The sequence below is a fragment of the Rosa rugosa genome, chromosome 5, assembly GCF_958449725.1.
Source record: "Rosa rugosa chromosome 5, drRosRugo1.1, whole genome shotgun sequence".
Classification (NCBI taxonomy): domain Eukaryota; kingdom Viridiplantae; phylum Streptophyta; class Magnoliopsida; order Rosales; family Rosaceae; genus Rosa; species Rosa rugosa.
The window spans coordinates 37,254,154-37,398,332 of NC_084824.1; the positions used below are offsets into that span (position 1 = coordinate 37,254,154).

Sequence of the window (144,179 nt, forward strand, 5' to 3'; positions counted from 1 at the left end):
TTAAGCAAAAGTGTAAGATTAGGGGAATAATTACTAGGTAATTATGGACCTAACAAAGGGATTTGATCTCTAAGAAAACTGCAAGCTGGAAGCAATCTTCTCTTTCTTATGATGGTCGTGAGGTTCTCATACAGTCTATGGCTTCTGCCATTCTTGCTTTTCCAACACATTGCTTTAAGTTTCCTAAATCTCTTTGTTCCTAAATCAATTCAGCTAAGGCTCAGTTCTTTTGGGGTAACACTACTTCTTTTGGAATCCATTAGGCCAGTTGGGATCGTTTGTGCTCCCCTAAGGATGATGGTGGTTTGGGCTTTCACCATTTGGAGGATTTGAATGATGCCTTATTGGCCAACCAAGGTTTACCTCTTCATCATAATACGACGGCTTTATGGGCTCAGGTTCTGAAACATCGTTACTTTCCCAATTGTGCTTTTTGGGAAGCTTCTCAAGGTTCTTCTCCATCTTGCCTTTGGAATAGTCTTTTGGAGGGTCGGACTATTCTTCAGCATGGTTCTTTATGGAAGATTGGGGATGGTTCTTCTGTTCATCTTTGGCAAGATAATTTGTTGTTGTCTCTTCCTTCTAAGAACCTTTCTCATGTTCATCGTCCCTCCCAAGTTCTGGTCTCTTCTCTTATCAATAGTACTACTTCTTCTTGAGAGCTATCGTCTATTTTGCCCCTTCTCTTGGATCAGGAAACATCTGTTATTCTGGCTTTGCTTATCCTTTCTCCTTTTCCTCATCTTATCTACCCTACTTCAAAATCTGGCATTTATTATGTTTTTTTTCGGGTTATCATCTTCATCATTCATGATATGTTGCAGGCCCTTGCCCCTATTTCAATTGGGTTCCAGCAGTAGAGGGAATGATTGATTCACCGGTACCTCGCTCTGTCAGCCTGTATGGAAAAGAGAATTGCTTAGGAGGGAGACCGGGGGGTGCTGGTCTCAAATGCTACAATGCTTAAGTCAGTAGTGGTAATACAATTTGATAGAGTAATGGTACGGAAAGAGTTGAGTGTTGGACTTACTCGATTTGGGAGTTCATTTTCCCTTGAACCCGATATGGGACAGTTTGCAAGCCTACTTAGGACATAAGTGACTATTCCACTATGCCTTTCCGGCCACTTTTGGCGGCTCCTGTACGCATGATTGGTGGTTGCTTTCTCCAGTTGGGATTCCGGTGAGCCTCCCTAAGGTTCTCCCTGTGGCTGGCGGTGTGTTTTCCCGGTGGCTGGGCGTGTTCAGTTCCCAGTGTAAACAAGTCCACCAAGTCGCCGGTCAAGAATTCTCTTGGGTTGGGAGTCTGTCTCGATGAGACACTAAGAACTACCGCTGACAGTCATCTGGCGGTCGTCACCGGGTATCCAGTCCCCTAAGTCTCCATGCACGAGGATTCTGTAACGGGGTGTGATGCAGCAAGATGTCGATGGCCAATGCATTGTGATTTGCTTGGGTGCTACCGTGGTCTTGTTGTGTTTGATCTGTTGTCCCGCTAGGGCCCGATGCTTGCAGCGAGGTGTCGGTGATCCAAAAGGTTTTCCTATGACTTGTTTAAGGATCGAGTGGATATCGACTATCACATTTGTTACTAGCCTGCCACATGGTAGAGTGTGGTTGGTAAAGCGTGCGTTGAGGTGTTGTCTCGACGTCTGATAGGGTCATTAATACGACCATTTCTGTCAATCGAGGTGACGGCTTGCCTTCATCATTAGTGGTGGATGTGTCTGGACATGTGGCTCGATCCCCCGATCCAAGGGTATGCGTCTTTACAAGGTCAATGGTTTGGATTTGTTTGGGGATTGGTATAAATAGAGTGCTGAAGTTGATTACTCTACTCGAAGTACTCATAGGTAAGAAGGAGCTCTAATCCCTATTCAATTTTCAAATTCGAAGTTTCTGGGTTCATGAATACTTTGGGTACAAAAATGCATTTTTTTTCTTTAGGTTTGTTTTATGTTAATGTCTAAGATTGGGCGGTAGCCAAATCTTGGTTAAAACTGGTTCGAGGGGCGAACCGCTACTTGCAATATTCTTGATGCTTCCGCTATCTGTCAAATAAAATACAAAGGGCATCAAAGGGAGACCGCGGTTGGCGGTCTTCTCTTCTCCGATGCCTAAGTTAATCAATGTATTTATGTTGACAGAATAACAGTAGGTAAGTAGTAAATGCGTAATTAACGAGGAGAGAGGAGTTGACCTTTTATAGGTGGGGAAGAGGTTGACCTCTTCCTTGTTTTCGATGTGGGACTGATATGTTTCACTTCCCAGCTTCTGATGCTTCAGCGAGGCGATATTGGCGCGGCGCATGGCAGCACGTTAGCGGTGATCTGGGGGTGAGCCGGGGCTCCAGTGACAGCCTGTTTGGCTGTGTTTCCGTAGGTCATACTATTGATGGTTGTCGGTACCGCTGGCGGTAATATGAGCATGGCTCATTATAGCTAATTATGCTTGGCAAATGCTCATGTAAGTACAAGTCCCCCAAGTCCCCAATCAAGGAGGGTAATCTTGGTTGGGGAGTTGCGTAGCGATTTTGAAGCGTTACTTCTGTGCTAGTCTTGCATAGGCATAATTAGCGTCAGTGCATTGTCAACCATGGATTTGTTCTGAGCAAACGCTTTATACTCTTTCGGGTGGGCCCCTGCTAGGCCCCCCTGAGAGTTCCCCACTCCCCGGCTAAGATAGACCTCCTTTTGGCCGGTATATTGTTTGTTAAGGGGAGCTGCGCTGAGCAGAGGGTGTTGGGTAGCGAACCCAATCTTTAATACCCGAGTGGCGGGGGTCGACGTGCCGCGTGGCGGTCATTGTTAGTATGAGGTGTTGCCTTGGGAACCGCCGATGGCGGAAGTCCTTCCGCTGATAGTAAGCGGTAAGAAGTGTCGTGGGGACCTTCTTGCTTGCGAGATGGAGAAGTTTCGCTAGTGGTGTTGTGCTTAGCGGAAACTGTCACTTGCAAGATGAATGGGAGAAGTTCTGCTAGCGGTGTTGCGCTTAGCGGAGACTGTATTACTTGCAAGATGAAAGGGAGAAGTTTTGCTAGCGGTGTTGCACTTAGCGGACTGTCTCACTTGCAAGATGAAAATGAGAAGTTCCGCTAGCAGTGTTGCGCTTAGCGGAGACTGTCTCACTTGCAAGATGAAAGGGAGATGTTCCGCTAGCGGTGTTGCGCTTAGCGGACTGTCTCACTTGCAAGATGAAAATGAGAAGTTCCGCTAGCGGTGTTGTGCCCAGCGGAGACTGTCTTGCTTGCCGATTGGCACGCCTGCTTTATGACGGTTACTTCGGATAGACGCTTAGTCTGACAGCTCCTGACATGTGGCTGTCATGCATTGGGTTGGCGTGCGGGTGTATGCCTTCTTATCACACCCGTCTCTTTGCCATAAATGCGAGTAAATATTGTTTTTGTAACAGAGGCGACACCTCGGTTAATTCGGAGAGTGAGTGCGATCGTGGGGCACGTGTACGGTTCTCGTGTGATGTCATTTTTTAGAGGACGACCTGGATCTGGTTGATGTTGACATAAAAGAGAGGGAAACCCCAGGGGGTTTTTATACTTTCTGCACTTTAAACCAACATCATCGTCTTCAAGCTTTTGGTCTGAGAGTTGAGGAGAAGGTTATGCAGATCGTGTGAGGGTGTTAATCTTGGAAGACAGAAAGGCTTCTCGAAGCGATACCAAGCATCTTCAAGCGTCCATACTTCCCATATTTGAGGTTGGTGATCCGAGCCTTGTCTATTTGATTGCTTGTTGTTTCTATCGATGTTCTGCTTTTTTGGATGTGTTCCTACCACTGATAATGTGTCTTTGGGGTGTTAGAAAAACTTGTGGGTTTAGGCGTTTTTTGGTAGAGGTCTGATGTTTGGTATTATGCTAGATGGTTGAATATGGGTTTCGAGGGGTAAATGCGATTTCTCGGTTTTTCTGTGATTTTTGGGTTTGACTTTTCTTGGTGTTCTTGGATTGAATCTGACATAGGGCTAGTTTAGATCCTATTGAAACTGACTAACTTGGGTTTTAGGGTTTGCGATGGCTAGCGTCGTAGAGATCTCGAGCAGTGAGGATTCCGGGTCTGACGTGTCGATCAGCGTTGCGGATAGGATTTTTATTGATTCGTTGCGTACGTCTGCCCCTGCAGGAACCTCACTGCCGGAACTGCTAGACATTGAACCATTTCAAACCGTACCCTGGGAAGTCGCTATGGCTCGTGCCGGGCGCGCCGGAACTTCAAGGGCGAGGGAGGAAACTGCCTTTCGCGAGCAACTTGAGGAAAGGCTAGCTAGTAATATTGCCGCTAGCGGTTCCGCTGGTGGGGAAGATGCCGACAGGCAACAAGTAGAATCGATGTGGGTCCTCAGTGACGGTACCCCTGTTGACGAGGCGGGGGGTCCGATGACTGTGTCGGCTGTTAACCTACTGTTAAGGTTAGAGTCCGTGGGGGTCTCTAGTTAGCTTTAGAGAGAGAGAGAGAGAGAGAGTAACACGAGATGTATAGTGGTTCGTCTCCCGCCTTAGCGGGAAACTACGTCCACTTGAATGTTACACTAGTGTGTTGAACCTTGCAGCCCAAGGGGATTACAAAAGATGTAATTGGATGGATGTTTAAGTGGGAGGAGGCATTCCTTTTATAGGTGAAGGAAGCCATCTCCTTTACATTTTCTTAGATGTGGGATGTAGAAATCACTAATCTAGCCTAGAAAGCATGTTTGTGAAGGCAACTTTGCAAGGCCGGAAAGGTGGCTTCCCGGCGACTTATTTGCCACTTCCGGATACCGTGGCGTAACTTGAACATAGGGCTACAAGATGCATGTCTCGGTTGGGCCTCACCATGGCTTGTGGGTGTCCCAAAGAGGGTGTTACTTATGCTTGGTGATGTAGCAAATAGCCTTGCTAGTAGAGGTATCTACAAGTCCCCGAAGTCCCTGAGTAAGAGGAGCTTCTTGGTTGGGGAGTTATAAACATGAAGTCATCAAGCATAAGTAACGTCTGAGAGGCGCCTAGCCCCTACAAGTCCCCGAACTCCGTAAGCAAGAAGGGACTCGTTAACCTGCACAACAAAGACAAAAAGCGCGCATATGTAGAATGCTTGTTGTATTGGGCAACGTATGTGAGTTGCGCGGATATGCATTGGCATATACGAATGTACGATGTGCATGATACATGTTGATGTATACATGTGGATGGCGCCGAGTACGATCAGTTATGTCGTATAGACTCGTGGGCGCATATATTTGTGTGAGCATATGGATTGCATATGATAAATGTGTGACGGGCTTAAGGAAACGAACGAGGTCGAGTTTGACGGGGTTACGCTTGTGAGATGTAAGTTGCATGAGTGCCGCGAAAGTATGCATTTGTAAGTCATGAATAATGAACGCGTGTACAGTTGTGTTTGTTTGGGTTTTTCGCTCTTATTAATGGAACACGAAAAGAATACAATTTGTCGCAATCGGTAAACGACAAATGGTAGAAAAATTCAATGATCCATTAACGTGTAGTGTGTTGAGAAGGCATGAGCGTAAAGCTTGGGAATGCCGGAAGGCAAGAGCGTGAAAGCTCGGCGGTGCCGGGAAAACGTGAGCGGAAAACTCCGGGTTGCCGGGAAGGCATGAGCGGGAAGTTCGAGGGTTGCCGGGAAGGCATGAGCGGGAAGCTCGAGGGTTGCCTGGAAGGCATGAGCGGGAAGCTCGAGGGTGGCGGGAAGGCATGAGCGGGAAGCTCGAGGGTGTCGGGAAGGCATGAGCGGGAAGCTCGAGGGTGCCGGGAAGGCATGAGCGGGAAGCTCGAGGGTTACCGGGAAGGCATGAGCGGGAAGCTCGAGGGTTGCCGGGAAGGCATGAGCGGGAAGATCAAGGGTGCCGGGAAGGTAATGGCGGGAAGCTCGAGGGTGCTGGGGAGGCGTGAGCGGAAAGCTAGGGGGTGCCGGGGAGGCGTGAGCGGAAATCTCGAGGGTGCCGGGGAGGTTTGAGCGGAAAGCTCGGGGTTGCCGGGAAGGCATGAGCGGGAAACTCGGGGGTTGCCGGGAATGCATAAGCGGGAAGCTCGGGGGTTGTCGGGAAGGCATGAGCGTAAGCTCGTGGGTGCCGCGAAGGCATGAGCGGGAAGCTCGTGGGTACCGCGAAGGCGTGAGCGGGAAGCTCGTGGGTACCGCGTAGGCATGAGCGGAAGCTCGTGGGTGCCGTGAAGGCGTGAGCAGAAGTTCGTGGGTGCCGTGAAGGCGTGAGTGGAAGCTCGTGAGTGTCGCGAAGGCGTGAGCGGAAAGGTCGTGAGCGGGAAGCTCGTGGGTGCCGCGAAGGCGTGAGCTGGAAGATCGGGGGTGCCGCGAAGGCGTGAGCGGAAGCTCGTGAGGGGGAAGCTCGGGGTTGCTGCGAAGGCATGAGCGCGGAGCTCGTGAGCGGAAGCTCGGGGGTGCCGCTGAGGTGAGTGAGAAAACTCGATGTTGCCGCTGAGGTGAGTGTGAAAACTCGATGTTGCCGCTGAGGCGAGAGCGTGAAATCTCGAAGTTGCCGCTGAGGCGAGAGCGTAAAAGCTTGGCGGTGCCACTGAGGCGAGAGCGTGAAAGCTCGGCGGTGCCGCTGAGCTGAGAGCGTGAAAGCTCGAGGTTGCCACTGAGGCGAGAGCGTGAAAGCTCGAAGTTGCCGCTGAGGCGAGAGCGTGAAAGCTCAAGGTTGCCGCTGAGGCGAGAGCGTGAAAGCTCAAGGTTGCCGCTGAGGCGAGAGCGTGAAAGCTCAAGGTTGCCGCTGAGGCGAGAGTGTGAAAGCTCGAAGTTGCAGCTGAGGCGAGAGCGTGAAAGCTCGAGGTTGCCGCTGAGGCGAGAGCGTGGAAGCTCTAAGTTGCCGCTGAGGTGAGAGCCTGAAGCTCGAAGTTGCCGCTGAGGCGAGAGCGTGAAAGCTCGAAGTTGCCGCTGAGGCTTGAGCATGAAAGCTCGAAGTTGCCGCTGAGGCGAGAGCGTAAAAGCTCAACGGTGCCGCTGAGGCGAGAGCATAAAAGCTCAGCGGTGCCGCTGAGGCGAGAGGGTAAAAACTCGAAGTTGCCGCTGAGGCGAGAGCGTGAAAGCTCGTGGTTGCCGCTGAGGAGAGAGCGTGAAAGCTCGAAGTTGCCGCTGAGGCTTGAGCGTGAAAGCTCGAAGTTGCCGCTGAGGCGAGAGCTTGAAAGCTTGAAGTTGCCGCTGAGACGAGAGTGTGAAAGCTCGAAGTTACCGTTGAGACGAGAGCGTGAAAGCTCGAAGTTGCCGCTGAGGCGAGAGCGTGAAAGCTCGAAGTTGCCGCTGAGGCGAGAGCGTGAAAGCTCGAGGTTGCTGCTGAGGCGAGAGCGTGAAAGCTCGAGGTTGCCGCTGAGGCGATAGGGTGAAAGCTCGAAGTTGCCGCTGAGGCGAGAGCGTAAAAGCTCGGTGGTGCCGCTGAGGGGAGCGTAAAAGCTCGGCGGTGCCGCTGAGGCGAGAGCGTGAAAACTCGAAGTTGCCGCTGAGGCGAGAGCGTGACAGCTCGAAGTTGCCGCTGAGGCGAGAGCGTGAAAGCTCTAAGTTGCCGCTGAGGTGAGAGCCTGAAGCTCGAAGTTGCCGCTGAGGCGAGAGCGTGAAAGCTCGAAGTTGCCGCTGGGGCTTGAGCATGAAAGCTCGAAGTTGCCGCTGAGGCGAGAGCGTAAAAGCTCAACGGTGCCGCTGAGGCGAGAGCATAAAAGCTCAGCGGTGCCGCTGAGGCGAGAGGGTAAAAACTCGAAGTTGCCGCTGAGGCGAGAGCGTGAAAGCTCGTGGTTGCCGCTGAGGAGAGAGCGTGAAAGCTCGAAGTTGCCGCTGAGGCTTGAGCGTGAAAGCTCGAAGTTGCCGCTGAGGCGAGAGCTTGAAAGCTTGAAGTTGCCGCTGAGACGAGAGTGTGAAAGCTCGAAGTTACCGTTGAGACGAGAGCGTGAAAGCTCGAAGTTGCCGCTGAGGCGAGAGCGTGAAAGCTCGAAGTTGCCGCTGAGGCGAGAGCGTGAAAGCTCGAAGTTGCCGCTGAGGCTTGAGCGTGAAAGCTCGAAGTTGCCGCTGAGGCGAGAGCGTGAAAACTCGAGGTTGCCGCTGAGGCGAGAGTGTGAAAGCTCGGCGGTGCCGCTGAGGCGAGAGCGTGAAAGCTCGAAGTTGCCGCTGAGGCGAGAGCGTGAAAGCTCGGCGGTGCCGCTGAGGCGAGAGCGTGAAAGCTTGAAGTTGCCGCTGAGGCGAGAGCGTGAAAGCTCGAAGTTACCGCTGAGGCGAGAGCGTGAAAGCTCGAAGTTGCCGCTGAGGCGAGAGCGTGAAAGCTCGAAGTTGCCGCTGAGGCGAGAGCGTGAAAGCTCGAAGTTGCCGCTGAGGCGAGAGCGTGATAGCTCGAAGTTGCCGCTGAGGCGAGAGCGTGAAAGCTCGAAGTTGACGTTGAGGCGAGAGCGTGAAAGCTCGAGGTTGCCGCTGAGGCGATAGCGTGAAAGCTCGAGGTTGCCGCTGAGGCGAGAGCGTGAAAGCTCGAGGTTGCCGCTGAGGCGAGAGCGTGAAAGCTCAAGGTTGCTGCTGAGGCGAGAGCGTGAAAGCTCGAGGTTGCCGCTGAGGCGAGGGCGTGAAAGCTCGAGGTTGCTGCTGAGGCGAGAGCGTGAAAGCTCGAGGTTGCCGCTGAGGCGATAGGGTGAAAGCTCGAAGTTGCCGCTGAGGCGAGAGCGTAAAAGCTCGGTGGTGCCGCTGAGGGGAGCGTAAAAGCTCGGCGGTGCCGCTGAGGCGAGAGCGTGAAAACTCGAAGTTGCCGCTGAGGCGAGAGCGTGAAAGCTCGAAGTTGCCGCTGAGGCGAGAGCGTGAAAGCTCGAAGTTGCCGCTGAGGCGAGAGCGTGAAAGCTCGAAGTTGCCGCTGAGGCGAGAGCGTGAAAGCTCAAAGTTGCCGCTAAGGCGAGAGCGTGATAGCTCGAAGTTGCCGCTGAGGCGAGAGCGTGAAAGCTCGAAGTTGACGTTGAGGCGAGAGCGTGAAAGCTCGAGGTTGCCGCTGAGGCGATAGCGTGAAAGCTCGAGGTTGCCGCTGAGGCGAGAGCGTGAAAGCTCGAGGTTGCCGCTGAGGCGAGAGCTTGAAAGCTCGAGGTTGCTGCTGAGGCGAGAGCGTGAAAGCTCGAGGTTGCCGCTGAGGCGATAGGGTGAAAGCTCGAAGTTGCCGCTGAGGCGAGAGCGTAAAAGCTCGGTGGTGCCGCTGAGGTGAGCGTAAAAGCTCGGCGGTGCCGCTGAGGCGAGAGCGTGAAAACTCGAAGTTGCCGCTGAGGCGAGAGCGTGACAGCTCGAAGTTGCCGCTGAGGCGAGAGCGTGAAAGCTCGTAGTTTCCCGCTAAGGCGGGAGACGAACCACTATACATCTCGTGTTACACTCTCTCTCTCTCTCTCTCTCTAAAGCTAACTAGAGACCCCCGCGGACTCTAACGGTAACATTGGCGCTAGAAGGAGGGTGTTACTTATGCTCGGTGATGTAGCAAATAGCCTTGCTAGTAGAGGTATCTACACCTATTGAAGCGGGTGTTTCGCCTTCCTGGCGTGGTGAAGTTGCGTCCGCCGACGAGGGACGAGAGAGCGTCAATTTTTCCAGCTGGGTGCGCCGCCATTCACGAGGCCATCTTCTGCTAGGGGGTGACACTTCTGCTACTGCCAAATCTTCATATTTTTGTTTGCGAGTTCGGCCTTGCATTTGGACAAATTTGCCCCAACATGTGGCTGTTGTTGATGGCGTTGAACTCGCTCTGGTAGCTGTCTGCCTACGAAGGTACGACCGTGGCGGAGGTGCTGCATTTCTATGAACTTGTTTACGTGAGGCGCCAAGGGTGTAGCGGACAGGTGAATCTCACTCGTCGCCAGGGGGCGCCGAAGTTGATTGAGAACTTGAAGGATTTGATGTCCCCTGGCGGTCTACCTTCTGTGTTGCTACCGTGGGATGGGAGTATGACGCGGGGGTGAAGAAGGAACCGCCGACATTTAGGATTAAGTCGGAGTTCCAACCTATCCGAGGTTGTCACTAGTTTTTGCTGACCAATTTTTGCGGTTTTCCTTGTAAAAATTTCCCCTTTTTTTTTTTAACACTGTCTCTGTTTTCTTCTTTGTGCAGCGGGATTGCGGTTCACGTTGTCGCGCGAGGAGCGGTGTAGTATAGCCCGGATTAGAGGTTGCTGGACGAACCGCAATCTTCTTGACCTTCGCTTGCTCACCGGCTGGGAGTTGTTGATAGACTTGAAATTGACACGCGCCCCTAGTAAGTGTCTCCCGCCAACTTGTTCCTTTGCTAACCTGTTCGACACTAATTTGTTTTGTTTGCTTGTTTGTTCAGGTCCCATTCCCGATAACAAGGCCAGCCTCGAAGCTTTTGACAAAGCCATGAACCGCGCGGACCTGCAGAACTTTATTGAGGGCATGTATGCCGCTGGGCTTAGCGCGAAGCAGACCGTTGTGGATCCACAAACTCAGGTGCTGAGCCACTCGGAGGTTGAGGTGATGATGCCGATGCCCTACCACTCCCATCTCGCCGCTGCCAGTCAGACAGTCCTGCAGCCCAAGTCTCGCGCCGAGCGTGGGGCTGCTGGCGGGAGCAAGGTCAATGCTGCTCCCGAGAAGAACAAGGAGAGAGTGCCCGCCAATCGGCGTGGGCCCCAAGGGGAGAGCCCCAAGAGCCGTCGAGGGCCACTACCGTGGGTACCACGCAGGGTCCTCTACAAAAGAGGCGGGGGAAAAATGACCCCGCTTAAGGTGAGGAGGCGGAGGATTTTGTGCCGATTGGGGTTCGCTTGCAAAAGAGGGCTAAGCAAGGTCCTCAGATGGTGACGGTGACTGATGGCACGGGAATGCAGACGAGCGGGTTGGACTCGTTTGCCGCCCTACGCAGAGTTCCTGACGGATCCTAAGTGGGATTTTGAATTAGCGCTGGGGCGCCTGCCTCTGGCCGGATTAGTCTTTGTTCTAATTGATACATCCTTTCGAGGATTAGGGTGGTTGCGTCGCCAGCGGGCCCTGCTTGGAGGTTCCGCTGTGCCAGCTCCCGCCCGGGGGCAGGCGGATTGCCTTCAGTTCTAGCTCTGGTTGCGGAGCGGTTGGTGTGCGGTTGTGATTCTGCTTTAGTTGCCTTACTTCGACCTTGTCGGTTGGCAGTGTTCCATTGCGCTTGTATTCGATTATTTCATCCATCCAATTAGGGTTCACCTCAATGTTGAAGATTTTCGCTAGGGTTTTGGTGATGCTTGGCTTGTCGAGGCATTCCACCCTTGTGTCCGCTGGACTTTGGTGTGGTTGAGCAGTTGTTAGTCTTGCCAATGAATCAACCTTGGCGTTCTTTTCTCTGGGGATCTATGTGATGGTATGGAATTTGAATTTCCTGAGGAGCGTTTTGACGTATCCCAAGTATGTCGCTAACTGTTGGTCTTTGGCCTGGAAGCTGTCGTTGACTTGGTTGAAGACTAGCTGGGAGTCGCTGAATATGTTGACGCTGTCAGCACCTGAGTCGATGGCGAGGAGTAAGCCTGCAACGAGCGCTTCATACTCAGCCATGTTGTTTGAGGCTGTGAAATTGAATTTCAATGCGTACTCCACGTTCAGTCCTCCTGGCCCTGTCAGGATAACGCTGGCGCCACATGCCTTGGCGCAGGCTGAGCCGTTCACATGGAGGTTCCAGTCCGACTGCTGCTTGGGCGCTGGTTCCTCAGTGGTTATCATTGCCGTGTTGGCTTCTTCTGCTCTAAGGTTGGGTTCATCCTGAAGCTCAGTGAGCTCAGCGATGAAGTCCGCCACCGCTTGGCCTTTTATAGCGGTTCTTAGCTTGTAATCAATGTCGAATTCGCTGAGCTCGATGGCCCACTTGCTGAGGCGCCCGGATTGCTCAGGGTTCTGCATTACTTGCTTCAGCGGTTTATTCGTCAAGACATGAATTGTGTGGGCCTGGAAGTATTGGCGGAGGCGTCTAGCGGCGACAATTAGTGCGAGAGCGAACTACTCCAGGGGGGTATATCTTGTCTCCGACCCGTTCATGCCTCTGCTGGCGTAGAATACTAGGAGCTCGTCCTGTCCTTCACGCCGTACAATGGCGCAGCTTACCGCTAATGGGGATACCGCTAGGTAGATGTAGAGTATCTCCCCCTGTACAGGAATGGAGAGAAGTGGGACTGCCACTAAGTACTCCTTCAAGCTCTGGAATGCCGCCTCACAGTCTGGGGTCCAGTCAATTACTTTCTTGTGGGTCCTCTTCATAACCTTGAAGAATGGGAGACATCTGTCGGTGAGCCTGGAGATGAACCGAGAAAGGGCGGTTAACTTGCCCTGGAGGCTCTCAACGTGCACTTTCCACATCGGAGACTTCATGTTAGAGATGGCTTGCACCTTGTCAGGGTTAGCCTCTATACCTCGTTCACTGACGATGTATCCCAAGAACTTGCTTGCGATGACGCCGAAGAAACACTTCTCGGGGTTGAGGCGCATACCATAGGCCAAGAGAATGGCGAATATGATTCGGAGGTTTGCCACTGTCCACTGGCCTTGATGCTCTTGACTAGCATGTCGTCCACGTAGACCTCTATTATTTTGCTAAGGTGTTTCGCGAACATGGCGTTCATCAACATCTGGTATATTGCCCCAGCATTTTTCAATCTGAAGGGCATGACATTGTAGCAGTATAGGCCCTTATCAGTTGTGAATGTGGTGCACTCTTGGTCGCTCGGGTGCATCTTGATTTGATTGTATCTTGAGAAGGCGTCCATGCTGAGCAACTCATGTCCCGCTGTAGCGTCAACCAGTTGGTCAATGCGAGGTAGCGGGAAACTATCTTTCGGGCATGCCTTGTTGAGACCCTTGAAGTCTACACACATCCACCATGATGATTGTTGTGGTGGGATGGCCTTTTGCCCAAGGATTCCCACAGACGGCGCCAATGTTATGTCTAAGATTGGGCGGTAGCCAAATCTTGGTTAACGCTGGTTCGAGGGGCGAACCGCTACTTGCAATATTCTTGATGCTTCTGCTATCTGTCAAATAAAATTCAAATATGGTCAAAGGGAGACCGCGGTTGGCGGTCTTCTCTTCTCCGATGCCTAAGTTAGTCAATGTATTTATGTTGACAGAATAACAGTAGGTAAGTAGTAAATGCGTAATTAATGAGGAGAGAGGAGTGGACCTTTTATAGGTGGGGAAGAGGCTGATCTCTTCCTTGTTTTCGATATGGGACTGATATGTTTCAGTTCCCAGCTTCTGATGCTTCAGCGAGGCGATCTTGGCGTGGCGCGTGGCGGCGCGTCAGCGGTGATCTGGGGGTGAGCCGGGGCTTCGGTGATAGCCTGTTTGGCTGTGTTTCTGTAGGCCATACCATTGATGGTTGTCGGTACCGCTGGAGGTAATATAAGCGTGGCTCATTATAGCTAATTATGCTTGGCAAATGCACATGTAAGTACATTTGAGTATCTATGTTTCTGGGTAAGGAATACAATTTATGGTTATGGCAAGAATGACCCTTGTTGTTTAAGAATAGGTTTTGGGCAAATTCTGGGGTTTTGGCTCCAAGAATCCCCTGTTCTGTGTTTTGAAAAATGGGTATTGGTGGGAGGTAGGGGCAACAGATCTAGGCACCTCGGGTCCCTATATTGACTGAATTGTAGTTTGTCATGGCAGGTTGAGTCGGTACCGCTGGGGGGACTCGAGGTGACAACACTGTTTAGCAGCGACAACAGGTTGAACTCCGCTTGGTAGCTTGAAGCCAACGCCCTCAGTGAGGAAGTTAACCAAGTCAAGAGAGCACCATGACTTGGTTAACCAAGTCACGAGGGAAGGAGTATGTTCAACAGCTGTCGCTTCATATGACTGAGAAAAACATGGCAGACTTGAGTAAGGATTGGGCTATCCCCGGTAGCATTGTGCTAAGGGAGGTTGCTCCAGGTGAATTGGCCATCAATCCCCCGCTAGGTTGGGTCGCCATCTACTCAAATCAATTCCGGCATGGGATGTCGCTGCCCCTAACCGAGCTAGTACAGTGCATGCTGGCGTGCTGAACTTGGCACCGAGACAATTGCAGCCAAACTCGTGGTGGGTAATTATGGGGATGTGTGCTGTATGGTCATTGGTGGGTTTGGATTGCCCGACCTATGCTGAGTTCTTGGCTTGCTACAGAATACAGTATTCCAAGAAGACCAGTAGCGGAGGCTGTATCCAGTTTTCTCCCCGGTCTTATGGTTCTATTGTGGATGACCTGCCGTTGTCCCAAACCAACTGGCTAGAGAAGGTGTGTCTCGCCAGGGTCGGGGGTAGAACTGGGATAGAAGCCACATAGTCCCAGGTACCTTTCAACCGATAAAGACGCGAGTTCAGCTACTGCACATCGTTCTTCAGGAAAAGCGAATCAAAAGGGTGCTGAATGTGTACTCTGCCTCGTTTGGTAGGACCTCGTACCGGTTGAGTATGCTGCAGCAGCTGGACCGAATGCATCTACCACGTAAGATTGATCCCGTTAGCATGGCATTATATGTTATCATGCTTGTGTTTGTATATCAGTGTTGATACTTGTAATTTAGTTTTGTTTTACAAGAAAGTTCCCACCAAGGGGGAAAAGAGATAGCCCTACCCTCTACCACACCATGACCGACCGAGACCTAATGTGAAACCTGCTGCAGCAGAGTAAGGAGGCCAAGGAGACCGATATCGATGCTGCTGGGAAGTTGCAGAGTAGGGAGGGGAGTGTTGTGGACATGATGATACTTATGTGTCTCCCGGATCCTGTGTTTAATTGACTGCACCCCCAGTCCAGCCCAATCAAGTTATGGAAGGTGTCAATGTGTCGGTGCCGCCAGTCACTCAGCAAGCTGCTGAAGTCCCCGAGAAGCAACCGAGCCAGCAGAAGAAGATTGGAGCACCGCCGATTCAGCAGGTGGTGACCGAGACGCGAGATGATGCCTCCGCCAAGGAGACCCTTTCTCAAACGCCGATCTTGAGAGCAGCAGTGGGCGTTGGTAATGCTCAGTAGGTGGGCAGTGGGAGCCAGCAGGTGGGCTCTGAGGGTTAGCAAGTGGAGGCCAGTACCCAGCGAGTAGGTGCTAGGGGTCAGCAGCAGGAGCCTAGTCCTCAGAAGAGGAGGCAATCCAGCCAGTATAGCTCAGGTCCAGCTAATGACGCCGTGTAAGAGGCGCTCACTAAGGGCCTGAGGGAAGCTAGTGTGGAGGATTCCTGTATCCATGAGATGGTGGTCGACCTCTGCCACATGCACCGTGATGACGACATCACCTGTATCACGAACTAGGAGGAGCGGAACCAGAGGTGCCAGGAGAAGCTAATGAGGGTAAGTATCATTGGTATTGTGAGGTTTTGTATTATTATTTATACTGATGGTTAACTTATGTTGTTATATTGCAGTCTGTGAGGCTTATGTACTCTGCTTTTGGATCCGAGACCCGGAAGACCATGAAGGAGCGCCTGAGTCACCTAGAGGTTAAGGTACGCCAGCTTAAGGGAGAGAAGTTTAAACTGACTGAAGCTAACGAGATGCTGAACATCAACTTGGCCTCTGCCCGGGAGAAGCAGCAGCTCTAGGAGGCTACCACCAATCAGCGTGCCACTACCATTAAGACTCTAGAGGGCCGGATCGAGGAGTTAGAGGCCAAGATTAAGGAGCTCTCAACCAAGGTGCGGGACCAAAAAATGAGTTGATCCGTCTCCAGCCGTTTGAGGATACTGTTTCCAAGCAAAAGCATGAGAACGAGCAGCTGAAAGAGGAGGCCCAGACTATCAAGTCCACCGCTATTACTGAGTTCAAAGCTTCAGCCGAGTATACCGCCGCCATGAAAGCTGTGAAGCAGAATATCATAACCGCCTGGTACCAGAAGGTTACCGCCAAGGGCTGGTTCAATGTGGAGAAGATGTAGGTAGACATAGGAGCCGAGGTGGCAGCCGAGAATGAGAATGAGGCCAGGGAGCGGGGCAGTGCTGTTAGAGCACCATGGTCATGCCTGAAACTGTTAATCTTATTGACATGTGTCTTTGTTTATGTCTTGTTAAGATTGTTAATTTTTGTGTACTGGTGTATTGTTTGTTGCTGCTAGGCAATACAATTATGGCGTTTGCTTGTCAATATGTGTTTGGTAGTCATTTGCCTGGGAGTCCAGGTTGGCATTTGCTTGTCATGATGTGTTCGGTATTTTTACCATTTTATCATCCAGCAGTGGTGCCAGCGTATCGCTGGTACTGGATTTTATTGTTGTGCCCTCGTTGTTGGACAACTTATATGAATGCACCAATAGGGGTGGTTAGGATATCGCTTCCATTCTAGGGCAAACGGTTGGGATGGTAGTATTGTGTTGGTGACAACACTTGGTATGTGCACATACTGTTAGCGCTTATGTCGTCAACTCGATAAATGTACTGGTGTGCTGTTGAGCCGTAGGCTCGTGTAGCCATTCTATAGGTACCGGTACCGGTATATATTTCTGGTGTGTGAAACCGTCTGGTAGCTACCAGTATGTTTGTAAGCCCTGGGCGTGGTATTATGTTGACTAGTGTCATGATTATGGAGCAACGGTATATTTACCTTTAGCTGTTGTTAGGTCCATAGTTACCTAGTAATTATTTCCCTAATCTTGCACTTTTGCTTAACCTTTGTGTTTATTTATATATATTTATTATGTTTTCCTTATCATTCTAGGAAATGATGGAGAATCTTGAAAGTGCCCTAAAAACTCAATTTTAGCACATTTTCCTACTCCAACTAGGAGAAAGCGAGCTAGATAAGGAAGGAGGAGCGGAAGCCTGACCAAATAAACTCCAAATGAGCTGAAAATTTCCATATCCATTCTAGAAATCCTAAGGATCATTTCTTATGAAGAGATTAAGAGCTAGTTCGGAGTGGAAGGACTTCAAAAGATCGGTGCAAGTTTCAGCACTAGAAGACAAAAACTATAAAACCGGACCTGTACGGATTCCGGCAGCATTTCCGGTCAAACCACTCCGAATTAAACTCTCAAATTTTACCAGGATGATCTACACTCATGGAGGAACATTTGGTATGAAGAAGTCAAAAGCCAATTCCGAACTCTCGGTGGAGATTCAATTGAAGGAAGAAAGGAGAAGAAAGTGCACAAACGGACAAAAAATGGGTCAACGGTAGTCAACGCCGGATTCCGAACATTTCTAGCCGAGTTGACCGACCAAGAATATGTGTGGAGGATAAGGAAGAGCTGACTAGGGTTAGAGACTTTAGGTGGGAAGACTTTAGGTCTAGGTTATTTTGAAATTCAAAATTTGAAAGATGACAAGTGGTCTCATTCTTACACCTTACACCTTTGTCTCTCATTTATTACTTTGTTCCCCTATACAATGACCCTTCTACCCTTAATTTTTCTCCTTCACCAAAATATCTATGGGCTTTCTAAGTCATTTCTATGTGGAGTCAAAAATTAGATCCACATTTTGTACTTTCCCATGTTGTTTGGAGTCCTGTTAGTGGTGGGATGACCTCCTTCATGACCCATTCCCCTATTTTCAGTGGGCGGGATACCAACCTGGCATTGTAATAACGAGCGATACGCTGCTTGTTGTTCAGGTTGCGCTTGTGAGGCCGCTTTCAGTGCTCCTCCAAAAGGTCTTAACTGAGTTTCAGTCCATCAATGTTGGTATTGTTGTCAAAGAAAGCGACGCGGTCAGATGGTATTTCAATCTCTACCGGTATTACGACCTTTGTACGAAACGGGCTCTATACCAAAAGCCATACAAAAAGGCGATTCACTTGTAGCCTCTGTGGGCGCAGTCTTGATAGCCCATAAGACCTCTGGCAGTTTGGAAGCCCAAAGGCCTTTGGCGTTATCAAGTCTTTTCTTTAAGTTCTGCTTGATCAGCTTGTTAAAGACTTCCACTGGGTCATTGGTCTAAGGGTATGCCAGTGAAGCGTAAAGAACCTTGGTACCGTACTTATCGACAAATGCATGGAATGTGTCGTTGTCAAACTGTGTGCCGTTATTGATGATGATGATTTGAGGAATTGCCACAAATCAACAGAATATGTTCCGCCATAGGAAGTTTATGACCTTAGCGGTTGTAATAGTTGCCATGGCCTCTGCCTTTACCTACTTGGTATCGTAGTCGACCGTTCCTATGGAAAATTTGTACTAACTCGGTGCCGTTGGGAACTTGCCTATAAAGTCCATGCCCCACTGGGCGAAGGCATATGGTGCTATGATAATGGAAATAAGGACTGCCGGTGCACCTAGGAAAGTAGCAAATTGCTTGCATCGAGTGCAGGATCGTGACAGCAGTACCGCATCCTGTTCTATCGTGAGCTAGTGATAGTCGGTCCGCAAGGCCTTGAACGCCAGTGCCCTGGAACCGGGTGGTTGCCACAAACGCCTCTATGTATAGAATCGAGGACACGTTGTCCCTCTTCTCGTGGGATACACTTGAGAGAGGGGAAGGATTGTCCTCTCCGGTATAGCTTACTGTCACGTAGCATTTATAGTGATGCTTTTCTTCACAACCTTTGTGCAGTACGCTGTTTGTTGGTAATGTACCGGAGGATAGGTAGGCAACGAATGGGTCTATCCATGAAGGTGGTGATGGGGTGTTTGTGACAAATATCTCGGAGAAAGACTTGGAAATTATCAGAGGTTCAAACCCTCCTTCTAGTGCCAATGTTTCAGTTGGGTTCCAGTGGTAGAGGGAACAACTGATTCACCGGTATCCCGCTCTGTCAGCCTGTATGGAAAGAGAATAGGTTAAGAGGGAGACCGGAGGGCGCGGGTCTCAAACCCTCCGATGTCTAAGTCAGTAGTGGTAATACAATTTGGCAAAGTAACGGTATGGAAAGAGTTAAGTGTTGACTTACTCGATTTGGAAGTATTTGACCTTTTTATTGTACTGTATGGGAGTTCATTTTCCCTTAAACCCGATATGGAACAGTTTGCAAAAGTATAAGGAGTAACAAGTATTTAATGCTTTCTTTAATTTTATGTTTACTTAGTTCACTGATTTATAATACCCAAAATATCATTTTTCAATGTAGGGTTTAACTCGAGTTCTTTTTCTATTTGACTTCCTTCATGTCCCGAATTCTTTTTTGTTAGCATAATGAGGATGATTGAAGATTGATGAATGCTAAGGAAGAAAGTGTTAGGGTTTAACGATGACTGAAGACATTAAAATGAAGTTTAAGTACGTGTTCTGTAGGGTGTAATAAGAAAAATAAATTGTAATGCTTAATAAGATATCCTTTATTGTAATTTTATATTAGGGTATTTTAGTCCTTCAATAAATCAGAAACTTGTAGGGTGAACAAAATAGTTCATATGGTGGTAATAGCCGCAGCCTAATTTATTTTGTTCAATGATGATGATAACCACACTAAACATTGTAAAGGTCATGAGTTTAATTCTCACTAACATATGTAAGGGTGAGTTAAAGAAATTATATTTTTTTTAATATCAAAAAAATAAAATAAAAAAATAAAAACCACTCTAAACAGAAAAAAAAAAAAAACCAAAACAAAAGGAAAAGAAAACAATACTAATAATGAAAGCTAGTACTTTTTTTTTTTTTTGAATCAAACCTAAATCGGGTGCCAATATATTCATCACAAACCAGAATAGGCTGTTACATACCCTTCCGCTGTCATTTATAAACAGACAAGAAGTTAGTGGTAGTACCCACAAGTGGTACGTACATATAGTCCTATTCATTGTACATTCAAATACGTAGAGATAGCGGATATCCTCCTTCGGTACTACTCCAGAGACGCTAAAGAGACATAGATGCACATCGGTGCTTAGTTTCCTAATACAAGGAATTATTGTAATTTAGACAAACTAAAAAACATATAGATGGACTTGGGGCTAAAAACCCCAGCTTAAATTAGAGAGCCCAATAGGGCAGTCCCAAAGAGAAGAGCCCAACTTAAGGCCCGGCAAGAGGGTTGACCCAAGCCCAAACTACCACGCTAGCGCGCCTGCAGCCACCACCACGCCACCGCGCCTGCAGCCGCAACCACGCCACCGCGCCTGCAACCGCCGCCACGAACCGCGCCGTCGAGCTCCGTCACAAACTAGCATCGCTGCGAGCCCCCCAAGCCACTGTCGTGCAGCGCCCAGACCCAACGCGAGCCCCACAAGCCGCACCGTCACTAGAAGACCGCAAGGTTGCCGTCGCCACCAGATCGCGCCGCCCAGCACAGAAACTACCATAAACGCCGAGAAAGACCGCCCGAACCTGCACCAATCCTGTCTGCCAAGCCACAAGCCAAAACAGCTTCTCTTCCGACCTCAGCCTAGGGCTTCGAAGCGCCCATCCGGCAGCCAGCACAGCAACAACTCGGCAAAGCCGATGCTATCCCGGCCGCCGCCGGACAGGGAACAATTTGGTGATGTTTTTCCTCTCTCGCGGGGCTAGGCTAGAGAGAACTAGGGTAAGACTTGACAATCTTGTGACCATTTGAATGAAAGCTAGTACTTAACGCAACATTTGAGGGGGAAATTACGAAAGCAATCCCGATCGACTAGGCATAACGAAGACAGTCCGGTCCGTCCTCCATCTCATCAGTCTCCCAACCATAGGAGGCAATTAAATTTGATGGTGGGATTAGGCCGTCACATACTACAGCTGTGCCCGTTTCTTAATTTCATCGATATAATTCATCCCATCATCCGACCGGTCAGTGTGTAAACAAGAACGACACGTCCACCGGTCTTGCTCATATACAATAAGCTAGCGTTGGGGTGGTTATGTGAGAGAGACCGACTGACAGTGAGGTGTAACTGTATTGGATGCAAACGCGTTTACGCTTCTTTTCTTCTATCTCTATAAAACAAGGTTAGGCGTGCCTTGAGTTTATTAGGGAAACAACACACAAGGCAAAGGGCTCCAGCTATTTAGCTCCATCCTCATAACTAGCTTGTAGTACTTCAGCCAACCAAGTACTTACTGCTGAAGTGCTTTTAGCTGACGATCCTCATCAACCTCTTTCTTGAATCTGGGTGACTTGTTCTCATTCTTATCTCTATAATATGGGTGCTCCTTTGTCGGCTTGGCCTTGGGAGAACTTAGGATCCTACAAGGTATAGATCCCCCCACTCAAAATTTTCGTTTGTCAATTATTAGTTGCTTTCTCTTCTACCTTGGATTGGTACTGATGATGGGATTTGTTTTTCTTTTTGTGAAAAATATTAAGTATCTGCTGTTTGGACCTATGATTTGGAAAGCCTTTTACTCGATCGTCTATGAGGATGTCCCCCCTATGGAAAGCTGGTGTCTCCATGTTCTCATCATCTGTGCGCTTCGAGGACTAATTCATCAGCTATGGAACAGTTACAGTAACATGCTTTTCCTAACCCGGAATCGCCGGATTATCAAACAAGGTGTTGATTTCAAGCAGATTGATACAGAATGGCACTGGTAATCCTTTACAATTAATACTTCATTTCAACTTGATTGCTGTTTCAAAGATTAAATGGATTCATAATTTAGCTAAATTATGAATCTCAACTTTTTTTTTTTCCAGGGACAATTTCATAGTTCTTCAAGGTTTGATTGCATCCATGGCATGTTACCTAGTTCCATACCTTCAAGAGCTTCCTGTGTGGAATGCAAAAGGCTTAATTACAAGCATAGTACTCCACGTGGGAGTTTCAGAGCCTTTATATTATTGGGTACATAGACAATTTCATGCCAGCAACGACTTTTATCAAAATTACCACTCCTTTCACCATTCATCTCCAGTACCCCAACCCTTAACAGGTAGGAGCAATTAATAGTCACACCGCCCTAGCTTTTTTGTCTTTATGTTTTAATAATAGTTTTCTTCAATTTAACTTCAATATTGGGTGCCTGCAGCTGGAAATGCAACATTTATGGAGCATCTAATATTGACTGTGATCATTGGAATTCCAATTCTGGGTTCGACTCTGATGGGTTTTGGATCAATCGGCATCATCTACGGCTACTTGTCGGTATTCGATTTTTTGAGGTGCTTGGGGCATAGCAATGTTGAAGTTATTTCTCATAAACTATATGAGAAAATTCCATTTCTCAAATACCTTCTCTATACTCCAACGTAAGTAGCCAAGACCTAAATGTTTCCACAATTGTTTATAAATTCACATTGTAAGAAAGTTTATATTAATTGATCTTAATGGATAGTTTTCTGCAAGGTTGGTTATATCTTACTTCCAATGTGGTTAATTTTATGCTACATATAATATAAATCTTTTATATTTCTAAAAACAACGCAAAAGTGGTGTTGGCCTTATTGTGGGGTTTTATCATTAAGTTCTGAGCCAATGAGTTCCAATTATAGCTTTTTTCTTTTTATAAATATATTTTGATGGGAATATATTGAATTCTTTTGCTATACTCATGCAGATACCACACCCTGCACCACACTGAAATGGCCACCAACTTCTGCCTTTTCATGCCTCTCTTTGATGCATTGGGGAGTACACTAAACCAAAAGTCTTGGGAATTACACAAGGAGATGAGCCTAAAAGCAGGTGGGTCTAAAATTTAATATCAATTAGGGTAACATTCCAAACCATATAATGGTGAACGTCATACAGAATTACTAGTATCACTGTAGCACAAAGTACGTACAAATTGACAGAGATTGGTAAATAGCTATGCCTCTCCACCATATTTACATTTTGTTTTCATAAATTTCTGTGACATTTACCACCGTTGTTTATAATGGTGCAGGAGTAAATGGAAATGTACCGGATTTCGTTTTCCTTGCTCATGTGGTGGATTTGTCGTCGGCGATGCACGTTCCGTTTGTTTTCCGATCATTTGCTTCAATACCCTTCTCATTTAGGCTCTTCCAGCTGCCGTGTTATCCTTCTGGCATTGTGGTGTGTCTAGCAATGTGGGCATGGGCAAAAACATTTTTGATTACTTTTTACAACCTCAGAGGTCGGTTGCACCAGACTTGGGCTGTACCCAGATATGGCTTTCAGGTTTTTCCTTAGAACTCAACCTTGTTTTTGTATTAACTACTAATTTGCTAGCCGATGAAATCTTTGCATCAGGTATGTTATGTTGTTAAACTGCTCATGATCGAGTCAGACCAAATAACAAAATTATCAAACTACCCTAAATTTTATCTATGGCAGCATCTCAAATTTCCATCTTGTGGGGTTTCTTTTGTAGTACTTTTTGCCATTTGCTCTAGACGGAATCAATAATCAAATAGAGCAAGCCATCCTCAGAGCTGACAAGTTGGGGGTCAAGGTCATCAGCCTGGCTGCATTAAATAAGGTTGGCATCAGTTCGGCGTTAAATTAATTTCCTCTGTTTGCAATGCTTTCATTTCATTTTTTTTTTCCTGTTTTATTCATTTATTTTTTTGTGTTGCACATTTATAATCCATTTCTGGCGAATTATGATATTGGTTGTTGGACATACCAAAATTTATGAATAAACATTGTTTGGTGGTTGTTGAGTTTTAACCTAATAATGGGAACTGCTGGAGGTTGCCTGCGCAATTTTCACTCTAATTAGCAAGAGAGGACTGATTCCAGCTGCTATCATAGGTGAGATCCCAAGTGGCAAACAACCAAATCTCATCTGTCATCTGTCGAACTGTCGAAAAATTAACATACGCAACTCTTTGCATTTATGAGTTGGGATGGATGCTTTGAATCTGAAAAGTTGTACTACTTCAGGACTGATTTTAAACAACCACATGGGATATTGATTTAGGACTACACTACTCTACAATATTATCTACATACGTTTAGTCAGGTTCGATACATGATGATGTTACACTACACCTCTTGCCACACGCTCTTACATATGTGATATGTCAATGGGTTATATGTTGTTAGTAAGTTGAGGATGAGAATTTTTTTTTTTGGTAATGTTTACCCGGGTGCATTTTTTTGGTTTTCAAAATATAACAAAAATACGGTTATTAGTACTTATTAGACAAATTGTTTTCGTGTTTATTAGGGAAAACTTCTCATTTTACGATCCTAAACGATCTAGGTGCAGTATTTGATCATTTACATTTTCTTGGTTTATCTTATTTTCTAGTTTGTTATAATTAGTGTTTCTTTATAGGTACTTTTTTGAGTAATAATATTAAATAAAGGGATTTTCTTGTAACAAATTAGGATTTAATAAAAAAAGGAATAGTCTTCTCTCTCTCTTTTTTTTTTTTTTTTTTTTGAGATTGAGGACAGTTGTCTCTTTAATAAAAAAAAAATTGAGAAAAAAATGTCTGTTGATAACATCACATGGTTTGTCTGTGAAGCTGGTACCGCTGGTTCAGCAAGAATTAATACTGAGAGTTTGTTTGATGCGTTTAGGATTTGAATGCTAGAATGATCTTGCAGGTTGTGCTGATTTATTTGTTTGTATTAAATATAATTATCATGCCAAAACTTAAGGGCGTCATTCATGTAATTCTTCACCCGAATTAGGCAGGTTGTAACACCCTCCCCAAAGATTGTGGGAAAGATAAATGATGTGACTCCGGGGCAACTACCCCGGCTCAAATTTGTGGGAAAAAAAATATTGGAAAAATGTTAGATGATTATAGTGTTTAATAATATGAATAATTGATTAATTATGCAGAACGAAGCACTGAATGGGGGAGGAACGCTGTTTGTTAATAAGCATCCGGATCTTAGAGTTCGAGTTGTGCATGGGAACACCTTAACTGCTGCTGTTATTCTCAATGAGATCCCAAAGGATTGCCAAGAGGTGTTTCTGACCGGAGCAACTTCCAAGCTCGGAAGAGCCATTGCTCTCTACCTCTGTAGAAGGAAAGTTCGAGTCCTTGTAAGTATATTTTCTTCACTTTTCAGTAGAACCATAGAACCTGACTTGGTCTATTAGATAGCTAGACCTAATAGTTGTTTTACATTTTGTTTTGATGGGTTAAATTCACTAACTAATGAATCCATGCATGTATATGCTTCAGATGCTGACATTGTCTACAGAAAGATTTCAAAAAGTTCAGAAGGAAGCTCCGGCAGAATATCAAAACTACCTTGTTCAAGTCACAAAGTACCAAGCTGCACAGAATTGTAAGGTATGTTGGTCTGGGACTCCTTTTAAACCAAGAACCATTAATTTACCAATTTTGGCCTCATGAGGTTTATTAAGTACCTACAATTATGTATGTTAGACATGGATCGTGGGCAAATGGATCACACCAAGGGAGCAACGTTGGGCCCCAAGTGGAACACATTTTCATCAGTTTGTTGTCCCACCCATCTTTCATTTCAGAAGAGACTGCACTTATGGTGATCTTGCAGCCATGAGATTACCTGATGACGTCGAAGGGCTTGGCTCCTGTGAGGTTCGTAAACAGATCAATTTTTCTCTATACATTGTCGGTCCATTCTCTGATGAGATTTTTGATGCCATATTAATGTTGGAACATGTATGTGTGCAGTACACCATGGACAGAGGAGTCGTGCATGCGTGCCATGCTGGTGGTGTGGTTCATTTTCTAGAAGGCTGGACTCACCATGAAGTTGGGGCTATCGACGTTGACAGAATCGACCTAGTATGGGATGCTGCTCTAAAGCATGGTTTAAAGCCAGTTTCATCAAGCAAAGTTCATTCACTATAGCATAAATCAGAGTGAATTAATGAAACCTTTTCGTTCTGTTATAAATGTACTGCCTGACATTTATCATACCTCAATTAAACGAAGCAAAGCTTCCCATTCTATTTTTAAGTATATACCTCTTGAAAAATAATAAATCCGACAAAATGTTGCTTGCTTTGTGAAGAGGATGGGTTGTACACGTACAAAATCTGTGATGTAACAGTTTACCTGTTGATAGTGCTATTTATGCGGATTAATTGTATTATTTTCGATTGTTTTTAGGAGAAATGATCATTTACTCATTTTTGGGGTTAATTAACCCCACTTACCCAAACACTCTAAGAGATTGTCCACTTAAACAACAGTTTTCATTTTTAAACCCCAATTACCCAACATTTTCAAAACGGGCATGTTTTATCCAATTTTTCTGACCGTTTTGCCCTTCTATAACTGAAACACTTTCAAATTGTAACAGAAACGGGATTTAGGGAGTGAAGCTCTCCGATTTGAGAGAGAGAGAGAGGATCGGATGGAATTGTAGAGAGAGAAGCTCCCTGGTTTTTTAGAGTGGAGCTCTACCATTTTGGAGAGAGAGAGAGGTTGTGCGATTTCTAGAGACAGGAGAGAGGAGCCGTGAGATTTCAGTGTGTGAAGCTCTGCGATTTGTATTTAGAGCTACTGATAGAAGACTTGTGATTCCTAGAGAGAGAAGATGTGCTGCGATTTTCACATGGAGCGAGATGGAGATCCTCTTTGTGTTCCTCCATTGCGGTTTGCTTTTTTTCTTTAGCTCGATTTAATCTGTTTGATTTTAGGTCTTTTTGTGTACGAATTGGTGTGTTAATTTTGAACTGATTTTGCTGAATCAGAGCTTCGTGTTATGTTTGTTTTTGGTTTTGAATTGTTTTTGCAGTTTTGATTTGAATTTCCAGGTCTTTTTGAGTGCATTGTGTTAGTTTTGAATTTCTGTATTGACTTCGTGTTGGGTTTGAGCTATTTCCGAAGTGTTGTTGTAGTTCTGATTATATTATTGGGAGGCAATAATATTTCTATTGGGGGCCAATAATGTGTGTTAAATGATATTTAGTCTCTATAATTGTTGTTTAATGATCTTTTTATTTGTGTGCATAACAATTTATTACATTTTCCAAAGTGTTTTTGTAGTTTTGACTATTGGGGGTCAATAGTCTGTGTATTGGGGGGCAGTAATGTTTATTATGTCACTATGTCAAAAAGGCCTTCAGACGACAGAACTGTTCTGTCGTCTGAACGAACAAAAATGTGTCGTCTAGTACGATGTCGTCTCTTGGGCGTATCGAACGACAGAAGAGTTCTGTCGTCTGAATTTTCAGACGACATAAAAAATGTGTCGTCTGATGAGTTTTGCATTTTGGGAACATTGTGATCTGTTTCTTTAAAAGCATTCAAACAACGGTTTTGTATTGTCTGATAAACAAAACAATGACAGTATTTTTTAAATACTATTCTGTGAAGCATATTGCAAGACTTATTTGTGTGGTCTGAATGCCCTTAAATAAGAAATATGAAGACTCATATGTAGTGTCTTCTCTCATACAACAACAATTAAAGGTTGTGCTAATTTACTTTAAACGACAATTATATGTGGTTGTAAGGAGCATCAGAGGACAATTAAGTGTCATTCTAGGGTAGGTTTGTATGACATTTAAGTGTTGTGTGAAAGGTCTTTTATTAGGTCTTTTATATTGTCTGTGAGTAATTCCAACCACACTTATTTGTTGTTATTATACGCTTTAGCCAACACTTTCGTCTAACTTACGTTGTTGTTTTGCCATTTAGACTACAATTTTCTGTCGTCCCAATGCCAAAAAGACAATAGACTTCTAATTGTTTTTTGTGTTGTTTTTGTTCAGCTGCAACCACACATTTTAGTGTGCTTTGTTGTAGCTTGCAATTTGAGATAACACATATTAGTAGTCCCCTGTTACACTTGGTATGCATTCATCTAAACATTAAAATTGTCCATTCATAAAACCATAAAATACACATCCAAAATCATTCATTGCAATTTTCACCAATCCAACATTGTCTACATGAGACAAACCTAATCATGAGCATTAGTTCAAAATGGCCCATATCTACTAATCTGAATCTGCAGACAAGTCCAAATTCTTAATGAAGGAAGAATTTCTACTAGACACAAGTTAAATATAGGAACTAGCTAGTTGTACTACTGCATTACACCTGGTGGCTTCCCCTGGGGATCACGTAAGCTCCATAATTGTCCCTTGACAGCTTCCTACACAGAAGCATGCATGATTATCACCAAAATGGAGGAGAAACAAACATAACATGTTAATAGGAAATCTCAATTAAGATGCCAGTCCTGTAGAAATGAACTAATATAACATGACCAAGCATACTTGGGGCACTCATATCCAATGGTCAAAACAAGAACAAATGCAGCTGTCTACTCAAGAGAAAGATTTTATGTGTGCATATGTGGGTGTAGCAGTCAGCTGGGAGTTGAACATCTCAGTGCGATTGAAAATGGATGATACCTGAAGAACTCCCTTGGTTGTGAAGTCAAATGCAGTTGAGAGAGAGAGAGAGAGAGAGAGAGAGAGAGAGAGAGAGAGAGAGAGAGAGAGAGAGAGAGAGAGAGAGAGAGAGAGAGAGAGAGAGAGAGAGAGAGCCAAAGTAACGTCATTACTACTAAATTCAAGCTAGCCTTTCTATATTAACTAATACTATCAACCTTGAGGTATTTTAGTTATTCAGACTAGAGCTTCATCACGCCTATATAACTTTATTCATATAGAATAACTGAAGTGACTGTGGTTCGTTGATCTGATTTGTTGAATTGGTGCTCAATAAACATCAATATATTATACCTTAGTTGTAGTCCAAACCATGACCATTGTAGTTGCAAGAATCTCAATACTCCCCAGCGGAAAAAATTGGTTTTGCTCCTTCAATATACTCCTTCACATATTTAGTTGCATAACTAATTGAATATTCGGAAACACAAAACAGAGTAAGCTGTAAATAAATAAACCCAATTCGATGGAATATATGTTCTGAGGGAGGTAACCCAATTTTTTTTAGTAAACCTCTTAATTGGCGCTCAGATCCATATTTAGAATTGAGGGAATATATGTTCTGAAGGAGGTAACCTACAATATGAGGAAAGCAAAGTGGACACAATGATCTGGTCATCTATATGTAGAAAGAATAAAAATCAACTTGATGAATTTCATGCACCAACCTTCCGGGGCAAAGGAATGAGTTGATGGCGGCAACCAGGCCGATGTAAATCCAGATTTTGCAATATCTGGAACTTTACTTTCTAAATTTTTCCTCCAGTGATATCAGCATGCTTGCAATCTCTGCATATATACAATATACAAGTTTAAACACCCACACATTCAGAAGTTTCAGAGTATGATTACACTCTCTGTTTAACAAAATCAACATACAGTTGGTAGCTTCTTTTGGTAAGACTTTCACCTGGTACAAAATAGGTCCTCTAACCACAAAATAGGTCCTTCAAAACACACAAAAGTACCCAACCTTAGAACTCTTTAATTGAATAGTTATTCATGACTTAGTAAGATAAACAACCAAAAGTAATGAATAAAAATACTCCAAGACTACGTGGTAACCAGAGTAAAGCAATTTAGAATCATTTTGTCAAACACCTTGTGTGCATGAAAATTTGATGCTGAACAACAAAAGAAAACCAACAAAATCACACTACAAATAACAAGGTTCCAGCTCCTCTTTCAAGAGTCAAAACAAAATGAAGAAAGAAGGAAATTAACCTTCAAAATCCGTTGAGAAACCAAAAATATTGATCTCCCCATAGTTTCGTCAATACCCAAACCAAACTCAATTCTTATCGTTTATTCTCTTCTCCGACCTAATTTCCTGTCCAAAGCAAGTTCTCTACCCACTCCTAAAAGCTCCAGCACCCTCCCTTTACAAGTTCAGATAAGAACAATGTTTGAATAGCCAAAAGGTAAACTAGTTTGGTGTCTTTCTAAACTCTAGCCACGTCAAGCAATTATAAGAGCAAACTTTAAAGAAAAAGAAAAAAAAGAAGAAGCCTTGTTTCAGTCCACACAATAGCAAGCACTATAGAACAAAGATAATACAATAAAGAAGAAAAAGAAAACAATAAGCACAACAGTGGGACAATACCAAGTTACTAGTCTAGGTAACAAGCACTCATTAAAAAAAATTACGGATATCACAAGAAGACAACTCTCTCTTCCTATGCAGTATAATCAGGCAGAACTGCCATCTTATAGTTATGTTGATTGAAACTTACTACAGAGAATGCATTCTGCAAGAAGAGAAGTCTTTATCATAAATCAAGAGATTGACTAACAAATTGCTATTCATTGTTTCCTTTATTATTACAGCAAAGGATGATCTGAACTAAAAGTTTTGCTAACTTAAAAGGAAGAGAAAAAATGACCATGGTTATGTGTTAGAATGACTAAAATCTCAAATGACATCCTACATTATGTCAGCAACAATGGAAACTTAAGAGTTTATAAGTTCTTCGTAATATGATAACAGAAGGGAGACCACTGCCACTTACAGGAAAGAAGTCAGTTCAGAGGCTACCTAGAAGAATATGAGAGTCATTAGTGACAAGTAACTACCCAGAGCAACCCCAGTTACAAGAATTTCAGTGAGCCTCCACCTGTCGGGAACTGGAGATGGCTAGACCCTGCCTTTAGGTATTGTCATGATAGAACCTGCATCAATACCAGCCTCTCAATCTCCAAAGTAATATCAGTGGGGAAATTGATATAATGAAAGGAAAATATCAAAGCAGAGAAGTCCTTTGCATCAATCCTATGCAGAAGCAAAACAGGAACAACTAAGAACAATCCATAAAGCTCTATACTTCTAGAGACCTGCAAATTTCAGAAACTTTACCCTGCACTAAAACCCCCCCAAAAAAATCCTCCTTCAAACACACTTGCCTCCCAAACCTCACAGTTTACCAACCCCAACCAAACTTTAGAGATTTAACTGAAAGACAAACCATGATACCAAAGAGGAAAACAAGTTTCTCATGTAAACAAATAGGCAACCAAATAAAGAAATACGAACTAGAAAAATAGATTTTTAAAACTATCCGATTATACGACCAAAAAAAAAAACTATCCGATTAAAAATCAAACCTCCACAAGCAAAGAAACCACATCACCGTTCATATAGTCGATCGTCACAAATGAAATACTAAGAGACCACATCGTTGTTCATATGATCAATCATCACAAATGAACTACTGAGAGAACCAATACTTGACAGATTATCGTTTCTCAAGACCATGATTTCAACTCAAAGCAGAGACCAAAAGAGCAATATAGAAATCAAGTAAAATCGTAAAGTAAAGAAGTCACTCACAATTGGAGAACTGACATTTAAACAAATTGAAAGTCTAACCATCTCTAAAACACAAGGTAGAAATCAAAATACATAAACAAAAGGTCTATTATCATTCTGTCATTGTAAAGGCTAGGACAACCTATAATAAGAAAAAGATCAACTAAACAACAGCAGCCCCCCAAATTCTCAAAACGATAAAAGAGAAAACAAAACAAATAAGTATAGAGGTCACACAGCTCAAAACAACCGATAATCATTAGGCCACCACAAGCACACCAAACCCGCACCCTTCTCATTTACTCAAACATCACAATACTTTACTTGACTCTGAAAAGTGATAGACGACACAAACCACTTCACAAGACCAAGATTAAAATCCAAGCAATCCAAGCAAGACCAATAGAGAAATAGAAATTGAAGAAAGATTGAAATCAGAAGAGTCACTCACAATTGGAAAACAACCATAGATACTGAACAGGCCGAATGGAAACCCTTCACTTCTGAAATCTTCCTCCCTTTGCCTTCCCACAGTTCAGTTTCAAGAGCAGCAAAATCAAACTCCCATTCTCCTTCGTTCATCTCCTTCTTCTTCTTCTAACACCCAAATCGAAACTCACACCATTCTATAGCTTTACTCTCCTCCAATCTAGAAATACCCAATCGCAGCCTTTGAGGAAAGCCCCAAACTCTCCAATTCTCTCTTCTCATTCCCTGTCTGTCTCCCTCTTTCTACTTCTCGTTCTTCTTTCTTTTTTAACCAGTCATGCTCCCCTCCCTTCTATTTTCCTTCTTTTTCCTCTTTTCATCTCTCTCTTCTTCCTTTTCTTTTCCCTATTTTCTTTCTCTTCCCCGTGCTCCCTCTTTTCCCTTCTTCTTCTTTCTTTCTCCCTGATTGCCTTGCTTTTCTCCTCCTCCCTCTCTTCTCTTTCTTTTCTCTTCCTTCCTCTCTGTTCTCTTTCCCCTTCTTCTTCTTCTTCTTTTCTTTCTTCCCTTCTTCTCCCTGTTTCTCTTAATTTCTTTCCCGTCTCCTTGCCTCACTTTAGTTGGCAACCATCATTCTTATCTCCCCAAATTTAAAAGAAAGCAATATAACAAAAGTGATAAACTAAAAACCATTATCTAATAACCAAATATATATATATATATATATATATATATATATATATATATATATATAACAGAACTAACTAAAGAAACTACCACAAAAGGAAGAAAAGGATAAGAATTAAGAATATAAAAAGGTCTAACTCACAGATAGAAAATCAAATAGGCTCCAAAATCAAGTACGGGATGCCTTCCTGTTTCCTTGCCAACTGCAAGTTGGTTCCCTGCAGCGAAGACCATGTGTGAAAGTTGAAGGAGGTGAACAATTGCAGAGCCTAATCTATGCCTACTAAAACTGGTAAACTTAAGGTCCAGATATATGCTTTAATACAAAACTTGCCCATTTAGATCCTGGATTAGTCTCTAAGATTAATGTACCATCAGGTGAAAGAAACATACCAATATCAGTCTGCTGATTGTGTTTCCCTATCAAGGCCAACAAAACAGAAGAAACATGTTACAAAATAGAAGAACAATTATCCAAACTCAAAACCCCAAAACCCAAATCAGTTTTAATTGAAAGAAGAAAGAGTTCTTGTCAAACAACATGGAAAACAAAACCCCAACACATATCCATTTCAATCGAAGGAAAACCACATCACTAAATCGAAGACAAATCCCCAAGAAAAAATCCCAATATAGCTATATCCATTTCAATCACCCCATCCCCAAATAGAAGAAAAACCTAATCGAAATCAAACCCCAAAATCGAAATTTTGGATAATAAGCAAACCCAAAATCTGCAGATAAAACCCTAAAATCTATCGAAGATTGAACCCAGTCGAAAAACTAAACTAAAAAACAATTGAAACCCTAAATTGCTTACCAATATCGGAATCGAAAATAGCTCTATTTGTTGCTGGAGAGCTCCATTAATCCAGATGCAAAAGATGAAGTAGAGACTGAGAAGAAGAAGGAGAAACAAAGAAGAAGAATCCAGAGAGTGAGAAGATGAAAGAGAGAGTGAGAATCGAGATCTTGGAGAGTTGAGAGAGAAGGAGAGAGGCTGGTGTTTGAGTTTTTCGTTTTCGCGGGTTCTAACTAGGTCGAGCTGAGAGAGTTGAAGGACAAGAGAAAATGACTTTAATTAGGTGTCGAGGTCTATCTCTATGTAAAAAAGCACAAGTCAAAATAACTTCAAAAATTTTAAAACAAGCTCCACACTCAGACGACATTTAAATGTTGTCTAAATGTCACAACATTTTCTTGTCAACTAGAGTTCAGCTATTTGAGAGGGAAAAGTACCTGATCAAATTTTGGATATCCCTCCACATTTGAGATAGGAAATCATCATCTTTTACAACTACACAAATGTGTCGTCTGAATGCTCACCATTTTTTCAAATTGAACGAGTATGGTTTTAGTCTATATTCAGACAACACAAAAAAAAATTATGTCGTCTGAAAAACTCAGACGACATAAAACAAAACTTATGTCGTCTGATGTGTGTCGTCTGAAGCACATTTTGGCATAGTGTGTGTTATTAAGTCGCTGTAATTGTTGTCTAATTATCCTTTTCATTATTTTAAAAGTAATTTGGTACTGCTTCTAATGTGTTTTGGTAGTTTTGATTAATCATTGGGGGGCACTAATCTGTTTATTGGGGGTCAATGATATGTTTATTTAGGGTCAATAATAGATTCGTTCTCCCGTGTTTTTTTCCCAAGATTATAGCTGATCCTATGGTTGCTAGGTGCCTTTACTCTGGCAAAGGTTATATGATTCCTTTGAATCAATGTATGAGCTACTCTGAGTTGTATGAAGACATTTTCCGTACATTCCAGTTTTTGCCAAGTGATGTTATTGAGCTTCAGTATTCAGTTCCTGGTTATGAAGTTTGTTTTCTTCGTAACGATCGTGATTTCCAGATGATGTTTTGCGCTGCTAGAATACATAAGTTAGATTGTGTTGAGATTTCTGTGTTAAAGATTGGTGGAAGTTGCAGCAGAACTTGTTCAGTGGATAGTTGTTCGGAAGTTATTGATGAAGACGATTATTTGGGGGAGGCATTCAGAACTGAAGTTCACAAGACGTATTTGTCTGATAAGTGGAGTTCTTATATTCATCATGTTGAGGAGAAGTTTCATGGTGTTGCCGAGCTCCGTGAGAAGCTCAGGAAGTATGCAATTGCAGTTGGTTTCGAGTTTGTATTCCTGAGAAATGATTTAGACCGTATTCATGCAGTCTGTGCAATGTTGGAACCGAAGGTTGTGATTGGCATCTTCGCGCTCTTTCATCATCTGCCAATGGTTGCCTTTATATAACAGAGTTGAATAATATTCACACTTTCAAGGGTGTAGTTAGGACTCAAAAGCATAATCTTTTGGGATCCAAGGTTGTCAAGACTGGCATTGCTGCTGATGTTAGCTATAATCTTTCATTGAAGCCAAGGGAGATTATGAGCAAGTTCAAATCAACATATGGGTTTGATATTTCCTACAAGGTTGTCTTGAAAGCAAAGCATAGGGCTAAGGAAGCGATTTATGGTTCCGATGCAGACTCGTTCAGCAAGTTATCTTGGTATAAGGAAGCTGTTTTGTAGAGTACCCCGGGCTCTTCTTTTGTGTTGGAAGTTGACCCATCTACTAATCGTTTTCAGAGGCTTTTCGTAGCTTACGGAGGTTGTGTTGAAGACTTCCAATTATGTTTGCCTGTGTTGTATGTTGATGGAACGTTTGGTAAAAGCATTTACAAGGGTCAGATTCTTTCTGCAACTAGAAGGAAAGGAAATCAAGGTAGCTGTATACTTTATTGTCCCCCCATAATTTTATTATTGGCCCCCAGTAATATTGGCTTTTGTTATAGTTTCTTCATCTGTGTGTTTAATATTTCTTGTTTTAGTTTCTTTCATTGTTATTGAAATAATTTTTTATGTGCAGTGGCACGCTGCAATAGTTTACTGCTCTGCAATAAAAACATTATTGGCTCCCAGTAGACTGAGTTGTCTGTGATCTGGTTTATGCAGGTTTCTACCCTCTAGCCATATGTTTTTGTGATTCTGAGACGGATGCAAATTAGACATTCTTTTTCAAGCATTTGAAGAGTTTGCTTGAACCTCAAGGAAGAGTCATCACATTTATTAGTGATCGAGGTACTGGATTGTTGAGTGCTTTCGATAAGGTATTTGCTGGTCATCCTCATCTGTTTTGTTACAAGCATTTGGTGGCAAACCTTGCCGGTAAATATAGGGGTAAAGGTAATTCTGTCTTGATAGAAGATGTTAAGCAGAAGTTTTTTAAGGTTGCATATTCCTCTACTGAGAAGGAATACCGTTTCAATTTGCGGTTTCTTAGAGCAGTTGGTGGTGCCAATATTATTGACCCTTTTCTTGCTAAAATCCCTGTGGAAAATTGGTGTCGTGCATTTTATACTAGCTGCCGATATGGAATTATGGCTAATGGGATTGCTGAATCATTTAACTCTTGGATTGCAAATGAGCGTTTGATGCCGGTCTATTGTATGCTGGATCAGACAAGAATAAAACAAATGGAGCAGATGGGTGAGAGGAGGGATGAGGCACAACGTTGGACCACAGAACTAACTCCCAAAATGGAGGAAAGGTTGAAGGTGCAGATGGAGAAATCTCATCGTTTCAGTGTCCATTATTCTAGCCCTGGAGTTTACGAGGTTCTATCTAACTTTTCCTATGTAGACAACATTTCTGATCATTCAAATTCATGTGTGAAATGGCAGATCAATTGTTTTTCTTGTCCTCACGGCCTTGCTGCAATACAAGCTGCCTCTGAAAATGTCTATGATTATATTGATAAGTACTTTCGTGTTGATATGTTCAAGAAGAGCTACAGTTTTCCTATCCGGCCGATAACCAATGTTGATATGTTTTCTTCTGAATCTGCAACTGACTGTATATTACCTCCCCTTGTGAAGAGGCCACCCGAGAGGCCTAGGGTGAAGCGGTTCAAGTCGGTTGGAGAGGTTGAAAAGAAGCTGATTCGTTGTGGCCGTTGCGGCAAAATGGGTACTCATCACAAGTTGAGCTACACAGAACCTCTCGTTCAGCAGTAGTATATGTGTCTGTAAAGGATTGAAAGTTTTTACATTTTTCTATTGGGGGGCAATAATCGGTTTATTGGAGGGCCATAATTGTTGATATCCAGGCTCAAACAACAATTATTCTTTTCAGGATGACAGATTTTTACTTTTGGATTGATTTCAATTGCTTTTAGACGAATGAAGTTAAATTTTGAACTGGTTTGAGTTCCAATGATTGCTTACAGGAGGTTTCTTGGGGGCAATAGAAACATTATTGCCCCCCCCCCCCCCCCCCCCCAATAATGTCTGAATATTTCAAGAACATTAGATCTTCATGTGATTTGAAACCCAACTGATTGGTTGCCAACAAATTTAATTACCTACAGAGATACCTCTTGCCATCTTCTTAAATATTATTAGGCCCCATTACTCTTATGTCCAAAATTACAAAGATTATTGGGGGGCAATAATCCTGACTACTACTGAGGATGAATCGAATACTGCATGTAAATTGACCATAATTTCTGTAAAGGACCTGTTATAAATTGATGTCAGCAAAATATCATCCACTACTGCATGTCATTTGACCATAATTTCAAGATAAGTTTAGTACGAGAACTTTACAATCCCTACTTTTCGAATGGTAAAGTTAAATTCCTACATATGTTATCCCTAATTACGCTCTTCACTTTCTCCCCAATAGAAGGTGCATGAACCTCTCAAGCATTCTTTTCCTCACGTTGTCCCCGCCTTCCTTGGTAGGTTCTTCGCCATTTACTATGCTCTCCATGAAATGGAGCATAAATGGTCCGCAATCAACACTGCAAATAAGTAAATGAATTTATGTTAATTTTAATCGGGGAAATAAACAGAGAGATTGTTTTGTGGCATTTAGAAACCTAGTCAATATCAACATGTTTCACATCTACAACGTCAAACAGTGTGGTTTGAGCTACTTACGATGTTGTGTTCTGTTGCGGGCACTCAAAGTCTTTATAGAGTTCATAGTCTGTCTCCACAACGTTGTTCTGCAATATCCAGTTCCTAGTTTGTTTTTCCTCCTCTGTCATTTCTTCTTCAACAATAATTAGGTTTTCTTTGTCATCTTTGCCTTTGCATTTTTCTTGTGTGACCTCTGGATCTTGGCTGTCACCCGGGATTCTAATCTTAGTCAAGTTCACAGCATGTATGAACTTCCTGATGTGCTTTGCCTGTTTTTTGGCAGATATAAAAGTTTAGTTCTTCAAAAGCAGGCTAAACATTAGGAAAAACATAAACAAGCCTTGTGAAATGATTACATACCTCTCTTGCTGCATTTAGGTGGTACTTCTCCTCGTTGGTGAATTCATCGATTGGTGGCCTCATTGAATTCATATGAGTGAAGCTCATTTTTTCATTGTCGATTACCAGCAAAGTGTAGTGCATGCTAGTACTATGGTGAATTGGTACTAGGACCTTTTTGAAACGGAAGATTGACCATAGAGGTTCATACAACATTGTCTCGACACCACACTCAAACGGTCTAGTATCCTCATCTTTTTCTTTGTTTTGTTCATACTTTAGAGCATAGTACTGTATAGACAACATAACCAAGTTAATTCAAGTTAAAATTGAAAACTGTTGGGTAATAAGCCATTACTAACTCCAAAAAATCACATTACTGGGGGGCAATAATATGTATATTGCCCCCTAATAGACAAACATAGTAAACTTCATTTCCACTCTATAAACACAAATAAACGTATCAGCTATCAAAAACATAATTCCCACAAATAATAACATAGAGTCAATAGATTATTGGGGGGCAATAATCTGTGTACTGCCCCCAGTAGACCAACCAAAAGCCCTTCATTTTGGCCCTATTTACACACTACTACTCTTTAATAAACTGAAAATTCAATGTGCTGGGTTTAGGCTACTTACTGCAGCGTCTACAGTCAGAAATCCCACTTGTTCATTTCGTTTTGCGGCATCAGACTTCAATAAGTCAATATAAACGTTGATCACCTGCAATTGTGTCATTTCATTTTCCATCAGAACCATATAAGTGAACATGATTAAAGCAAATTGCCCTAAATAAGCAAATTACTTGGGGGGCAATAATTGGCCCCCAATAATACATTAAATGGATCCCTTCATTGGAAGACTTACATCAGTTTCGACATCCCCCTCTTGGATGATTACTCTGAGGTTATGCTTGGTGATCCGGCGTAGAAGATCGATGCTGATCTAGTACTCAGTTCTGTTCAAACAGAAACATTTGATTTCCATGCAGCTGTAATCAGTATGAAATACGGAAATTGAATTGTTGTACCATGTTAAAACGGAAATTGAATTGTTGTACCATGTTAAGTCTCGATAGTGCCTTAATTGCCACTGCTGGGTCCAGTGTCCTCCATGTTTGCTTATCGCATTTGACACCCTTGATCTTGATCTTGTTCTCCACTTTTCTCTGGGCATGCGGCATGATTCCAGCTTTCTTAGGTGCAGCTCTCTTCCTCATTTTTGCTTCTTCTGGAGTGTCATACTCCCACTCCTCTTCTCTAGCCTTCTTGGCAGCCCTCCAGTATGTCTTCACATTCTTCTCTATAGAATGTATCTCCGGAGTTTTCTTCTGTTTTTGCTGTTCGGCATGGGTCCCTTCTTTCTATTTTTCATTTCGAACTACTGCCATCACTTCTTTCTCAGCAATCATCCTTATTATGTTACCGAGCTGTTCATCTTCCTCTTGATTCCCACCTTCTGGTTGCCCCGGTTGTAAACGGCTTTCATCTTGTTGTTCAGGTACTTCCATTGCAATAGGAAACGTTGACGTCACCGTGTCCGTCGACTTTCCCACACTGGCTGCATAATGGGTTTCCTCTCCGACGCTTGGTCCAAAGTTTGGATTTTCATCCAAAACTTCGTATTGGGGGGCCACTTTGGGCGTGAAAGGAACTATCTCAAGTTGTCTCTGTGGTGGGGAGACCTCTCCTTTCTCCTTTCTAAGCCTGATGTACAACGCCCTGATGAGGTTATATTTTGCCCTCTTTTCATTCTCCAGATCTTTAATCCTCTCATCGGCAACCTTTAGCTTGGCCCATAGATCTCTGTTCTGCGCATTCAGTTCCTCATTTGCTTTGGCAAGCCTTCCTAGCTTTGCCTCCATTTCTTTGGTGGGCTTTGTCTCACCAATGGCTGCCTCCATCTCCCTGATTAGTTCTTTGATATTCCCCGTCAGCCTTTCATTTTGTTCCTCTTCCGCTTGGCTTGCCTGGGGCACCTGCAAAAAATAGAACCAAAACCTGTAAGTTATTGGTCCCCAATAATGTGTTTACTGGGGGCCCATAATAATAGTATTGCCCCCTAGTAGACCACCATAAAAGCTCATATTTCCATGGAAACCAAGCCAATGTATTAAATAAACACACAAACATCAGTTTTTCACTTCAAAGGCCTAGTTTAAGTTATTACTGAACAAGTGTCAAAACATTATTGGGGCCCAATAATGTATCTATTGCCCCCCAATAATTGGCAGTAGACAAGATCAGCCGTGATACTCACCCAGTTGTCAAAGCTTGGTGTGTCCTGCACCTCATCTCCCAGCTCGAGGTCTTCCAGTTCAATTTTCGCAGACCACGGTCCAGCTTTTATCGGATCCTGTTACATTTAACAAGTCAGTTCGGTGTAGTAATCAGATATGTACATCCATGAAATGTTTTTGTGTTTTGCTTACCGCGGCTAAGTTCTCATTCCTGTACAGCTGCTCCAGGCTAAATATTTCCTTTATTGAACATCAGATGAATCGTGGAGTTTCATTCTGCTTTCCAGGTATCCAAGTCTTTGCCTTGGTCTTCTCAAGGAACCAGTAATAGATGAGAAGAAGGCATCCATTCATTGTAGATGGACTGTTCCTCCTATACTTTTGTAGCCCTTCCATCAAGAAGTCCAGAATCAACCTTGGCCAGTTGTACATGTTTAATTAAGGTCCCAATGCGTTCACATATGGCGACCATATCCCATGTAATTTGAGCTCCGGTTCTGTTGAAGAAGAATGTGCTGAATAGATATGTGATCATCAGCATGGCTATCTTCCGGGCGTCTTTCCGTTTTGCCGGCTTCATTAACTCAGCTGTCAGCTTCGATTCCACCTTTGTTCTCAGGACAGCTTGCTTCTTCAAAGGGCTGCCAAATATTGGGGAGACTTCCATCTCTTCCTCACCACCCTCCTGTTCACATTGAACACTTCTCCTTCAGCCAAAAGGTGAAATAAAGCCGTGACATCCTCCTCCGTTATTTCCATAACAACATCCCCAAACTCCCACCTGTTGTCTGTGCGGTCAAAGTGCCTCATGATTATCTCCAGGTCCGCTTCATTCTTGTGGAGCTGGATCTTGGTTATCTTGTCTTGCCAGAATGGTTCGATCATTTCACCAAAGTCTGTACCCCTCAATATCTCCTTTGTTTCGTCTGGTATTCTATCCTTTTGTGCGTCGACCACTCTCCAGAAGGAACTGAGCGTGCACTTTTGCTTCTTCCACTCAATCTTCGCTTTTTGGTTCTCTTTTTTCTGCACTTCCTTCTTAATTGACCCTTTCTTTGCCTTCTTGGCTTTCCTCCTCTTTGTTTCTTCTTCTTCTGAGTCCTCTTCCTCTTGAACTGTTTTCCTTTTTGGCTGTTGTCTTGTTTTGATTACAAACCTCTTCGTTGTCTGTTCGCCTTCTGATTCTGATTCTTCTTCAATCGATTGTTCTGAATCTTCACTGACTTCTTATTCAGTAGATTCTTCATCGGAAATGTCATCTGCCTGTTGTCGCTTCCTCTTTCTGATTTTGTCAAATTTTTTTTGCAGGGGCTGGTTAAACGTTGACTCACTACAGTTATCTGAACTCTTTGAACTCCGGACATCTTCTTTCGAGTCACTCATCAGGGTGAATTTCGGTCTACCCATTCTGCACCGAAACAAAACCAAAATGATCATTCTAAAATCGTCAAGAGAAGATTTCTGACCCTTAAAAAAGACATTATTGGGGGACAATAATGTGTCTACTGCCCCCCACTAAACCATCAAAACTTGCACCAGTTTCCAGGATTCACAGAGTATTGCACTTTATCACAAACAAAACCAAAATGATCATTTTATAATCAACAAGAGAAGATTACTGACCCCTAATAAAGACATTATTGGGTGGCAATAATGTGTCTACTGCCCCCTAATAGACCATCAAAAATTACACCACTTTTTAGGTTTCACAGATTATTTCACTTCTTTACACACAAAACAACAGATAATGTCTCAAAGCCCACATTATGGGGGGCAATAATCTGTCTACTGCCTCCCACTAGACCAATAAAAACCACACAATTTCTTTCATTTACCGACTACTGCTATTTAACAAACTTCAAAAATCAGATAACAAACTCAAAAACAGAATACATATCAAAGCCTTAATTACAGGTGATTTATGAACCACAGTCCAAACATTTCTGGGAGCCAATAATCTGTCTATTGCCCCCCAGTAGACCAACAAAAAAACACTCCATTTACTTTGGAATAGCATATTTTTGTACCTCAATGAACAGAGCAGTGATCAATGGCCCCCAATACAAAGTCTACTGGGGGGCAATAATGTTATATCTTTTATGGTTAGGACTCCACAATAGACTTTCAATCAGTCCTCATTTTCACTCAATTAACAGTTTATAATCGACAAACAACATTCGTAACAGTATTTCACAATTATGTACAAGAAACCCTAGAATTCACAGATTTTCGCAGATGCAAAGTCGTATCACAAATTTCACAGATATGGAACCAAAATGAAGCTACTAACAAGTTTAAAGCGAAGATTTATGTAATAGATTCCGCAGAAAACATGAAAATCTGAAAAAAGGAGTCGGAATTTGAGTTTTTACCTGTTTCGATATCGTCGAAGCCGAAAAAGGGAAAACTGTTGCCGGACCTTGAAGGGTCGTCGCCGTCGAACTGTGAGTATCGAGGTGTGAGAGAGAGAGAGAGAGAGAGAGAGAGAGAGAGAGAGAGAGAGAGAGAGAGAGAGAGAGAGAGAGAGAGAGAGAGAGAGAGAGAATCGGGTATGGAGGGAGGAAGAGTTTTGAATCGTTTTGACGTTTGAGAGAGACGGATAACTGACGAGTCGTGCGTTAGTGGGTAGTGGCACTACCATAATGACTTTTCTTTCGGAGCCTATAATAGTCTTCACACTGTTGAATTGGGTAAGCGGGCACAAACAGTTGAAGGTGGAGTGATTGGGGAAATATTGGGCTAAAATTGGATAACTGGTCACGGCTCTTTTTTTTTAATGGAAAAATGACAATAAGTACCAAATTACAAAAAAAAATACGTTACAATATGGAGAGTAAACCATAATTATAACAATACGATATTCAATTAAAATAATGTACTCAATCGCTTTGTTATAGCTGTCTTTATACTTTATGGATACCTTAAGGCCTTAGGCCTAGGATCTTCATTCCTTATATTTCTGTAGTCGACGGTGCTTTTGGTTTTTCTTTAGCACCGAAAGGCTATGATATTCCGGACCCAATTTTGATGTTTTTTCTTATTGAAGGTACTTGACAATGTTAAGGGTTGTCGAGGTGGCCATTTTTTTAAGTTGGTATGTTATTTTGTTAAATTAAGGTTTATTTTCTTTTCATTGTTTATTTTCTTTTCATTGTTTCTCTTTGAGTTACATATAGCTAATTAGGATTAGTATTTTTTATGTTTTGTATGGTATTTTGTATAAGGTACTCTTGTTACTTGGAATAAGCCCTTGATTGGGTTAATTCTGCATCCTTATCTCTTTTGGGGGAAGGAGAGAGTTAAGATTGTATTTTTGGAGCACAGAGGGGGATATAGATGGGGAAGAGATGGAAAAAAAAAAAAAAAAGGAAATTAAAGGGGAGAAAGGAAACAAAAAGGAAGAAAACAGTAGAGAGGGGGAGGTCAACGGCGAACAAGAAAAAGAAGAAAATTTCTGTGATGGAGGAAAGCACGTCAAGAGAGAAACAAGACCAAGAAGAAAGGAAGAATACAATTATAGAGACTGAAATTCACATCATCTTTTGACTACCAGATGGAAAAAAGAAGGGCCAAGAAGAAGATTTACCTTAAGAATGTTAGAAAAGAAGGAGGGTACTCTAATTTTGTTTTGGGGGTTTCGATAAAAAATACTGAAAGTTTAGGATGTACAATACAATTCAAAGGTTTGTACTCAGCTATTGGCGATCCTTGTTTATATTACTAGTTAGGTTTTTAAGTGGATGGTTCAAAGTATTGTGAAATTAATTGTTGAACTCATGTTCATTAGCCAACATGGTGAACTAAACATTAATGTTTTGTTGAACAGAGGTATTTCATAGAATAGAGAAAGAAATTAGAAATAGACGTTAATATGAACTAAGGCTTATTTGTATATGAAATGATAATAGTTGATTTTCTTTTTAAGTTGGGTTTTGTGAAATCTTGTTTGAATTGGATGTCATAGAGCTGATGTTTTCTTTTATTGTTTACAAAGTCAATTGAAGTTAGTGACTTCTATATTGTAGTTAATTTTCGTTACTAGAACATTTCATGTATTCGTGTCTACTGATTTCTTTGTTTATGCATAACATTTGATTTACACATTTATGATATTTGAGGATTCAATAATTTATGTTGTTGAAGTAATCAAGTTGTTTATTGCGTACATTTATATGAACTCTTTAGCTAACAAGAAGATGGTGTTGGCGGTATGCATATTTAAATAATGTGACCATGATTAATGACACAATTATTGGGTTTAGGTAACCTTAGGTTTTGATAGCCAAGATAAAGCTAATGGGCGTGCAGTGGCAGCCCGTTATTATTAACACTGCACACCCGTTATTATTAATGCATTGGAATTAGGTAGCCCTAGGCTTGGTAGCCAAGACATAGCTAAAGGATGTGCAGTCGCAGTCTATTATTATTATGCTAATATATCGTGGTTAGGTAGCTGTATATTTGGTAGCCAAATATATAGCTAAATAAATGAGTTAATGACCACTAGCTACAAATTCTTTCATTTGTTTCCCATGCGCAAGGGCCACAAACACGGTCCCCGTGCGGTTAAATTAAACCTAGCTACAGTAACGATTCAATATATTAAGGACAAAAGGGACAGTTAAACGTTTATGAAATTACAAAAATTGCCACTCGTTCTATATCTATCACGATACAGCTCTCGCTCTCTCTCATATCTCTTTCAGATCCCTTTCTCCCCAAAATCAAAACCTCTCTTTCCATTTCTGCAGCTAAGCAACAAATCAGAGTAGCAAATCAAGGCTCTGATGGCGAAGTAGCCGGTGAGGCGACGCGGCGAAACGAGGCAGCAAAGCAAGGCGGCGAGGCGAGTGGCGAGGCAATTGGCGAAGCGACGAGTCGAAGCAAGTGGGTCTGTGAGCTTTTTCAATTTTGACCATCTGCGTCTGATTCAGTTTGAGTTGCAACACACATTTCTGTGAGCTTTCAGAGTTTGTGTGAAGGTTTTGGGTTTGCATATTGGTCTGTTTGAAAGGGGTTCTCTGTGGTATGTGAAATTTCTGGGTATGTGAGCTATGGGAGTGTGAATCTGGAAGAGTTTGTGAAGATGGGTTTGTTAAAGGTGGAGACTTGGGATGGGAGCAAATCAAAGGGAAGGAAGAAGAAGAAGAAGAAGAAGAAGGATGAGGCTGTGGAGGAAACTGGGTGTTGGATTAAGTTCTCTTTTGGGATTTGCACGTCTTCTTCAAGATCCAAAGTTGATAGTGTAAGACCTCGGAAATTTGTTATTAATTCCTAAATGTTTCTTGGGATTAATAAAGTGTTCGTTTGTACGATTTCGTGGTTCGAGGGTGGAGTGGAATTATTTTCGGACGAATAATTATTCGAAGTGCACGTTTTAGGGCGTTACGAAGTTTGACTTTTTATACGTTTTGATTCTGCGGGAACTTCCTTCACGAAAGTTGTAGAGCGTGTCGATACGAGTTCGTGGACATGCGGAACGTGGAAATCGGAGTTCGTATAAAGAAGTTATGACCGTCGGAAAAACTTTCCATTTTGGTATATATGGGATTTTTTCGAAAAATATCAGAAAATCTGAAGTTTCCAAAACGGGAAACTTTTTCTCTCCCTTCAGCCCGAGCCCGGTTTCGCCCCCTCACCTTCGCCGGCTTCGTTCTCCGCCGTCCGGCCACCATAGGCCGCGACTCTTCTCATGATCTCTTCGCCTCAATCCCCTCTTGAGGTCTGTGGAAGAATTGGAGCATGAAACGAGCTGTGGAGGGCGGTGCAAGGCCGGGAAGTTTGGCGGCGGCGATGCTTTTAACCCAGATTGGAGATCATGTTTCCGGCCACCATAGCCGGTGATTCTTGGACGCTTTTGAAGCCCAGAGGATGTAGATACTTCCCTCCAAGCGGCTTCCAACGATTCAAGGCGTGGAGGTCGAATTTTGAAGATTGTGATTCTAGGGTTCATCGGTTTTCTGAACTTGCGAGGTAAATTCTGGCTAAATGGCTTTGATTCTGACTTTGTGCTAGTTATGAATGTTTCAATTGGAGTTGAGATGAAGAACTTTGATGTTGGAGGTTTTGTCAAATTTTGACTTTGGTTTGGTGGCGGTGGTTTCCGGCGGCCTCCGGCCACCTCTAGGGCAGTTTCTGCTCCTCAGTACGATCTACCCGTCGATACGAGCATTTCGATATATAGTTTGTAATTTTTGGAAATCGTATGAGCTTGTTATGAATTTTCCAAGTTTTAGGGTTTTCGGTTCGATCGGTTTTCGATCCGTGAGGATTCGGCCATCCAATTTACTTGTAGTTTTGTTATATTGATCGTATAAGTATTTCGGAGGCTCGGGTGGTCTCGGATGAAGTTTCGCCTCGATTGACATTACTTTTGGGGATTTTAGTTCAACAGGGTTTGAACTTTAATCGTTTTCGATCCGTATACTAAGTTGTGATGCATTTTACTTAGGTGATTGATGGAGTGTGTTCTGTACTTTATCTCGGCTATAAGAGAAGAGGCAACGGGATTTAGAGGTGAGTAAATATCACGGTGTTACGGTTGATAAAGTAGTTATGTTTTAATTTAGTATATTTAAATTGACTAATTTCAGTTTACCCCCCTGAGGTTAGGGGTCGTCATCATGTTAGTCCCTCTAGTTTCAATTTAATCATGTTAGTCCCTGTACTCTCAAATTTCATCATCCGTGTCCAATTTCTACTATTCCGTCCAATTTGGACCGTTAAGTCTGACTTTTGAGGGCTAAAATGGTCATTTCAAGACAAAAAAAAAACTAAAAAAAAAAAAAGATTTTTTTTTCTTTTTTTCGTTTTTTTTTTTTTTTTTTGCATTTTTTCCTGTTTTTTTTTTTGCATTTTTTTTTCTTGTTTTTTTTTCTTTTTCTTCGCTTATTATTATTATTATTATTATTATTTTATAATTTTGTCTTCAACCTATACACCACAAGTTATAATAGGTTTATAAAAACAAAAAAAAAATATTCTAGGTAGTTAAAAAGCCGCTCGCTGGTCTACGATATTTGTGATATATCTCCGATAAAGCGAAGAATTTTAGGATATATCTGTAAAATATAATAGGTTTATAAAGTGAAGAATTTTAAGATATCCTCAATAAAGTGAAGAAATATCTATAAAATATGATTAAAAAAATAAATACATATATTTTTTCACTTTATTGGGGATATATCCTAAAATTCTTCGCTTTATCGGAGATGTTCCACAAATATCGTAGACCAGCGAGCGAAGAATTTTAGGATATATCCCCAATAAAGTGAAGAAATATCTGTATTTATTTTTTTAATCATATTTTACAAATATTTCTTCACTTTATTGAGGATATCTTAAAATTCTTCACTTTATAAACCTATTATATTTTATAGATATATTTTACAAATATATCCTAAAATTTTTCACTTTATCGGAGATATATCACAAATATCGTAGACCAGCGAGCGACTTTTTAACCACCTAGAGTATTTTTTATTTTTTTTATAAACCTATTATAACTTGTGGTGTATAGGTTGAAGAAAAAAAGTATAAAAATAAAAAATAAACACCTAGAGTATTTTTTGTTTTTGTTTTTATAAACCTATTATAACTTGTGGTATATCTCCGATAAAGCGAAGAATTTTAGGATATATCCCCAATAAAGTGAAGAAATATCTGTATTTATTTTTTTAATCATATTTTACAGATATTTCTTACTTTGTTGGGGATATATCCTATTATTCTTCACTTTATAAACCTATTATATTTTATAAATATATTTTACAGATATATCCTAAAATTTTTCGCTTTATCGGAGATATATCACAAATATCATAGACCAGCGAGCGGCTTTTTAACCACCTAGAGTATTTTTTTTTTGTTTTTATAAACCTATTATAACTTGTGGTGTATAGGTTGTAGACCAAATTATAAAAAAAAATAATAATAATAATAAGCGAACAAAAAGAAAAAGAAAAAAAAACAAGAAAATAAAAAAAAAGCAAAAAAAAAAAACAGAAAAAAAATGCAAAAAAAAAAAAAAAAAAAACGAAAAAAAAAAAAAAATCTTTTTTTTTTTAGTTTTTTTTTTGTCTTGAAATGACCATTTTAGTCCTCAAAAGTCTGACTTAACGGTCCAAATTGGACGGAATAGTAGAAATTGGACACGGATGATGAAATTTGAGAGTACAGGGACTAACATGATTAAATTGAAACTAGAGGGACTAACATGATGACGACCCCTAACCTCAGGGGGGTAAACTGAAATTAGTCCTATTTAAATTGTTAGCATGAAAAATCATTTTCGAAACAAATTATTTGTTTTAAAATATATGAACTTGATCGACAACGGTTCATGGGTAGGTTAAAACAATGTTTTGATATAAAATGATTTTCGAGTAGTTAATTTATAAAACTATAGTTTGTATTAGTGGTCATTCCTGCTTGAATGACTACGTATATATATATTTACGTGGAATATATATATGGATGGTGTGACATTGGTGAAGTTGTGTTTGAGAGTGTGATTAATTATATTGTAGTACCAAAGTGGTGACCAAAGTGGCGATAGTTTATACTGTAGTACCAAAGTGGTGACCAAAGTGGCAATAATTGATGTAATTGTATGAGTGTAGCGGTATACAATTCATCATGTGTGTGATTGATGTAATTGTATGAGTGTAGTGGTATACAATTCATCATGTGAGTGATTGATGTAATTGTATTAAAAGAGTATTTGGAGTTGATGGGTGATCATCTACTTTAGTCAAAGTCGATGGGTGAACATCGACTATTGACTTTAGTTTGGAGTTGATGGGCGATCATTGACTTTAGTGTGAGTTGTTTGACTTCTTCATTTATTTTCCTTTTCCTTCTAATTGTTGAATTTTATGTAATCTCCTGAACTAAGTTATATGCAGGGATTACTGTCTTTTGAGTTGTTTGTTTTAATGTAATCTCCTAAACTAAGTTATATGCAGGGATTACTGCTTTTGTATTGTTTGCTTATTGTAATCTCCTGACTAAGTTATATGCAGGGATTACTGCCTTTTGTATTGTTTGTTTTAATGTAAATTCCTGAACTAAAATCTATGCAGGGATTTATATGATTTCTTTTGTTTGTTATCATGTGATCTCCTGAATTAAATTTCTATGTAGGGATTACTGATTTTGCTTAATTCTTATTATGGGTATAGTTGTGCGTTGTGATCTGTAGTGATTGGAAATGAGTATGTTTTCTTGGTTGTGCCATTGAGGCAAAGGAATGGTGATGTGATAGATTGTGGGGACGTGAAATGTTTAAAATATTGGGAGTTATTTGTATAGTTGGAGATTGTGGGAAGTGAGATAAAATGAATTGAGAGTCAGAGCATGTGGGTTTTAGTTGGGTTGAAATTATTGAGCATGATATTGATTAGTTTGAAACTTGATGTTTTTGTTGTGATAATTAAATATTGTTGCTTTAATTATCTCACGAATTGAGAAATTATAAGCATGAGTGATGTGAATCATTTTATTTGAGTTTACTCATACGGGCTGAAAGGCTTACCGGGTTTGTTGTTTACATTCCCGGTGCACTATTCTATGGTGTAGGGGTTATTGTGCAGGTTAGAATATCGGGTGATCGTTATCGAAACTGAGGTGGACTTTCCGTCACGTGGTGTAGAAGGCGCTTATACTTGTAGTCTTCCGCTGTGTAGTGAGTTGGTGAGAGTGGTTACACGTTGAATTGATATTCAGTTTAATTTGTAAACTATTGTAATGTAATATGTGACTCTAAAGAACGAGTCGGTATTGACATTGTGAGTTCGATTTGTGTAGTTGCTTATTTTATTTGAAAAATTTTCTAAGAGTCTTCTTGTGATTGTTTGTTCTCGCATTTCGGATTTGAATTCCTTTATTCAAAATTCGGGGCATGACAGATAGCACCATGACTGGGACTACTATATCTTTTGGTAATTTGCTACTGTCCTTGTTTTTCTTTTTTGGCAAATTCTTGTCAAGCTGCATTAATTTCAAGGACGGGGGTTGTTCTATTTTTGGGCAATAAATGTTAACATCAAGGTCCATGGAAATGGTTTTAACTCAAAGCATGTTTGGTGGTCTTAAATTTCATTAAGCAAAGTATAATACTCCATCAAAATCAAATCCTTTCACTCTAAATCTGTCAAAGTGGCTAGGCACTGTGCTGCAATGCACAGTTGGAGCATTTCACATGCGCCGAAGGGGTTTATCTTGGGCCTAGGAAGCCTTTGGGTTCCCCTTGACAAAGTCAAAAAAAAAAAATCCTTTCACTCTAAATCTGATTTTTGAAGAGAAATGATTAGAGTTGTAATTGCGAAAGCAGTTTTGGGCACACTTTGTTATCCTTTATGCTCTGTGTTGTCGGTTGACTTACAGGATGGAGCTAATGAAAGCAATGCTGAAGTGAGCAAATGCAATAAGGCCAAACTAGTATACTACTGGGGGTCAGTATACTACTGGGGATCAGTACACTACTGAGGGTCAGTATACTACTGGAGGTCAATATACTACTGAGGGTCAGTACTCCAAGAAATCCTGCTGGAGAAACTTCTTCACCATGAGAAGAGGTGAAATTCAAAGCAACTTGTATGTGAAAGCAGCAAAGCCAGAGATAAATCATAGGGTAATTATTACAAATGGTTCCTGAACTTATCCTCTATTTTATCGATGGTACCAGAACTTCAATTTTGATAACAACCAGTACCTGAACTTTTCGATTTTATTTCAAATGGTACCTATCACTAACTTCCGTTAATGTTCCGTTAAAAACTGACATGTGCCAAACATGTGACTCATTTTTCAAGGATAAATTTGTAAAATTACCTTTTTTTTTTTTTTTTTTTTTGCAATATCACTTATTTCACTTATATTGTGGCAATGTGGCTATAAAAAATGAGACTATCAAAAGGAAAAACTTTCAACTTCAATTAATAATATGAATGACCGGAAAAAAAAAATTACGAAAGTTTTGATAAGCTTTTGGTTTTAAATGTTTTATAGTTTGTCCAAAAAAAAAATGTTTTATAGTTTTATTTGAAATGTTTTGTCTGTATCTATAAAACAAATTAATTTTTGTTGAGATTTTGTTTTTAAATTTTATTTTCATAAGAGGGTAGAGATACATTTTTAATTCTATTTTTAATTGAACTTATATTTTTATTAACATATTAATTGATCAAAATATGTAGTAAACAAAATTATTTAAATGGGTATTTTCGTCAAACTACTCTTGAATATAGGTCATGTGTTTTGCACATGTTAGTTTTTAACGGAACATTAACGGAAGTTAGTGATAGGGACCATTTGAAATGAGATCGAAAAGTTCAGGTACTTATTGTGATCAAAATTGAAGTTCAGGTACCATCGATAAGATAGAGGATAAGTTCAGATACCATTTGTGATAATAACCCTAAATGATATTGTGTTCAAGTTTCATATTGTAATATGTATAAATAGTTTTTAGAATTATTAAATAAATGTGTTGTTTCTAAGAAAAACAAAGACGGAATATATAAATATTATTTTTTTCATAATGCTACTGACATTCAGCAGTGTTAATTCACATTATCAAACCCACAAGGGCATATTCGTAATTTACTTGCCAATAGAAATAATTTAAAAAGGAAAGGAATTTGACAGGAAGGTATAATACCTTGCGCATGGGCCCTATACACTAGCTCATGGGAATTTTAAAAAGCAGGCCTGCTGATGGTAATTTATGAAAAAAAAGTGTAGGTAGTGGTAATTTGCTAAAGAAACAATGGCAGTTATTATTAGTATGATAATACATCGGACTTAGGTGGCCTTAGACTTTGAGCCATGATGTAGCTAACGAGTGTGCGGTGGCAACCAATTATCTTTACGTTGTATAATTATGTGCTGTTAGCCGTTGTTTTTAGAAAATCACGTGATCATTATAATATTGGGTTAAGCTTATTTTGTTTGGAAGTATATATACTCGGTAAAGAACGAATATTACCTTTGTACTGTATTTGAAAGGGAGTCTTGTGAAAATAATGTACATGTCATTTATAGTGGAATTGTGGGAGCTGTGTTTGGAGATAAATTGCGTAATAGTTAATCCATCATTGATTATATCCTTTTTCATAAGAGATTCAAGCTAGTAACGATTCATTGATTTTTTTAAAGGTTTTTGAAATTGGGTCGTTACAATTGTGGTATCACAGCTTTAGTCCTTTGGACTGTTGTATTCCGGTGATCATTTTATATATACTTTGAGATTATCGTTTCTTTGAAGTTATGGTTTGCAACTGGTTCTTTCTTATGACATAAGTTTTCTAATATTGTTATGTTGTTTATAACTTCAGACTTTCCTTTGTTTCTGTTTTAATTTCAACTTTTCCCTATAATTTTTTTAAAGGTTTAGATAAGTAGCATAGACCATTTTACACTTTAAGGCTTTGGGTTTCTTTGTGTTTTTATTATTTAGAGTCCATTGTTGTTGCTTTGGTAGTAAAGGTTGGGTAAATTTCGGGGGTGAATTTTTTTCAAGGGGGGAAGAATGTGATATCCCAGACCCGGTTTTGATGTTTTATCTTCTTAGAGGCACTTGACAATGTTAAGGGTTCTAGCAGTGGCCATTTTTTTAGGTTGGTATTTGGTTTAATTAAGGTTTATTTTCTTTTCAAGGTTTCTTTTTGAGTAATTAGGATTATAATGTTTATGTTTTGTATTTTCTTTAAAGTACACGTGTTACTTGGAATTAGCCATTGTAGAATCGCTGTAAATCTGTATGTAATTAGGATTTTATTTAATTAGAATATCCTATAATTATGGAAAGATTGTTTCTTATTAGAGTTAGACTACTCCTTTGTACTTGTATATATACCCCCATTGTGGGATGAATAGAATTATCGAATTAACCCTGAATTGAAGTATTCTTTTCTACTTGGTATCAAAGCAGGTTCAATCCTTTGAACTTGCACTGCATCCTTTGAATCCTGAATCCCGAAAAACACCACAAACCGCTGCGTACCACCACTGTTGAAATCAAACCATCCTGAATTTCAAACCACGTACCATCACCCTACCTTTTTTCGAAAAAAGAAGAAAAAAAAAAAAAACTTTTTTTTCCAAAACAATCATATCCATCTTGAAACCCTAGACAATCCAATCCTGCAAAAATCATGAATTCCTCAATGGTGCAATCACAGAAACAGTCTATGGGGCATTCTGCAACTACCGAATTTACTGTTATGGATCAACGCAGACAGGGTCCTCCTCCAGGCTTCTCAGGACATTCTCCACGCCGTCCTCTACATAAACCAAATCCATATGCAAACAAAAGGTGCATTATCTGTGGGAAATTCGGTCATAGCAAGGAGCGGTGTTATGAAGTGATTGGTTACCCTGATTGGTGGGACTTCACCAAGAAACCGCGAAAGAATCCGGGCAAGACCGCTGTTGCTATTACAGAGGAAGTTTACCTAGACAATGCCTCCGCTAATGTAGTGCAGTCAGGTATGAAGGGTAAGGTTACTTTTAATAGTACATGGATAATTGATACAGGTGCATCTGACCATATGACCAATGACCCAAGCCTTGTGAAAAACCTTAGACGTTCCCCTCAAACCGTTGTCTCTACTGCTGATGGTACTCCAACTCCGGTCATCGGAGATGGTTCTATTACTTTATCTGATACCTTAACCCTTGAATCTGTCTTAGTTGTTCCATCACTAGCTTATAATCTCCTGTCTGTTGGTCAAATTATTTTAGCTCTTGCATGTATTGTGACCTTCTATCCGTCTTTCTGTGTGTTTCAGGACATTCTGACTCGACGAATTCTTGGTTATGGTGTTAGAAGGGGGAAATTATACTATCTGGATCTAACAGAGACTGGAAAGAAACAGAAGCATTTTTTGGGACAAGCTAATCAGATCAACGGGGTAGAGAATGCGAAGGAAGCTGTATGGTTATGGCATCGCCGTTTAGGTCATCTATCCTTTACTTATCTTAAGAAGCTGCAACCTCATTTGTTTTCAGTTGTTAGTGATTTGGATTTCCACTGTGACATTTGTGAACTGGCCAAGAGTCACCGTCTTTCATATTCACCAAGTCTTAATAAAAGTCCTGTTCCTTTTATGAAGATTCACTCTGATGTCTGGGGTCCTGCGAAAATTCCTTCTCTTTCTGGAGCTCAGTATTTTGTAACGTTTATTGATGATTGCACTCACATGACATGGGTGTCATTACTGAAGAATAAGAGTGATGTATTTGGAATGTTTACCGAATTTCACAAAATGGTGGCAACTCAGTATCAACAATCCATCAGAGTGTTTCAGTCTGACAATGGTGGAGAGTTTATGAATGGCCATATGATTGAGTTTTGCCGGTTACATGGAATTCGTCATCAAACCTCCAATTCTTATACTCCTCAACAGAATGGTTTAGCAGAACGAAAGAACAGGCAGTTGATGGAAGTTGTTCGTGCTTCCTTGTTTGGCATGAATGTACCTCGGTCCTATTGGGGAGAAGTAGTGAAATCAGCAGCATATCTTATCAACCGTACTCCTTCACGGGTGATTGAGTTTCAGAATCCTCATCAGAAGTTTCATACACTTTTGACCATCCCTTCTATGCCTAATTTGGAGCCCCGGGTGTTTGGATGCACAACTTATGTTCATATTCCCAAGCCTCAACAAAGCAAGCTTGATCCCCGTGCCCGTAAGTGTATATTTGTTGGTTATGCTAACTTCCAAAAGGGTTATCGTTGTTATGATCCTCTTACTGGCACTATACATATCTCTCTTGATGTTGCTTTTCGTGAATCCGAGCCTTATTACTCAGGGGGAGCTTCTCAGTCTTCCCTTCAGGGGGAGAGAGGTTGTGAAGGGAATCCTCGGTCAATTATTGATTTTGATGCCTTTGAAGACTTGGAAAATTTGGAGGAACGATTTGAAGGTAGAAATTCAGAAACAGAAAATGCAACTGCCGAACAGAGTGTTGTGAATTCCGAAACAGAAAATGCGACTGCCGAACGGAGTGTTGTGAATTCCGAAACAGAGAATGCGACTGCCGAATAGAGTGTTGTAAATTTCGAAACAAAGAATGCAACTGCCGAAACTGCAGAACAGAGCGTTGTGAATTCTGAGACAGAAGAGACGACTTTTCTGGATAGTTTGAATCAAAATCAAGACGTATCCGAAACTCACACACAAGATATTCCCTCTTCTACATCACCAACTGAAGATCACGGTCAGAATGATCCACCTCAGGTACCTCTAAACTTTAATGAGTCTTCTGGGTCAGAAAGTGTCGAACCTAGGAAATTACAAAGGGTTACCAAGGGAATTCCTAAGAAACAATATGAACCAGATATTAAAGCCAAAGCTAAATACCCTATAGCTAATTTTATGTCTAACCATAGGATTTCTGGGTCACATGCAATTGTTGTTGATCAATTATCTACTGTATCTATTCCTAGTAACGTGCAGGATGCATTGACGGATCCAAAATGGACAAAGGCAATGAATGAAGAATTGGAAGCTCTTCAGAAAAATGTAACATGGGAGCTAGTACCTATGCCGGTTGGAAAGAAGACTGTAGGATGTCGTTGGGTATTTACTGTGAAGCTTAATGCAGATGGAACTATTAATAGATACAAGGCGAGGTTGGTTGCCAAAGGATATACACAACGCTATGGGATTGATTATGAGGAAACTTTTGCACCTGTGGCAAAGATTAATACTGTCCGGATTCTAATCTCACTTGCAGCAAACAAAGATTGGCCCTTGCACCAGTTTGATGTGAAGAATGCGTTTCTTAATGGGAATTTGGAGGAAGAAGTGTACATGGATATGCCCCCAGGTGTTAAGAATTACCCAAGTGATGTTGGCAAGGTGTGTAAATTGAAGAAGTCTTGTATGGCCTGAAGCAGTCTCCAAGAGCTTGGTTTGGAAGATTTTCAAAGTCCATGAAAGCCTTTGGATACAGACAGAGCAATTCTGACCATACCTTGTTCATCAAGCGCAAGAATGGTAAGATTACAGCTCTTATTGTGTATGTTGATGACATGATTGTTACAGGGGATGATCCGAAAGAGATAAATGAATTGCAAAAGTATTTGTCAAAGGAGTTTGAAATGAAGGATCTGGGACAACTGAAGTATTTTTTGGGTATTGAAGTTGCAGGGTCTAAGAAGGGGATTTCACTTTCACAGAGGAAATATGTTCTTGATTTACTTGCTGAAACGGGGATGCTGGACTGCCGACCCATCGAGACACCCATTGAGATGAATCACGGACTTGCTATCTATCCTGATCAAGTTCCAACTGATAAAGGGAGGTATCAACGTCTTGTAGGAAGGTTGATTTATCTTTCACATACTAGACCTGATATTGCTTATGATGTGAGTGTTGTTAGTCAATTTATGCATTGTCCTAGTGAAGAGCATATGGATGCAGTCTTTCGTATTTTGAGGTACTTGAAGAGAGCGCCAGGTAAAGGGTTATTGTTTCAGAAAAAAGATGAATTGGAAGTTGTTGGGTACACAGATGCAGATTGGGCTGGTGATAAAACTGACAGACGTTCTACATCTGGGTACTTCACTTTTGTTGGAGGGAACCTTGTCACTTGGTGTAGCAAAAAGAAAAAAGTCGTTGCCAGATCAAGTGCAGAAGCTGAGTTCCGAGGTATGGCACATGGAGTATGTGAAATATTGTGGATTCGTAATGTCTTGAAGGACCTGGGTTACAAGCTTAAAAAGCCTATGGATTTGCATTGTGATAATATAGCTGCCATTGAGATTGCACATAATCCAGTTCAGCATTATAGAACAAAGCATGTGGAGGTTGACTGTCATTTTATTAAAGAAAATCTTGACAGAAAGGTTATTCGCTTTCCATTTGTAAACTCAGAGGAGCAATTAGCTAATGTTCTTACTAAAGGAGTGTCAAGGAAGGTATTTCACAGCTCGGTTGACAAGTTGGGCATGATAGACATCTATGCACCAACTTGAGGGGGAGTGTAGAATCGTTATAAATCTGTATGTAATTAGGATTTTATTTAATTAGAATATCCTATAATTATGGAAAGATTGTTTCCTATTAGAGTTAGACTACTCCTTTGTACTTGTATATATACCCCCATTGTGGGATGAATAGAATTATCGAACTAACCCTGAATTGAAGTATTCTTTTCTACTGCCATTGATTGGGTTAATTCTGCATCATTATCTCTCTTGGGGGAATGACAAAGTTAATAGTGTCTTTTTGGAGCTGAGGGAGGAATAGAGATGGGGGAAGAGATGAAAAAAAATTAAGAAAAAGAAAAAGGGGAGAAAGAAAGTGTAAAATGCAGAGAGGGGGAGGTCATCGACAGACAAGAAAAAGAAGAAAATTTTATGATGGAGAGGAACACATCCGTCACGCCCCAATTTTCAAACAAAAATAACATACAAGATAGAGAATCAAAAATACATCGTGAGTGATGGTTCAGACATAAACACAAAATACCTTGATATTTTTTTTCTTTAAAACAAGCATACGACAATGTCCTGTACCCACAACGTCAATACAGACTCATTTTTTAGAGTCATATATTACATTATACAAAGTTTATGAATTAAGCTTAGTTAATAAGGGTAAAGCTATAGTATGTTAACATTTCTCATACATCAACTATTTTTACCACTTTAAGGACTCATGTTACCACTTTGAGGACTAATATTACTATTTTGAGGACTCATATGGTAAACTAAGAAAATTTACCACTTTAAGGACTCATGTTACCACTTTGAGGACTAATATTACTATTTTGAGGACTCATGTGGTAACTAAGAAAATTTATCACTTTAAGGACTCATGTTACCACTTTGAGGACTAATATCATTATTTTGAGGACTCAAATTACCACTTTTAAGGCAATTGTATGCATGTCATACGTTAACATTTTGTAGAATTTTCCAGTTAATAATTGAATAAGTAAACGCTCCCTCAGAGCTTACTACATAGCGGACATCTAATAAAAGCAAAACAATAAAGTTAGCTAGGTTCCTACACACCTGCAGCTGCAACTTCAATAGAGATTATTCTGACCTGCAGGATTAAGTCCTACACCATCGAATAGTGCACCGGGTTGCAACAAACAAACTCGGTAGGTTTTTTAAGCTCGTATGAGTAAACTTAAACAATTCAACATATAATAAATCTCTGCATATAATTTAGTTCAGGAAATTACAATTAAATCAATCAATTTAAAATATAGTAACCTTTGCATATATTTTAACTCAAATCACAATAAAATCAATCAATTTAAACAACTCACACACTCACAATAATCCCAAAATCAATCTTCTTTCATTTAAAAGAAACATGAGTCACAGTGGCAACAGTCACTGTCATTATTATATCAACAACAAAACCGACAACTTTACTCAATAATCTCCACGCTGATCAGCCTACAGGTTATTACCATGACAAATCACTACACATGTCACTATACAGGTTATTGTCATGACCCCTTACCACACAAGTCACAACACTGGCACTCCCACAACAATCCAATCACGTCACTGACCACACAACCAAGGAGATAATATTAGACCCATATATAATATCTCATCAAAACTCAACATCACAATTCCACATCGAAATTTATACAATTGACGTTATCATCGTCAACGACATTTACCAATAATAATATAAACACATTGCTCAATATCTGCAAAAGCAGCAAGACGCATTCTGCAATAAATTATCTTCCACATGAATTCAAGTCAGAAATCATAAAGAAATCATAATTACTGATATTTTATTTTCCACACACCACTACAATTCCACCAAGAACACATATATTTCACATATATACAGTCTTTACCTCCTTAGATTTTAAAATCTAAGTATTTCCTTGAATAGACTCATTTTTCGATTGGATATCCATATCTCGACCGTTCAGTTTGTAGATCCTAATGTATAGATCATTTCAGTAAATTTTCAGCCAAATTGAGGACCGTTAAGGCATTCAAAACTACGATTTACAATTATGAACACGAACGGTTCAAGTTAGACAGATTCGATTCGTTCATTGATTTAATCTAGTTCGATACCTTAACAATCATCAATTTCGCTGAAAATTTGCAGAAGTGATCTATACATTAGGACTTAAAAACTAAACGGTCGAGATGTGGATATGCGATCGAATAGTGAGTCTATTCAAGGAAATCCTTAGATTTTAAAATCTAAGGAGGTCTTTAGCATAGAAAGACTGTATATATATATATAGACACACACACACACACGGAGTCATCCTCTCAGAAATGCCACTAATACCAACTATAGTTCACAATTACGCACAATTGAAAAATCATTTCAAATTAAAACCTAGTTTTCACTTATCTATGAACCATTGATGATCAAGTTCATATATTTCAAAACAAAAATTTATTTCAATAATCATGATTTCATAGCTAACAATTATTTCTAATGAACAATAAATAAACTCTGATTATCACACGTGAGATTTACTCACCTCAAATCCCGCTGCATCTTCACACAAATCGACATAAGCACATATCACAAAGACTGCTGAAAACAACTTCGTTAAGTACCTAAACAAATCAAGGTCTTAACTCAATACAACACAAAGTAGAAAAGCGTTTAAGTTCGAAACATGACCTTTGACTAAAAATCGAAGATTTCATCAATCGAGACTAAACTTCATCAGAAACAACCTAAGGTCTTTGAACACTTTTAGGAACAATGACAAACAAAAGGATGATCCATCAGTCGCATCCTCGCGAATCTAAAATAGAACGAACCAAAACTGAAATTATCCGAACTCATCCAAAAGATCGAGCAATGATAAAACTAACACACCTACGTTCGTATCGACAAACTGACACTAATGGAGCAACCAGGTGCTCCAAAGGTGGCCGGATGCACCGCCAGTCAAAGTTACAACCAGCAAGATTGGAACTGTTTAACTTGTAGATCATATCAAGGGGAACAACTTTTATACCTGCCACTAAGTCTGATTTGGACTGGATCGAGCTAGATCGCCCATGAAAGTTTCAGGTATCTGAAACTTGAAATCTAAATTCCAAGCTCCACAGTCCACAAAGCTTATATGGATTGAAAGAGAAAGCCAAAATCTATAAAACCTAATAGTTTCAACCCGTGACATTGCCAGAAAATGGAGATCAGGTCGGGTCGGCATTGTCATGAGTTTCAACCTTCGATCCGCCGTGTACAGTGAAAGCAGTGAACGTGAGTGGTTGGGAGAGGAAAAGGAGACAAAGGCGAGTCATTCTGTGGTTCTGGCGTCCCCGTGGGTCATTGGAGGGTCAAGTTACGATCATGTCGGGTCAGTGGTATCTGAGTTCGGGTTACGGTTTTTGCAGAGAGAAAGGAAAATAGAAAATCTTCTGTTGACCATAACTTTTTTATACGATCTCGAAAAATTGAGTGCTGCATGTCTACAAACTCGTATCGACGTGCTATACGACATTTGTGAAGAAAGTTTTTAGAGAAAATCAACGAATAAAAAATCAACTCTTAGCCCCCTCGAAAATAAAACCTTTTTAAGTAAAAATTCGTCCGAAATACATTTACTTCACCAATGAATTCAGGAAAGGCATATCAACAAGAGTAAATGCACAAACCAACACCTCAATAATTTCAATTGAATAATACAAATCAAAAATAAATTTTTGGGGTATTACAACGTCAAAGGAGAAACAAGACCAAGAGGAAAGTAGGAATATAATTATAGAGATTGAAACTCGCATCATCTTTTTGCTAGCATATAGAAAAAAGAAGGGTCAAGAAGGAGATTTACAGAAAGAATGTTAGAAAAGAATAAGGGAATCGAAACATTAATTTTGTTTTGCACGTTTCAATCAGAAAGAGAGAAATTTGGAGAGGTATGATATACTTCAAAGGTTTTTACTCAGCTCGTGGTGATTCTACATTATATTAATAGTTAGGTTTTTAAGTGATTGGTTTAAAGTATGAGGTAGGGTTGTTTGAATTGTTGTAAAATTGTGAAATTAATTGTTGGACTCTTCTTCATTAGGCAACCTGGTGAACTAAACTTTTTTGTTTTGTTGGATAGACGTATAGAGAAAAAATATAGAAATATAAGTTAATTTGGACCAAGGCTTATTTGATTGTGAAATGATAATAGTTTATTGGCCTATTAAGTTGGATTTTGTGAAATCGTGGTTGACTATTCAATAACTTATTATGCGGAAGTAATCAAGTTGTTTATTTTGTACATGTATATAAATTCTTTAGCGAACAAGAAAGGTGTTGGCAATGTGAATATTTTAATAATGTGACAATGATTAATGGCACGACCATTGCGGGCTTAAATAGCCTGAGGCTTTGATAACCAAGACATAGCTAACAGGCGTGCAGTTATAGCCCATTATTATTAATGCATCAGGCTTAGGTATCCCTAGGATTGGTAACCTAGACATAGCTAAAGGGTGTGCAATGGCAGTCCATTATTATTATAATAATGTATCGGGCTTACGTAGCCCTAGGCTTAGTAGCCAAAGGCATAGCTAAGGGACATGCAATGGCAATACATTATTAATATGATAATACATCAGGCTTAGGTTGTAACGTCTCGCATCTCAATTTACCCGTTTACCAGTCATTTGGATGGTAAACGACAACTAATTTCACTTTTTACTTTGTTTCGATACTTTTAGTGGCCCAAAAAGTTGAATTTTTGTCTAGATCAGTTTTTGAGAAAATTTTCTTCACGGAAGTCATAGAGGACGTTAAACCGAGTCCGTGGATATGTGGTACACTTAAATTGGAGTTCGTATGCAAAAGTTATAGCTAAAAAATTAAAGTTATTGTTCATGGTAATGTTGTATATATAGGAAAAGTTACTGTGGTAGGTTTCCATTTCCGGAAACCCATCCCAGGTAACTCTCCCTCTCTCTCCTCCCCTGAGCTTTCTCTCTCCCTTCCTTCAGCCCTCTTTGACGCGCCACTGGGCTTGTTTGACGCGCCTCCTCCTCCTCGAGACACCGGTGGTAGTGGGTCATGGCGATTTGGCCGGAGAAGAGAGATCGAAGCCAAAAACCTTCACTATAGCAGTTTGACATTTCCGGCGATTTCTTCAGATTCCCCCCACCATCTTCGACGATTTCGATCATTCTACAAAGCCCATTCCTCACTGATGAATCCCTCCAAGTTTCATAACTCAATTTGAGGTGTGGAAGGAGAATCGACGATTTGAAGATTTCACTATTCATATTGGTGCTCTTGCGGTTTTGCTTCAATTCCGGCCAACCAAGGTATTTTCTGCCATTGTTGTAGTTGAGAAAGATGTTTGAAATGTTGAGATGATAATGTTGGTGAAATTTGGTGATCCGGTTTGAGGTTGGCCGGTGGCGGGTGGGGCCCACATGTCGCCACTGTGGACGGCGCGTGGCGGCACGTAGGGCTTGTTTTAGCTTCCTGTTTTTAGCTAGTGAAATCATATATATGTTGTAGAACTTGTAAATGTGTTTTTGGTGGAAATTGGAGAAGCTTGTTATTGATTGTGAATTTCTGAAATTTGGAGAGACGGGTGTCGATTATGGAAATCTGACCTTCGGATTTCCCTTGTTTATGCTATGGAATACTTAAATCGACGGATTGATATTAGTGGTGAAGTTTGGGTTGAATCCGGAAATAAATGGAGATATTGGTTTACGAGGGGTTTTCGGGTTTCGTTTTAGACTCGTATTTAATTGTCGAATTGTCGTTTACGGAATATAATTTTGTACAGGATGAGGTACCGACCCATCGCTCGACGAGGATCCATACGCTTGGCCACGTTAGCCGTATACTGTGAGTGGATCTTTGATTTTAAATGATGCATGCAAATATTTTCTGAATTATTGATTTTTTTTATTTATCGAACACATTATTGGTTTCGGATTATAATTTGGTTTATTGATTTGTTTTTCCATCATGATTTTCGGATATGAGTTTGTTATGCTCGGATTTTGATTTATGATTTATGTTGATTTTCGATGAATTATTTTCTGAGGTGATTTCTGAAATTAAATATTATATTTTATTCATCAATTTTGAGATTTTTGAAAGGCTTTCAAAAATGGAATTTTCGAGGAAATTATATTCATTTGTTGATGGATTTGAGAATATGCTTTTGGTGTGTGGGTCACGTTGATTTATTTATTTTTTTATGAGATTTACTGAGTACGGTTGGGAACTATACTTGTGCTCTTATTTTGTGAAATTTTGGGGAAGCCTTATTGGTTTTTGGTTTTCGTATGATTTTTGTAATACCCCGGAAATTCATTATTAATTTCCCGGAATTTTCTGGAATTAATAAAGTGTTCATTGGTACAATTTCATGGTTCGAGGGTGCAGCGAAAGTGTTTTGGACGATTAATTACTCGAAACGTTTTATTTTCAAAGGATCAAAGGAGTTGACTTTTTATATGTTAGGATTCTGTGAAAACTTCCTTCATGAAAATTGTAGAGGACGTCGATACGAGGTTGTGCACATGTGGAACGCAAGAATCGGAGTTCGTATGAAGAAGTTATGGCCATCGGAAAAAGTTTCCATTTTGGGATATATAGGAAAAATTGTAAAAAAAATCTGAAAATATTTAGCTTTCCAAAAACGGAAACCCGAGCTCTCTTCTCTCTCCTATCGCCGGAAATCGCCATTTTTCTTCCACTGGCGATTTCTTCACCGTTCCGCCACCTCTGGACGTGAAACCACCTGCATTCATTTCTCTAGTCCTTGCGCAGCCGTCTGTGGCAACAACTCGGCCTATCGCCGCCGCTACACGGTGCATCAAGCTTTTTCCGATCGGAGCTCCATTTTGAGTCAACACCAAATTCTTCCTCCTCCGGCCACCCTTCACCACCGGCCATTTTCGAACCCTCTAAGGATGGTGATCATGCTCCTCAAGTGGTTTGAACCGAGTTGAAGTGTGGAGGAAGAATCAAGCAAATCAGATTCTAGGAGGATTTTTTGATCTACTTTATTTCGGGGGTACATTTAAGCCATTTACACTTTGATTTAGATTACATGCTAGTTATGAAAGTTGATGTACAATTTATGGGCAAGAGTTGCATATAGGTTTCGCCGCCCAATTCGGAGGTCGGTGGCGGCGCTGCCACCATTTGTGGCGGCGCTGCCACCATTTGTGGCGGCGCTTTCCGGTTTCTTCCAGCTACCTCTGGGGCAGTTTCTGCTCCTCATTGTGATCTACTCATCGATACGAGCATTTCAATATATATTTGTAATTTTTGGAAATTGTATGAGCTAGTTATGAATTTTCAAAGTTTTAGGGTTTTCGGTTCGATCGATGTAGGATCCGTGAGGATTCGGCTGTCCGATCAACTTGTAGTTTTGATATGTTGATCGTATAAGTATTCCGGAGACCTCGGGTGGTCTCGGATGAAGTTTCGCCTCAATCGGCATTACTTTCAGAATTTTAGGGCAAATGGGAGTTCGAAATATAATCGTTTTCGATTCGTGGACTAAGTTAAGATCGTATTGTACTTAGGTGATTGACGGAGCGTATTCGATCCCTTATCTGCGGTGAGAAGATGCAGCAGGAGTTAGAGGTGAGTAAATCTCACGCAGTTCATTTACGAACGAATTTACTTATTCTTCGGAATTATGTGATAAATTGGAAATTGTTTTCGAAAATGAATATTTGTTTGGATTAAATTCTGCTTACTACCTTGTACTTTCAATGGTTTATCAGTTTAGGCCCTGCACTTCTAATTTAATCAAAAAAGTCCTTGCACTCTCCAATTTCATCAAATCGATCCAATCCGTCACTGTTCCATCAATTTTCGCTGTTAAAATGCTGACGTGGGACCTTCTCACAGGAAAAATTCCCAAACTACCCATTGCTAGGCAGCCCGCCGACACGTCAGTGTTGTGAATGCAGATGGGTAGTTTGGAAACTTTCCCCGAAAATTGACGAAATGGTGACGGATTGGATCTTTTCTGATTAAATTAGAAGTGTAGGGACTAAATTGATGAACTCTTGAAAGTACAGAGTAGTAAGCAGAATTTAGTCCTATTTATTTTAAATAATATGAACTCGATCGACTACGGTTCATAGGACTGCGGTTTCACTGGTAAGAAAATGAGTTTTAAGTAGGCCTCGTCAACGGGCCGGGCCGGGCCTAATCAAATTTTTAAATAGTGGCGGGCCGGGCCGGGCCGGGCTTCATTGTAAATCAACGGATCCAAGCCCGTCCATATAAGGCGGGCTTTGCGGGCTTTTACGGGCCGGGCCGGGTAGCCCACCTTTTTACGGGCCGGGCCGGGCTTTTCTATAATGCGAGTTTTATTGTGCAATATTTAGCATCATCCACAACAACTAATTGATAAGGTCTTGGGCTAAAATGGATATCCTATATCTTGCTTCTAGAATCTAGATCATCTCACAGGTCATATTAAGGATGCTATTTTTTTCCTTTTAAAGTTTTAAGGGGTTTGGAACCTAGCCGAACTAGGAGGCTCATCCCCACGCCCGTTTTAATGTACTGAAATAAAAAGAAAGAATACAAAATGTCCCAATTTACAACTTAGAACGAAAGCAAATTATTAATACAATTTCTATGAGTTTATCTAATTAGGCATATTGTCTTCCATTCAGACTTGGTATCATTGATGACATTGAGGCTCACAGTTAGAATCTGCCAGCAGCCCTGCATTGGTACAGCCCTGCAAAAATTTCTTCAAATGAGCCACTTATTTGTAATGCCCCAAGTTTTAGTAAAAGCAAGCAACTCAAAGTTTCAAATGAACCAATTCAAGGGATTTCAAGCTTTAAAACTACCCACTATAGTCTAACTTCAGATAAAATCTAATCTGCAAGTTTTAGTAAAAGCAAGCAACTCAAAGTTTCAAATGAACCAATTCAAGCTTTAAAACTACCCACTATAGCCTAACTTCAAGTCTGAAAACTGCAAGTCTGCATTTTCCACATAAACTGCAAATCTGCATTTTCCACATAAACTGCAACTTACTGACCTTGAAAATTTAAGGCTGCAGATTGGTTGATAACTCATGGGATACAACTGATCTTGGTACCTACCCATTTAAATAAAGAATTAAAAAACCAGAAAACATGTTTTGCTAAATTGAAAATAAAAAAATTGAAGCAATGAAGTAACCAAAACAATATACCTGTTCATGGGACTCATCTTCAGAATCATTATCAGATTCATTTTCAGCTTCATTTCCAGCTTCATCTTCACTATTTTCCATCCAATCTGGTCGTCCTTCCCTAATGAGCCTCCTTTCTTCAGCTAGCTGCATTTCACGCTGAGCCTCTTGCATCCTTGATTTTGCTAAACTCCAATCCTTCAAGCAAATCAATGCCTCTATTGTATTTGGACTCAAGCTAGCCCTTCTCTCGGACACAATCCTACCTCCTGCACTAAAACATGACTCCGAAGCTACAGTAGAAGCTGGAATTGTTAGTAAATCTCTAGCCATGAGAGAAACCACAGGGTATAATGATTGATTTGATTTCCACCAAGACAAGACACTAAATTGATTATCATCATCAACTTCAATAGTTGGTAAATCATAATATATTTGTAAATCATTAGAACTCGTAGTTGAAGTATGAGAAGATGATACCTTTGCCCTTTTCAAACTTTGCATTGAGAAATTACCAACAATAGGCAATGCTATAGAACCCGGAGATAAACTCGAGGTTGAAGAAGCTACATTTTCAGATTGCCTAGGTGCTACATTAGACACAATATTCTTCTTATATGTTTCATAAAGAGCTTGCAATTCGGTTCTTAACTCTAACAATTTTGTATCAACATCAAGCTGATCCATACCCATGCATTTTAGCCATTCTCCAATAGCAAATAACTTAAATCTAGGATCAAAAATTGTAGCAAAACAGAAAGCTTTGGGAAATGTACCCCAATACTTATCAAATTTTTCCTTCATTGCAGCCAATGCATCTTTAAAAACATAAAAATCAGAATATGCCACAAATGCTGCATGGATATCTATCAAGCAATTAATAACACGACATGATGTAGGATAATAGACACCAGAAAATATCTTAGTTGAGGATGCAAAAATCCCCAAAAAGCCATTAACTAGAAATGCAATTGACCAATCTTGTTCCGATGGAACATCTAAATTGCAAGACCTATTTTCATTCACCTTTTGAGCATACCTATTCAACAGCCCCTTATACTTTATAGCTAGGTCTAAAAGTTCATAAGTAGAATTCCATCTATGAGGCACGTCATTGTCAATATTTTTTTTTGGCAAATCAAAATCCTTACAACAACGCACCCACAGTTCATGTCTCTTATTAGAAGAATTCATGCTTCGAACAACATTGATTATTTTATCAATAGATGAACCTAAAATATGTAAACCATCTTGCACAATCAAATTCAAAATATGAGCACAACAACGTACATGAAACAATCTTTTAGGCACTTCGTCAAGCATAAGATAAGTGGGAAGAACAAATGCAGCCACATCATTATTTGAAGCATTGTCTAAAGAGATGGAAAATATTTTATCATGAATGCGCCAAGACAACAATTCTTCAAATATATGATTTGCAAGTGACTCTCCCGTGTGAGGGTACTCAATCATCCTAAAGCATATTATTCTTTTATTTAAAGACCAAGTGTTATCAATAAAATGTGCAGTAAGTGACATGTAACCCATTTTTTGACGCGATGACCAAACATCGGATGTCAAACAAATTTTTCCTTTAAACTTTTCAAAAACACTCAAAAGCTCATTTTTGCCCTTAGTAAATTTTTTCATCACATCTCTTTTACATGTTGAGGCTGAAATTCCTACATATTGAGGACAAAATCCACGACAAATCATTCCTTTAAAATCATGTTTTTCAACAAAAGTAAAAGGCAGTTCAGCTCTAATAACATAATCAACAAGTTCTCTACGTGCAACATTCTTATCGTAAGCAAAACTAGTGATATTTCCAGAACTATCAGGACCTAATCTTTTCTGCCCTTTTTCATGAACTTGTAAATGCCTTCTTAAATGACTAGTACCAGCACTCGCACCACCTCTAAGCAATGCCTTACAAACCCCACATTTATTTTTTGGTACCATACTTCCATGCTCATTAACTTGAACCCTTTCAAAAAACTCCCAAACATTACTAGTGAATCTAGTTTTCTTAGAAGATGCAGAAACAGATGAAGCTCCGGCTTCTGTTAAGTTATCAGCATTTATATCATCCATTTCTAGCTGGAAATAAACAAAGTTAAGATATTACTTGAGAGTTTTGAATGACCAAGCTAAAACTTATTCGCAGAGATACTACTGTCCATTCCTTTGTTTGCTCTTACTCATCCTGCAATGTAAGAGATCACAATCAAAACAAGGAAAAAAAACTATGTACATAGTACAGGATATCTATGTTTATATCTAATCAAATTTCAGATCAAGTTCATGTCTCTTAACTTAACAACACAAAACAAAAACCTTCACACATATAACTCCTTATAATCTTAACTTAACAACACAAAACAAAAACCACTTCAAAGAATCATGTTGCACGCATGTGAAAATGAAACTGAAACAGAAAATGAAAACGAAACAAAACAAAACACAAACTGAAAATGAAAATGAAACAAAACAAAACACAAACTGGAAATGAAACTCAAACTGAAAATGAAAATGAAAATGAAACTGAAACAAAACAGAAACTGAAAATGAAAATGAAACAAAACAGAAACTGAAAATGAAACTCAAAATGATTCTTTGCTCGTCAGATCGCTCCCCACATATACCTGCTCGATCAAATCTTTGCTCGATCAACTCGCCGTGTTCAGAAACAGATAAAGTGGAGTGAGGCTGAGACGAGGCTGAGACGAGGCTGAGACGAGGCTGAGACGAGACTGAGACGAGACTGAGACGAGAGGAGGTCAGGAGGCTGAGACGAGGCTGAGACGAGGCTGAGACGAGACTGAGACGAGGCTGAGACGAGGCTGAGACGAGGCTGAGACGAGACTGAGACGAAGCTGAGACGAAGCTGAGACGAGACTGAGACGAGAGGAGGTCAGGAGGCTGAGACGAGACGAGGTCAGGAGGCTGAGGCTGAGTCGCAGTCGCTGATCGATTTAGATCTGAGAAAGGAGGCTGAGTCGCAGTCGCTGAGACGAGAGGAGGCTGAGTAAGAGGCTTGAGAAACAGAGAAACTGAGAAAGTGATAAATTTTAGGTTTAGGTCATTTAGGATTTTAGGTTAGGAGCTGACCGAGCTGTCTCGCAGACTCACACTCTCACTGTCTCACATCTGGAATCCAACGGTACGAATAGAAAACGGACGGATCCAAGTCATCCAACGGTAGGATTAGAAAACCAACGGATAGTTTTCTAAAAACTGAAAAACATATATATAATTTTACATAATTTAAATATAAATATATATTTATATATCATACACTTCAAAGAGCAACCCCTATCAATTCAAAGAAAATGTAAAAACCGACCGTTTGATGAGTTTATTACAATAAACTATGAGTGTGGTAAAAAATTTAGCCAATTTCACCATATTTTCGAATCCGATCGGATTGGTCAACCGTAGTCACTTATATGTTTTATTGGTTGACCGATGCCGTGACAACCGCAAAACGTGCTTATTTTTTCACATCACATTTGTATATATTCCATCAATGGATGTGCGTTGACATAAGATAAAAAAAATTAATTTTAATTACAAACACATTGGTCTATACCAATTTTATTCCTAAAGTAGTATGACTTATACATTGCATTTAAATTGTTTAGATTCATTCTAAAACAACCATGAAGTAGAAAATGAATTCGGAGAAACCGACCGCTCGATGGAGATATTGTAATGTTTTATGGTGGTTGTAGAAAATCCAGCCAATTTGGTTCTCGTTTCGAATTCGATCAACTAGGTCAAACATAGTTACTCTTATAAATCTATATTTATATCATACACTCCAAAGAGCAACCCCTATCAATTCAAAGAAAATGGAAAAACCGACCGTTAGATGAGTTTATTACAATAAATTATGAGTGTGGTACAAAATTTAACCAATTTCACCATATTTTCGAATCCGATCGGATTGGTCAACCGTAGTGACTTATATGTTTTATTGGTTGACCGATGCTGTGACAACCGCGAAACGTGCTTATTTTTTCACATCACGTTTGTATATATTCCATCAATGGATGTGCGTGGACATAAGATAAAAAAAATTAATTTTAATTACAAACACATTGGTCTATACCAATTTTATTCCTAAAGTAGTATGACTTATACATTGCATTTAAATTGTTTAGGTTCATTCTAAAACAACCATGAAGTAGAAAATGAATTCGGAGAAACCAACCGCTCGATGGAGATATTGTAATGTTTTATGGTGGTTGTATAAAATCCAGCCAATTTGGTTCTCGTTTCAAATTCGATCAACTAGGTCAAACATAGTTACTCTTATAAATCTATATTTATATATCATACACTCCAAAGAGCAACCCCTATCAATTCAAAGAAAATGGAAAAACCGACCGTTAGATGAGTTTATTACAATAAATTATGAGTGTGGTAAAACATTTAGTCAATTTCACCATATTTTCGAATCCGATCGGATTGGTCAACATTTAGAATATATATGTGCACATATTTTATATAGAAGTATAATATTATAAGAACTTCCACATATCCACACACACACACATATATAAACACACACACACACATATATATATCTCTCTATTACTCTATATATATATATATATATATATATATATATATATCTCTCTCTCTATATATATATATATATATATATAAACACACACACACATATATTATATATATATATATAAACTAATAAACACACACACACATATATATATATATATAAACACACACACACATATATGATATATTGATATATATATATATATATATATATATATATATATATATATATATCTATAATTCTATATCTCTCATTCTCTCTCTCTCTCTCTCTCTCTCTCTCTCTCTCTCTCTCTCTCTCTCTCTATATATATATATATATATATATATATATATATAAACACACACACATATATGATATATATATATATATATATATATATATATATATATATATATATATATATAAACACACACACACACACATATATAAACACACACACAAATTTACTATATACTAAATCTCAGTGCACTGTTCCTGACTGTTCCTAAGGGACGGAAAGGACGGCTAAGTCCTCGCTTTACCTTTTTTTACGGCTCTGCCATTGGCGTCTGAAGAGACCGTTCTGCCCTCCTTTGAGATTTTATCGCTCGGTTGTGTACCGATCGTCCTTATCTTATTCTCTCTTCTACAGCCGTCTAAACTAAATTCAGAGAGTGGGTTGCTTCTTATCTTTTCTACAGCCTTCTAATCTAAATTGCGAGAGAGTGATCTGGATTTCTATAATCAGTGGATTGCTTCTTTTGTCTACAATCGTGTAAGGAGGATTGAGAGGGTGAGTTTTTGTTTTTGTTTTTTTTTTTTTTGCTGTGTTTGATGTCGATTTTTCGGTTTTGATTTGTGAACTTGGATTTGGTTTGGCTTTAGAAAAAAAGGGAGAAGAATAGCGATTGGTTTTGGTTGTGAAGAAAAGGGAGAAGAAGAGCGATTGGTCTGCATTTCGTTCGGATATTATTCAGATATCGAAGGTTTGGAAATTTTTCTTCCTGAGTTTTTCTTTGGCTTGATTAGGGCATGTGGAAATTTTCTTTTGGTTCCTGGTTAGATTAACCTTTGTGTTATATGCAATAGAAGGGACAGTGGTGCTCTGATTTGTGGCTTTGGTGGGTTTGGCGACAGTGAGGATCGCAGGTTTGGACATTTTCTTCTACTTTTGTTTTTGTTAGTTGCGTTTTTAGTTGTTGTTGGTTTTGAATTGTTATGGGTTTTTACGTTTTAGGGCTTTTGTTTGTCTACGGATTTGGGATTTAGGTGATTGAATGGAAAAGTTTCAAGCTTTGTTCCTGATGTTTGGTAATTTGAATATTTTCATTGGATGGTGACTCGCTTGATTTCGTAGAATTACTTTGTCATGTTCAATCAGATTAGTTGGTATTGATTTATTGAATTTGGTTGATTTGTCGATGTAGATTAGCTTTATGATTGTCAATTTGTGATTTTCAAATTGTTATTATAGTAGCCACTTTGCTTTCGATTTTTTGCTTTTGATTTGTGAACTTGAATTTGGTTTTTTTTTTTTTGTGCTTACCACCTTTTCTGATTTGGGTTTTCTGATTGGCTTGAACTTCTTAACATAAAAAAATTTAGATACTAAAAATAGATTATGAGTGTTTTTGGTAGTGCTAAGTGATATAGGCCACATGGATTTATATTTGTATGTAATGCTGTATCCAATGCAATAGTCAATGATAATGCGGGAATTAAATAAGCAAAGAAAGTTGGTTACGAATCAAAGTGGTTTGAGTTTTTGAGATTTTGATCTGTCCTATTAATGCTAATATGTTATCTGATTGCTAAAATGTCATTTACAATTGAATGATTGTGTTTATAGTAATGTACAGTGATTGATTTTTAGCACGTTTGTATTTTCATGACTTGATCATTGAGTAAAGAAGTATGTATCATAGGATACAAATAATGTGTCATGATGTTTGAGAAAAATATGTACTGGTGATATTGCCTGTTCTCTCAATTTAATTTTTAAGACTTTTATTTTGTTTTTTTTTTCCTCCTTTTATTCAGACCTTTGACTGCACAATATTTTACATGCATTAAGATTTAGGGCTAACACAAAAAGTTGAATTGCTTCTTCAATCTTTTGGATTAGAAATATGCAAACATGCCTAGCTTCATTGCTCCATATCGTGGTGTACCTTACTACTAGAAGAATGTTACTACTTCATTGTTTTCGTGCTTGAACAGGATGTAGTACTGGGAAAGATGCGAACTATCTTATTAACTTATTGGTTCATATTTCAAAAAATCTTCTGCTTACATACAGTATTGCTAATATAGGTTAAATATTCTTGCTGAGCTGCTGTGTTTTGGGGATCGAGAGTTCTATAAAGATTGCTGAAATGCAAAAATAGTTGAGGAGGTAAAACCACCTTCTTATTGGCACTTGCCGGAAAACTGGACAAATCCCTAAGGTGAGTATTTGAAAACATACATGTACAAAAGCTCAACAGCAATAAAATGAAGGTTGACAAATGTCATAAAATATGAAGACTTTTGTTTGCCTCAGGTTGCAGGGGAGATTTCATACAATGATTACAAGCTAGATCAGTTTGTTCCTCAAAAAACTCCAGCGTACATAAGCCAACACGACCTTCACGTACCTGAGATGATTGTAAGAGAAACAATCGAGTTTTCAGCCCACTGTCAACGTATTGGAAGCAGAGCTGGTACATTCCTCATCTCCTTTGAATTTTTTTTTTCAGGTTAGTTCTTCATTTCCATCATTGACATGTGAAGTCAGATTTGCTCATGCAAATATAATGCTAGAGGTTAGCAGGAGAGAAAAGGAAGCAGGAATTGTTCCTGATCCAGATATTGACATGTACATGAAGGTAACCATAAAATTGAACGGTATTGCCTTTGATAAATTTATAATCCTGTTAGAAATAGAGATTAACATATACAATGCTGGCAGGCAATCTCAGTTGAAGGACAAAAGAAAAACCTCCAAACTCACTGTTTTGAAGGTAAATTTTTCTACTAGATATTGATTTTCATATAGATATTTAAGCCCTGACTATTCATTGGATCAGAACAATTGGCTGTCATGATTTCTCTCTGCTTTTCCTTTATCCCAATTGTACGTATCGTTATGTTTTTTGTCTGTATCAGTTGATCTTTTGTGGTTTTTCACTATTAATCCTAAGCTGTTACGATATGCAGTGAACGCTAGATGTGACACGTCTCAACACCAGATGAGGCACATCTCAACACCAGATGAACCAACTGAGGGAATTTAATGTTTTTTGTCATGTCCAACCATTTTTGTAACCAGTATCAAAAGCAACTTTGGTTAGAATGTTGCTTTTGATACTGGTTACAAAAATGGTTGGACATGATAGAATGTTGATTTCTGGAAAATCGTCAATAGCCAAGCTTAGTCTGTTTGGAACTTTGATTTTTGAAACATGTAAATATATGAATCTGGTTAGACCACCAGATTTTGAGATACGTAAACATATATCGTTCAATAAAAAATGTACACATATACCCACAGCATCTCTACCTAGACTCCAAGTTAACCTATATGGCAGTTTGTCAGTTCAGTTTATCTTCACCCTCACAGATAGAGTGAGTATGAAGCTCTTGAGGAAGTTTCAGGCTTTGGAAGGCGAAAAGCTTGCAATGGAAAAACAGATTAGGGCATTGAAGAGAGGAATTGATTAGGAACAGAGAATCAAGTCATACTCCCGCAGCAACGCGCGGGCAACTGTTGCTAGTATATATCTATATGTGTCTATATATATATATTTATAAACACACACACACATATAGATATATCTATAATTCTATATATATATATATATATATAACACACACACACACATATATATAATTTTATATATATATAAACACACACACACACACATATATATATATATTATTTTGCGGGCTTTTACGGGCCGGGCCTAGCGGGCTTTTGGCGGGCCGGGTTTTTGCGGGCTTTTTTGCGGGCCTCCATGGGCCAACCAAGGCGGGCTTTTGCGGGTTTTTTGACGGGCCGGGCCGGGCCAAAAGCCCTGCGGGCCGGCGGGCCTCCATCGGCCCACTTGATCCGCGGGCTTTTTGATGAGGCCTAGTTTTAAGTATAAAAATGAGTTTCTTGATGTTTTTGTGATTGTAAACTATAGTTGGTATTAGTGCCATCCCTGAGTGGATGCCTACGTGTATATATATTGTTAATGCTCAAAGTTCGGCGGTAGCCGAACCTTCGTTTAACGCGGGTCCGATGGGCGGACCGCTACTCTGAGGACTTGGTAATCTTCGCTAGCTGTCAAACGAAAGACAGGGCGTCAAAGGGAGACCGCGTTGGGCGGTCTTCTCTTCTCCGACGCCTAAGTCAGTCAATGCATATAGACAGCATAACAATAAATGAGTAGTAAATGCGTAATTAATGAGGAGAGATGAGAGAACCTTTTATAGGTGAGGAGAAAGCTGATCTTCTCTTTGTTTTCGATGTGGGATTGATGTGCTTCAATTCCCAGCGTCTGGGGCTTCTGATGCTATCTTGGCGCGGCCCGTGGCAGCGCGTCAGCGGTGATCTGGGGGCAATCTGGGGCTCAGGCGGTAGCCCGCCTGGCTGTGTTTCCGTAGGTCACTCCTTTGGCGGGAGTCGGTCCCGCTGGCGGTACTATGAGTGTGGCTCATTATAGCTAATTATGCTTGCAAATGCACACACACACACACACACACATATATATATATATATATATATATATATATATATATTGTGAGCCCCAGAAACGTTTATCGAGCTTAAGTGAAGTAGTTCGATAATTTACTTATCAATCTCGATAATTATCCACGCGCTCGAGGGAATTTTCAGAAATTTTCATAAAGTGAAATCCTCAATCTAGGAGTTGGACAATAAAGTACACAACGTGACGATTTCGTGAGAATTTTCGGGGAATTTTTCGGATACCCGAGCTATTTATTGTGATTTTCGGAAGTTTTGGATTAAGGAAAACTTTTGGAAAAAAATATAATAAAAAAAATGCTGCTGCGGTTCAATCTCAACCGTCCAGACTTCCAACCGCTTCATCGTAGCCATTGAAATTCAATTAAGGGAGGCTATAAATAGAGCTGGATCAGATCGAATGCCCCAGATTGATCAAGAGGTTTCTGGGCTCTTCGACCCGGATTCTCGACCCAGTAACCCGCAAAGGAGATCCGACGGAATCTCCTCCGTCCGGCCACCTCACGACGGCGCACCGGCATCTATCGCTTCCTCTCCCAGTCGCCGACGTCTTTCTGGGGTCAGATCGTTCAGCTGGCAGCTCTGGGAAGAGAGTCGACGCCGTGAAGCTCTGAGTTCTCAGGCGGTTCTTCGGCTGTTTCCGGCAACGGAATGATCTGCATGAGGTAAGGATATCGATCCTCTCGTCGTACTCTACGTGTTGGTGTACTTGGTTTTGACATTAATCGAGTTTTGATTGAGCTGCTGTTTTGAGTGTTCTCGGCCTTCACCGGAATTCACTGTTCACGACGACACTCCTAGCTTTTCTGGGTTCATCTCCGACGTCTAAGGGCATGGATTGATGTCTCCTAGAGCTCGATTCATTGGGAACCTTGAATTGACGAGAAATTGCTCTATGGTTCAAAAGAAGGGAGTGACTAACTCGGGAGCTCGATGCTCAGTCTACAAATCATATTGAACCTGTCAAAGGTAAACTTGAAATTCTTGACAGAATTGCTCTTTGGTTTGGGTGGATTTAGAATTGAATGGGATACATGAGTTGAATGTGAATTTGGTTGCTGAACAATCTAGCTTCAAGCTGCTGTAGTAGCTAGAACGAAGAGTTTAGAATTGAGTTGATGCTTATGGTTTTCGATTAAGAATGATTTTGGACGTGTGGTATTATCTGAAATTGGTTTATGAATTGTGATGATTTTCTGTAAGTTAGATCTTCTGTAAGTTTGGTTGATTGAATTGTGAGTTGAAATTGAAATGGACCGGTTATGAGTTTGACATTGTTAAAGTTGGTTTTTCTGGGTGTTTGGATTTTATGCTTGAATTGAGAACTCAATTTGGATGATCAATGTATCTGTTTTGGTATTGCAATTGTGGACTTGTTTACCGGTTAGAAAAGAGGTGAAGAACTTGCACGAAAAGTAAAGAATTGATAATGGATAGAAAGTGAAAGAAATTAATATGTAAGTATATATATATATATATATATATATATATATATATATATATATATATATATATTGGGTGGCCTTAGTAATCGGGTGCACTCAATATATGTTTGGTCGATATCGTAATTTCAAGTGAATGTTCGATAATCTAAGTTAATTATCGAACCTATCTCGATTGGTCAAACGTGGTCAAATTGGTCAACTCCTGGTCAAACCAGGAAAAGTTGGTTGGACGATTTATTAATCGTCGAGATGTCATATAATTGTTCAATGTGATATTAACGGTCGAAATATCGGAATCTAGGACTTCAGTTACCTGAGGAACGGAAGGTTCGCGACTCTCGGAGTGCGTGAGAGAAAGCATCGGAATCCAGGTAGGGATTCAGGACTCTCCTCGGTTAGTGATTTTCTTATATTGTTATTAAATGATGCATGTTAGTTGGTATGGTTTGGTTATGTTCAAATGCAATGCATACTAACCAAACCATGTGAGAAATGTGATGGCTGAAGAGCGAAGGGTGGCTCTGACTTCCTTGGGTTCGATCCCCAAAACCTTCGGAGGGTTAGTTACACCGGTCGGACGGTGAGCGATCGCAATGACGACCCGATCCGTGTGTGTAGCTCGGTAGCGGACGCTCTCGCTACGCTTACCTGGTGATAAATTAAATTGAGGTAAGATCGTGTAGTGGGTCTATGGGACCGGCCATCAGGTAATACTTGGATTTGGCGCCGTATTTATTTAAGCATCATGCATAAGTTTTCAAATTGAGAAATATTATGAAGTTTGTCGTTCCTTTAAATATTTGGTTTAAGCATGTGTTCATACTGGAGCTCCAACATTTATCTGTTGATTTTCAAACCTAGTCGAGTTAGAGTTCCTGTTGAGCAGCGAGGACGAAAGCTCACCCCTACAACAGTATGAATGCAGGTACTGTGCACTGGTGACCGGACAATAGCGGATGGAGCTGGGTGAGCAGAACAAGGTCGGTAAATTACCGTGTGAACCTTATTCTAAATTCTATTTCTCGAACTTTGTGTTCTGGAACTTGTGGTTATCTAGTCTCGTGTCATCTTTTAGTTGAATTCTCTTCAAGTGAAATTCAACCTTGTGTGAGCCTTTATCCAAGTTCTGGACGAATGAAATAGATTTCAGCAACTCAAGTTTTTCACCTCAAGAATATTTGTAGCTTCTGCTGTGTTTGTACAAAAAGTTTTTCAAACAAAATGCCTAGCGATTCTCTAGGATGTAAATCGAGCGTTCGGTTTATGTTTTAGAGACTCGCGGCACTGTAACGTGCTTAAGCTGGTGAGGTGCAGCTTGGGGCGTTATATATATATATATATATATATATATATATATATATATATATATATATATATATATATATATATATATTTACGTGAAATATATATATTGTTGGTGTGGCATTGTGATATGCATAATAATTGTGATTTTATTCAAGTATCGCGTTTCGGATTCGAATTTCTTTATTCGAACTTCACACACAACAAACATACAAACGTATATTTATATGTATGCAACGAAATTTTAGTATGGTGTAAGTATAAAACGGGTTTTTACAATTTTAGGGTTGGATTTGTGAAATCAAGCAACTTATGAGAATTCAAATTCAACCACGAGTTTTTAATCAATTGGAAGTACGGCCCAAGTATAGTCATCTAAATACAAGCTTCCTTTCAAATCATTTGGGCAACCTTACTGAAATGGCCCGGTGGGGGAGGACGAACATAAGAGGTAGAATTCATTTTGGCATGAGCTACTTCCACATAGTGGTTTAGGCCCATTTGAACGCACTTTTGAATTTAAAACCCGTCATGGACGTTGTCCCCTTTCTAGACACCACTCCACATAGGCTATATTTACTTAGATAAGAAATTTCACGAGTGTGAAGATAGTTCAATAAGTGTTAATAAAAGCCGCCCTCAACCTTAAGGGACCTGAACTAGGTGCCCTTAAAGGGTTTAGGCTAATATTAACCAAATAGACTTCACCTATTCCAATCAACTTCAAATTCATAATTAAACTTAAACTCAAACAAATTACCATCAAATCACAAATCTCGAAAACAATTTTTAATTACATTTTACAATATCCAACGCTATTTATCAAGAAATAAAAAGATTTAATCCCCGACAACAGCGCCAAAAATTGACCTGCACAAAATTAGTGCTCAATTTAAAACCCTATCAATGTAGTAAAAATAAGTAGGGATCGTTCTCAACCGGGGATTAGGGCCTTATTAATTCCTGAAAAATAAAACGTTTAGACAAAACAAAACTATATATTATATACAATATTCACATTATTTACGAAAATACAAGTAATGGGGATTTAGGATTTATTTTCTAATTTAACAACTAATTAAATATATACATGTGACACATCAAAACACATAATCAAGTTGAATTTATGAATGGAACGAAATTAAATATAGTTAACTACTATTAACACGTTGGCAAGGTTTCAAAGATTAAATCACGAATCAAAATATGTCACAACATAGAATCAATCAAGAACAAAGATAAACGCATACAAAGTTCTTTTTACTTCTTTTAATTAAATTAACTAGATGAACGCACCATAGTTAACCCTATTAAGCATGCAATTACTAGTGATAGCTAATCACTAACAAAAACACTTTTAACGCATTAAACTTAATGAAAGTTTGATCAATTCAAGCCAAGAACACAAGTTAGAACTGATAGGGCCGGCCCCAAATTCCACCCTGAAATCCGAAGTGGCCCTGTGGGACCCACTTTTAAAGAAGATTTTACCGAAAAATTTGGCTGAACCTTGATCCCCTAAAAGTAGGCAACCCAAACCTGTAAGAATCCAAAAATACTTTGAAAAACCCAACTGTAAACTCCTGGAGCCACCATGCTCCCATATTCCAAACGACCTCACAATCAAAAATAATAATAACATGCTAGCGCCGAACTGTTGCAACCGCTTGACCACAACGCTTTAACTCCAATGCCGTGCAAAAGTTCTGAAGCGCAAGAGAGCAAAAGACCCCCATCCTCCAAAACAGCACAGAAACCCGACGGCTCTCGAGCAGATCCCAGGGGAAGGCATCCATGGAAGGATGAAAGTGCAGATGAAGACCAAGGTTTTCTCTAAACCCTAGCGGATCGGCTATTAGGTTTTTTAATGTCACTTTAGACTTTATGTAATCTTCACTCATTAAGGAATTTTTTGTTCTCTTATGTTTTACTAATATGGGTTTTGTCCATTTACCCTGTTTGGACCCAAAATGAACATTTTGGCCTGACAAGGCATGTGTTGGAGAAATTGAGCCAATGTCAGTGGCTCAAGCTATATATTGTCGACAAGCTCGAAATATATATTTAGAGGCAAAATAAAGCCTACTATGGAAGCATGGAAGCATGAAAAGTCAACTTTAGCACATTTTCCTACTTCGGCTAGGAGAAACCGAGCTAGAGAAGGAAGTAGGGGCGGCAGACTAACCAAATGAAATGTAAATGAGCTAAAACTTTCCATATTAATACTAGACATTCCAAGGATCATTTCTTATGAAGAGTGCCAGAGCTAGTTTTGAGTGGAAGGCCTTCAAAAAATCAGTCCAAGTTTCTACAGAAGCAAAACTGGAAAACTGGACCTGTAAGAGGTCCAACAGCATTTCCGGCCCAACCGCATGGAATAAAGCTCTGAAACGTTTTCAGGATGATCTACACTAATAGTGGAACATTTTTTATGAAGAAGTCGAAGGCTCATTCTGAAGTATTGGTGGAGAAATAATTGAAGGAATAAAGGGGCAGAAACTGACCTAAAACCAGCTCAACATTCATCATGTTCATGTTTCCTACCCACATGAAGAAAGCTAGATGCTTTTCTCTTTTTCCTTGGATATATTTTTCTTCTACAATCTCTTTAATAGATCATCATCACTTCCATGTTTCTGCACCTTCATGCTTTGCTTTCATTTCATCATTTCTCTATCTTTTCCATATTTTACAAATCACTTCCATACTCCACTTTCATTATTTTTCTTCCACTCATCATTTCACTCTTCTTTTTCTTCCCTATATAAACACCTTCTCCTCTCATTCTCAAACACACATTCACAACATCAAAACATCTCTAAGATGATCTAAGTTCTCTCTAGAGCAACCTCTCTAAGAGCAACTCCTCTCCTTCTCTTTCTCTTACCGGTGATCACACTCCTAGTCCTAATCTTCTCAGAAGCCGACTTTCAGTGCCACCAAACCCTCTGCCAACGTACTTCGGTCCTAGTCTCCTCGGGAGCCGACGGTAGTGCCGCAACCACAACGGTTACAGAACCAGCCAAGCAAGGGTAACGCCCTAGCAACCCAGCCAAGCTAAAGTCACGCTTTAGCAAGTTCTCCTCACTTCCCAGTGGTTCTCGCTCTGCTCGATCTACAACATCGAGTATCGATTGTGATTTTCAAAAAGCTCAGCAAAAGTCCTCGCCACGAGGCACAAAGAATCTCGTGACGAGGTTGGTGCTCTCCTCGTCTACAATCGCTCAACAGAAGTCAGGTCAAGGGACACCCCCGACGACCGCACCCGACGGTGCTGGCACGCCCGCGCAAGAAAAGAGACTGTTGACCAGCTGCAACAAAATTGGAGCCAAACATACCCCATTTCTAGGGATTTTTTTCTCCCTTACCCCATTAAGTTTTTTTAATTCCCTGTTACCCAATACACTCTAATGGAGTCTTCCCTAATACCCCATTAAGATTTTATTTTTATTTTTTAATTTTTTTTAATACCATTTTACCCCTCACCCCTTTGTTACTTAGAGAGAGAGAGAGAAAATGGAAGAGAGACAAACTATAGGAGACTTCGCCGGAGCCCGTCACCGGTCGCCGGAATCCGGTCACCGGTCGCCGGATTCCGGTCACTGGTTGCCGCCCACCGGAAATTGCTGAAAATCTCACCGGAAAGTTTTTTTGCCCCCAATAGACATCTATTGCCCCCTAATAGAGGGGCAATAGACGTCTATTGCCCCCTAATAGACGTCTATTGGCCCCCAATTGAGGACTATCAGCCATGTATTGCCCCCAATAGACGACTATCAGCCGTGTTTTGCCCCCCAGTAGACGTCTATTGCCCCCCAATAAACATATATTGTCTCTCAATAGACGTCTCGATTACCGAAATGAGAACCAATCTTTTTAAAATTATACAAATAAAACTTTGATTAAAGAAAAAAAATGAGGAGATTACATCAATTCAAAACGTCTATTGCCCCCCAATAGACATATATTGCCCCCCAATAGACGTTTCGGTTACCGAAATGAGAACTAATTTTCCTAAAATTACACAAATAAAACTTTGATTAAAGAAAAAAAAATCAGAGATTGCATCAATTTAAACGTCTATTGCCTCCCAATAGACATGTATTGCCCTCCAATAGACTTTTATCAGACATCTATTGGGGGGCAATACACGTCTATTGAAAGTACAGGATGCTATGGAATAGTTCGAAATAGTTCACTACACATAACAGAAAGCATCTCTACATGTCAAAGTTACCTTGTTTTCTTAGGAGCATCTTCACTAATTCATGCCCAATCTGATACTATACCCTTTTCCTTTCCAAGTCTACATTGAGAATCAATATAAATCAGCCAAGTCGCAGAAAAGCTACTGAAGTAACACACATCAAGCCCCTCCTTTTAAGTTGTTATACATTGAGACACAAGCAGTCAACACAAAAACCAAAAGAAAGGCAAACCATGAATAGAACATAAACCATAAATGTCCAGAGGAAGAAGATAACACCCAAAACAAAACCATTACAATGGCAAATGCACCATTTCAAAAATCAAAGACAAAATTCTGATCGGTGGCTATTTCTATTTCATACCCAATTAACCTTCACTCATTTCGACTCTTCATCTTTGATAAGAAATCAAAGCGCCAAGTCAACTCAGACCTAGTTCACCGAAGAGAACGCCTGCAAGCTCTTAGGCGTTTCAGAGACGAGCTCATTCGCCGAAATCAAAGCGTCGTTCCACAAATTGGTGAAACAGACTCACCCGAACCTCGTTCAGTCCGATAACGATTCCGATGCTTCTCGCCGATTCGTTCAAATCCTTGCCGACGCTTCTCCCCGGCTGGATAAAAAACACTGTCCTTCTGTACGGGCGCAAAACTCCGATCTGATCTCGGCAAGAACTCGCCGTTGAAGTAAATCGATGCCGCGCCGGAGGTGGTGTAATAACCCGAAACTTAGTATCACTGTAGAGCACTCTAAGATACCTTAAACTTTTTTTTAGAAACCGATGATACCACATGCTATACTTACAAGTTATATAGGTAAATTTTTAGAGTTCTAGTAAACTTTCTAAAATACGTTAGTTCGTATTACTTGTGTACACTCGATATTTGTTTTCAAACTCAAGACTATTATCAATGTTATTTTTGTGATGCATGTTATTTTAGTACAAATTATTGCTATTTTTACTTTAAGAAAGCACTAAAGTTCTTTACTTATTATTTGGGTAAATGTGCATATGGATATGTGTGTATAAATATATATAATTAGCAAGTGGATTGATGTTTTATGATATGATTTATGCTTTCTTTCTTTTATTACTTTTTTTAATTTTATCTTATCCTTTTAATCATTTAACTTAAATAGTGATTAGTCACTCACCTTACAATAATTAGTCACTTACTTATTTTATGCTTAATTCTAGCCTATATATATCATTATGATCTGATCATACTCAACTTGAAGATCAAATGCAAAATTTGATCAAAAAACTCCCTTAGTTGAAGAGAAAACCCAACTAGAAGTTCCTCACACAAATCCTTCACCCTTTTTCCCTTAAGAAGTTTCCTTTTTGTGGAAGAAGACTAAAGTTTGATCACAAGACCTTCTGAGTTCCTTAAGTAAGTACATGAATACATTTTTATATTCTTTTGTCTTTAAGATTTATCAAATTGCATAATCAATGATAAAATGGAAAAGGATCTGCTTTGCTGCAAACCCGTATTTTTCGTATATAACAAATTCTGTTTTGTCAAAACTAATTACAGTATTAAATTCCTCATCAAAAGTTCTTCAATTTAGGCTTTTGAATCACTCAAAAAGGTTAAGAAATGAAGATGTTATGGCTAATCAAAGTTTTCAACTTTTAAACTCGCTGGAAATCTCATACAGCCATCACAACTTCAAAAATTCATATCTCCCTCATTTCTTATCCGTTTTCTACAAACTTTATATAAATTTGAAGCTTAGGACCTCTACTTGTGATCTGGAAAGTTTGAGAATTAATGGTAAAATACACCGTACGTAAAGACTTAAACATCAAAGGGCAGTATCAAAAATATTGGTTTCTGCACTGTTATGGTTCTTCACCATTTCTGGACTATGTAACTTCGAACTGAATTACATGACTTATACCATTGCATTCCTTGTGAAAAACCCTTAGAAATGGTGTACTCATTTGACTAATTCGGACTTGTGATGGACAACATAACACATCTTGAAGTTTGATGACTCTAATCGGAGAAACATGAACATGGTTGATGAACTTCAATGGATTTGGACATAAGGACTGAAATACTAACTATAACATAATTTTGTTAAATTGTTTATAGTTACTTATTTAATACTTGTGCTTTATTATTACCTATTTTACTTTATTTCAATTATGTATAAGCTTCTTTTTAATTATGTTGTTTGCTAGTGAATTTACTTGTTTGTGATATACAATTATGTTACACATGTTTTCATATGAGATTATTCCTAAGTATATGTATCTATATGTGTGAGTACATATACATATATTATGATCTATAATTCATAAAGATTGTATGTTGTGAATTTGATTATGTTTGAGAAGTACAGTTGTGAAGCCGGGTGATTAGTACTACCCCGTGCTTAAGTGAATTACTGGTAAACGTGTTTTGGTGTTATGTGGAAGTTAGCCTTGGGCCCTAGTCCCTACAGATAGTGCACTATTATACTCATAGGTATAGTGGACCTTGAGTATACATACTTTGGTATAGTGGACCTTGAGTATGCTGCGGCTTACCCGTGCTTTGGTATAGTGGACCCTAGCATGTGGATTTATGAATTGATACCAGTTAATCCGAAAATTCACTAAGAAGAGAAGTGTACTTATATTAATTTGATCAAATATCTGTCTGCGATATATTATTAATATGTTACGATGATAAGTGAAAAAGAGAATTGAGCATGCATTTCTTTGAGGTTATTTCACATATTAATGCTGCAATATATTGTTGGTTCAATAAGGAGATGTGACTATATGATTTATTATAAACCATTCACACGGATGAATATATTTGTATATATGTGTGTGTGTATTGTGTGTATACATATACATATTTAAGAATTCGTATGAACATATAAATGGTTTCCGGTACATTTTTACTTGGTTATTCCCTTTGATTTCCTTTAAGACACATTAATATAAGAATGTATGTTGTGTACTTACTGGGCTTGTGTTGCTCATGATGCTACACCTTCTTGTTTTCAGGTAGCGATTAGACGCTTGGGGAAAATGGGGCGATTCTCTAAATAAATGAATGTTTTATTTTCTACTGCTTTCTCAAAAGAAATAATGTAATATATTTTTTTTTTGTTCAACTTCAGTATTGTAAAAATAATATTTTCAATTCCTAATAAAAGTACTATTCAGACTTAATTACAAATTGTTTTACTTTAAATTTATTCTTTGAGGAAGTTTTATTTGTAATAACTCACATCACGAATTCGGGTACCATATTTCAATATAATATTGGTCTCGGGTTTGGGGGTGTGACAGGTGGTGATTGGGGAGAGAGAGACGCACAGAGGAGAGAGAGATCGGTCTGCATAGAGATAGAGGAGAGAGAGTCTGAAGCTGTAATTTTTTAATTAATTGAAGGTTAAAATTGTCATTTCGATTTATATTGGGTAAGTGAGAATAAAAATCTTTTGCTGGGGTAAGTGAGATAACTTTGGCTCATTTTTAGGGCTTTTGGTCAAGGACCCTTACTAATAATTCTAAATATACTAAAGTTCCTAACCTCCTTCCACTGTTCATCACTGTTCACGAAATGAAGTACTGGTTTTGCCCTTGCCACTTTCGTTTTTTTTACAGGATGCCATCCGTCTGTAATTCATCGATTGCTGCCGACACAATCTAGAGAGATCGGTGTCTTCAAAAAAGAAAAGAAACAAAAAAAACTAGAGAGATCAGTGGTCGAGAAGAAGAACGACTGAGAGAGAGAGCGTGTGTTTGTTTGGTTTGTGCGGCGAATAGATAGACGGATCGAAGTGAAATTTTCAGCTTAGCATCTGAGTACGGGGTGAATTGGGTTTTGATTTGACCTTATTTATACTACCTGCAGCCGTCTCTCAATTTATGAGATTTTGTTTCTTTCTGATTCATGTTTTTTCTTATATTGGTTTTGCAGGGAAAATTTGAGGAGATCTTTTTGGGAAGCTCTTGCGTAAAAAGGTAACTTCTTGATATTAATTTTTCGGTCAATTTTGTTGGGATTATCCGATCAAGGGTTTTGTGTAAAATTTCATCAGCATGAGTTTTCTTTCTCAGATTGTATCTGAATTGCAAAGCTCTGATTTTTGGTGTGAGTGGAGGCTTTTAATTAAGAAAAATCCAAAGGGATTTTAGTTTGCTTCTTAATGTCATACTAAAAGGTCAATTATAGTACTAAGCTCTTAAAATCTGATTTGCGTGTCTCCTAGACTACAATGCATAGTACAAATCAAAAAGAAAAAAAAAAAAAAAAGCTAATATGTAACTCATACTTCTTATTTTGTCTCAGGCAGTGTAAACTTCACCAAGAGTGCTGCAACATAGAACGCCAAATTTGAGGTAATGCCTTTGTCTCCATTACCCATTAGGTACTTGCTAATTAATTCTCTTGCTTGATGTGGGTTTATATCTGGATTTGTTTAATTTTGTTTTACTTTGTGTTTCTATGAATGTCAACGAGCTTACAGATGAAAAAAGAGTGAACAGAAATTGATGTGAATCTGAAAGAAATAAAGATTATAATTTGCTAAAAACAGTGTATGTTATGAATTATATGATTGTCATTATAACAAAGTATTTGTTTATTTACAGGTGCACTACATGACATTATGCGAATGTTATATAAGTTGAAATAAGGTTTGTAGATGAAAAACTAAATTTAGTTCTACTCTATTCTCTCTCTCTCTCTCTCGCCCCCCCTTTAAAACCTTTAATTCCATCTGCTTTTGGTTTGCTGTTTGTTGGTTATTTCAGGCTGCAAAAAGGTTTTTGGAGCAGGTTGAAGCTTTGGAAAGATTCACAGAGGCAATATCTTTTGGTGGAATTAACTACGCTTTCCTGTCTTTTGATACAGGTTAGCAAACAATATATACTCATTGGATAGTCATTATCATTTACATTTTCAAGTCCACTTTATTGCAGCATGCTTTATGAATTTCTGCACAATATATATATGTAGCGTCCAAATGTAGAAGTGTGATACACTTTTTGCATATATTTACAACATGGAAATGTCGTGAGTTTATATGGTTGTTGTATGGAACGAATAGATGGGAAATAAAAGCTTTGCACATTGTTTGTTTGTTTGCTAAGGATATCTGATCTAGAGACAAAACGAATAGATGGAAAATAAAAAAACTCTACATTCTTTGTTTGGTAAGCATATCAGACTTCGAAAAAAAAAAGACACTAAAATGATATGTTAAGCAATTTATTTTATTGTTTGTTGTCTACTTGCTTGCTATGGAACATTTTATTTCAGTGTCTAAATGTTATTTATCATTTCTATGTATTATTTCAATGTTATTTTAGGTCACATTGGCAGCATCTGATTGAATAAGCTGACAAAAGTTCTTAGGGAACTCTTTAAAGGCAGCAGTTCAGCTCGAATTGTGCAAAAGTTCAAGTTGTTGGGAGTCATTTAAAATTGCTCTCGATAAATGGAAGTTATGTTGTGTAAGTTCTATTTCTCACTTTCTCATACAAATTCACTAATAATTGCTAATCTATTTTTCTTAAGTTCTTCTCTTTACTTGATAATGATCATCGGACATTCAAGCTGCTAAATTTTTATCTAATTGTTGCTGCATCTGATAGGTATACTTTTGAAGTAGAATGGGCTAGTTGGTTCAGATTTTATGTCTTTTCTTTTCTAATGCGTATTATGACTTCTCTAGATGCTGATGAAAAAAGTTGATGCATTGATGAAAGCCGTGGAGCAGAGTCTATGAAAATAAAGAGAGAAGCCGTAGCTAAGGTAAACAAGCTGCAGCAGCCAAGGTGTATACTAACAAAAAGAACAGAATTATAAACTCATCTAAGAGGTTGTAATTACTTCTCAACAACCTCGATACCATTCTTTTCCTTCTGTAGTTTGCTTTTGTAGCAGCATCTAGGAAAGTGCCCGCTGAGCATTTATGTTTAGTGAATGTAGCTTTACAATCCGAGAGTATATATTGGGAATTAAAATTGAGCATTTTGTTTAACGGCTTCAATACCATTCTTTCCTTCTATATTTAGTCTTTATGAGCAATGTCTCCTATTTTTTATATTAAGAAAAATCCAACTGCTGTATACTACACTATTGCTAGTATTGTGCTATGACCAAGCCTTTGGAGTAGATGTATAATGTATTCGATAAGTAGTTCGATTCCAGTCCAATAAATAAAAAAGAAATTAAAGAACCAGGGCTATGGCCGGGCTATCGGTAATAGCTCAAGAAAAGGAAGTGCCTTGTATGTTACTAATGAATGGATGAAGTGGCATGGCAACGGACGCAAGTCTTTCTCATTGCCACACGTCGCAGTTTCTCCAAACGACACACAAACACCCTCATTAACTGACACTTGTTCTCAGCGAACCCACCGCCAGAAAGCAAACCCCTCGAGTCCCTCATTGCCCTGCCCTGCCCTGCCCAAGAACCAAAGCATTTTCACTGTAACACCCAACAAGAAGACCAGAGAAGAGAAATATTTATGGACAGGAGAATGTTTCTGGGCGTCCGAAAGAAAAGACCTATTAAGCGTATTAAGAAGAAGCTGCTCAACAAATTGTCAGACTATATCACGTCTGATTCTTACATGTTTGCTCCTTTAATTTCTCGTCCACCTTCTGCATCTACCTCATCAAGCAAGAAAAAGGCGTCTGTTAGAGGTCTGCTTCTTTCTTTTTACTTTATTCTTTTTTGGGAGTAATGTTAGTATTTCTGTTGATGGGTTTTCAATATTTGACTCGATACATATGGAAAATTTCAGGAGTGGAAGTAAAGAAACCCGTTAGAGAAAAGAAGAAGTTGCTTAAGAATGTTAGTGACTATCTGAAGTCAAACTCTTACATGTATGCGCCCTTGCTTGCTCCTCCTCAGTCACTTATTAGCTCTCCTAAAGGTACTCCTCCTACTTTAATTTGCAATCATATTCTTGCAGTTCATAGGCGTCTTTGAGGAGTTTGTCTTTATTTTTCTTTGGCCAATTCTTCTTGTCATAATTGCTCTTAAAATTTTATTGAAATTGGATCTAGAGATGGACAGCTTTGATCATAAATTCATAATATATATTGTGTTCATGTCCATGTGCAATACTTGTAGCTAGAATCAGCGTAGTCCTAAGACAATATTGAAATAATAACCCTTTAGAAATGATTATAACAACAAAGAAAGTATGAACAATTTACTCAATAAATCAAGAGAAATGAATGTTTATTATGAGTTACCTGTATCTAGTTCTCTACTTTCAATGGATACTTAGACCATTAAGCTGTTGTTTCAATTATTGTTGGCTCTCTAGCAACATAAAAATAGGCCTTGAAGAACAAGGATTAGTGGATATTGTCGTTTTTGAGCAGAGGAATATATGACAATGTGAATAAGAGATCTAGTCGTCGGTGATATATTAGATTTTCAGAAGTATGGATTCTACTTGGTGGGATGTGAAAGGACAAAAGGTGTGGGTGCGTTGGTATCATGCAATATTGTTGAAAGGGGCAGTGCAGTAGCACGTAGATTGCATGAAGAGGATTTGGCACCACCTATAATGATCTATAGAGCCAAAACTATTTGCCTGTTCAACATTTGTGCTCTGATTAGCCTCAGCATGCTTTAAAAGTGGCAAAATGAGTAGCAGATGTAAATGGCACGAAGCATGGATACAAATCACCAACAGTTTACTGGTAGAATATTTCTTCTAACGAAAATTTTGTTCACTAATTAATTTTAGGATAAGTCTGTTATGCAAACACCTAAATTTAACTTGGTCTTGGCTAGAACTTTGTTTGTAGAATCTAAACATGGAGATTTTTTCTTCAACATGCTTAGTCTTGGCATGTAACTTCATTTCTACGATACCAATGCATAGTGTTATTCTCCCTAGTAGGCACTGACAAGGAAAGGTTGGTGATACGCTCAAAGCAAGCGCATAATTTAACCCTGAAAACATCGTTAGTAGTATAAGCAAATAGGGATCGTTCTATTCCGGGGATTGAGGGTACACCTGTCATTGTCAAAAACAAATAAAGAATTAAAATAATAAAGTAAAAAGTATTATGTACAAAAATAAAATAAAGAATAAAAATATATACAAGTTAATATAAAAAGGGGGGGTTTTGAGATTATAGAATTGGAATTAAAATTAAATGAAATAAAGAAAGTGTAAAAACACATATACAAGGGTGGAACACAAGAAACAAAGATCAAAACTACAATCATATGAATGAAATCCAATTACAATTCCTATAGTTGATTATCTATGTCATGAGAAATAAGTTGACCATGTGAAACATTCGAAGCAAATGATTTCCCATATTTTACTTTCCTTGAATATTTAATCTAAGTGAAAGCACCTAAATTAAACCTATTGAACATGCAATCATAGTCTAGAAAGCTAGCTAATCAAGAACACATTCAATGCATGAAGAACAAAGAAAGGATGTCAACCAAAGTGCACAACCTAGTATGAAAAAGTCCATCTATTTGCAATCCTCCTTAATTGATTTCGACTTTTGTCCAAAGCCTTTACTACTTAAATCTAGCACCAATTACATGCATATATCCTAAGTTGGCCATCAAAGAACAAATACATATAAAAGTTTTCCATAATCCAAAATCAATTAAGCAATCTCACATAAGCAACATAAAAATCAACATAAAGAAATCACAATTTTTATTCAAACATAGAAATTGGGCTTAAACTTTGCCCTTAATGTTATTGTTAACTAGAAACAAATTCCTACGAAATTAAATAAGGAAAAAGAATGAATTACACCGTGAGTTGGAGATGGAGATGGAGTGCTTGAAACGTTGAAATCTTGAATCTTGGAAGCAAGCCTTCAAGGTGGACGATGGAGGATATGATATTCCCGGCTCCTTCTTCTTCTTCTTCTTCTTACTTGAAAACGCAGAATTTTGCAACTAGAGAATGGAGAGAAAGATGGAATGGAAATGGAGAGACAAAGAAGATGAAATGGATGAAGGAATGTGTTTAGAGTGAGAGGAGAAGGTGTTTATATAGGGAAGAAAAAGAAGAGTGAAATGATAAATGGAAGAAAAATAATGAAAGTGGTTTGTAAAATATGGAAAAGATGGAGTAATGATGAAATGAAAGCAAGGCATGAAGGTGTAGAAGTATGGAAGTGATGATGATCTATTGGAGCAGAAAAATATATCCAAGGAAAAAGAGAAAAGCATCTAGCTTTCTTCATGTGGGTAGGAAACATGAACATGTGATGTTGAGCTGTTTTTTAGATCAGTTTCTGCCCCTTTATTCCTTCAATTATTTCTCCAACAAGCATTCCCAATTTCACTATGACCTCTTCATAAAAAATGTTCCATTATGAGTGTAGATCACCCTGGTAAAATTTCAGATTTTTATTCCATGTGGTTGGGCCGAAAATGCTGCTGGACCTCTTACAGGTCCAGTTTTCCAGTTTTGCTTCTGTAGAAAATTGGGCTGATTGTTTGAAGGCCTTCCACTCAACAAAAGTTCTTGCACTCTTCATAAGAAATGATCCTTGGGCTGTCTAGAATGGATCTGGAAAGTTTCAGCTCATTTGAAGTTCATTTGGTCCGGCGGCCGCTCCTTCTTCCTTGCTTGGCTTGGTTTCTCCTAGCCGGAGTAGGAAAATGTGTAAAATTGACATTTTAGTACATTTCCATTTTTCTCCACCATTTATAGGTAAGTGTGGACCTAATGCTCATTTCACCATCATTTACTCCAATGTACCTAAGAAAATAGAAATTGAGTTAAAAATCGATTCGTTAAGGAATTAACTAAGCAAAATGTGAGGAATTAACTATTAAAATACCACATTAAAATGCTCCTATCAAATTCCCCCACACTTAGCTTTTGCTAGTCCCTTAGCAAAATCAAAAACTAACAAACCAAAAAGACTATGACACAAAACAAAGAAACCAACGAAAAAAATGACTAAGTATGGAAACAAAAACACAAAGACTCAAAGAAACCAAAAACGTAAAACACAAAGCAAAACACAAAGAAAAAAAAAAAAAAAAAAAAAAAAAAAAAAAAAAAACGTCACACATAAAAGAGTAAATTCAAAGACAAAGACCAAGATGTTGACATCACAAAGACCTCTATTGCCCTTTAACATATTGTCTCAGAAATCTCTTACTTTCACAACACCAAGATTAGCACTCAACCAAGAATCAATGTTAAGCATTCGAGAGTTAATTAAAACATATGATCCACACATACACAAGTAGGACTTGGTTGTAATAATGGTGATTGGGGTTTAGCTTAGCATGCTTCAGACAAGTATGATTCATATCCTCACAAGGTATATCCACTTTTTCTTCTCTCAGATCAAGGCAATGCTTAAAAGCTTATAATCACTCATTTATATGTGAGAGAACATATTTTAAGGCAGTCAAATAGCTCACATATATAAGAAACGAAAAGCACTTTGTGAATATAATTTTTTTCAAAAGATCTCATGAAGGATATCAACTACTTGCACGAATGGACCCAAGCCATAGGTTCAACTCTTGTAACTCATCTCCACATCAAAGGCTGTCCCATCTTAAGGATCAAGAAGGTCCTCTCAAAGGTTGTAATGGGGCTAAGGCTCAAGGTTTAAAGAAATGAAAGGTAAGGATTATCAAAGTGTCCTAAAAACCTAGTAGAGCTCATATGAATGTAGAGATCTCGAAATATTTCACCAAGGCATTGCAAAAACGTCACTTCTCCATAGAGGTAATATAAGAGGGCCAAATGTCTTCATGTTGGGCCCAATCTTCAATATAAACTTCCCTTGAACTCTAGTGAAATGGACAAAGGCCAAATTTTTCTGTAGTGGGCCTTCAATTCAAAGCAAACTCCAAAATCACTAAGTATGGGGGATGAAAGTCCATAAACATATATATATTTTTTTTTTTTTCTTTTTAGCCGTACACAATTTTTCTCTTTTCTTTTCATTTTTCACGGCTTCAACATATCTTTTTCTTTATGGACAAGTCTATCCCCACACTTGAACTTTCACCTCTTCTCAATCTTCATCCTTAGCACCAAACCCATGTAGTATGTCTCAAAAGATAGCTCCACTAAGTCCTTAGAACAAAGGGTAGGGTTGTAACTATACTAAGCTTCATGGTTAAGGATTTTAAGGGTGATGAACGAAAATGCTTAATGTAGGCTCAAAGGGGCTTATCTAGGGGGGTCCCACGACGGGCACAAATGGGGACACAAGTTTATTTGGCAATGGTGGTAATTCCTAGAGAACCTCTATCCCTTCCAGAATCAGGGCCATGTATTGATATCACGTCTCAACAAGCACAAGAGCGAATTCTAGCATTCTCTAGTCAATTAAACTTAATCTATGGCAAGCAGTCAATCAAGATGAAAGAATAATGAGATCATCAAAACATCGCCAAGAAATTAAGAATATATTTTTCATTTCACTCCAAGAAAAAGGGACATGGTTCAATTATCTCACATGGGCTTTATGAATCACAACTCATCTTAACATGCTCATATTCTGTACCAAGGTCATGCAATCCATATCCACTACAAGGCACACATTTTTCATATATCTCAATTAACCAAAGAATACCATGTTTAAAATCATCTCAATGTTGTGATCCTCTTTTAGTCATGATTTCAGAGATATAGAATCATCCCAGACAGTTGAAAGGCATCCTAAGACTCAAAACAAAAACAAAAGCAACGAAATTTTTTATTTTTCTGACATTTTTCGATTTTTTTTTTTTTTGTTTTGTTTTCTTTTTATGACAAAAACTAACTACAAGCATTAATCCTTCCCCCCACACTTAAATCATACATTGTCCTCAATGTTAAACAAGTTAGAGCATGCAATGAACAATTATCATGTGAATGGAATGATTAACTCAAGAAAACCTAAAAACAAAAACTAAAAACGCAAATAACAAAGATACAATCAGAAAATAGTAATAGAGGAGATAGAGTTTAAGAGAGCAAATCTGCGTTGATGGCTCCTCCACAGCTACGGTTGAGATGGGTTGCCTCCCATGCAGCGCTTAATGTTTAAAGTCTTTCAGCCTAGACTTGTACCTCCATTTACTCCTTTGGAGGAGCGGTATGCGGGCGAGTGGCAGCTTTCTTGCTGGTTTCAGCCTTCGGAGGAGGGTTCTGATGGAGTGACATAAATAAAAAAAAAAAAAACGGGGGAGGCAAGGTTCGAAACCTTAACCTGCTACACGAAACCTTTGTCCCCAACCACTGGAGCACAAGCTGTGCTTAATATAATGTGTACAAATTTTATACTTATTATGTCATAAACGAACATAATAAAAATAAACGAGAGGCGAGGTTCGAACCTCAGACCTCTTGTACACGAACTTTACACTCAACCACTCGAGCACGGCTGCTCACGTTATTATCCATACCAATCCTTTTATTTAAACCAACTGTTTCAACTGTTTCAACAATTCGGCACAAAACATCCAAGACTGTTTCAGAAACTCAGCCCAACGTATCCAAAACTGTTACAGAAATCCGGCCCAACTCATCCAAAACTGTTTCAGAAACTCGGCCCATCAGGCCTCCACCCACAGCTACAGTGATGCCTTGATCCGAGACAGGCCCAAGTACGGCCCACTTGTGTCACGGCTTATCCCTTCCGTGATTTACGGCAGTCAAATCTGCTTTCGGCTACAGCTGTCCGCCACAGCGCCTCGAGATTCCCTCGGTCCCCTTACACGCTCTCCACGCGCCAACAACTTTTCCGGGTTTCAGGGCGACTTTAATCCAACGCGTAGAATGAATCACAGGAATCGTCCATCCAACGGTGGAGATCTGCTCACCTCGCTCTATAAATAGGTGCATTCTGAGGGCGCAACTGTTCACTCCAAAGGAACGAAAATCTCTCCTGAGTTCCAGCCCCTCTCTCCCAACTCTTCAGCTTTTCCTCTTCTTTCAAAACTCAAAATATTTCTTCTTCGATTCAATCCTTCTCTTCTGATCTTCTCTCCCATCTAGTTGATTCAATCCCATCTTTCCTCTGAACTTTCAGATCTCCAACACACCATCATCATCCTTAATCCCTTTAACAACAACTCCTTCAAACACTTGACAACTTTACTCTTCGATCTTCACATCCCCTCAACCCATCACCATGGAACCACGAACTCTGCAACTGATGGAGCTACAAACCCAGCAACAAATCGAGGATGGAGGAAACAACCAAGCAGCCGGGAGTAGTGCCAACACAGATTTCTGGCGAAGCCGTGCCAGGTGGGTTCCTACTCCAGATCAAATAAGGATCCTCAAGGATCTTTACTACGACAAGGGAGTTAAGCGCCCAACTACAGAGCATATTCACGAGATCTGTCTCCAACTGAACCAGTATGGACATGTTGAGGGCAAGAACATTTATTTTTGGTTCCAGAATGTCAGGGCTCGAGAGAAGCAGATGAAGAGGTGCAATCAGGCTGCTCAAGTGCCCATGGGAACTAGTTCTCCTGGTACTGGTGGATCCATTGATCTCAATTTTGGGTCCACTGGTTCTACTGGTGCTGGTGGATCCATCGACATCAATTTTGGGCCAGCTGGTGGATCCATTGACATCAATTTTGGGTCCACTAGTTCTACTGATGATGGTAGATCCATTAATCTCAACTTTGGTTCCACCGATTCTACTGGTAATGAAGGATTTCTTGATTTAAATTTTGTTTCATATTCTTCCTCACACTTCAACACTAATACCAGTACAACTCTTTTGGCACAACAGGAGGACAAACATCCCTGCAACAACGAGGAGGAGATCACCAGGAGATTGAAACTCTTCCATTGTTCCCCATGCATGGTGAGGACATCTTGGGCATCATGAAGACTACTTCCGAGGGAGGTAGCGGTTATGGCGGTGGCTCTCACATTTCCCTTGAGCTCAGCCTCAACTCCTACAGAGATGCAGACATGGCTTAGTATAGAGTATTATTATTATTATTATTATTATTTTTTTTTTTATTATTATTATTATTATTATTATTTTTTTTTTTTTGTAAATAGCTGAAATTAATAAGACTGAATGAATGCATTTTTTTTTTTTTTTTTATTATTATTATTATTTTTTTAAATTTTTTTTTTTTATTATTATTATTTTTTTTTTTGTAAAAAGCTGAATTTAATAAGACTGAATGAATGCATTTTATTTTATTTTTATTTTTATTTTATTTTTATTTTTTTTATTTTTTTTTTTATTATTATTAAAAAAATATAGGACTCAAAAATATTTATAGGACACAAAATGAAAGACAAAAATATTTATAGGATTCAAAATGAAAGACAAAAATATAAATCCCTTCCCCCACACTTAAATATTGCATTATCCTCAATGTAATCAATTAAAAGCATGCAATGAAATAAGTAAGCATATAGGGATGGAATTTACGAAAATAACTACTAAAACAAAAAGAAAATGGAGGAGTAAAAGGGGAAGAGAAAGCAAATCTGATTATATTCTGAATTGGGTTGCCTCCCAAGCAGCGCTTGTATTTTACGTCTTGCAGCCAGACGGTACCTACATTAAATAAAGTTAGTAACTTAATATTAACAAAGAAATACAAAAAAAATAAACAAGTAACTATGAATTACAAACTACAAGTATAATTAACAAGTATTTTGTACATAAGACACAAGTTAAGTACACAAGTGAGTATAAAACGTAAAAAGTATTTTTACAAGTATAAAGTGTGAAACAACAAAATAATTTACACGTAAAGAGTATGCACAAGTATTTCTTTTGTTATAAACATTATTGATATCAAATCTAATTCCAAGCGGTAAATCAAGTGGACGTGCGGCCCAAGTATAGTCGTCTAGACACAAAGTCCCTCCTACATCCGTTGGGCAACCTTACTGAAATGGCCAGGTAGGGGAGGGTGAACACGAGAGGAAAAATCCATTTTGGCATGAGCTAAGCCCATTTATAAGCACTTCTGGATTCAAAAACCCGTCATGAACGTTGTCCCCTTCCTAGACACCATCTCACATAGGATATTCTTACTAGGATGTAAAAGGTCCTAAGTGTGTTAGACAGTTCAATGAATGTTAATAAAGGCCGCCCTCAACCTTAAGGGACCTGAACTAGGTACCAATAAGGGGTTTAGGCCAATATTAATAAACACGACTTCACCTATTCCTTCTTTAATTTACAACCTACAATTAAATTCGTATTCAACAATAAAAAAAAACAACCTAGTTAATTTAAACTAAGTATCAAACAGTTTATATACAACAATTATAAACAAAAACAAGTGATTTTTCAATCCCCGGCAACGGCGCCAAAAATTGATACGCTCAAAGCAAGCGCATAATTTAACCCTGAAAACATCGTTAGTAGTATAAGCAAATAGGGATCGTTCTATTCCGGGGATTGAGGGTACACCTGTCATTGTCAAAAACAAATAAAGAATTAAAATAATAAAGTAAAAAGTATTATGTACAAAAATAAAATAAAGAATAAAAATATATACAAGTTAATATAAAAAGGGGGGGTTTTGAGATTATAGAATTGGAATTAAAATTAAATGAAATAAAGAAAGTGTAAAAACACATATACAAGGGTGGAACACAAGAAACAAAGATCAAAACTACAATCATATGAATGAAATCCAATTACAATTCCTATAGTTGATTATCTATGTCATGAGAAATAAGTTGACCATGTGAAACATTCGAAGCAAATGATTTCCCATATTTTACTTTCCTTGAATATTTAATCTAAGTGAAAGCACCTAAATTAAACCTATTGAACATGCAATCATAGTCTAGAAAGCTAGCTAATCAAGAACACATTCAATGCATGAAGAACAAAGAAAGGATGTCAACCAAAGTGCACAACCTAGTATGAAAAAGTCCATCTATTTGCAATCCTCCTTAATTGATTTCGACTTTTGTCCAAAGCCTTTACTACTTAAATCTAGCACCAATTACATGCATATATCCTAAGTTGGCCATCAAAGAACAAATACATATAAAAGTTTTCCATAATCCAAAATCAATTAAGCAATCTCACATAAGCAACATAAAAATCAACATAAAGAAATCACAATTTTTATTCAAACATAGAAATTGGGCTTAAACTTTGCCCTTAATGTTATTGTTAACTAGAAACAAATTCCTACGAAATTAAATAAGGAAAAAGAATGAATTACACCGTGAGTTGGAGATGGAGATGGAGTGCTTGAAACGTTGAAATCTTGAATCTTGGAAGCAAGCCTTCAAGGTGGACGATGGAGGATATGATATTCCCGGCTCCTTCTTCTTCTTCTTCTTCTTACTTGAAAACGCAGAATTTTGCAACTAGAGAATGGAGAGAAAGATGGAATGGAAATGGAGAGACAAAGAAGATGAAATGGATGAAGGAATGTGTTTAGAGTGAGAGGAGAAGGTGTTTATATAGGGAAGAAAAAGAAGAGTGAAATGATAAATGGAAGAAAAATAATGAAAGTGGTTTGTAAAATATGGAAAAGATGGAGTAATGATGAAATGAAAGCAAGGCATGAAGGTGTAGAAGTATGGAAGTGATGATGATCTATTGGAGCAGAAAAATATATCCAAGGAAAAAGAGAAAAGCATCTAGCTTTCTTCATGTGGGTAGGAAACATGAACATGTGATGTTGAGCTGTTTTTTAGATCAGTTTCTGCCCCTTTATTCCTTCAATTATTTCTCCAACAAGCATTCCCAATTTCACTATGACCTCTTCATAAAAAATGTTCCATTATGAGTGTAGATCACCCTGGTAAAATTTCAGATTTTTATTCCATGTGGTTGGGCCGAAAATGCTGCTGGACCTCTTACAGGTCCAGTTTTCCAGTTTTGCTTCTGTAGAAAATTGGGCTGATTGTTTGAAGGCCTTCCACTCAACAAAAGTTCTTGCACTCTTCATAAGAAATGATCCTTGGGCTGTCTAGAATGGATCTGGAAAGTTTCAGCTCATTTGAAGTTCATTTGGTCCGGCGGCCGCTCCTTCTTCCTTGCTTGGCTTGGTTTCTCCTAGCCGGAGTAGGAAAATGTGTAAAATTGACATTTTAGTACATTTCCATTTTTCTCCACCATTTATAGGTAAGTGTGGACCTAATGCTCATTTCACCATCATTTACTCCAATGTACCTAAGAAAATAGAAATTGAGTTAAAAATCGATTCGTTAAGGAATTAACTAAGCAAAATGTGAGGAATTAACTATTAAAATACCACATTAAAATGCTCCTATCAGTTGGGAAGTTTTGTTCTCCATCATATTGGAGACTTTTCTTTCTTAAATTTTCTTCCTTTATTCTTTCCATGTTGAATAAACATATCTATATTCTTGATAACTCTTAGCAAGTCTGAACATTCAGTTTCTTTTTATCATGTCGTTCTGTTGTTATATTACAATGCACACAATATATTATATTTCTCAGGTGCATTCCAACATGGACAATGTTTCCATCTGGCTGTCTCTTTACATATATGAAACAGTTAGTGTAATGACTTTAGATGTTATTCTCAGTACAAACTCCTTGAAACACAAAGAATGGCTCCTTAGAAATAATCAGTTTGTTTTAAATTGGTTGGTGTTCACGCTAATTTCGAATGATATAAGAGTAGACAACTGCTGAAGGTTTGTCTTGGTATGGTTTTCTCTTATTTTTAGATTTTTATTTTATTATATTTTTTGCCATTCAGTGATTATAGTTCTAATGGTAAACCATAATTATGCTCGTTGTGATAAATGATTTTGCATTTTTTTACCCTTGGAAACTCATATATAAATTTTGACCATTGCTCTTATTTTCAATTCAATGTTCCTAAATTCTGAATATCAGGGTCTTCACTACACCTTGAGAGGGTCACCACCTTCGAAGTTTCAAAGAGGAAAGTAATTTTGAAAGGCTACAAACCAAATGAAAAGTTGGCAGATGGGATATTAAAGGATCAAGCTTGCGAGGGCTCTCTTCCTGAAGAAATCATCAAGCAGCAATCCTCGGTGCAGAAAGAAACAGTGAAGCAAAAGGAAACCTTCATAGTTCACAATAGCTGTCGCTCATCATCTATGCCAGGTCGCATTCTCTAGCATTTTTTATGCTTAGTTGGATGGGTACGAGTTTGTATAAGTTAGTTTATACTGTGTGTGTCTGTTGCTGCTGTGTTTGTTTCTTTGTGTTGAGGATACATTACCCTTCTGGTTTACCTGTGCATGTCCTTAATGTAGGTAGGACTATGGAAAAAAAATCAAAAAATAGTAATCAACTAAACACCAGTCTTTTTAATGTTTGTGATAGAGAAGTTTCACAAGGTTAATGTTTTGATCTTTGAGTTGTTGTCTGCTGTGGTGCAGGGAAAGAAATGCTTGGCTCCCAGATAACGAAGCTTATTGACTGAAAAAAAGAGTAGCCGTTTGGTAGTTCAGTAAATGTAATGTAGAGACAACATTGTTGTACTTTAAAGTGCTTCTATTGTGGTTCGAGTCCTGTGTATGTTGGAGCAAGAATGGACGTGTTATATACATTATACCAATATTTTTTTTGGTGGTTAAATAGACATTACCTAGTTTTCTGGTGTATGTAGCAAGATAATGAGTATTTGGTTGCTTGGGGAAAATACTAGATGGAACAATAGTACAATATAATTGCAATTGAACTCAATCTTTTGCTGACGCAGTGTAAACTTCACCTTTGAGGAAACTTCACTGCGTGGCTTTTATTGTAGCCAACACGGAAAAATCAATCCAATATTAATCAAAGGAGTTTACAATATACAAGTAGTGTTGTTCATAACGAACACTTTCAATTAGCAACAAATGCTAACTTGATTTATAATTGTTCTAACTCCTAACTAGATCAACACAACTTTCTAGACAATCTATCTTCAATCCTTCCTTGCACTTAATCGTATCACTGATCTTGAGAATGATTTATGAGCATGATAGATTATGCAAGTGAATACATGAAACACATAAAGAGAGTTTTCAAAAACAATTTAAACAAGAACACAAGTGGTTCAAGAGAAAAAAAAAACTTTTTGCAACGAAAAACTCTATGTCAAGAATAGTTTCAAAACCTTTTTATAGGGAAGCAAGACTCCCCCTCAATCAAATCTTATCTTAATTACAGAATAAGATAAATATGGAAAGGTTTTTTAAACTGTTTTGAACAAGTAATCGGATATGCATACTCAAAGAGATTTTGTGTAATACCCCGGAAAATCCAAATTAAATTCCGTGGATTTTTAGAAATGATTTCACGATAGTAGGAGCGAGTACGAAGCTTGGAGAAGTTGTGGAATTAGTTCGAACGATTTTATTTTCGAAAACGAACGTTTTTAGGGGGTCAACAAAGTTGACTTTTTATACGTTCAAAATTTGGGAAAACTCCCTTCATGAAAGTTGTAGAGCTCGTCGATACGAGTTCGTGGACATGTGGAACGCAATATTCGGAGTTTGTATGATTAAGTTATGAATATTTGAAAATTGGGAATTTTCTATAAATAGGAAAAATATCAGATTTATTCATTAAGGACGAAAAAATGCAAATTTTGCATTTTGGCCCCCGGTTTCCTCCGTTCTCTCTCCTCCCTACGCAGCCGACCCGACTGACCCGACCCGGACCCATCTCCCTCCTCCGGCGTCCTCCGGCCACGACCCGGCCCTCTCCGGACTCGCCGTGCCACGCCCAGCCGCCTGGTGGCCTCCCCTTGCACCGCCTCTGCCCCCAGACGTGGATCGAAGCCCCCCAGAGCCTAGCATTCGACCCGACCGGATCTTGGCCGTGCCGGCGTTGCACGGGCCGATCCTCCCCATTTTCGTGATCTCCTCCTCCCCCTGATCATCCCCATATAGGCCTTGCTTGACGATTTGGAGTGTGGAGTGAAAGATCACGAGTTGAAGATTTCGACGTCCCTGATTCAATCTGGAATCTGATCAGACGCACGAGATTAATCCAACTTCAACGCTTGATTTAGGACGATCTAGGCCGAACCAGGCTTAGCTCCAGGTATGAAAGTCGACCACCCTTTCATTTTGAACCAGTTTGTAGTTGGTCACTTTGCCATCTGAGGTGGTTGACCGGCGTTGACCGCCGCGTTGACCGCCCACTGACCACCGCTTGTGGCGGCGCATCAGACCATATTTCGAGTTTTCATTATCTAGGCGATTATCTATGCATCCATACGAGCGTTTTGATATATAACATGGTCATGTTAAAAAAAGTTGATAAATAGTGGATTTTCGTTTTGACGTTACTATTTAACGTTTTTACGTTTATCTTCGGTTTACGATCTGTGAAGATCTGACCATCGGTTTTGCTTCAATTTTGGATATGTTGATCGTATGACTGTCCCGGTGACTTTGTGAGGTCACGGGCGAAGATCCGACCGTTGGATCTTCGTATAATTGAGAAATAGTGATTCGGAAGGCGATTCGTGAGAATCTGACCGTCGGATTTTCATATAATTTTATGGAGATGTTTGTTAGAGTGATTCAAGAAGATCTGAGTCTTTAATGATAATTTTGGAGGATGATCCTAAGGGCGATCCGTGAGGATCCGACCGTTGGATCATCGTATAAATTCGATCTGACCGTTGGATCATCATTAAATTAGAATCCGACCGTTGGATTTCCGTATATGTGTGCTTTTGAGTTGTTGGCTAAGTTAAGATCATTATTGGATTAGGTGATCGATGGATTTATTTGGCGGACGATTCGTGAGATTGTTAATGGAGCTGTTAAGAAGACGCAGCTGGATTAGAGGTGAGTAAACCTCACGTGGTTCATATTACGAACCCAATATATTTAATTGCTTTATTTTGCAATCATATGAACTATTGTTGGTGTATTAGACATTCCTGTGTGAATGTCTGTATATATATTATTACGTGAAATAATATGTATTGTTGGAGTTGTGTTGAGTTTATTGTTGAGAAACAATATATTGTGAGAGGTATTGAGTTTATTGTTGAGAAACAATATATTGTGAGAGGTGTTGAGTTTTATTGTTGAGGAACAATAAATTGTTGTGATCTGTGGAGATCACTAGGTCACGAGGTGACCATGGCATCTATTAGTGAATCACGCTCTCGTACCGGGCTGGTGGTTATTAATAGTATTAAATCGTAATCACGTCTGTGGCCGGACGAGTGGTTACGTTCAGTTAGAGCTCTAGTCTGTCTGCCAAATGTGGAGTGACCTTATGAGTGAAATTGAGAGTAACTCATAAGTGTCAATATATATATGGTAACCTTATGAGGGAAATTGAGAGTAACTCATAAGGGTCTATATATATATATGAGTCTGTCTACCAAATGTTGGGAAATCTTATGAGCGAATTTGAGAGTAACTCATAAGTGTCTATATGTATATATGAGAGTGAGTGATCTTATGAGCTAAATTGAGAGTAACTCATAAGTGTCTACATATATATATGAGAGTGAGTGATCTTATGAGCTAAATTGAGAGTAACTCATAAGTGTCTATATATATATATGAGAGTGAGAAAGTAACGTGGGTTTGTGGTAGTCTTGAAATCTAATAAATCAACAGTTCTTTCTTGTTTACTCATACTGGCTGTAAAAAGCTTACCGGGTTTTGTGTTGTTGCAACTCCCGGTACACTATTCAAATTGTGTAGCGGGTAATCCTACAGGACAGGAGAACCAGGACGGTGATCGTGCGGTTAGAGCAATTGTTAGAGTTTTACAACAATTGTAAGTTGTGAGGTGTGTTATGCTCATTTGAGCTTTATAATATATTGTGAGAGTGAATTGTAATAATGAACTCGAAGTTTCGAGATTTGGTTTTTTTGTAATTGTAATTATTCAGGTTTCGGATTTGAATTTATCATTCAAAATCCGGGGCGTGACAGTTTGGTATCAGAGCGTAAGGTACATATTTGGTGATAATCAGTACCTCCCGAGTGATGGCCCGTCTGCAGCGGATCCCCATCATATACTCTTCGGTACTGGTAAAATCATTGGGTATGTCTTAGTATGGGGTCTAGACAACGTGTAAGTCCGTAGGACGGTAGAGTTGTCTACTAAGTTCGTATTAGAATAAGTTTAGTTTCCGCGAGTTGTGATCTTCGAGGAATAGGAACCTCTGGATTTAACTCTGATGAGTCGGTGAGGTAGAGGTCGAGTCTGATGTAGGGACAGGACCTTTCTATGGAGACAGTTGAGGATGAGGTGGAGGCATTAGAGGTTGAGTTGCCTAGTCTACCTGTAGTTGATGTGATGGATGTTATTCTTGGGTTGAAATGGTGAAAGAGATTGAGACCCTAGGAATAGTTGAAAAGAGAATTGATCTCACCAACTCAAGATGATAGGAGTGTGAGAGATTATGAGACAGAATTCTCAAGACTATATTGGTGTTCGAGTGTAGTGATGTAATTTGGGAGATACTTATGTTACCTTTAATAAGGGTAGTATGTCAAGTGATCATGGCATAGGTTGACTTTGTAAGTGAAGTGGTGGAGCTTGTGTAGCTTCTTTGAGTTATCACCTTTGAGGAATGGGAACCTTTGGATTAAACTCTGGTGGAGTTATTGAGGATGATTTTCACGAAAAACAGTATCCTTATGTGCATTGTAGTCGTTGGTTGTTGGGGTCATGGTGTTTGACCAATGCTTGTATCTAAAGTCGTTACGAGTATTTGACTAGTAGTTGTGATACTTTCCATTAGTTGGATATGCAGATGTTTTGAGTTGAAGAATACTTAGCAGTTATTGGTTGCTTAGTGATGGAATTGTGTTATAATGGAGCATTCATTCATGCACAGTTGTTTGGTGTTTAGGATAGCTACTATATATTAGCTAAATGTCGGGGTGTGGTTTGAGATCTGCGGATGGTATTGGAAATTATTGTGGAGTGCTGGTTCACTGACTATTGTTGAGTAGTAATGCATAATTCGTTGTTACTATGATGGATTTTGTGTATGGTTGACTTATGGAAAGATTGATATGACCTCGTGATAGGATTGACTGTGAAGAGACATTGTGTTGATGTATGAGCTTAGGTAATAACGTTGTTTTCAACTCTAGGAGTGCTAGGGTTGTATAACTAATTTATGAGGCCAGATACTGTTGTGAGGACAGATTATGGATTATGACGTGGTTAGTGTGAAGTGCTATAATCACAGAATTTTGACCCACTAGATGTTGACTTACCACCAAATGAGCAGTGAGGTGATTCGTGGGTGAGATACTGAGTGTGGTACCAGTATCGATTAGTGGATGCTAAGATGGTACATATTGCTTGTTGAAGCAATTGATAGATGGAGTGATCGAGATTTTTTTTAGAGTTGTAAGTGTGACTCTAAAGATGTGGGTTTTTCCTAGCTAACTCAAGAAGTGTTTAGCTTTATTAATCCCTAATTCTAGCGACGAAATTATTGTGTTTGGTTTGACTCAGAGGATACTAGCTTGACCTCTGTGTGACTTAATTGATTGCTAGGTTTTGAATGATTGTTTGTGATAAATCATTTTGAAAGATGTGTGCAGCAGAGTCTCGATGGTTTTGAAAAGAGTATTAAGTGACCAAGGTTCGATCCTTGGTGTTGTTGTGGTTAAACAAAAAAAGAAAAAGAAAACATGCACACAATCTTATTGATTTTATATTACAAAAAGGGAAACGAGGACTATGCTATACTAAGCCTAGTCAGCAGCTCCGGATGGGTTGAGGCTGAGCTCAAGAGAAACGTTTGAGCCACTGTGGTAACCGCCTGAGCCACCAGAATAGTAACCAAAAGCGCTACCTTCCTCGGAAGTAGCCTTCAGGTTACCAAAGACGTCCTCGCCGTGCACGGGGAACAGAGGAAGAGTTTGAACCTCCTGGTGATCTCCTCCTCGTTGTTGCAGGGATGTTTGTCCTCCTGTTGTGCCAAAAGAGTTGTACTAGTATTAGTGTTGAAGTGTGAGGAAGAATATGAAACAGAATTTAAATCAAGAAATCCTTCATTACCAGTAGAATAGGTGGAACCAAAGTTGAGATCAATGGATCTACCATCATCAGTAGAACTAGTGGACCCAAAATTGATGTCAATGGATCCACCAGCTGGCCCAAAATTGATGTCGATGGATCCACCAGCACCAGTAGAACCAGTGGACCCAAAATTGAGATCAATGGATCTACCAGTACCAAGAGAACTAGTTCTCATGGGCACTGGAGCAGCCTGATTACACCTATTCATCTGCTTCTCTCGAGCCCTGACGTTCTGGAACCAAAAGTAAATGTTCTTACCCTCAACATACCCATACTGGTTCAGCTGGAGACAGATCTCGTGAATCTGCTCTGTAGTTGGGCACTTAAATCCCTTGACGTAGTAAAGATCCTTGAGGATTCTTATTTGTTCTGGAGTAGGAATCCACCTGGTACGGCTTCGCCAGAAATCCATGTTGGCACTACTTCCAGCTGCTTGGGTGTTTCCTCCCTCCTCTGTTGGTTGCTGTTGTTGTGGTTCCATTTGTTGCGGGGTTTGGAGCTCCATTAGTTGCAGAGTTCGTGGCTCTTGGGTCATGGGGTGAGAGGATGTGGAAATCGAGGAATACATGGTTTAGTGTTTGAGGGAGATTTTGTTAGAAGGATTGGAGTTGTTGAACTGGTGATTGGAGATCTGAGATTCTCAGAGGAAAGATGAGATCGAATCTTCAAATGGAAGAAAAGATCTGAGAAAGAAGGATTGAAGATTTGGAGGAAAAGATTGAAGATCTGAAAGTTCAGAGGAAAGATGGGATTGAATCAACTAGATGGGAGAGAAGATCAGAAGAGAAGGATTGAAATTGATGAAGAAAGGATTTGAGAAGAGAAAGGCTGAAGAGTTGAGAGAGAAAGGCTTGAGCTCGGAAGAAAATTTCTTTTCTTTTGGAGTGAACAGTTTTTCCCCAGAATGCACCTATTTATAGAACAAGGTGAGCAGATCTCCACCGTTGGATGAACGATCTCAGAATTTGAATCCACGCGTTGGATTAAAGTCATCCGAAAACCCGGAAAAGTTGTTGGCGCGTGGAGAGCGTGTAAGGGGACAGGCCGAACCTCGAGATGCTGTGGCAGACAGCTTTAGCCGAAAGCAGATTTGACTGCCGTAAATCACGGAAGGGATAAGCCGTGACACAAGTGGGCCGTACTTGGGCCTGTCTCGGATCAAGGCATCACTGTAGCTGTGGGTGGAGGCCTGATGGGCCGAGTTTCAGAAACAGTTTTGGACATGATGGGCCGAGTTTCTGAAACAGTTTTGGATGAGTTGGGCCGGATTTCTGTAACAGTTTTGGATACGTTGGGCTGGGTTTCTGCAACAGTCTTGGATGTTTTGGGCCGAATTGTTGAAACAGTTGAAACAGTTGGTTTAAATAAAAGGATTGGTATGGATAATAACGTGAGCAGCCGTGCTCGAGTGGTTGAGTGTACAGTTCGTGTACAAGAGGTCTGAGGTTCGAACCTCGCCTCTTGTTTATTTTTATTATGTTCGTTTATGACATAATAAGTATAAAATTTGTACACATTATATTAAGCACAGCTTGTGCTCCAGTGGTTGGGGGACAAAGGTTTCGTGCGGCAGGTTGAGGTTTCGAACCTTGCCTCCCCCGTTATTTTATTTATGTCGCTTATGACATAATAAATATAACACGTGAGCATATATTAATGAAGGCAGCTCTTGCTTCAGTGGTTGGGAGCAAAACCTTCGTGTTTGAGGTCGGGAGTTCGAACCCTACCTCTTACAAATATTTTTGGGTCTCGTATATGCTTGATATACGGACGTATATACGGTATGTACGGTATACATACGTATATACGGTCTGTACAGTATGCATACGTATATACAGTTGTACGGTATGCATACGTATACACGATCTGTACGGTATGTATACGTATATACGGTATGTACAATTTCATACCGTAGCCGAGCTGGAAGTTGGTGGGCCGATTGGTAGGCCCAAATAGTAAGCCCAATTGTTCGGCCCGAATAGTAGGCCCAAATGTTAAACCCAAAGTGGTTTGGGCCGGTTCGAAATTTGGATGGTTCGGTTTCTTCGGCCCAATTGGCCAGCCCTAGTGCTTAACCCAAGGATTGAGCAAGCCCAAGTCATCATCATTGGATGACATAATTTATTGGCGTGCTTTTGGGGATGATTTGTTTTGAGTGATGCATCTTAAGTTTTACTATGGAGATTTACCGTGATGCTAATTGAGTAGCGAAACACTTTGTGAGAGTGTTTACTGTGCTTGTATGCCAGTACAGAGTGATGATCTATGTGAAGATCTATGTGATGATCTATGTGAAGATCTATGTGAGGATCTATGAGATGATCCATGTGATGATTTTGTGTAATTGATGTGGATTGATGTTGAACAATTGTGTTGTGCGTTTACGTTTGTGATGAAAGGATTTAGTGGCCATAGGAATGTATTTTTATACAAGGGTTGAGGCTTTGTAGATTACTACAGCTTTGGGAAAGATGGATATTCGATGGTTAGGTCAACCTTAATCGAGAGGAATTGACTTACGCTCAAATTTCGGGACGAAATTTCTTTAAGGAGGGTAGACTGTAATACCCCGGAAAATCCAAATTAAATTCCGTGGATTTTTAGAAATGATTTCACGATAGTAGGAGCGAGTACGAAGCTTGGAGAAGTTGTGGAATTAGTTCGAACGATTTTATTTTCGAAAACGAACGTTTTTAGGGGGTCAACAAAGTTGACTTTTTATACGTTCAAAATTTGGGAAAACTCCCTTCATGAAAGTTGTAGAGCTCGTCGATACGAGTTCGTGGACATGTGGAACGCAATATTCGGAGTTCGTATGATTAAGTTATGAATATTTGAAAATTGGGAATTTTCTATAAATAGGAAAAATATCAGATTTATTCATTAAGGACGAAAAAATGCAAATTTTGCATTTTGGCCCCCGGTTTCCTCCGTTCTCTCTCCTCCCTACGCAGCCGACCCGACTGACCCGACCCGGACCCATCTCCCTCCTCCGGCGTCCTCCGGCCACGACCCGGCCCTCTCCGGACTCGCCGTGCCACGCCCAGCCGCCTGGTGGCCTCCCCTTGCACCGCCTCTGCCCCCAGACGTGGATCGAAGCCCCCCAGAGCCTAGCATTCGACCCGACCGGATCTTGGCCGTGCCGGCGTTGCACGGGCCGATCCTCCCCATTTTCGTGATCTCCTCCTCCCCCTGATCATCCCCATATAGGCCTTGCTTGACGATTTGGAGTGTGGAGTGAAAGATCACGAGTTGAAGATTTCGACGTCCCTGATTCAATCTGGAATCTGATCAGACGCACGAGATTAATCCAACTTCAACGCTTGATTTAGGACGATCTAGGCCGAACCAGGCTTAGCTCCAGGTATGAAAGTCGACCACCCTTTCATTTTGAACCAGTTTGTAGTTGGTCACTTTGCCATCTGAGGTGGTTGACCGGCGTTGACCGCCGCGTTGACCGCCCACTGACCACCGCTTGTGGCGGCGCATCAGACCATATTTCGAGTTTTCATTATCTAGGCGATTATCTATGCATCCATACGAGCGTTTTGATATATAACATGGTCATGTTAAAAAAAGTTGATAAATAGTGGATTTTCGTTTTGACGTTACTATTTAACGTTTTTACGTTTATCTTCGGTTTACGATCTGTGAAGATCTGACCATCGGTTTTGCTTCAATTTTGGATATGTTGATCGTATGACTGTCCCGGTGACTTTGTGAGGTCACGGGCGAAGATCCGACCGTTGGATCTTCGTATAATTGAGAAATAGTGATTCGGAAGGCGATTCGTGAGAATCTGACCGTCGGATTTTCATATAATTTTATGGAGATGTTTGTTAGAGTGATTCAAGAAGATCTGAGTCTTTAATGATAATTTTGGAGGATGATCCTAAGGGCGATCCGTGAGGATCCGACCGTTGGATCATCGTATAAATTCGATCTGACCGTTGGATCATCATTAAATTAGAATCCGACCGTTGGATTTCCGTATATGTGTGCTTTTGAGTTGTTGGCTAAGTTAAGATCATTATTGGATTAGGTGATCGATGGATTTATTTGGCGGACGATTCGTGAGATTGTTAATGGAGCTGTTAAGAAGACGCAGCTGGATTAGAGGTGAGTAAACCTCACGTGGTTCATATTACGAACCCAATATATTTAATTGCTTTATTTTGCAATCATATGAACTATTGTTGGTGTATTAGACATTCCTGTGTGAATGTCTGTATATATATTATTACGTGAAATAATATGTATTGTTGGAGTTGTGTTGAGTTTATTGTTGAGAAACAATATATTGTGAGAGGTATTGAGTTTATTGTTGAGAAACAATATATTGTGAGAGGTGTTGAGTTTTATTGTTGAGGAACAATAAATTGTTGTGATCTGTGGAGATCACTAGGTCACGAGGTGACCATGGCATCTATTAGTGAATCACGCTCTCGTACCGGGCTGGTGGTTATTAATAGTATTAAATCGTAATCACGTCTGTGGCCGGACGAGTGGTTACGTTCAGTTAGAGCTCTAGTCTGTCTGCCAAATGTGGAGTGACCTTATGAGTGAAATTGAGAGTAACTCATAAGTGTCAATATATATATGGTAACCTTATGAGGGAAATTGAGAGTAACTCATAAGGGTCTATATATATATATGAGTCTGTCTACCAAATGTTGGGAAATCTTATGAGCGAATTTGAGAGTAACTCATAAGTGTCTATATGTATATATGAGAGTGAGTGATCTTATGAGCTAAATTGAGAGTAACTCATAAGTGTCTACATATATATATGAGAGTGAGTGATCTTATGAGCTAAATTGAGAGTAACTCATAAGTGTCTATATATATATATGAGAGTGAGAAAGTAACGTGGGTTTGTGGTAGTCTTGAAATCTAATAAATCAACAGTTCTTTCTTGTTTACTCATACTGGCTGTAAAAAGCTTACCGGGTTTTGTGTTGTTGCAACTCCCGGTACACTATTCAAATTGTGTAGCGGGTAATCCTACAGGACAGGAGAACCAGGACGGTGATCGTGCGGTTAGAGCAATTGTTAGAGTTTTACAACAATTGTAAGTTGTGAGGTGTGTTATGCTCATTTGAGCTTTATAATATATTGTGAGAGTGAATTGTAATAATGAACTCGAAGTTTCGAGATTTGGTTTTTTTGTAATTGTAATTATTCAGGTTTCGGATTTGAATTTATCATTCAAAATCCGGGGCGTGACATTTTGATATCAATTAAAATCAATGCATATCAATTTAGAATCATGCAAATATGATATGTATTAAAGACACCTCTATCTCAAGATCAGTGGATTAACTTCCTTGAATTTCTCGTCATGATTTGATTGTGCGATCTTCTTTTACTTGCTTTAAGTCACCGAACACTTAGGAGAGATACCCTCCTAATTCTTTGCATGTCTGTTGTCCTTGAGATCTTAGGAAAGTCATGTGTTGAAGGGAATGGTCCAATATACTTACAATCTCCCCCTTTGGGCATTCCCATTCAACACATGACTTTTCCATCTTTTTGCCCCTGCATGTTAATCGTTTCAGATATGCACTAATTATAAAGAAGAGGTTTGCTTGGATTTAAGGAATCAGTTTCCATCCTTTTCCAGATCCAAGCCACCAAGACAAATATCACAATATAGTAATACAAGTAATCATCCAAAAATAAGCATCCCACGAGGTCTGTGCTTATGCACTTACAAACCAAAAACCAAAGTAACTATTGTTTATGAAAAATTTAAATGCAGAAACAGAAATGAAAAGATGGAAATTACTTCTCCCCCTTTGAATGGGAAGGAACATCAAACTCCTCCAGCAGTTTTGTCACTGTGTCCCGATACTCCTCGGTGTCCATGGAACCTTTGCTTTCCTCCTGTTCATCTTCCTCCGGGACATGCATGGACGGACCAGGAGCGTCAAACCCAGGAGGGTGACGCTGTATGTTTCGGATTTCCTTGAGGACTTCCTTGAGAGTATGGTTGGTGCGAACGAGGAGAGAGTGCATGTCATCCATGTCAGTTGTGATACAGGCGATTCTCCAATCAGCCACGAGGATAGCATCTCGAAGAGAGGAGTAGCGAGAGGGATCAGGGGATGGAGATCGACCAGAAGGACTGCGACTTCGTTCACGGTGCATGCCAGGATGGAGAATGCCAGCCCTTGCAGCGGCCTGACGGCCGTCCTCTGGAGGAGGAAGTCGCCGGTGTCCACCAAGGCGAGTAGTGATCTTTGTGCGAACCATGGTGATAGAACCAGTTTTTGAAAGAACCTGCACACAGAGACAACCAAGAGTAAAATCCGAGGGAGACAAGAGAGGCTATATATATTGAATTAGTAGGTTTAGGGAAAACCAAAGAACACACCGATTGGGATAGCATCTCAAATGGAGAGAGGAGTTATGACAAGTTATTTTTCCTAGATATACGCATGTAGAGAACGTCTCCCCCTCAACTTAGGCTTAATCATTATGGAAATTAAGTGCAACCAGATGGCAATCAAGGAAGAAAACGAAGAGACAAAAATATTCTTATAATCTGCAATTATGTCACAAGATCGTTTCCTTTGCTAAGTATCAAGGCAATGAATGCATATGTCATATCAAAGAGAGAAAAAATAGCATAGTTTAATCACAGAGAGCACAAATCACGTAGTGAAATGAACATAGTTCAGAGCACGAAGCATGATGTATTCTATCAACAAAGTGAATTGGTACTCATATTCAGACCTTAGGGAGTAAACTTGTGATAAAAGTGAGTAGAACCAGTATGTGGGGCTTAGAAACAAGTTTAGTGACAGAGAGAAGGAGTGAAGTAAGAGAACTAACCATGTGAACTAAGCTCATGATTTCTCCTTAGAAGGAGTAAGAAACATTGTTCCCAAGCACGTATTTTATTTGAGTCATAGACTTCTTTTATTTTGTGACAGTTAGAACTCATGTAATAAGACTCTTCTCAGCAACTCCCAAAACAGATGTTCTTAGGGTACTAAACATAACAAGGATGCTCCATGGAGAGAGTCTCGAGTAATTGTCTGCATTATTTTATTTTACGTGCAAAGATCACTCACCAACTCGTTTCTTGCAAACCTTAGAAAGTTCACCACAACTAAGGCCTGATTACTCGGAGAGATGGGATGTAGTTATCCATTCTCGTTTCTTACAAATCCTAGAAAGTTCACCACAACTAGGACCTGATTACTTTGAGAAGAGGGAATGAATCATTTGAGCATTTTAAGCAGTTCACCTATTTCACCGAATCTCTTTTGACAGTAAACAAGGAGCATGCCACCACATAGGCTACAAGTGAAAGTGCATGTGAGAATTAACTGAATAAGATACTAAACATGAGTACACAATTTTTGTCCAGAATAAGACATGACAACAATGCACATAATATATGTACAAGTCACTAATGATAGTGGTCAAGGTATACTAAGATCACAATGTTCTCTCTCAACAGTGGACAGACATTAGAGTGCCTTAACACTTAGAACATATCCCCAATGCATTTCTTAACATCTCAAACCTAGCAGTGTCAAGAGGCTTAGTGAACAAATCAGCAAGTTGACTTTCAGTGGGCACAAAACTTAACTCAAGTATATTCTGCTCAACCAAATCTCTAATAAAGTGATAGCGAAGATCAATGTGTTTTGTTCGAGAGTGTTGAACAGGATTTTTTGTGATGTTGATGGCACTAGTATTGTCACAGAAAATAGACAACTTACCTTGAGGGATGCCATAATCATGAAGCATTTGCTTCATCCAAAGCATTTGCGTGCAGCAACTCCCAGCTGTAACTTACTCAGCTTCTGCAGTAGATAGAGAGATGCAATTTTGTTTCTTGCTATGCCAGGCAACCACATTGTTGCCAATGAAGAAACATCCCCCTGAAGTGCCTTTTTCTATCCTTTAAGTTTCCTCCCCAGTCAGCGTCAGAATATCCTGCAATTTCCACATTAGTGTCAAAGGTATAGAAAATTCCACAGTTAACTGTACCGGATATGTAGCGAATGATTCTCTTGACAGCCTCCAAGTGTGATTCTTTAGGGTTAGCTTGAAAGCGAGTGCATACTCCCACACTGTAAGAGATGTCAGGTCTGCTGGCAGTGAGATAGAGCAGGCTGCCTATCATACTACGATACAGTGTGTGATCAACTGATTTCCCATCCTGGTCTTTGCTCAGCTTAGTAGTGGTACTCATGGGATTGCTCACTGTCTTCTTAGATTCAAGACCAAATTTCTTGATCAGATTCTCAGCGTATTTTGTTTGAGAGAGAAACAAGCCTGTGTCCATCTCCTTTACTTGCAGTCCAAGAAAAAAAGTTAGTTCACCACACATGCTCATTTCAAATTCACTTTCCATGACAGATTGGAACTCTTTGACAAAGTATCTGGAAGTGGAACAAAAAACAATGTCATCAACATATACTTGGGCAATGATAATGTCATTTTTGGTTCGTTTTACAAACAGTGTTTTATCAATAGACCCTCTAGCATACCCTTTTCCCACAAGATGAGTGGAGAGCCTCTCATACGAAGCTCGGGGAGCCTGCTTTAGCCTATACAGAGCTTTCTTAAGGTGGTAGACATGATCTAAGTTGTGTGGATCTTGGAAACCTGGAGGCTGTTCCACATAAACTTCTTACTGAAGGTTCCCATTCAGAAAAGCAGTTTTGACATCCATTTGAAACAATTTGAACCTGAGATGACATGCTACAGACAGAAGTAATCTAACTGATTCTAATCTAGCTACAGGAGCAAATGTCTCGTCAAAGTCAAGACCTTCAACCTGAGAGTATCCCTGAGCAACTAGTCTAGCTTTGTTTCTAATCACACTCCCTCTTTCATCACTTTTGTTTCTAAAAATCCACTTGGTTCCTATAACATTGCATTTACTAGGTCGAGGTACCAAGTACCACACATCATTCCTAGTAAACTGATTTAGCTCATCCTGCATGGCACTAATCCAGTTATCATCTAACAAGACTTCCTTAATATTTTTTGGTTCAACGATGGACACAAAACCAAAATGAGATATAATGTTCATGCTTAGTAGATTTTCAGTAATAAAGCACAGTAATACATTCCCTTCACTTACCTCAGAAGTACTTACCTGAGCTGCAGCTTTTCTTCTTATTGTCGGTCCATCTGTCAGATTTCCGATGATATCTTGAGAGGAGTGGTCCTTTTGAACTTGCTTGAACCCTTTCCTTTGGATGGGAGCTGGTTCAAAAATGCCGTCAGGGATTTCCTCTTCCTCTTCATCAGTTGAAGCTTCTGCGTTTAGTGGTGGTGTGATAGAGGAGGGTGATGAATCTGCAAATGATTCTTCCTGTTTTACACATTGATCATCAATAGAGACATTAATGGATTCCATAACAACTCGAGTTCTGTTATTGTAAACCCTATAAGCTCTACTGTTTAGAGAATATCCCAGGAACACACCATCATCACTTCTAGCATCAAATTTCCCAAGGTGCTCTCTATCTCGTAAGATGTAGCACGGACTGCCAAAAATATGAAAGTGTCCAACATTTGGCTTTTTACCTTTCCACAGCTCATAAGCTGTTTGAACAGTACCTGGTCTGAAAAATACTCTGTTTATTGTATAACAAGCAGTACTGATAGCTTCAGCCCAAAAGTTTGTGCTTAAACCTACAGCATGCAACATTACTCGAGCCATGTCCAGCAATACCCTATTTTTCCTTTCCACAATGCCATTTTGCTGTGGAGTGATTGGAGCTAAGAACTCATGCGACACACCAAGCTCATGAAAATAGTTAGAGAAGGAGGCATTTTTAAATTCAGTACCATTATCTGATCTTACTCTCACTATGCTAGTATTTGATGACTGCTTTTCAATGATCAATTTTTGACTCAAGTTTTTAAAAGACTTAAACGTTTCATTCTTGTCTTTTAAGAAATTTACCCAGGTGTATCTTGAGAAATCATCTACAACTACTAGCATATAGCTCTTACCTCCAATACTTTCAGATTGAGTTGGTCCCATGAGATCCATGTGTAACATTTCCAATACATTTGTGGTAGTTGCAGAATTCACCACCTTGTGAGGAGCCTTTGTTTGCTTTCCAACTTTGCAGTCTCCACATATCTTGTCAGTTTTGACCTTTAATTTTGGTAAGCCTCGGACACATTGCTTGGAAGATAGTTTGAGTAAGTCTTGATAGTTTACATGTCCCATCTTTTTGTGCCAAAGTTCAAAGGTCTCCTCTGTGGTTTTTACAGATAAACAAGGCTGCAATCTAGAAGATTCATTAGCTTGAATATGATAACAGTTATCAAAAGATCTCTTACCTCCCATGATACCTTCTCCTTTCTGATTTAAGACCAAACATCTCTGTTTGTTAAACCACACATCTTCATAGTCATCAGCCAAATGGCTTACACTAATCAGATTTGCAGTTAAGCCTTCAACAAATAACACATTTTTAAGATTAGGTATACCTGGGGTGTTCACTGTACCTCGAGCTAGAATATTTGCTTTCCTTCCATCTCCAAACGTGACTGATCCAGTTGTGTTCTCATCTTCAAAGGAAGCAAACCAAGTTTTGTCTCCAGTCATGTGTCTAGAGCAGCCACTATCGACATACCAGAAATCTCGTCTCTTGTCAGCTAATGCAGTCAAGGCTACCAAACAAGTTACCTCAATGTGAGAGCCTTGTTGAGTTTTGCTTGCACAAGCGAAAAGGCATGTATCATTAGTTTTATCAACATAAGACTGAAGGCATTTACTTTCATTTTTCTTGGTCCAGACAACTTTTCTTCTTTCAGTTGGAAGGTCGAAACAATTTCAGTTAATCTGTTAATGAGTTCTTTTTGTTCTTTAAGTTCAAAACTTAGAGATTCAACAGTGCATTTTTCTTGAGAAAGCTATGAGTTTGAAAATCTTCCATTACACCTAGGTCTGATATGGCCTATCTTACCACAGTGATGACAAGTAGGAATAAAAGTTCTAGAGTTTGTGTACCTGTTCTGACCAGTGGGAGACTCTTGGTCAAGTTTTACCTGAAAGTTTTGATTTGGTTGACCTTCCTTCACAATTTTGACAGAATCATCAGTGGAGACTTCTTTCTTTTCTACAGATGGTCTTAATGCTCTTACGAACTTGGTACATTTGGAATTCTCTCCAGTATATCCTAACCCACAAGTGTCATGAGGAGCTTTTCCTGATCCGAGCAATTTAGACATGGCAATAGAACCGACATCGAACTTGGTGAACCTTTCTTGAGTCGATTTTAACTCCTCTTGCAGGGCCTCATTTTTAGCCAACAGTTCCAAGTTCAATGCTTGTTGTCCTTTAACATCCAGTTCCAACAATTTGATATTGTTGAGATACTCATTCTTTTCAGTCTTCCATGTCACTATTCCTTGGTCACCTTGTAGATCTGCTGATTCACTTACATGTTTGCCTTTCTCTAGCTTCCATGCAGATTGTGAGGATTCCAATAAATGCTCCATTTTTTCTTTTTCGTTTCTTAGAAAATCTACTTCTTTTTCCAAACTCAAGTTTCTCATCAGGGTTGCCTTTGAAGCTTTGTAGAGTTGTCTGCAGCAGACATTTGTTTCATCATCAGAGAAAAACTCGTCACTATCTGAATCAGGTAGAAGTGATGATACAAGAGCCACGTTTTCAGTTTCTTGAGACTCATCATCACTCCAAGTTGAAAGAAGAGACTTGTTGTTGCTATTTTCATGCTTCCTATTTCCACATTCAGTAGAGATGTGACCGTAGCCACCACATTCATAGCATTTAGGTTTTCCTGAGTGATTTCCTTTGAAGTTTCCTTTTCCACTCTTGTTGGTGTAGTCACTATTGCTACCACTGCCGGTATAAGTATTCTTTCTGGGAGCATTCGAATTTCTAGAAGAGTTCTTGCTTCTGAGAAATCTTTTAAATTCCTTTGTCAGTAGCGCAAGATCTAGTGTTTCCTCTTCCTCTTCTGTGCCTTTCACTGCCTTGAAGGCTACACCCTTGCTTTTCTTCTCAGGTTTTAACCTCATCTCATAGGTTTTGAGATTTCCAATGAGCTCATCGAGTGGATACTCGTCAATATCAAAGGAGTCCTCTATGCTAGTGACTTTTGAATGAAATTTTTCTGGCAGGGCCCTGAGTATCTTTTTAACTATCTTATCTTCATCAAAAGGTGCTCCCGGACTACGACACTGACCGGAAATTTTAAGAATTCTACCATGAAAATCATCCACGGTTTCATCATCTCCCATAGTCATGGTTTCGAATTCAAATATCAGTGCTTGCAGTTTCTGTGCACGTACTTTTTTATTTCCTTCATACGTAGTTTGTAGAAGATCCCATGCTTGCTTGGCGGTGTCACAGTGACTGATTCTCAATTTTTCTCGTTCAGATAGGGCTGTGAAAATGCTATTCTTAGCCTTGAAATCTGCTTGCAAATCACGAACTTCTTCCTCAGTCCAATCCTTCCTTGATTTGGGAGTGGCAGTAGAAGAGCTTTCTCCTTTTTCTTTTACCATAGGTATAGTCCAACCATTTTCTACAATATTACACACATGTACATCTTGAGCATAGAGATATGATTTCATGTATATTTTCCACTGAGTATATTTTTCACATCCACCATCGAACCATGGAGGACTATTTATAGATGCGCCAGCAGCCCTATCACGTGAATGTTCCATCTTTCCTGGGATCACTAGAAAGTTCTAGAACCCGCTTTGATGCCAAGTGAAAATACTAGATGGAACAATAGTACAATATAATTGCAATTGAACTCAATCTTTTGCTGACGCAGTGTAAACCTCACCTCTGAGGAAACTTCACTGCCTGGCTTTTATCGTAGCCAACACTGAAAAATCAATCCAATATTAATCAAAGGAGTTTACAATATACAAGTAGTGTTGTTCATAACAAACACTTTCAATTAGCAACAAATGCTAACTTGATTTATAATTGTTCTAACTCCTAACTAGATCAACACAACTTTCTAGACAATCTATCTTCAATCTTTCCTTGCACTTAATCGTATCACTGATCTTGAGAATGATTTATGAGCATGATAGATTATGCAAGTGAATACATGAAACACATAAAGAGAGTTTTCAAAAACAATTTAAACAAGAACACAAGTGGTTCAAGAGAAAAAAAAAACTTTTTGCAACGAAAAACTCTATGTCAAGAATAGTTTCAAAACCTTTTTATAGGGAAGCAAGACTCCCCCTCAATCAAATCTTATCTTAATTACAGAATAAGATAATTATGGAAAGGTTTTTTAAACTGTTTTGAACAAGTAATCGGATATGCATACTCAAAGAGATTTTGATATCAATTAAAATCAATTCATATCAATTTAGAATCATGCAAATATGATATGTATTAAAGACACCTCTATCTCAAGACCAGTGGATTAACTTCCTTGAATTTCTCTTCATGATTTGATTCTGCGATCTTCTTTTACTTGCTTTAAGTCACCGAACACTTAGGAGAGATACCCTCCTAATTCTTTGCATGTCTGTTGTCCTTGAGATCTTAGGAAAATCATGTGTTGAAGGGAATGATCCAATATACTTACAATTGGACTATTCCCTGGAAGGGTGCTGAACATAAGATAAGAGGCAGCAAGAAGTCACATAACCAACACTGAATTTACCCACGTCTCCTTTCTGGATTCTAGATTCTATTCTTGTTGATGTTTCAGCGTTTAGAAATGATATTGCGTGTTGCTGTTAATTTTTAGAATCATTGTATATACATTTTGTGCTTCCCTCCTTCAAAAATGGTTTATGAGGGGTCCAAAAGAGCTGGTAAAAAATTTCTCCACCGTTAACCTTGCCATTAGCCTCCCCCCCATACAGGTTGTGGAAATTTTTGTATGACTGGACACCCCATAATGTTACGAGACATTGGAGGTTTAAGAATGTCTTTGTCAGTTCAAAAGTCACAGCCCGAAGCATAATTGGCTACTCTTCCCATCAACCAAATCATTTTTCTGGAACTTGAGAGGGCCACACGAGGGATTAATAATGGCTCACGCAGCTTACTGTCTCAACCGCATAAAATTCTCCGATGAAATCTACACACTAGAATTGAAGACCATGCTGCATGATAAAGTTAAACCCTAGAGTATCTGGTAAAAACATAAGGCCATTTTATTAAAGGGTCTTTTTTAATATATCTAGCAAATATCCAAGTACACTTAATAAAACTTTTACACCCAACAAAATTATAAATTTCAAACTACACCCTACAAATTTTCCAATTATACCGTTTTTAATTACACTAGACAAAACCTAAACACCCAGCAAAAACTCCTTTGTTCCTTTTCTTAATTAAACTCCTTTTGTTCATGAGCCCTTTGAAATTGCTGCTCATGCACGGTTAGTGAAATATGCAGTTACCTAGATCTTTTGATAGATGAAAAGCTTCCACTAAATCATGAGATACTTTAACCATTTGCAGGACTTGTTCAATCTACTTCCAAATCTTAATGTTGGCGAGTTAGTCAAGGGATTTGCAGCGCAACTAATGGGTAAGGAAAATCTATTAGAATTTGAGTACCCAAACCTATCTCCACTTTTAAACTTTTGAAAAGTATTTTCTACATTGAATTTTTTTTCTTTTCTTTTCAGAAGGAAGACTTCTACAATTGATTGAGCTCAACCCAAAAGTAAAGAACTATGAGGAGCATAAATGTATATCATTTTATGTCAAATTTTTAAGTTTTCTTTGCCAGAGGGTTCTATTCATACATTCAAAATTGTCATTTGGACCTCTCTCTTTTTCCAAATTATGGTTGACTTTGTCAACTCATATCAAATTACCAATAAGGATACAAAAGAAGGAAGAAAAAAAAAAAAATCTCTTCTTACCTCCATGAACAATACTTGGTCTTCAACTTGAAGAAAACCTTCTCCTCCAACGTAAACCCCCTTTATCTTCAAATTTCAATTTTACATTTCTAGATTATACCGTGAGTTTCAATTTAGATATTCAATATGAGAGAGAGAGAGAGGCCTTTTGTTTTCAGTTTAATTGTAAATGTAGATGGAGATTTCCCCTCTATACTTGTTGTAAATGTTCAGGTGCCTATTCTTTAACCCTTTTTTTCCCAAGCTTCTACCTTTTATATTGTTTACCTATTTCAATTTCTTTGTCTGGAAGTTGAAAGATGCTGCAAACAATGATGATTATTGTTTGTTCTGGTAATCTGATTATATTGTCTGACCATAGTCTTTATGTAGCATTTGAAATGTATGATCATAATGTTCATAGCCTTCTGTATTCCTCTTTTCCCAAGCTTTCTATCGATTATATTGTTTCCCTATTTAATTTTTTTTTTTAGAAATTGAAAAATAATACAAACTATGATGAGTACTGTTTGTTTTGATAATATGACTATATTGTCTAATTATAGTTTTTGTGCAGCACTTGAAATGTGTAATACCCCGAAAATTCGTAATTAATTCCTAAATGCTTCGGGAATTATTTAGGAGTTCGTTGATACGATTTCGTGGCTCGTGGACGGAGCGGAAGTATTTCGGACGATTATTTATTCGAAAAGTATGGTTTTAGGGGGGGTGCGAAGGTTGACTTTTTATACGTTAGGATTCTGTGAAAACTTCATTCACGAAGGTCGTAGATACGAGTTCGTAAACATGCAGAACGCAAGAATCGGAGTTCGTATGAGAAAGTTATGAGCAATTGAAAATTGGGAAAATTCTATAAATATAAGAAAATTTGGGAAATTTGCAAAGAAGGACAGAATTTCCAGAACTCCAGAAATTCCTCCCCATTTCGCTCCCGAGCCCAGTTTCGCCCAGCCGACTTCTCCGGCTTCGTTCTCCGCCGTCCGGCCACCATAGGCCGAGATTCTTGTGCCTATCTCTTCGCCTCTGTCCCAACTTCATCTCCGTGAAGTTTCACGGTGTGGGTAGGACCGTGCACGACGCAGCAACGCCGAGAAGTAGTGGCGGCGCTGCAACAAATCTCCCAAATTCGGGGCTCACTTTTGTCCGGCCATATCTTCTTCCACAGGCCTCCAATCGAGTTGATTCCAAAAGGGATTTTGCTCGGCTTGAGCTTGATTACAACTTTGTAGAAGACATCGACGGGAGATAACCAACGTGGTAGCCGCTACAAGTCGAATAACATGGTGCAGTCGAGCTGGAAATCACCTCCTTTCCCCACCGTCGTTCTCCCTCCTCCGACCACCTTTTGCCGTGATTCTTGAGGGGATTCTGCACTTCTGTGGATGTAGATCATTTCCCCTAAGGTGTGTTGCAACGATTCGATCTGAGGTGATCGAATTGTGGAGCTTTTGAAACTAGGGTTCATCCGATCTGAAAATTTTGTGAGGTAAAATTCGACTCTTTTGGCTTATATTCTGACTTTGATGTAGTTATAAAATTTGTAATTGGAGTTGAGATGAAGAACTTTCATATTGGGAGTTTTGTCTAATTTTGACTTTGGGTGGGCGGCGGCGCCGCCACTGTGGTGGTGGTTTCCGGCCACTTCCGACCACCCCAAGAACAGTTTCTGTTCTTTCTTGTGTTCTATGTGTCAATACGATCGTTTGCACATATAATTCATAAATTTTGGATATCGTATGATTATGTTGTGAATTTTCAAAGTTATAGGATTCTCGGTTCGATTGATTTTCGATCCGTGAGGATCCGGACATCCGATCGACTTGTAGTTTTGATATGTTGATCGTTTAAGTATTCCGGAGACCTCGGGTGGTCTCGGATGAAGTTTCGCCTCGATTGGCGTCACTTTCGGATTTTTAGTGTGTTTCGGGAGTTTCGGAATTAAATGGTTTTTGTTAATTCGTGTACTGAATCGGGGTTGTACTTGCTTTAGGTGATTGGCAGTACATCCGGTATTTTATCTTGACTGTTAGAGAAGACGCAGCGGGACTTTAAGGTGAGTAAATCTCACATGGTTCATTTACGAACCGAATTATTTAATTGTTGGAAATTGTTGTTATAATTGTAAATCGTTTTCAAATTTAATGCTTTGTTTGAAATAATATGAACTTGATCGACTACGGTTCATAGGGCTACGGCTCCCAGGTAAAAAAATGAATTTAAGTATAAAATGAATTTCTTGGTTTTAAAGTGTGTGAACTATAGTTGGTATTAGTGGTCATTCCTGTGTGGATGATTACGTATATATATATTTACGTGGTATATATATATCTGGATGGTGTGGCATTGTGATATGTAGACTTTTGGTGTTTTCATTCACATTATTGAATTGAACTTCCACTTATGTTGGAATTATATTTGAGGACTTATATTGTTGAATGAGTGATTGAAATTATGATGTGACAATTGAGAGTCGGGTAGGATTTCTTTAAATAGCTGGATTCTGAAGGTTACTGTGGTTAACCTGGGTGCAATGTCATCGTAAGACTGAACCTCGACGGAGGCAACAGGTTACGGTATGGTTAGAGCTCTAGTCATGTTGCATGCACAGTTTCATGATGGTAACTGGGTTACTGCATCATGGGTGTGTAGTCTGTGTTTGCATAGTTTCATGATGGTAACTGGGTTACTGCATCATGGGTGTGTAGTCTGTGTTTGCATAGTTTCATGATGGTAACTGGGTTACTGCATCATGGGTGTGTAGTGTGTGTTTGCATAGTTTCATGATGGTAACTTGGTTACTGCATCATGGGTGTGTAGTCTGTGTTTGCATAGTTTCATGATGGTAACTGGGTTACTGCATCATGGGTGTGTAGTATGTGATTGTATAGTTTCATGATGGTAACGATGTTACTGCATCATGAGTACGTAGTTTTCGGAGAATGTTCTGGTGTTCTTTCCTTAATTCATATGTGAGAATTGGAATGCTATGAATTCTATTGTTGATTTAATTGTAATCTCCTGAACTAAACTTTCGACGCAGGGATTACTATAATTTGAATTGGGTGACTTTAGTGATCACCTGAACTAACTTTCGACGCAGGGATTACTATAATTTGAATTGGGTGACTTTAGTGATCACCTGAACTAAACTTTCGATGCAGGGATTACTAATTGTTACCTAGTGTGATTATATGTTTGGTTGTGTTTGTGGAGTTAAATGTTGATGCTTTAATTTATCTCACGAATTGAGAAATTATAAGCATAAGTGACGTGAGTCACTTTTATTTAGTTTACTCATACGGGCTGAAAAGCTTACCGGGTTTGTTGTTTACATTCCTGGTGCACTATTTCTATGGTGTAGGGGTTATTGTGCAGGTTAGAATATCGGGTGATCGTTATCGAAGCTGAGGTGGACTTTCCGTCACGTGGTGTAGAAGGGCGCTTTTACTTGTAGTCTTCCGCTGTGTAGTGAGTTGGTGAGAGTGATTACACGTTGAATTGATATTCAGTTTAATTTGTAAACTATTGTAATGTAATATGTGACTCTAAAGAACGAGTCGGTATTAACATTGTGAGTTCAGTTTGTTTGGTGCTTAGTTTATTTGGAAAATTTTCTAAGAGTCTTCTTGTGATTGTTTGTTCTCGCGTTTCGGATTTGAATTCCTTTATTCAAAATTCGGGGTGTGACAGTTTGGTATCAGAGCGTAAGGTACATATTTGGTGATTGTCAGTACTACCCGAGTGATGGCCCGTCTGCAGCGGATCCCCATCTGATGCTCTTCAGTACTGATATAATCATTGGGTATGTCGTAGTGTTAGGTGTCAGTCAGGGCATAAGTCTTTGGAACTTTAGGTCTGTCCTGTAGGTGAAGTGGTGGAGCTTTGTGTAGCTCCTTTGAGTTGTTGTCTTTGAGGAATGGGAACCTCTGGATTAAACTCTGGTGGAGTGGTCGAGGATGGTTTTCATGGAAAATCGTATCCTTTTGTGCGGAGTAATCGTTTGGTTGTTGGGGTCATGGCGTTTGACCTATGCTTGTATGTAAAGTTGGTACAAGTATTTGACCTGTAGTTGTTGTGCTTTTCCTGAGTTGGATCAGCAGATGATTTGGGATTGGAAGGTACTTATCGGGTATTAGTTTCTTGGTGATAGTGTTGTGATATAGTGGAGCATTCATTCCTGCACATCTGTTTGGTGTTTGGGATGGCTTTGGTATATCTAGCTAGCTGTTGGGGTGTGGTCTGAGTTCTAGTGTGGTATTGAGAATGATTGTGGAATGCTGCTTCTCTGATTGTTGTTGTGATAGAAATTTTCTGCAATTTGATTGTGTTCGTTGAATGCTTTGTGGTGACGCTATGTCCACTAGGTGATGAATCTTCAGAGAGGCCCGGCCAGGGGTGAAGGCATGGTTTCCTCTTAGGAGGAGTTCTATCTGGTGGAGAAGGTAGTACAACTTGTTTCATTTGTTGTTGAGGCAGTTGATGCTACTCACCTATCTAGACTGACTAGGGAGGTCACTAGACTGGGGCAAGGGGATTTCAAGTTGGTTCAGATTTCCTGTTGGCCGATCAATGAATCGAAAACATGGAGACCTACTTTGATATGGTCGTCTATACCGACGTGAAGAAGAAAGAGGTAGCTACTTTCCTAGTTAAAAGTGAAGTAGGACGTTGGTGGGATTTATTGTTGAGGATTAGGATTATATCAACCATGACTTGGGAGGGTTTCGTGGAACTCTTCCGGGACGTATGCCTTTCTGCTCCAGTGATGGAGAAATTGGAGTTTGACATCAATTACTCTAGTTCAAGGGATTGAGAGTGTCAGGGACTATGAGGCCAGGTTCTTGTGGTTGTATCGGTTTGTTTGGCCGATAGATCCAGTGTTCTTGACTCGGAAGTCCCAAGGGGGAACTGAGTCTAGTGATCAAAGTGGGAGTGGTTCTTTGTCAGTTGCATCATGTAGCACTCATCCTTGCTAGTGCTTTGGCATTATACAGGAACTCTAGACGTCTTGGAATGAGATGACAACTACGGAGAATTCCAAGAAAAGGAGGAAAGATAGTTACAGAGAGCAGTAGTGCGTCAAGTACTCAGGGTGGGTCCTGGAAAGGGCAGAGGACCCATAAGTAGACTTCAATTGGTGTAGCTGCTGAACTTAGTTTGACTACACTCGTTAGGCAGGTAGAGCCTTGAGATGTTTCAGAATGGGAGGTGTTTAGCATTTATTAATCCTTGATTTTAGTGAAGCATTGTTTTTCTACACATTTGTTTTGTGTTGGTTGACTCAGATGATTCTAGCTAGATCACTGGGTGACTTGTTTTATTGGTGTTCTTTTGAGAATGAATTGTTTTGGTGATACATCTTTATATTGTGTGGTGTTGGATTTCTGCTTGATGTCTGTAGTTAGACTTTTGAGGGTGACTGCCTGTTGTGAGTGATTGGTTGCGTGATGCACCCTTCATGGTTGTGGTAGTAGAGATTGTGTGGCAGCCTTTGTAGCAGTGCTTGTGTGATTTTGTGGTAGTATTGGGTAGTGGTCTGTGTGACGATAATTATGTGTGCAGTGCCATGTGATGATTTGTGCGTGGGTTAGTTGAGGCTAGACCTTAGCATGATTTTGTGTTCTGAGGTGGTAGAACACCTATTGAATTGTGATGCATGCTCTGTTGTATTTATGAATGAGTTTCTGTGTGATTTTGATGCATGCAGAACTTGTTGTGATTTTATGAAATGTTGATTGTAAAAGAATGTTGTATTATTGATTCGAGTGAATGGCAGATTTCTTTTCCAAATTCTCGTTGTGCTAGAGTTACATTATCAACGAGATGTTACATGTACTGTTGTGATAACAGATTTCTGGACTCTTGAGTAGTCTGCGTATAGTGCAGTAGTTTCAGATGCCGTTGTTGGGTTGTGTACGGGAATGGAATTCTGGAGATGATTGTGATACCACCAAGTGTTGTGGTGAGGATGACTAGTGCAGTGATACTAGGTAGGGTGTTGTTATTAATTGTGGGTCTAGGCAAATTTCATTTCGAAGTTTCGAGACTATCCTCGAATGCCACAAGGATCACTCGAGATGCGGGTGTATCATTTTACCCACAGATTGAGTGACGGATTGATCAGATGAATCAAGTGATCGAGGGTATGTTGAAGGCATTTGTTTTGAACTTCAAAGTGAAGTTAAGACTAAGGTTCGCTAAACTTGTTGCGAGTTCGGTGAGAAGTGGAGATTCAGCATTTGAGTTGCTTTATCTCCTAGTGTTCCTACTGTGCGGAACCTAGTGATGTGCTGCAATTACAGAAGTTGTGACGCATAGAATGTTTGAATGATCATCCAGTGGAGTGGTAGAGTGTCGGAGTGTAGTGATGCTAGGTATTGTACCTGTATCAGATGTTTGGCCTAGACATGTCGTACGTGTGGAGTGGGGACTATTCTAGAATGCTATGAGGAATTACTCGAAGTGTGAGTGTAGTATTTTATCCGTAGATTGTTGGACGGACTGAATGAGTGAATCAGGTGTTGGAGGTGATGTTTAAGGCATGCGGTTTTAACTTCAAATGTGAAATTAAGACTGAGGTCTGTCAGACCAATTGCGATAGTGATGTTAGGTGGAGATTCGGTGTTTAGTTTTTCCGTATCTCCTAGAGTTTCGTAGCACTGAGCGTATTGATGTGCCTAGACTGAAGAAGAAGTCTTTGATGGAGCTAGTGTACTTGATAGTAGTACCGTTGAAGTAGAAGTTGGTGCGACCACCATTGGTGATCGTGGTGCAGTCAGAGTTGGTGTTAATACAACCCTTGTTGATGGTCGGTTTGTATCCCAGATGGGACCGCCATATAATGTAGAGCGAAGAATTTGACTTGTTTAAAAGTTGGCAAGGTCATCGCGATGAGAGCAATCTTATTTAAGGACTAGAGGCAAAAGTGAGGATGTGTTATCTGTTCCTGGACAATCGGTATTTCGTTATCGATGTCCGAATTCAGATGTTGCTATAAGGAGCAGGTTGTTCCTAAGACTACTTTTGGGATTATGTGCGGACATTTTGATTTGGCGTCATGTCTTTTGTCTAACCAATGCACCTCCTACCTATATGAACTTGATGAACCGCATGTTCAATCCTCACTTTGATATGTTTGTGGTAGTATTCATGGATGATATCTTGATTTGCTCCAAGTCGTTGGAGGATCATGATAAGCATCTTCGGATTGTACTACAGGTTCTGAAAGAGGAAAATTTTATGCTAAATTTGAGAAGTGTGACTTTTGGCGAGAAGGGAAGTTTACACCAAGGTTGTAGGACCTTTTTGAGATTTTGGAGAAGGTGGAGATTTGGCATATAGACTTGCTTTACCTCCTAGTATGTCTGGTGTACGAAATGTTTTCTATGTGTACGTTTGGTGTGCAAAACATTTCCATGTGTTCATGCTGAGGAAGTATATCCATGATGAGTCACTTGTGATTGATCATGGTACGATCGAGGGAATGTGAATGTGACCTTGTTGTTGAACCTGTCGTAACTGGATAGGTTGGCAAGGCGACCTGGAAGGAAGTGAGTGACTTGGTTAAGGTTTTGTGAAGTCGCAGCGACATGAGTGATGCATCGTGAGAACACGAGTGAGTTATGAGAATAAGGTATCCGCACCTTTTGGTGTACTGTTGTACGCTTAAATTTCGGGACGAAATTTCTTTAAGGAGGGTAGAATGTAATACCCCGAAAATTCGTAATTAATTCCTAAATGCTTCGGGAATTATTTAGGAGTTCGTTGATACGATTTTGTGGCTCGTGGACGGAGCGGAAGTATTTCGGACGATTATTTATTCGAAAAGTATGGTTTTAGGGGGGGTGCGAAGGTTGACTTTTTATACGTTAGGATTCTGTGAAAACTTCATTCACGAAGGTCGTAGATACGAGTTCGTAAACATGCGGAACGCAAGAATCGGAGTTCGTATGAGAAAGTTATGAGCAATTGAAAATTGGGAAAATTCTATAAATATAAGAAAATTTGGGAAATTTGCAAAGAAGGACAGAATTTCCAGAACTCCAGAAATTCCTCCCCATTTCGCTCCCGAGCCCAGTTTCGCCCAGCCGACTTCTCCGGCTTCGTTCTCCGCCGTCCGGCCACCATAGGCCGAGATTCTTGTGCCTATCTCTTCGCCTCTGTCCCAACTTCATCTCCGTGAAGTTTCACGGTGTGGGTAGGACCGTGCACGACGCAGCAACGCCGAGAAGTAGTGGCGGCGCTGCAACAAATCGCCCAAATTCGGGGCTCACTTTTGTCCGGCCATATCTTCTTCCACAGGCCTCCAATCGAGTTGATTCCAAAAGGGATTTTGCTCGGCTTGAGCTTGATTACAACTTTGTAGAAGACATCGACGGGAGATAACCAACGTGGTAGCCGCTACAAGTCGAATAACATGGTGCAGTCGAGCTGGAAATCACCTCCTTTCCCCACCGTCGTTCTCCCTCCTCCGACCACCTTTTGCCGTGATTCTTGAGGGGATTCTGCACTTCTGTGGATGTAGATCATTTCCCCTAAGGTGTGTTGCAACGATTCGATCTGAGGTGATCGAATTGTGGAGCTTTTGAAACTAGGGTTCATCCGATCTGAAAATTTTGTGAGGTAAAATTCGACTCTTTTGGCTTATATTCTGACTTTGATGTAGTTATGAAATTTGTAATTGGAGTTGAGATGAAGAACTTTCATATTGGGAGTTTTGTCTAATTTTGACTTTGGGTGGGCGGCGGCGCCGCCACTGTGGTGGTGGTTTCCGGCCACTTCCGACCACCCCAAGAACAGTTTCTGTCCTTTCTTGTGTTCTATGTGTCAATACGATCGTTTGCACATATAATTCATAAATTTTGGATATCGTATGATTATGTTGTGAATTTTCAAAGTTATAGGATTCTCGGTTCGATTGATTTTCGATCCGTGAGGATCCGGACATCCGATCGACTTGTAGTTTTGATATGTTGATCGTTTAAGTATTCCGGAGACCTCGGGTGGTCTCGGATGAAGTTTCGCCTCGATTGGCGTCACTTTCGGATTTTTAGTGTGTTTCGGGAGTTTCGGAATTAAATGGTTTTTGTTAATTCGTGTACTGAATCGGGGTTGTACTTGCTTTAGGTGATTGGCAGTACATCCGGTATTTTATCTTGACTGTTAGAGAAGACGCAGCGGGACTTTAAGGTGAGTAAATCTCACATGGTTCATTTACGAACCGAATTATTTAATTGTTGGAAATTGTTGTTATAATTGTAAATCGTTTTCAAATTTAATGCTTTGTTTGAAATAATATGAACTTGATCGACTACGGTTCATAGGGCTACGGCTCCCAGGTAAAAAAATGAATTTAAGTATAAAATGAATTTCTTGGTTTTAAAGTGTGTGAACTATAGTTGGTATTAGTGGTCATTCCTGTGTGGATGATTACGTATATATATATTTACGTGGTATATATATATCTGGATGATTACGTATATATATATTTACGTGGTATATATATATCTGGATGGTGTGGCATTGTGATATGTAGACTTTTGGTGTTTTCATTCACATTATTGAATTGAACTTCCACTTATGTTGGAATTATATTTGAGGACTTATATTGTTGAATGAGTGATTGAAATTATGATGTGACAATTGAGAGTCGGGTGGGATTTCTTTAAATAGCTGGATTCTGAAGGTTACTGTGGTTAACCTGGGTGCAATGTCATCGTAAGACTGAACCTCGACGGAGGCAACAGGTTACGGTATGGTTAGAGCTCTAGTCATGTTGCATGCACAGTTTCATGATGGTAACTGGGTTACTGCATCATGGGTGTGTAGTCTGTGTTTGCATAGTTTCATGATGGTAACTGGGTTACTGCATCATGGGTGTGTAGTCTGTGTTTGCATAGTTTCATGATGGTAACTGGGTTACTGCATCATGGGTGTGTAGTATGTGATTGTATAGTTTCATGATGGTAACGATGTTACTGCATCATGAGTACGTAGTTTTCGGAGAATGTTCTGGTGTTCTTTCCTTAATTCATATGTGAGAATTGGAATGCTATGAATTCTATTGTTGATTTAATTGTAATCTCCTGAACTAAACTTTCGACGCAGGGATTACTATAATTTGAATTGGGTGACTTTAGTGATCACCTGAACTAACTTTCGACGCAGGGATTACTATAATTTGAATTGGGTGACTTTAGTGATCACCTGAACTAAACTTTCGATGCAGGGATTACTAATTGTTACCTAGTGTGATTATATGTTTGGTTGTGTTTGTGGAGTTAAATGTTGATGCTTTAATTTATCTCACGAATTGAGAAATTATAAGCATAAGTGACGTGAGTCACTTTTATTTAGTTTACTCATACGGGCTGAAAAGCTTACCGGGTTTGTTGTTTACATTCCCGGTGCACTATTTCTATGGTGTAGGGGTTATTGTGCAGGTTAGAATATCGGGTGATCGTTATCGAAGCTGAGGTGGACTTTCCGTCACGTGGTGTAGAAGGGCGCTTTTACTTGTAGTCTTCCGCTGTGTAGTGAGTTGGTGAGAGTGATTACACGTTGAATTGATATTCAGTTTAATTTGTAAACTATTGTAATGTAATATGTGACTCTAAAGAACGAGTCGGTATTAACATTGTGAGTTCAGTTTGTTTGGTGCTTAGTTTATTTGGAAAATTTTCTAAGAGTCTTCTTGTGATTGTTTGTTCTCGCGTTTCGGATTTGAATTCCTTTATTCAAAATTCGGGGTGTGACAAAATGTATGATCATAATGTTCATAATAAACTGTAACCTTCTATTCCCAAGTTTTCTACCTCTTACATTGTTTCCCTATTTCACTAATTCTTTTTTTTTCTTTTTTTTTCTTTTTTTTCTTTTTTCACTTTTTCTTGAAGTTGAAAGATGCTACACTATGTTCAAAAATTGAAGACGGTCCAACTACCAATTTTGGAGGTATGAATACAATCTCCTAAAAGAAAAAAGAAAAAAAGAAAAAAAAGGCTTTTATCGATTTTCTTGGACGATGGGCATTTTGAAAATATAAGGGAGGTGTAGATAGCATATTGGTTATTTGTAAAAGTAAGTTTGAGGTCAATTAAGTAGAGAGATCCACATACTAATTTTGGAGGTATGAATAGAAACTTCTTTCTTTGCCAGTTATATGTTTATATGAGTCATTCACTTCCTCATATGTGTTATAAATGTCTTGAAGCAAAAAGAACAAAGAACGCCATCATAGCATTCCTAGTGCGACCATATCAGTTTGAGACATTTGGGGAATTGGGCCAAAATAGAAGACTATTATGTCTTGAGGAAGCATGTAAATGAAAAATGCATTAAAGTTGCTATAAAACGTTTTGCTAGGATGGCTTGGTTTCTTCCATCAATCCGCTAAATTAACTTATTTGAATTTGATGGCATAATAAAAAATTTCCAAAAACACAAACTTTAATAAAAAAAACTAGGGCTGGGATCGGGCCGAGTCTGTGTAAAATTTGATGGGTCCGGGTTGTGATTTTTTTTTGCGGGTCGGACCCAATTAAAGATTTTTTATTTTTGGGACCGAGTAGGGCCCGGACCGATTTTTACAGGCCGGGTTTTCCGGGCTTTCGGGCCCAAAAACCTGATTAGGGGGAAGAAAAAAAAAAAACAACTCACTGATAAAATCATTAAAATGAAACCAAATGAACAACAAAGTTACAAAACAAGTTACACACTTCAGTTTTCCACATTCCAACAGTTCAAAGTCCAACTGAACAAGATCCACATTCCAACAGAACAAATTCCAGATTCAAATCTTCCAAGTTCCAAATAAACAAGTTCATAATCAAACAGTCCCAACTCCCAAATAAAGTTAAATTAAAACAAGTTCCAAACATTGTAGAATGATAAAGTAAAACTGCAAATGGACATTCCAATTTCCAACGGCTTTATTTCAGTATCTTCCAGCAGTGAGTTCATTGAGCTTGGACAGAAGGCTTGTTCCCTACAATTCAAAAACATAACCAGCAGCAATTCAAAAACATGACCAGTAGCAATTCAAAAATGAAAAATGTGACCAGCCATTCAAAAACATGGCCAACAATTTAAAAACAATCAAGTAATCAACACTAACCAGGTTCTGCGACAACACTCACAACAGTTTGCTTGCCTTTTTTTTTGGAAGCTTTTGCAGCCTTCTCTCCACTTTGTTTGTCTGCAAATTTTGTGGCAAAAATGTACAAAGTTAATGACACACTGAGTCAAACATTAAAAATACTAAAAACAAAGAAAAGAAATTAAAAAAAATACAAACATCAGTGGCCATATTTAGAGTATAAGACTATGTGGCAGCGTGATTGATTGAAGTTGAGGAAAATAAAAAAAGAATCAAAACAGAAAGTACCGTTATCAGAACCAAAATTGATGGCAAACGTTCCTGACAGACAGTGGGTCGGAGAGATCGATGGGTCGGAGACCAACATCCCAACAATGAACTGATGGAGTATAAAGGGAAGGTTTTACTTACAGTGGGTCGGAGAGGTCGAACCGGCAAAGACCCGCAGCAAAGCGGAGGTAGAACTTTGAAGCGAGTCAAGCGACGACAGGCGGACAAGGTGGGTCGCCGGCGGTTCAGCGAAAATGGTGGCCGAGACTCCGAGAGAGAGAAAGTCGAAATGTCGAAGAGACGAGAGGTTGCGGCTGCTGAATTACTAAAGAGAGTGAACTGAGAGACTGAGCGGATTGGGACTTAGGGTTAGGCGACTTAGGTCTTTAGTTGGGTTAGGAATCGCCTGTGCACACATACTGTAAGCCTGATTATAACTACCATTAATATGCAAACATGTGTCGCTTGTATCCATCTTCGGGCCTTCGGGCTTTTTTTTTTTTTTTTTTTTCTTCGGCCCGGGCCCGGACCTTATTATATTTATTTCGGGGCGGGCCTTGCAAAACAGATAAAATAAATTCTAAAGCCCGGACCGTTCGGGCCGGTTCCGGGTCGGGTTTCCGGGCTAAAATCCCAACCCTATAAAAAATGACAAACCTAGTTTGACAAAAAATATCTACTCTCTCTCTCAGTGTGGGTATCAAATTTAGGTGTGTTTCTAGCCCTAATTACCTTGGGATTAGCGAATACTCAAGCATTATTTCGTAGTATTAATTTGTTTTCCTCATTTGTAGGAAATTATGGTCAAGAGAGCAAAAAGACGAAAGAAAGGGCGATTGCGAGCAAAAAGTCAACTTCTTACTAAAGGAAAAAAAATCAACTAGTTGACTATTGGGTCAACCAAGTCAACCCAACCCAATTACAAGAAGTCTAAGGCCCAAGACCAAAGAAGCCCATAAGTGAAGATCGAAGCTCATTTATATTACATCTTGTATTTAAATTTCAAATTCAAAATGGATGTAATGGTAATATAATTAGTGGACCACACCTTCACACACATTACACATGTTGATGAGAAATTTATTTGTGTTCACATTAGACACATACTCATTTACATTTTTACCCTTAGTTTTTCTTTATATTTTCCAAAATATTTTTTGAACTTTTGATTCTCTACATTTTTATTAGATTGTTTTAGTCTTTTTATTTTACCCATTTTCTCCTTGTTTTTTTAGCCCTTGGATCTAGTGTACAAGTCTAATCTTGACCCTTGAACCCAAATGAGTATTTATGCAACTTTGCACACACATTTCACAACTTTAAGACCCATTTTTCAACACCCTAGGCCTTTTGGCCGAATTTGGGGAGATTTATCCCTTCTTACCTCATCTTCTCTTCTTCATCCCTCATTCTTCACATGTAAACTTGCACAAGGAAGAGGCACACACATCTCTAGTATCTAGGCCATCATACCATGCACCATGGCTTCATAAGGGTAGCAAAAAAAGCCATGAAGTTATGGCAATATAGCTAGTGGCAAGCTTTGCCTTAATTTTCAAGGATTTCTCCTCTCTTTCCCTCTTCTTGCTCTTTCTTATTTCTTGCTTATGATGCTGTTTGATGTGTACTAATATAATATTTGTGTTTGACCTCTCATGGTTTTAGGGATTTAAAGCTCAAGTTTAGTTTTCTATGGTTTTAATTGTAAATATTTCTCATCTTTGATGACCGTGTTGATTGTTACAAGATAGGTTGATGAAAAACACCCAAATCACCTCTCTCTCTCTCTCGCTCTTTTTCTATGTGTGTGTGTGTGTGTCTCTATATGTGTTGTGTGCGTGTGAGTGCGCGCGCGCTTGCATTCAACATATACAGGTTTGTGTATATAAGACTACTCAAGGAAGATACAACAATGAAAAAGAGAACGTACCACTACGCCAAAAACTGCATCACACAACAGTACTCACACAACGAAACAAAAATCCTTTGTTGTCTGTTGATGAAAATTGAATCATATAACACATTTAATAAATCTTCGTTGTATAAAGATGCTCAAATTCTAAAATTTATAATTAGAAGGTGATGGCACAATATAAAGAAAGATTCTTGTCTGAAAAAAAAAATGAAAAAAAGATTGGCATATTTCCCTCCTACCATTGAGTCAAATTTGGCTTCAAATTGTACCCTAGATGCCATTAAATTGTACAACAGTTTAGTTACTTGTGTTTTAGGAGTATACTTGCAAATCATCATACAATGGTTTTTAATGTGCTGTTGTGCAAGTGAGTGTCAAAATTTGGCTCCAAAATGACATTCATTCCCACCCCCACCCCAGTGAAAATGTGCAAATTTGGCTTGAATTTTTTGTTATGCTTGCAAGTTCCCTACAACATAATGAACTATTTCTATTATGTGAATGAGAAATGCCTAGCTTAAGGGCTAAAACTGACATTTTGATTGCATAGGCGGGAAATTTCCATCTTTGTTCCCTCAGGTATGTAGCAATTCAGACAACATAAATGTATCTATATGTTGTATGAGTAATAAGATAAATAAATAAATAAAACAATGTTAATGCTTAATGTCTTAGACAACTCGAGGGAATACTTAAACAAAGTTAATGTCTTAGCCGTTTTTCATGTCTAAGAGAAAAACTCGGAACTTTTCTTCACTTGGAGCAAAACCTAGAGCTTTTCTTAACCATCTTCTCAAAACACTTAAGCCATCGCAAATCACCATCTTCTCACCATCTTTCAAGTCTGGATTAGGGTTTGAGTTGGTTTCGATTTGGGGGTTTATGTTATGCTGAAAAGGGGGATAGGGTTCTCACTAATCGAGTTGGGTTCGATTTGGGGGTTTTTCGTTCTGCTGAAAAGAGGGACTGAGTTATCACCAATTGAGTTGGGTTCAAGTTGAAAGAGAAGGAAATGGAGTTTCATGGGTTTAGGGATTGTTGCTCAAATCTTTTCAATTGGTGAGTTCAACTTGAGATTTCATTGATCTTGCTCATTGTCTTTGTTCATTGAGTACCAAATCGGAGGTCCCCAGAATGATATGCTCCATTATAATCTTAACAACCTCAAGAGCAACCTCGTTGGGTCTCACCCAGTCGAATTTGCTCACCAATCGGTACTAGTTTTCAGTTTGTTTAAATTAAAGATAGCGGTTTATTTTATAGGGTTTTGAGCTTGTTTATTTGCTGGGCTTCAGAAGAAGAAGATGCATTTGAGGAGACGGAGAGGAAAATCTTGGCCAACTTATGGAATTGCGCTTCCAATGAGAATGGTTTCGAAAGCCAAATGCTTTCGTGATCTAAGTCTTTTTTATTTTTTATTTTTTTTTTTTTACGAATTATGACTGGTGTTTATGGATTGTTGTAGGAATTTAGTTTTATTTTTGTGATTCAATTAGGGTTTTTTTTTTTGAAGGGGTTTGAAACCCAGCTAAGCTAGGAGGCTCATCCCCACTCCTGACTTATTGTATTAAAAATAGCATTGTGCACTGAGGGGGACATAAAACCTTGACCTCGAGCATGATTACAATTATCTTCATAAAGTACATCCCAAATAATTACAGGACACTCATCTAACCAAACATCACTCAAATGACTATGACTAGCAAGGTGAGCTAATCTATGGCAAGTTTGATCTGAACATAGTGAAAAGATGTCAAGTAGTGAAAAGATGATTATAATGATTACAATAGCAGGATAATTATCTTCTCGGAAGACATATTTGATCTGAATATAGTGAAAAGATGTCAAGTAGGACTTACAATCTTCGATAATACGCCCTATTGCTGACCAATATTCCTCAGCTCGTTGCAAGGCAGTCACAAGAATAGAACAATCACGTTCCAAATCAAATGCATCGAACTCCTGATGTATAGCCAATAATAGTCCTGCCCGACAAGCCTCAGCATCCATGTGTATGGCAGAAGAGGCATGGGGAAAGAAACGAGATAATGCCACCAAGCAAGTACCCTGCTCATTTCGTATCACCACACCAACTCCCCCAGCACCAGTCTCCGCTCTAAAGTTGCCATCTATATTTACCTTCGATCTTCCACTTAGAGGAGACACCCACTTTTTTGGCTTTCTCTTCTTGTGCTTTGTCTCATAAGTATGCAGCTGTAGGTACTCCTCAAGGAAATTACTAGCCCATTAAGCAACATTTACAGGACAAAAATACTTTCCCTTCCACAACACATTGTTGTGCTCCGTCCACAGAACCCAGAGAGCCATATAAAACGCACTCCTTTGACCCCCATTCAGTACATCCACCACATTCAATACCTACTCCACTAAGTTCGATCCTGGGACATTCTTAACTCCTATATCCAGCTTGTATATGGCCAAGAAACACTGGATACCCAGAAAGAGCTTTTCGGCGCCGAACGTCTCGGCCTCGCCGACGCCGATTTCGGCTACTTCAGGCCGTGAAACCATTTCCATCTGAACCTCCTTATCTTTCTCTTCCTCTCTGTGGTGGCAGCGTACAACTATTGTGGTGGTGGATGACGCAACGAGTAAAAACTCCGGCTGACCCTTTTGGGACTCCGGCCAATTCTCGATTTTCCGGCCACCTTCGGCCGCTCCACTACCCACATCTTGAAGCTCTTTTCTTCATGGTTCGATCCCACCTAGCTACCAGCTCCAGTTCAGCTAGAGGAAGGAGAATCGACGATCGAAGGAAAATCAAGGGATTTTGGGTTTTCAAGATAAATTTCGGCCAAGTGGCTTAGAATCTAACTTTGTGATAGTTGAGACTATTGTTGGGCTTGTTGATATGAATCTTTTGGCACCGATTTTGCATACCAATTTTGGAGTTAAAATGGCGTCGGCTGTTCTGACTATCTTTGTTGGCTTGTTAGGTAGAGCTCTTCATTAGGAACACATTAATATGATTTTCATAGCCATTGAAATACTTCTGGTGAGCGATAAGGAATTTCTGAAACTTGGGGAAATTCGGGTTTTAATTTAGGAAGATTTGACCATTGGATCGACCCCATTTTTCGATAGGTTGCTATAGTTATCGAGTCAATGTAATCTGTGGAATTTGAGCTCGTTCCAGTATGATTTCGAGCTTTTGACGAATTATCATTTTTAGGGTTTCATTTTTGTTATTGACCGGCAGTATCCTCATATGCGTCATCTGGTGGGAAGTACATTCCAGATGGCATGAGGTAGTTAGTCGGCACTACCCTCTAACTATTTGTGGTTAGTCGGCAGTACCCTCTAACTACCGCCTCCTAGATTTCGGTTAGCAATACCCTCCAATGCGTCATCTATTTGACAATATCTTCTAGGTGGCATGAGATGACTAGTCGGTAGTTTCCTCTAGTCATCGCCTAGTTTATCATGACAATATTTTCAACAAGATTTCTTGAGATTTCTAAAAGGAGTACGAGATGCTCGAGTTTTAAATGAGATAAGATTATAATACATGTGGGATTTCTAGAATGATTTGAGATTTCTGAAATTTAAAAGCATTTTCTCAAATCCTTACTGCATGATTGGTTTTTGAGAAAGTAAATTTGGGAAAGCATAAAAATATTCGTTTTACTTTATTTACGATTACTTATTTTCACCCGCTCACTCTAACGGTTTTTAAATGCTTTTCCCTGGGCTTTTTTATTTCTCATGCCCAGTCTACAGAGTAGTTGAGGTTGAGCTTGCATAGGAGTTGAGTTGAGGCATAGTGACCATCGATTCCATCCTCTTTGTAGGTTACATGTTAACCTACTTGTACTCTATTCCAGTTCATTTGTCTAGATTCCTCTTATGACCATCTTTCAGTTGTATTGGTATGAAAGATAATTTGATATTGAGTCTTGAATTTTAGTTTGGTTTTATGTTTCTTGTTAGAGAGTTCGGTTTGAATTGTAGGGAGCTTGTAGGCTACAGGAGTTGAGGATTGATATGTTTATTAAGGACTGATAGAATGTTTTTACAAGTTTTGGGCAGTCCACTTTTAGCGGAAGTTCTGCCAAAAATTTAAGTGGAATTTCTCCTAAAGTGGGCCCTGGAGGGTCAATCTAGATTTCAGGGTGAAATCTGGGGCAGGTCCTATTAATTAGTATTAGAGCTTTAGGTTGTTAGGTCTTGTAGACTTTCCTTATCTCTGTTCTTGTTCGCTCAAAAATCGTCTCGGCCACGTGTCACTCGGCCGAGGTCTTCTTGGTTTACACGCGTCCTTCTGGCTTGGTGACGTGTGCGCGGGCGTGCCAACTCGCGGCCGGTAGGCCAAGCGAGGTTTTGTTCTAGATTGTAGATCTTGCGCTGATCTGACTTCTGATCAGTTGATTGTGGGCCGAGGAAGGATCAATCTCGGCCGCGGGGTTCTCTCTACCTTGAATGCAAGGACTTTAGCATGAATCGACCTTAACTAGCCGCAGTCTTCGTGCTGTGTAACTCGGTGATTGAGGAGTGATGATGATTCTTTTTGTGATTTTGTATAAAGTAAATGACGTAAAGTAAATAACAAAAAATAAATAGCATAAACGAAAGTGCAGGAATGTAAAGGTGTAGCAAATAAAGTGCAGGAAAGATAAATACCGGTAAAGAAAGCGATAAGATAAACACGTAAAGATTGATAAGTGTTGTTAAATTGTTGAAATGTATTGAGATAAAATTTGAGTAATCGCGTAGAGCGTTTGGTCGAGGACCTCTAACAATAAATCCTATGGTCCTTTTTATAGTGAAGCTAAACTACTGAATGAAGGAAAAGAAACAATCTCAGCCTTTACAGCTAAGACCACATTGATTACAAATAGAATAGTATTCATGTTTGTGATATTTTTGACGTTATCAATGATTGATTCTTTCATGAGCAATCAATCAGGTCTTGTAACTGATGATTGGCAATAACACCTCCTGATGCTCATTCAAGTTAATTGCCCCAAACTTTGGTAACATTTCTCCTGACAATCAATCTCTTTGATGAATTAGCCGCGGTCATTCATACGACTTATGGGTCCGCAGTCGTTATCTTTGGTCATAAATTTGACAATAAACATTTAATATGCCGCGGCTAATTGAGAATCAACTTTGTAAATCTTTAATGTGCCGCGGCTAATTTGATAATCAACTTTGTAAATCTTTTAATGTATCGCGACTAATTAGCCGTGAATATTCATTACGCTTTGTGGTTCGGGCCCACCTATCTGCCACGTGACCCTTGCCAAATATAGGTTCAAACAGAGCCCCCCTAGTCCCTTGAGCTTCTGCATAGATGCCGAGTGGTTAAGGGACTAAAAGATTGTTTCGAAGAAATTCTCTTGGCAAGGTTCACGCATTATAAGCGTTGGTGACATTCGTCACGCAGCAGTCACTTACCACGGTACTTTATTATGCCGCGACTATTCAATAGTTCAACCGCAGTTCTATGCCAAATTCCTTGTGCCATTAAATTATGGACTTTTAGCTGCGGTCCTTTGCTAGCCTCAATCATTTGATAGCCGCGGCTATTCAACTGTTGGTTTCAAGCTTACTTTCTCACGACCATTTAACCACAATCCATTAAATTATGGACATTTAGCTACGATCCTTTGCTAGCCGCGATCATTTGATAGCCGCAGCTATTCAACCATTTAACCACGATCCATTAAATTATGGACATTCAGCTATTGTCTTTCACTAGCTATGGCCATTTAATTGCGGCCGTTCAACTGTTGTCCTTTTCTATGCCGCGGCTAGTGATTGAATTCGTGATATATATGTAGCCCCTCCCTAATTCCTTGAGCCTTGGCTTGAGCCGAGTGGTGAAGGAACTAGTAAAGAAAGTCGGCCTCATTGTCGAATGACGTTCAAATTTTTTCCAGCCGTGATCATTGAAATATTTCGACCTTACAGTTTCATGCCTACCGATCAATTAAACGGCTCCCAAAAACACAACTTTTCATTTATTTTATTTTATTTTATTTTTTGCAGAAACTAAAGCAAGAAAACAAAATGTAAAAATCTTGTGTGCCGTTATGGAGGTGGCCAACAATGTTTCACCCCAAGTTTTGAACATTTTGTATTCTCGGCATGAATTTCAAATTTTTCGAGGCCGATCTTCATTGACCAAAGCGAATGATTGAGATTTGTTTTTGTTTCGGCTTTCATGTGGGCCGAAAATATATGATCTTCAAATGTACTCGGTTTCACTTTATGTGGTAGTGGCTTCTCCAAGTCAGCTTTGTTTCCATAATCATGTCAACATGCATGACATCTTGAATTAGATGATCATCACTATTGACCACATTATGCTCAGCGAGCTGACATTTCTTGGCTACAAGATTAAGATCTTCATCAAGCCGCAGATTGTTGAGGTCGGCTTTCTTTTCGAGAACCATATCCATTTGAATAGTCTCATTAATTGTACACTCAACCATGCGATGGTCATTCTCCTTGACATTTTGCAAATTTTGGCTTGACATGTTTGCCTCCAAATTTGAAGGAAGAACAACTGGCGGCCGAGTTTCCATCTGATCATAAATGGATCCCTCTTTTTTGAAGTCATGGTCACGGTTACAGTGGTATGCCTCCGTCAGTATTTTTTGATGTCTCAGCATCTTCATCTTATTCAGGTGTGACTTCTTCTCTTCTCTGAAAATAGAAAATTGTGTGGCTATTTCTGCCACCCCTTTTTGAATGATCTTGTTCACATTTATGACTTTTTCAAAAGATTTTACACCACCTCCCCAAGAGCTTACATTTTCTTCGACATACCATTTCATTGTGACCAACTTGTTGATCGTACAGGGGCTGTAGCGCGGCTAGTTGAGTTTCTGATAGGAGCATTTTAATGCGACGTTTTAACTGCATTTCCCTACATTTTCTGCGTTATTTCCTTAATAAAACTCTGTTTAGGAAAGTTTCCATTCTTCGATTGGGAAAGTTCCTATTTGTAGAAAGTTTCTATTTTGTAGTTTCTATTTTTCATTTTTGGAAAGTTTCCATTTTCAATTTAGGAAAGTTGTCATTTTTCATTTTAGGAAAGTTTCTATTTTTCTTACTAGTTTCTATTTTCAGGACCTCGGAGCTAAAAACTGGAAATGAACTCATAAATGGAAAGAGGAGCTTGCGAACATTAAGGGGAGCAAAAATGAGAAACAATGAGCCACAGAAATGAGCAGAAATGAAGAAAAGAAGTTTTCCTGCTTCAACCAGGAAACCCTGCGAAAAGGAGGAAAGCTTACCAATGAAGTTTCCAACGTTACTATGAAAAAGAAATGGAAAAATAAAGTGTTATGACGTTGGAAGGTGACAAGGCTTGAATGAGAAGAACAAGGCCCAAGAACTCTCAAGACTTATTGGATTTTCGGCAAAATGGATCAAGGCCCATGAAAGCCCATGGAATTACGGTTTGTGACGCAAGGATGAAACCCTAGAGATAGTTTGCCGTGAAAATACAAAGAAGGAGAGAGAAATTGCGTGAAAATCAAGCAAGAACCTAGAAGATTTCGGCAAAAGATTTTCTAGGGCAATTTTAATGGAAAGATAAACCCTAGGAGACCTTTTGCCGTCCAAGCCAAGAGGAAAAGAAGGAATTGCCGTGATAATCATGAAGAAACCCTAGAGATTTCGGCAAACAGATATTCTAGGGAGAGTTTTAAGGAAAGCCAAAGTGTGGAGACCAAGAAACGGCTAAAAAGGAGTCTAGATTCATCCCTAGAATTCCTAAAGGAAGTTTGGCCGAATTTAAACTAGAAAAATCAGAAATTATCTCAAGGAATTTCGGCAAGATTTCTAGGGAATTAAAAGAGAATTTTGTGATTGGTTGGACCACCTCATAGGGCTTCTGTGGCAAGCAAGCATTGGAGGAAATTATGTGGAGTTATCATGTTAATTTCGTGGAAAATAAAGGAGAGCACGGCTTGGAGACCAAGTTGGCCGTGCTCCTATATATACTCCCCCTTTCTCAACGTCAAGGGGCCCCAATCTTTACGTTTTACACTCTAGAAAAAAATCAGAAAAGTTCCTTAGCATAGCTGTGAGTTCTTCCATCCTCTAGAGCAAGCCACGAAGTTCAAGCAAGGAAGAAGAAGAAGAAGAACCAAGCCGTGAGCATCATCATCCATTCTCCACCTTGAAGCTTGCTTTCGAGATTCAAGACTCCATACGTTTTATCTCCATCTCACGGTGTAATTCAACCTCTTTCTTTGTAACCTTGTTTGATTTCGTTGGTTTTGTTCTAGTTGACATATATGTTTGAACAAATATTAATTTCTGGAATTTTATGATTAATTGAGAATTTTCAGATTCATATATTGTGATTCGAGAGTTGCTTATGTGAGTTTGTTTAATTAAATTTGCGTTATAGATAACTTTTGTATTTTAATCTTATGTGGTTGCAAACACTTAGGGTTTCGATATGAATGGTGCTAGGTTCAAGAACATGAAATCAACTTTTTGTTTTGTGTAAACTTGAATCAAAGTAGTAAAGGTTTTGTACAAAGATCGAATTTAATTGAAGAGAATTGCAATTAGGTGGACTTTTCCATACTAAGTTGTACACTTGAGTTGATAGCCTTTCTTTATGTCTAATGCGTTGAACATGTCATGATTGACTAGCTTTCTAGGGCTTGATTACATGTTTGATAGGATTGATCTAGGTGCTTTCGCTTAGGTTAATTAGCATTGAAAAGTAAAATATGGGAAATCATTTGCTTTCGAATGTTTCACATGATCAACTCCTTTCTCATGACTTAGATGAATAATATTAGGGTTTGAATCAATTTTAATCATAGTTTCGGGTTTTGATCTTTGTTCTCTCATTCCATTTGTGTTTTTATGTTTTTGTGTTTTATTTGTTGTCTTTACTTAGTTTAATTTTCGAAAACCAAAAACAAAAATCCCCCCTTTTCGTAAATATGTATATATTTTGTTATATCTTTGTAAATATTATACTTTGTTTTAATTTTAATTGTTTAATTGTTTGACAATGACAGGTGTACCCTCAATCCCCGGAATAGAACAATCCCTATTTGCTTATACTACTAACGATATTTTCAGGGTTAAATTATGCGCTTGCTTTGAGCGTTATCAGTTTCCCGTACAAGCTGGCTACTCAAGCCATCAAAA

The 144,179-nt window shown here is 39.4% G+C and overlaps 4 protein-coding genes and 3 long non-coding RNA genes across 13 annotated transcripts; 6 read left to right on the forward strand and 1 right to left on the reverse strand.

The window, feature by feature from the left end:
* The first annotated feature begins 20,781 nt into the window (after positions 1-20,781).
* Positions 20,782-25,778, forward strand: LOC133708685 (very-long-chain aldehyde decarbonylase CER3). Its single transcript, XM_062134171.1, has 11 exons — positions 20,782-21,017; positions 21,131-21,354; positions 21,461-21,696; positions 21,793-22,012; positions 22,321-22,448; positions 22,651-22,907; positions 23,101-23,208; positions 24,529-24,735; positions 24,878-24,988; positions 25,085-25,258; positions 25,355-25,778. The coding sequence occupies exons 1-11, from the start codon at positions 20,967-20,969 to the stop codon at positions 25,532-25,534; spliced, it is 1,896 nt and encodes a 631-aa protein (XP_061990155.1). The 5' UTR covers positions 20,782-20,966; the 3' UTR covers positions 25,535-25,778.
* A 2,399-nt stretch (positions 25,779-28,177) lies between these two features.
* Positions 28,178-29,544, reverse strand: LOC133708120 (uncharacterized). 2 transcript variants are annotated; one of them, XR_009845581.1, is made up of 4 exons: positions 29,317-29,544; positions 28,972-29,039; positions 28,761-28,881; positions 28,178-28,668 (listed from the first exon to the last, which is right to left on the reverse strand). It is a non-coding gene; the product is annotated as an uncharacterized LOC133708120 (long non-coding RNA). The 2 variants fall into 2 exon arrangements; XR_009845580.1 differs by having other exon boundaries at positions 28,178-28,881.
* A 4,143-nt stretch (positions 29,545-33,687) lies between these two features.
* LOC133711611 (uncharacterized) lies at positions 33,688-36,031 on the forward strand. The gene is made up of 4 exons (XM_062137712.1): positions 33,688-34,212; positions 34,299-34,448; positions 34,605-34,740; positions 35,067-36,031. Exons 1-4 carry the CDS (start codon positions 33,688-33,690, stop codon positions 36,029-36,031), a joined length of 1,776 nt encoding a protein of 591 aa, XP_061993696.1.
* Positions 36,032-70,787: 34,756 nt separating this feature from the next.
* On the forward strand, positions 70,788-73,560 carry LOC133707895 (ABC transporter G family member 33-like). 3 transcript variants are annotated; one of them, XR_009845394.1, is made up of 8 exons: positions 70,788-71,020; positions 71,113-71,213; positions 71,317-71,376; positions 72,541-72,674; positions 72,770-72,929; positions 73,004-73,094; positions 73,178-73,229; positions 73,426-73,560. XR_009845394.1 is itself a non-coding variant. In XM_062133355.1 (6 exons), exons 3-6 carry the CDS (start codon positions 72,869-72,871, stop codon positions 73,500-73,502), a joined length of 264 nt encoding a protein of 87 aa, XP_061989339.1. In that variant the 5' UTR covers positions 71,228-71,376; positions 72,541-72,674; positions 72,770-72,868; the 3' UTR covers positions 73,503-73,560. The 3 variants fall into 3 exon arrangements, 1 of the variants encoding a protein (XP_061989339.1); XR_009845395.1 differs by having other exon boundaries at positions 73,030-73,094; XM_062133355.1 differs by lacking the exons at positions 70,788-71,020; positions 71,113-71,213 and having other exon boundaries at positions 71,228-71,376; positions 72,770-72,874; positions 72,966-73,094.
* Positions 73,561-75,381: 1,821 nt separating this feature from the next.
* LOC133710725 (uncharacterized) lies at positions 75,382-77,686 on the forward strand. 3 transcript variants are annotated; one of them, XR_009846828.1, is made up of 3 exons: positions 75,382-75,928; positions 76,706-77,073; positions 77,319-77,686. It is a non-coding gene; the product is annotated as an uncharacterized LOC133710725 (long non-coding RNA). The 3 variants fall into 3 exon arrangements; XR_009846827.1 differs by having other exon boundaries at positions 76,706-76,775; positions 76,912-77,674; XR_009846829.1 differs by having other exon boundaries at positions 76,714-76,775; positions 76,912-77,674.
* Positions 77,687-85,535: 7,849 nt separating this feature from the next.
* Positions 85,536-86,040, forward strand: LOC133709462 (uncharacterized). Its single transcript, XR_009846300.1, has 3 exons — positions 85,536-85,731; positions 85,847-85,890; positions 85,987-86,040. It is a non-coding gene; the product is annotated as an uncharacterized LOC133709462 (long non-coding RNA).
* A 2,045-nt stretch (positions 86,041-88,085) lies between these two features.
* On the forward strand, positions 88,086-100,463 carry LOC133709461 (uncharacterized). 2 transcript variants are annotated; one of them, XM_062135216.1, is made up of 4 exons: positions 88,086-88,581; positions 88,683-88,814; positions 99,727-99,998; positions 100,239-100,463. In XM_062135216.1, the coding sequence occupies exons 1-3, from the start codon at positions 88,404-88,406 to the stop codon at positions 99,972-99,974; spliced, it is 558 nt and encodes a 185-aa protein (XP_061991200.1). In that variant the 5' UTR covers positions 88,086-88,403; the 3' UTR covers positions 99,975-99,998; positions 100,239-100,463. The 2 variants fall into 2 exon arrangements, with proteins under 2 accessions (XP_061991200.1, XP_061991199.1); XM_062135215.1 differs by having other exon boundaries at positions 88,100-88,581; positions 99,727-99,960.
* The last annotated feature ends 43,716 nt before the right edge of the window (positions 100,464-144,179 follow it).

Excerpts from the sequence above, each read along its gene's own strand:
- LOC133708685 (XM_062134171.1), top strand. The coding sequence starts at position 20,967 with ATGGGTGCTCCTTTGTCGGCTTGGCCTTGGGAGAACTTAGGATCCTAC. Across the intron at positions 22,013-22,320 it reads TACCTTCTCTATACTCCAAC|ATACCACACCCTGCACCACA; the intron begins GTAAGTAGCCAA and ends ATACTCATGCAG. Across the intron at positions 23,209-24,528 it reads GCCTGGCTGCATTAAATAAG|AACGAAGCACTGAATGGGGG; the intron begins GTTGGCATCAGT and ends TTAATTATGCAG.
- LOC133711611 (XM_062137712.1), top strand. The coding sequence starts at position 33,688 with ATGGTTGCTAGGTGCCTTTACTCTGGCAAAGGTTATATGATTCCTTTG. Across the intron at positions 34,449-34,604 it reads GGTTTGATATTTCCTACAAG|AGGCTTTTCGTAGCTTACGG; the intron begins GTTGTCTTGAAA and ends AATCGTTTTCAG. Across the intron at positions 34,741-35,066 it reads TAGAAGGAAAGGAAATCAAG|GAAGAGTCATCACATTTATT; the intron begins GTAGCTGTATAC and ends TTGAACCTCAAG.
- LOC133707895 (XM_062133355.1), top strand. Across the intron at positions 73,095-73,177 it reads ATATTGACATGTACATGAAG|GCAATCTCAGTTGAAGGACA; the intron begins GTAACCATAAAA and ends CAATGCTGGCAG. Across the intron at positions 73,230-73,425 it reads CCAAACTCACTGTTTTGAAG|TGAACGCTAGATGTGACACG; the intron begins GTAAATTTTTCT and ends TACGATATGCAG.
- LOC133709461 (XM_062135215.1), top strand. The coding sequence starts at position 88,404 with ATGGACAGGAGAATGTTTCTGGGCGTCCGAAAGAAAAGACCTATTAAG. Across the intron at positions 88,582-88,682 it reads GAAAAAGGCGTCTGTTAGAG|GAGTGGAAGTAAAGAAACCC; the intron begins GTCTGCTTCTTT and ends GGAAAATTTCAG. Across the intron at positions 88,815-99,726 it reads ACTTATTAGCTCTCCTAAAG|GGTCTTCACTACACCTTGAG; the intron begins GTACTCCTCCTA and ends TCTGAATATCAG.